Source organism: Setaria viridis, chromosome 7 (genome assembly GCF_005286985.2).
Source record: "Setaria viridis chromosome 7, Setaria_viridis_v4.0, whole genome shotgun sequence".
In the NCBI taxonomy this organism is placed as follows: Eukaryota; Viridiplantae; Streptophyta; class Magnoliopsida; order Poales; family Poaceae; genus Setaria; species Setaria viridis.
Genome location: NC_048269.2, coordinates 19,487,604 through 19,626,328, shown reverse-complemented (window position 1 = coordinate 19,626,328; position 138,725 = coordinate 19,487,604). Strand labels below are relative to the sequence as shown.

Here is a 138,725-nt window from a genome sequence, read left to right as displayed (position 1 = left end):
AAGTGCTCACTAGTGGCAATCCATTCTCCACTCCGGATCGGCGGATTCCAAACTAAGCACAACACTTCTTGGGGCTTCTCACAAGACAGCTCCTTGAGAGCTCACCAAGAACACCACCAACTAAGCCGTCTAGGTGATGCTAATCACCAAGAGTAATAAGCAAAAACTCTCACTTGACCTACACAAGCCAAAGAGATGAATGGATGCACACTTGCTACTCTCCAGGCACTAATGATGTCCTTAATCTTCAACTAAGAACTTCTCAAATCACTTCTAGTGCTCAACTTGCCCTTGACCTCAAAATAATCCTATCAGCTTCACTGAGTGCCAAGAGGACTGAAATGAACCAGCCCATGAGGTATTTATAGGCCAAGGCAAAGAAACTAGCCGTTGCCTTCACGTGCACAGAAAAACCCATCACTGACTAATTCGGTGATGGTTGGTTCTGAGGAGGCACTGTATCAATCAGTGCAAGTAGCAAGTACACTTAGCAACAGTCACTGACACAGCCACCGACTCATTCAGTGCATGAACCCTGTTACCACCGTAACAACTGGTGCGGCGTTATTTAGCATCCAAAACTACTTGAGCCAATTTTGAGCCGATCACGAGCCGAGCCGATGGCACCGACCCATTCGGTGGGGCTCATGAGCTGAAGCGTCCCCATATAAGTAGAGACTAAATGTGATACAAATATCAGTCCTAGGAGGCTGATAACACATTTATTCAATAGATGGTTCAAAAACCGTACAACTCCCAAGGGAGTGGGCGCGAAAGCCATGCCGAAATGATAAGTAAATAAACAACAGCAGTAAGCCAAACTACTATCAAGAGACAGCACTCGGGACTACACGGCAGTGGAAGCATTCTGCAAAGGCCAACACCACAGGCAGCGTTAGGTGCAGAAATGACCTCCTACTCGAAATCCTCGCTGATGAAGTCTGGGTCTTCCTCTGAAGCAACAAAGCAAGGGTGAGTAGAAAAGTACTCAACAAGTCCAACCCCATCCACGGAGGGGGATACAAGCAAGAGTATGCACAAGATATATCAAGGATAAGGCTAAAGTTCATTTGCAATAAAGCTAGATTTCAACACATGCAAGGGTTTATTTTCAAAAGGATTTTCGCAAAGCATTTATTTTAGTAACCGAATCAATAAGTGGAGTTGATCCTACACAAAAGATCCAAGTTTTAATGCTACCGGACTCCCCATCCACAGTAGCTCACGACACAATTGCCGGACACTTCCAAAATCCAATACACACCATGAAAACCATCTATCACCCAAACACTAGTCATGTGTTCAAGTCATAACTCATCCAATGCCGTGGACACGGCTACCTGGATAGGTTTTAACTCTACAGAGGTTGTACACTTTACCCACAAGTAGGGTACCGCAGCTTGATCACCTTAGTGTCGGTGCAGGATCTAAGTTCACACAGTTCTTACTCCTTCGTGGTCTCCCGTTACTCACCAGCTCTCCTGATGGCTAACAAACTAGCTAGTGGGATTTATGCTAAGCCATTGCCACATACAACGGTCGAGTGGTTGCACGATAAATTGGGTTAGGCAAGATGGCACATCAACTCGGTCCTTAACTGTGACAAGATGGATATCTCCCAACCTTGCTCAACCACAAAGGTACGAGCCCAACTTATTGGCATTTCACACAAGAAACACCCATCCATCTCATCTAAGTATTTCTTTCCTTTATTTTCGAAAACCCATTTTCCCTTTTAAAAATACTCACACATTTATTCTTTAACAAAACACATTGTAGTCATGATTGAATTATGTAACAAGATCCTAAGCATTCTAGCAGTAATTATCATCCAAACAGAGCAAATCATATTTAGAGATAATTATAGGACAATCAAGGAATAATCATAAAAATCAAGGGATGGCTATCCAACCATGTTTTAGCAGTGAAATAATATACAATTTTATAAAACAGGCCAATAGGTTGTGTTTAAAAAATTAGGATACATATGCATCAAAGGGTGAGATTGGATTTGCCATCCTCGAAGTCGGTCGGGAGTTCTTGCTCGCGGTGGTGGTCTTCGAGCTCCAGCTCACGGTACTGGTCATCAAGCTCCTCCTTGGGCTCCTCCTCGGGCACTCCGTGATCTACGGCACGCAAAATCAGGCGCAAAATAAATAAAAGAAAAATAACACTTTACCTGCTGAGCTCGAACAGAGAACGTGAACGGAAATTAGGAGGAATGAGTATTTTCAGGGAATTTGGACATGACTCGGTGTGAATATATTGGAGGATGCCGTGGTCAAATTTGGGATTAATTGGAGGAAGTTTGGAGCATAAAATGATGAGATAACAGTGTATTAGGGGCTTAAAACAAGGCTTAGAACTAAACTGCGAGAACCAGGGACTTGTTTGTAATGATTTTTGGGAGGTGGGAGGGCTGATCTGCGAGAGAACTTTGAGAGAGGTGGGAGGGCTGTTTTGTGAATAGAAAGGAGGGGCTTAGATCGAAATTGGGGGATTTTTATCTTCTTCCTCCTCTGAACCGTGACTTGGAGAGGGGAAAGGAGGGGGAAACAGTGGGGCCCGGCCGGCCTAGCCTCACCGGCGGCGAGATTGGGTGGCGGGGGAAGATGGGGAGGGCGAGGGGACTCCATTTGGCCTCTTACCTTGGGCAGCGGCAGCAGGGAAGGCGGCACCGGCGGCACTCAGGGGGTGGCTCGAGTGGCGGCGTTCTGGTGTGAGCGTGGCGAGGGAGGTGGCTCTGGTGGTGCGGGGGAGGTGATGGAGAGGTGGTGGCGAGGCTCAGGGTATTGGCCCCCCTTTTATAGCCGGCGGGGAAGGGTGGCGACAAGCGGCACACAGGGCGGTGGTAGGGGCGGCAGTAATGGCGGCCGGGATGCACAGCACGGGCGGGGCGACCCAGGACGGCGCTGTGCGTGAGATGCGCGGGCATAGGATGGCACTGAGCTCGTCCGGCGTGCGGCGCAGAGACGAGACAACGGGTGGCGCGTGACTGGGCGACGGGTGGCGCGGTGATTGGGGCGCGTGCTCGGGCGGTGGCATGCGGGAGGTAGGGCGAGTGGGGGGCGACATGGCATGCGGGAGAGGGCGCGGGTGGCATGGGGCCAGGGCCAGCGCAAGAGCGGCAGGGAGGGGGCCGGTGGCGCTCGACCAGGGGGGACGCAGGCGTGCGCGCAAGGAAGAAGGAAGGAAGAAGAAAGGTGGAGAAAGAAGAAAGAGAAGAAGGAAGAGAAAAGGGGAAAAAAGAAAAGAGAAAAAGGAAGAGGGAGAAAAGGAGGAAAAGAAAAGGGAGAGTCGGCGGTGATTGCGGAAAACGGTCGGAGCACGCGCGGCAGTCTTTCGCCCGGCACGTGGCGGAATTCGCGGAGAGGAAAAAGATAAAAGGATGGTTGTTGGCTTCGGGCGTTGGGACAGCGAATTCGCTAGGAAGATGGGAGTTTTGAGAGCTCAAACAGTAAAATTTTGACAATGATTTTTAGCGAGTGATTTTGGTCAGTAAATTTTATGGTTGTTACATGAGTGGCCACCGAATCAGTCGGTGGGTACAGTGTCACACAAACAACTCAGGCGCAGCTGCTACTCACTGACACAAACGCTGGACCTTTATTGCGCCCATCGGACCAATCGATGGTCCTTTGCGTTTACTTCACACATCCTGTAGCCACCGACTGATTCGGTGACTCATCCCACAGGTCAGCGAATCAATCGGTGACTTGAACTTCTACACATTTTCGAGTGGTAACTCAACCAATTCAATTTTTTTGAGTTCGACCACTTCTTCATCATCTTCATGAGCTTCGACTGAGCTACCTAGTGCCTAGTTTCACAAGTGTGCATCCACTCAACTCAATAACTCACCTAGATCAAGCTACTACTCTTCAAACCCCCCCCCCCTTATAGTACGGCTAAAGGAAAATAAAAGGCCTATACTAATCCAAGTGTCTCTCAACACTAAATGACACTTGGAACTAGCTAGTCCTTAGTCTTCACGCTAGTCCTTTGAACTGATATAATTTCAATTACATGATGGGGGTCCAAGAATACCATGAAAGCCCGTCATTGCACTAACTTTTTGAATGCGCTGCAAAACACACGTTAGTCACAATGATCGTGTTGTCATTAATCGCCAAAATCGAATTAGGGGCCTAGATGTTCTTTCACACTGAACTGTATACCGGAAAAATGTAAATTCTATTTTTTTTTCCTTGAAACGGACTATGGATGGTGATTTCTGAAGTTTCTTTAATTTTGAAGTCAAAACAGTGCTTCGTTTACTTGTCTAGTTTTGCCTTCCTCTTAATTACTATGCACACAGACTGTAATTGGACACTAGTTTATCTTCCATGCATGCCCTTCACCCTTTTTCTTTCTGTGCGATTGTGCTCAACATCTAACAAAAGGGCCATCACATCAGATGTTTCTATCTCATCTTTCTCCCATCACTCCCTTTCTTAGGTAATTAAGTGAATGCCAATGCTTTTCTTTTCCCTTTGCCATACAATATTAGCTCTTCGGACTAAGCTGTTGGCTTGTGGTGACAGTAATACGCAGGGTCAGAAGATACACGTACTAAAGTACACTAAAATCACAGATTGCCTGACCCCCTCTATCATTAATGACTATGTCCATCACTCCTATGGTGCAACATGCCCTACGTTTCTTCACTGTGCTAACGCATTAAACTAGAGAGGCCTATATATACCTCAATGCCCCAAAGAGTTGCACAAGAGTTCAGCTTCCTAGCTCCTAACTTCTGAATTTTCTTGGAACTTCCATGTGGAGGGTGAGCAGGGAAGAGGAAGAAAGAGAGGATCGAAGAGCACTGGGAATAGGAACATGGAGGAAAGCATGAGCTCTGTACCTTGTCTTCTAGCATCAAAGGAGATTTGGTATTGTGTTTTCCCAGTGCCTCCCATTCCTATTGTTCTTAGATGCTCCTTCCCCTTCCCGTTGGCTTGCACATTAGTCTTAGTAGAGAGAAGAAGAAATTTGTATATATGTTTAAATGATGGGGCCAGGAGAATGAGTCTGGGAAGAGGAAGATAAGAGGGCCTAAGTATAGTACGAGAGGGTACATGGAGGAAAGCTGTTATTGCTCATATAATGGAGCATGAGACTTGACCATTCCCAATGTCCCATTCCTATCATTCTTAGGTGCTCCTTCCTCTTCCTTTGGCTCACAATAGCATATTGCGGATGTGTGGTGTGCTTCTTCTTGCACCAGATATGATTTGCTTTGGCATGCTTTAGTTTTGTTTGGCATTTCAAAAAACATTCAGAAATACCAAGGCCCGTACTGTAGTATCTGTTGCAAATTCTACTAGACAAAGAACGGTGTAGGTGTCAACTATTAACTAGTAAGCACATAATCTAAGGTGATATCATGATTGTGGGACAGATATGGTATGTAGAAATAACCATAGTCCAAAATTAAAAAGGAACAAAATATTAGTTGAGGTCCGAGAACATATATAGTCGCAAAGATTCTCCACTACTTCTTTACTGAACCAAACCTACTCAAGACAAATAAAATACAACATTTACAGGTAGTAGCTAGGGTGACATATTGGTATGGCGTCGAGCTGATATACCTGGGTAACGTAGGTTTTGAGCAGACAAAGGAGATACAGACAAAAACTCACTAACATAATTATTGGACATGATTGGTGAGGTAGTCAGTAACTTGATCGTAGAACCATTCTGATCAGCTCAAAAGCTCATGTTCCTAATTAGGTAACAAATGGGGCCATGGGGCATAGCCAGAAAATGGAGAAACATACCTATCAAGGAAACTAGTAAAATGACAGTAAAAACTATATGCATGTAGCTTCTACCATTTCATGTATTCTCCTCAAGTATGAGAACAGTAGAACACACTCACATAATCTCCTTGACATTGTGGTGAAGCAGAGATCGAACTAAGCTAACTGAGACTCATCAAGATGTCTCATTAATCCTGCTTATTTTAAAATAAGCATGCCCTCAAAATTGATACTTCCAGCACATGCATGCATATGTTCATGATAAACATGTATACTGGCTTTAGGTTGAAACTTGAAAACATTATAACAAACTGCCAATGTGTAGTGCATTATCGTTAGGGATTACGGTTGATCTCATAATGAACAGCTGCTTTGTAAAATTAAATTGCTTTTGCCTAATTATTCAGTTCTGCTCCCTATTGTCATAAACACAAAATTTGTTGGACCTCTTATTCCCTCATGTAAACATACAATCATACATAGTGCATGATTTGCTTAGCTATAGCATCCATATAGGTTTCTCCTACTGTTTCCGCTCAACAAAAAACAATAGCATCCATATATGGTTGCGATGTTGTTAACTAAATAAAATAATTAAACATAAGATGGAATGGAAGCCCACACGCCATTGACACTTGAAATTTCACTCTCGGTCATTCATGAAGTGTCCTCTTTTCTACTCCACTACCGGAAACAGTAAATTCGCCGAGTGTAAAAACTTTGCCGAGTGCTTTCCTTCGAGCACTCGGCAAACAGCCTTTTTGCCGAGTGTATGAAACGCGACACTCGGCAAACATATTACACTCGGCAATAAGGTCGTTTGCCGAGTGCCGTAAATTCGACACTCGGCAAACCTCTCAGTGACACTCGGCAAAAGTCCGACACTCGGTAAATCAACGGCGCGTGCATCGCACGTGCGCCGTCCGTCACCGGACTGGGGCGGCCGTTAGTCCTTTGCCGAGTGTTGGACTCCGACACTCGGCAAAGAGGCCCTTCGCCGAGTGCCACCCTCCCACACTCGGCAAATCCAGAATGTCGCCGAGTGCCAGCGCAAGACACTCGGCAAACGTGTCACTTCGCCGAGTGCCTCACCCTGGACACTCGGCAAACATATTACTTCGCCGAGTGTAAAAATTTGGCACTCGACGAACAAAAAAAAAATTTCGTCCCCCGGCCTCCACACTTTTTCTACTCCCCACGTAGGAGATTTTGTAATCCATAATAAAAGTTGGTATATTTTGTGGTCTGTTTCCTATTTTTAATGAAATGATTGCATTAATAGGAATTTTTTTATTCATGTCAGATTTTAACTGCAGGTACATGAAAGGATGGTTTATAATCAGTGGAAAAATTATATCCATATTATGGAGTCCGGATTGAGTTCTCAACCAGGAAATGAAAACAAATTTTCAACATTGTTATTAAAAAACACGACCACGAACGTGTGGTTGAATGGTTGTTCAATTCTAAAAAAAGCAAACGAAATCTGAAAATCACAAGATTTGTCAAGATGTCATGATATTATGTGTGGAGGCTGTGGTAAAAAATTGAGAAGGTTTCGCCCAATTTCTGACATAGGATGCTTAGAAGCTGACTCATCTCCTGGAAGGATTCATAGAAGTTAGAGAGGACACAATAAGATTTATAGTCCAAGTGACACTTGAGTTAAGGTTTGGCCTCAAATCTTTTTGTATAGACAACATACAACACAGATTGGTTCGTGTCAAAATTTGAAAATTTTTCGGATGCGTTTACTATTTTTTATTGATTAAATGCAATTATAGATTTTTAGTAGATATAAATGCAATTTGCGCTATAACTGCATGAAATAATAGAACATTATCTGTAGAAAAATAATTTAACCATTGTTGAGTGATGTTCACACGATTTTGCCCAAGTATATTAGAAAAAGATCTGTAAAACAGGTTGTCGAAGAAGGAACATGAAATATTAGTCTATTTTGCCGAGTGTATAAAAAAACACTCGGCAAAAGCTACCTTACCGAGTGTTTTCCACATACACTCGGCAAAAACGGGTACACGGGCCCACCTGGCAGTACTCTCCTCATCTTTTAAAAAAGAAAAACGTGGCATTGCCGAGTGCCTTGGATCTGGCTCTCAGCAAAGAAAGCAGGTTTGCCGAGTGCCAGATCGAAGGCACTCGGCAATGCACCTGGCAGCAGGTTTAAAAAAATGAATCTTTACTTTGCCGAGTGCCAGATCCAAGGCACTCGGCAAAGCACCGGAATTTTAAAAAAATGAATGTTACTTTGCCGAGTGCCAGATCGGGGGCACTCGGCAAAGCGCCGGACTTACGTTTTCAGCCGACCGCCGCGTGCGGCCCGGCCTCTATCCCAAAAAACGAAACGACGCTCCTCTCTCGCCCGCCGCCGCCACCCACTGCCCGCCGCCGCCCGCTGCCCGCCGGCCGCCGCCGCCCGGTCCCCGCCGCCGGCCGCCGCCCGCCGCGCTCGCCTCGGTGCCCTCGCCCCCGGCCCCGGCGCCCCGCCCCGCCGCCCCGACTCCCCGCGCCCCCAGCCGCCCGCCGCCGCCGCCCGGGCCCCGGCGCCCCGACGCCCCAGCCCGGCGACCCCGCCCCCGACCCCGGCGCCCTGACGCCCCGGCCCGGCGACCCCGCCCCCGACCCCGGCGCCCGGTGCCCCCTGCCCGGTGCCCCAGCCCACCGGCCGCGCCCGCCCCAGCCCCGGCGGCCCCGGCCCCGGCGTCCCCTTCCCCGCGGCACGCCCCACCGGCCGGCCCCACCCCGGCCCCGGCGGCCCCGGCCCCGGCGCCCCCTGTCCGGCGGCCCGCCCCAACGGCCGCCCCCGGCCTGGCCCCGGCGTCCCCGGCCCCGGCACCCCATCCCCGGCCCGTGCCCTCCTGCCACCGGCGTCGTGGACCCTGGTGCCCCGCCCCTGACGCTCCCGCCGCCGCTGGACGTCCATCGACTTTCTAGGCCGGCGTCCCTCACCCTCCCGGTAATGAATATTTATTTTTCAAGTTACAAATTCAGAATTAGGAAGTAGGTTAAAATTAGAAATTAGAAATTAGAAATTGTAGGGCTATAGTTGTAGAAATTAGAAAATGATGTTTCGCTTGAGAATCTAAGGTATAAGAATGTTTGTGGAAGTCGGCCTTCGTGCCGTTCCTTCTTTTGTACATGTGGTTGTCGGCCATCGTGCCGTTTCATTTGATGCAGGTTATGGAAACCTCCACGTGCAGGGGAGGTGCTGCCGAAAATTTTAGTTGACAGTTGTATGTTCTTTTTTTGCAGGAGAGGCTACGTTACCGTCCTCGAGTCGTCACTTTGTACGATAGCAAGGTGAGTCATCCTATACCTCTATTTCCGTATGATGTTCGTATATCACGTAACCTAGTTAGGCGTCTCCCGTTCGAAAGAGATACGGTTGGAAATATGTAGATGTTTGCATATTTATAACCGTATCTGTTTCGAATTGTCCACGTCACTTTGGACAGCATGAGGATGTGTAGGTGGATTTAGTTTCCATAGTCTACTCCGATCCGAGTTAGAGTTTCGGCAGCACCTCCCAATTGTTCTCCGGATACACAATCTCCATTCCAGGACGTGTATTTGGAGAACAGCGGGGAGGTGCTGCCGAAATTCTATCTCGGGTCGGAGTAGACCATGGAAACTAATCCCACCTACACATCCTCGTGTGGGATTAGGACCTATCTTCACCTAATAGACAGTATAGGAACGTGTAGATGCAACGTGAGTTTTTATATTACTCGCTGATATGCTAGAGGATGGAGGATCGTCAGTGGATGTACACGGGCCGATCTAGTCAGAATTCGTTGATCGATGAATGGATAAACAAGACCGATGCTTTCTTGGAACGGGCATTTGCAAGGATCAAAGGAGGAAGAGATACTTGGTGTCCGTGTAGCAAATGTGGAAATCTGCGTCGGCAAACCAAGTTAGAAATGGGTAAACATCTTGTTAGGCACGGATTTACGTCAGACTATACCATATGGATCTACCATGGTGAATTCGATCGTGGGAGGGACGAGGTCATCAGACAACGGATCGAGCAATATGATGATGACGCTGGGGTGGGAGACATGTTAGATGACTATCATGAAGCTCGTAGGGAGGAGGAGCCCGAGGCTACCGTAAAGGCGTATTACGACATGTTGTGTGCGGCACAGCAACCCCTTCACGGGCATACCAAGGTCTCTCAACTGGATGCCATTGCACGTCTAATGGCTGTGAAGTCCCAGTTTAGCTTGAGTCGAAACGCCTTCGATATTATGTTGACAGTTTTTGGGAGTCTGCTCCCGGAGGGTCACATCTTGCCAAAGTCTATGTATGAGGCACAAAAACTTCTTCGTGCACTTAAGATGTCGTACGAGCAGATACATTCTTGTCCGAAGGGATGCATCTTATTTAGAAAGGAATATGCGGAATCAAAGTACTGTGTAAAGTGCGAATCGTCTAGGTTCCTGGAGGTAGACTCTGGTGACGGTCAGAAGAAGCAGCTTGCAATTCCTGTGAAGATCCTTCGGTACCTTCCCTTCATACCGAGGATCCAACGGCTTTACATGTGTGAAGAATCCGCGAAACAAATGACATGGCACAAAACCGGACGTCGATACAATGCTGAGAAGCTGGTACACCCATCCGATGGCGAAGCATGGAAAAAGTTTGATGCGATTTATCATGAGAAAGCTCGAGAGGCTCGTAATGTACGTGTTGCGCTCGCAACAGATGGGTTCAATCCTTATGGAATGGCTGCCGCCCCGTACACCTGTTGGCCTATGTTCGTTATCCCCCTCAATCTCCCCCCTGGTGTTCTCTTTCAGCGACAGAACATATTTTTATCGTTGATAATTCTAGAACATCCAGGAAATAATATGAGTGTGTACAGGGAGCCTCTGATTGATGATTTGGTCCGTGCATGGGATGAAGGGGTATGGACATACGACCGTGCTACAAGGACAAACTTCAAGATGCATGTTTGGTACCACTACTCCCTGCATGACTTGCCAGCATATGGTATTTTCTGTGGTTGGTGTGTTCACGGGAAGTTCCCATGCCCAGTATGCAAGGCTTCTTTGAAATTCATTTGGTTGACGAAGGGTGGCAAATATTCTTCATTCGACAAACATCGACAATTCCTTCCTCCTGACCATCCTTTCAGACGAGATATTAGAAATTTTACAAAAGATGTCGTAGTTAACGACCCTCCACCGCAGATGCTGACCTTAGCCGCGGTTCGTGCTCAGTTAGACGCTCTTGAGGTCAACAATCAAGATGGTGGTTTTGTGGGATATGGCGAGCAACATGCTTGGACTCAGAGATCGTGCTTGTGGAACCTCCCCTATTTTGATGATCTTCTTCTCCCACACAACATTGATGTTATGCACACTGAAAAGAACATTGCCGAGGCAATTTTTGGTACAATTATGGATATTCCTGACAAGACAAAGGATAACGTTAAGGCTAGAGTGGATCAAGCAATGTTATGCAACAGACCAAAGTTAGACATGGCGCCTCCTAGAGCCGGCAAGTCGTGGAGAAAGCCTAAGGCTGATTTCGTCCTGACGAGGGCCCAAAAGAGGGAGGTATTAGAATGGTTCCAAACGTTAATGTTCCTTGATGGGTATGCAGCAAATCTGAAGAGGGGAGTGAACTTAGCTACTATGCGAATCAACGGGCTCAAAAGTCATGATTATCACATATGGATTGAGCGCCTACTTCCGGTGATGGTTCGAGGCTATGTCCCTGAGCATGTGTGGCAGGTGCTAGCGGAGTTGAGTAATTTCTTCCGCCAGCTTTGTGCTAAGGAGTTATCTCGGACCGTGGTTGCCGAAATGGAAAGAATGGCGCCTGTGTTGCTCTGTAAGTTGGAGAAGATCTTTCCTCCTGGCTTCTTCAATCCGATGCAGCATATGATTTTACACCTCCCTTATGAAGCACGAATGGGGGGGCCTGTGCAGGGCCGTTGGTGCTATTCAATTGAGAGGTGTCAAAAGGTTCTTCGAACTAAATGTAAAAACAAATGCAAAATTGAAGCCTCCATTGCAGAGGCATACATTCTGGAGGAGGTGTCAAACTTCACAACAAAATACTATGCTGACAACCTTCCTAACGTGCACAATCCACCGCCTCGTTACAATGACAGCGAAGTTGAATCGAGCCTTAGTCTTTTTCAAGGACAACTTGGAAGTGCAAGTGGTGCGACACAAAAAAAATTGAAACATAAAGAGTGGCGCACTATCATGCTGTATGTATTGACCAACCTATCCGAGGTGGAGCCGTACATACTGTAAGTTCTGAACAAACTAGTCTTTTCTGAATTTGTCAGTATTCTTCGTGCAACTCTCATGTTTCTCGTTGGTACAGGGAATTCCATCGTAACTTCTGGCGTAATTCAAGGGAACCTACCCCGCACGAAGCCGAGACTCTTCTCAAAGAGGGTGCAGGAAATGAATGCCCAATTTCATTTCTTGGTTCAAACATAAGGTACAGTCGATTTTAGCTCGTACTTAGCTTGATTAGAAGTTGATCGTACATGCGAATAATATAACGAACCACCCTACTTCAACTTGCAGGCCCAAACCGATTCGTCTATGAATGCCGAGTTGAGACAGTTTGCCGATGACTGTGCCTACAGGGTCAAATCTTTTACCGGTTATGATGTAAATGGATATCGCTTTCACACAACAAGCCATGAGCATAGTCGGCCCAATCGAAGAACGACAAATAGCGGAGTTTTTACGCCAGGCTTTGATGGTGTAGAGTACTACGGAAGAATTGAAGAGATATACGAACTAACTTTTCATGGTTGCAAAGTTCTTAATCCAGTCATATTCAAATGCCATTGGTTTGATCCATCAGTCGTGAGACGGGCACCTAATCTTGGGTTAGTCGAAATTCGCCAATCATCCGTCTTAGAAGGAGACGATGTATACATTGTGGCTCAACAGGCCACGCAAGTTTATTATTTGTCATACCCGTGCCAATCCGACGACCGTCTTAAAGGTTGGGATGTTGTGTACAAGGTATCGCCGCACGGTAAATTACCTGTACCAAACAATGAAGATTACAACATTGACCCCAACACATATGACGGAGATTTTTTTCAAGAAGATGGCCTCGAAGGGAATTTTGAGATTGATTTAACCGACGCTATGAGAATGGAAGTGGACAATGAAATGGTTGCTGACGATGATGCTGGAGAGGAGGTTCATAATATGAAGGAGTTAGAATTACTTCAGCGGTTACAGTTAGGACAGGAGATTGATGATGACACTCCTCCTTCGGAGCACGAGAATGATTTTATTGACACGCGTGACAGCGATGATGATGAGACTTATGATCCAGCTAATCCTAATCATGACGATTATTTCTAAGACATGTATGGGCCGTACAAATTTATTTATTATTTGTCGTACCATGTTATTTATTAAGTATGTTTACTTTATTTTGCATATCTTATACATTATGTTTTGTTTATCTATGCTAATTGGTTAACTCTTGGCAAATGCAGGTGACTTAACAATGGTGGGCGGTACGAGGAAGATTGCAGCGCTTTACGAAAAATTAAAAGCTGCAGCTTCAGGGTCAGGTACAAGGTCAGACGCATCGAGAGGTCGAGGGAGGCGTCGAGGGAGGGGTGGAGGCAGGGGTGGTGCACAGGCCGAGGAAACCGAGGGGGCACAGGTCCTTGCTAGAGGCAGGGGTCGGGGCAGGGGTCGAGGAAAGGGTAAAGGGGTGAGGCCCCCCTCGCCTGCGCCTTCGTCGTCGGAGGAGGAGGAGGTACCTTCCGCGCACGCTTCTAGTGACGAGGCGGAGTTACAGCAGGAGCAGGAGCAGGAGCAGGAGCAGGAGAGGGAGGCAGGGGAGGAGGCAGGGGATTCGCAGTCCAAGATCTGGTTGCGAGGTCCCTCGTCCCTCCCGAGGCGACCGATCCCTCATCATTTACGCCCATTGATTCAACCCACTGGGGCAAAGTAAGTTCCTTTACATATTCTCAGTACTTTTGATATGTTGAAATTTACAATAGAAACTAATAATGTATATTACTCACTTGTGTAGGAGTTGGACTAAGCTCAGTGGGGGTGCCCACAACCGCAAGGTCAACGGCATCATCGGTCTTTTGTGTAGGCTACACTTCCCTGGTCTAGTGGTCTTCGCCAGACAGGAGGAGCCGGCCTACACGTGGGACCACTACGTCGCCGCCGCCGACGTCGGTGATCGTGACCACAGGCAATTTGCGAACAAGGTGGAGCGGGTGAAGGCCGAGCTGTGGGTAAGTATTCGAAGCACTAGATTGCTTAATACACAAGTTTCGCTAGACATTCTTGAAAAAATACTTGTTTGCAATGTGTCTATACGCAGGACTTTTATAGATGCCAAGAGGGATTCGAGGCTAGGGCGGCCTCCGTCATTGAACAAGCCGCCAAGAAGCTCGTTAAGGACATGCACTACGAGGCGCGGGTTCAGGCCATCATTGACTTCTATGCTGAATACAAAAGGATGAGGGTCAAAAAAGAAGAGGCCAGAACAATGAACCTGACCAAGGAAGAATTCATGATGGTACGTACAGAAAGTTAATATTTAGTATTTCTGAGATTAATTACGCTTCACTTTTTTTGTTATATGTCACACACTTGATGATGTAGGTGCCTCCGTGGTGGTGCCGATCCTTTACCCGGTGCTGGGAACAAATGGTGGACGTGTGGTTGCAGCCCGGGTGGTTGGAGAACCACATTGCTTGCCGGGAGCGGCGTCTGCAGATGCCATATGAACCACAAGGAAAAATGGGTACGTGAATTCATTTCTTTATTCTCACATATAATGCACATAATACTGCATATTTTGTAATCCTTTTGTATTTTTGCCGCAGACGTCATCACATGAAGGCCAAGAGTGCTCCCGGTTCAAGGCATGGGTTATGTCCAAAAAGGGCAAGGCCTCGGCAGACATCGACTTCAACCCGGAGGACCCGCTCGAGGCATACAGCCATCCCAGCATCCACAGCCGCGTCACCGAGTACACAGCAATGGCGAGGGAGGTTCATGGGCTAGAGTTCGATCCGAGCTCTCAGGATATTGATCCTGAAATTGTGATGAGGGTAGGAGGAGGGAAGAAGCATGGCAGGTACTGGATTGGAGATAGCATGATCGACACTGCCAGTACTCCCACCCTCTCCCAGATCCGAGCAAGGAGCACGGACTCGAGCCCCGCGATACGGGCACGGCCTACCGCTGCACAGTTACAGATGCAGGCTCTGCAGGTTATTCCTGTTTCTTTAATTTTTCATTCATTTTGTACATATCTTTTGCTTGGCAATAAGACATTGGGATGAAATATTGTAGGCCCAGGTGGAGGTAGAATGGAAGTGCCGGGAGGAACTAGAGGCGAGGATCGAGGCGGATCGGCAGCTAGAAAGGCAGAGGACGGAGCAGATGTTCCAATACATGCAGAGTGTCTTTCACAGTTTAGGTCAGACTCCACCACCTATGCCACCGAACCTGTTCCCGTCACCTCGACCACCTCCTGCAGCTACTCCTGTGAGTCACTCTCAACCTTACAATCAATCTAGAGTTAAACTAGAAAGTACAGGCATTACAGACTTACACTAGAAAAGTGACTAATGCAATCTCTATAACTTTGTGCAGAATCAATCGGCGGCGTCCAATGCAGAATCTTCTTGGGGGCAGTGGCCACCTGCACATACTCCTCAGCCTCCTCATCCACCTCATCCTCCTCAGTGACTTGTGAACTAGAGGTGTTAGCTGTGGTAAAACTTGTGAATTACCTGTTTCGACTAGAACTTGTGAATGTTATTTGTGTGCTTGTGATGCTTGTGGTGCAATTTATATGCCTGTGGTGTAATTTATATGCATGTGCTTCTCTGGTTGTTTTTTTGAGAGGGGTCTTTTATACGTAATATTTTTGTTTTGTAGGAGGAGGTCGGGCACTTTGCCGAGTGTTAACACTCGGCAAAGAGGCCATTTTCTGTTGCATCGACGTCTTTGCCGAGAGCATTGCCAAAACACTCGGCAAAGGCGTCATAAAATTTTTGCAGGTTTGGCCCGTTTTCCGAGTGTCAAGAGGAATGCACTCGGCAAAATATGCCACTTTGCCGAGTGCCACTAGGAAGCCCACACGCCATTGACACTTGAAATTTCACTCTCGGTCATTCATGAAGTGTCCTCTTTTCTACTCCCTACTATAATTAGTCAAAATAAGAATCCAAGTGAACACACAGGTACTTTTCTTTACCCTTTAACCAATTATATGGGCATGGGCCAAAGAGGAAAAAAACCTGCATAGGTATACATCTCCCATTCCATCTCCATAACTATCCAACATTAAAGTGTGTTAGGTGGCCCCCTGTGGGTTCTGCACAGTCCAGACACTAGAGTACTGCACAGAGATCTATATATACATCGGAACACTACAAGCACTGCTGAGCTATCCAACATTGTGAAAGTTGTTCACTTTAGGAATTGAGTGTGAGGGAAGAGTAAGAAAGAGAGTCGCTAAGAACGGCGGGAATAGGAACATAGAGGAAAGCCTCAGGCTCATTTTCTCCTCTAGCATCGGAGGTAGAAATTTGCTTTGTGTTTTCCTTATGCCTCCTATTCCTATCGATCTTAGGTACTCCTTCCTCTTCCTTTCGGCTCACACACACATTAAAAAAAAAGTCAATGTAGGTTTAGACGGTGAGGAATTTAACAGTGTGTTGGGAAGAGGAACAGTAGAGTGCCTGAGAGCGATAGGCATGGGAACGTGAAGGGAAAATGCCAAACTCTTTGCTGATTCTATAACTAAGGACCAAGACTTGTTTTCATGTTTCCTCAATCCCTCCCTTGCCTACTGTTCTAATATCCTTCCTCTTCCTTTTGACTTGCAAAATGATATCCAATGATATGTTCAGAAATGAGGTTTTTAGGGCGAGTCAGGAAGAGAAAGAAATGAATGCCTAAGAGCTGTAGGCAACTAGGCATGGCAACACGAGAACATAAACTGTGGTCTTAGACCAGGTTCTGTTTTGTAACCTGTCACAGAATGATAACATAGATTTTGTAGCTTTTAACTAGAGTGAAAATGAGTGATGAAGTCCTATCACCACAATTTAAGTACTAGCGAAATAAATTATATGACCCTAAAAACTTTGACACACACATATTAAGCCTTAATGACATACAACAAGAAAAGCCTTTTGTTTCAAACAAAGTTAGGGTAGGCTTCGGCCTCAATAACATAAGACAGCATATTTATATATCTTTGTAAAAGTATTACCCACTAGCAGTAATCATTTTTTCTGAAACTGCAATGATTTAAAAATCAGGACAAAACATTTCTAATAGTAAAAAAGGTGATGGTGCATTATGATGTTGAGATGTAAACAAATGAAATATTTCTGAAAACTGCAAAAAGTGTGTTGGCAAACAAAGTAAGACCTACAAGTGCCTGCACACCTCATTTAATAGAGCTGCAGTCAAGCCCTGCGCATGATGAATGAACATACAGGAACATGGTGAATGAACGCACAGCTCAAAGCAACACTTTTGTCTGAACCAGTGTGTACATCGAGACTTTCAAGCTTGATGCATGACAAGAACAGAACTTTGTTGATGTATTGTGGTTTTGTACAGATTCATGTTTAATTAACAGTTGATGGGAGTTCTCCATTTGTAAAACCACCTAGATGTATTTTTCTTAGTTTTGTTTTCCTGTTACTATGGGCAGACTTTGGATCACTCTCTCAAAGTTAACACTTACGTATGATGCATGTTTTATATGCGGGGCCTAAGAGAATATGGATTCTTTCTCCCTTTTCCGAAAAGCATGACTCCGAGTCAGGCCACCCTCAAAAGAAAATGCCTTAAAAAGAACAAGAACTGTCAGGCTGTCATCTGTTGGCCTCTTTTATTGACAGGCAGAAGATTTCCAGATATCCTCACCACACTCGATCTTATTATCAATAGATATTGCATAGCCTAGTGTTCATTGAATGATGTGCACTATTGTGCACAAGGCAGATGATGCAGTAGGCGAGTGTATTCACTATTTAGTGCTTTTGCTTACAGGGATTCACAGCAATGCAGGCACCATTCAACAGTTTAGTTCCATTCTAAAACTTTTCAAGTCCTGTACCTTGAGAGTTGAGGGTGGGCCAGGAAGAGAAAGAAAGATCAAGGAATGGGATCGTGGAGGAAAGCATGTGCACCTCTACAATTGGAGGTGGAGGTTGTCTCTTGAATGCCTCCCGTTCCTACCATTCTTAGGTTCCCCTTCCTCTGCCTTTTAGCTCACACAGTTGCTTTGATAGATAAAAACATATAGATTTGAGAATGAGTCAAGAAGAGTGGGAGACCTTCAGGGCGAGTTGGGAAGATGAAGAAAAGAGCATCTAAGAGCATTGGGCATGGGAACATAGAAGAAAGCACGAACTATGATTTCCCTCTAGAATAGGGGATCAAATTCATTTTTTTCCCAATGCCTCCCATGCCTATTGTTCTTAGGTGTTCCTTCCTTTTCCTATGAACTTGCAAAATGCTTGTGATCAAGGAAATAAATGAAACGTTCATGGTTTCGTAGATCTTAGTGGCAGAACTATGATATTGCACAAGCTTGGGAACATAGATTACAGATAACATTCAATATTAAAGTTCATGTATATGTGCCAAATTTCTAACGAATTGTATCCTGGGAAGATTTCATGTACAGTAGCCTAATATAAAACAATTTCAGTGAATACAAGCTTGTGACCAGTGAATCAAGGGAAATAGCACAAAAATTATATCTCAGATTCACAAACTACCACACAGATGACTATATCACAGTTCTTATTGAAGATGTTCTTTTGAAATTGAAGAAGAGGATGTCCAAAACAAATTGCAAAAAAAAAAGAATAGCAAGACCTAAACACAGAGCCAGATCACCACTATTGCAGTTGTTCGACTTATTTTGGACAGTTGGGTCCACTATCTCCTGTCTCATCCAGAAGGATCACACGAGAAGGGACCACCCATCTTCAAATCCAGCCAGCATCAGACTTGATATTGCGTGTTTTAATATGTTTATCTTTCATTTGTTCCTAATGCAAAATAAAGCTAGGTTAACAAAATAAGGATCAAATGCCTCTAATTGTTTTGTAAATTCAAATGCAATGTAGTTCATCAATTTCTTGGAATGGAGATCCTTCATCATGATGAAAAAGAGGGAATAACCCACACCCATACCACTCGCGCAAGCAGCTGCATTCTGCAAGCATAGGGATAACAAGAATCAGGTTTCCTATTAAGATACCTACTCTGCTATACGTTAGTTCCCCATGAATGAAGTAGTCTGCATTTCTTAAGCTCAAGGACATAGATGTTGGCCTTCCACCCAATACTATCTATGAGTGTGCCATATTATTAACAGATGTTTCCCAGCCCACTTTCATTGAATGGGATGCAGAGCAGTGATCCATGCAGTAGCAAATAGCAAGTAGGTGCATACATTGATTTCCCTCACAAGGATTTTGTACGGTCTAAAGCACTGCAGTACTACACTAGCCCTATATATACCAAAGACTACCATAGGCATTGTTGAACAGTTCAGACTTCTTGTTCTTATTGTTTTAGGCCTGGGTAAGCCAGGAAGAGGAAGAAAGAGAATACCTAAGAGCAGTGGGAATGGGAACATGGAGGAAAGCACAACAACTGTCTGTTTTTTTCCCTCAAGAATTGGATGCAGACATTTGTCTGTGTTTTCCTGGTGCCTCCCATTCCTACAGTTCTTAGGTGCTCCTCCCTCTTCCTCGGACCTACGAAATTGTTCCAGTGAACAAAATAAAATGTACTTGTGTAGGCTTAGATGATGAGGTCTTGAGTGTGTAAGCCAGGAAGAGGAAGAAAGAGAATCTCTAAGAGTAGTGGGAACGGGAACATGGAGGAAAGCATGAAAACTTCTGTTTTTGTCTCAATGTTTTCCTGATGCCTCCTGTTCCTACGGTTTTTAGGTGCTCCTTCCTCTTCCTTAGGCCTGCAAAATTCCAGTGAAGAAAACAATATATCTTCATATGTAGCTTAAGATAATGAGGTTTTGAGAGTGAGTCAGGGAAGAGGATGAAACGAGTTTCTAAGAGCAATGGGCATGGGAACATGGAGGAAAGCTTAGATTTGTCTTTTCCTCTACAACTAGGGGTGGAGATTACTTCGGTGTTTTCCCAATGCCTCCCATGCCTATTATTCTTAGTTACTCCTTCCCCTTCCTTTCGGCTCACACAGATGTTTCAGAAGATAAAAAAAACAGAACTATGCACACATAGCTTTAGATAGCGATGTCATGAACACAAGTCGAGAAAAGGAAGAAACAGAGAACCTTAGAGCACATATTCATAGGAGCATGGACGAACGACTATGATTATATCCCTCTAGAATTAGGGCCTCAGGGGCCAAGGTTGGTTTCAGTGCTTTTCAAATGCCTCTCACGCCTAGTGTTCTTAGATGCTCCAACATCCAAGGCAATGTAGGTTGCCAACGAACTGGTTTCTAACTATCTCAGAAACTTTAGCAATAGGTGCAGAATTGTACGGTTATTTGACCTAATTCCAGGACTAGTAGCTTCCCGGTGCATTGAAATAAACCATCAGAAGATAAACATCATTAACAACAATGGGGGAAAACAGTAGCCTGTACATCAGGGAGAGGACACTCACGGAGTTTGCAGTCCAGCTGGTAGGCACGGTGGCTCTCTCCACGCGCCGCACGAGCCGAAGCCAACGCCGTCGAGTTCTGCCCTCGCACTCGGAGTCCGGGGGTGGCGGAGGTGGGATCGAGTTCGCCGAATCATGGAGCCCTATCCCGTCGACACCTCCGACTTCCATCCTGTGGCTCCATGGCAGGTCCATTTCGACTGCCGCTGCCCGGCGGCGAGCACCGGACACGGTGAGACGGTGAACCGGGCGGTGGATAGGGCGGAGGAGGAGGAGCGGACCACGACAGGAGGGTATTTTAAAATAATAAGGGGTTAAATGAAATTAATCGGATCGTGACTATTAATCGCGATGTGTTATACGATAGATTGTATGGGGTTATATAAAAATAATCGGATCGCGACTATCGGTGTTATTTGCAAAATAATCTGATCGCGATTAGCTAGGGGGCGTTTCGCAAATATTTCGAGGCCGGCCGGCTACATGGAAGCCGGCGAGGTCGCGCGCGCCGGCTCCCGCTGGGCGTGTCCCGCGCTTGCCTCCGTCAGGATCACGAGCCCTTTGTTTTCGAAAAAAAAAAAGGATCACGGGCCCGCCCAACGTGCGGCGGCCCGCGGCACTAGTTCGTCCGCCCGCGGCAGCGCCGTGGCGTCGGCGTACGGAAAGCGGCGGTGGTGGTGGGAAGGGAAAGGGACGGTGAGAAATGCCACTCGCCCGCCGCCGAGCGCCACTGCACACCGCTCCTCGTTGCCTCGCAACTCCCGTGCCGCTCATCGTGCTTGCGAGGCACGCACGTCTCCTCACCCCGACGCCCTCGTCGTCTCCGCTCGCTTGCTGCTCTCGTCAGGCATCGTCGCCGTTTCGAGTTTCGTTCTGTGTCCTGGCGTGTCGGCGCGTTGCCGGCGGTCGCGCCCTAGGTGTTCGCCGCTTTGCCTGCAAGGGTTGCCCTTGCGGCGGCGACCTCGCCATGCGACGATGTCGATGGCCGCGGTGACGCAGGATCATGACGTCGCGGACGTACGTCGCGCCGCCGCAGCCTAGAGAAGCTGGATCTGCATCACACCCTCCCTCGCCGCAAATCCACAACGGGGGACAGGGTCACCCTCCGACGTGCCCTCACCTCCTCCGCCACCGCCTGCTCCTGCGCCTGCTCGGTAAGAACTAAGAAGAGCAAATTTAATGGAATCTGCTCTGTTAATTATTGCTAGTTTGGTTTTCTCCTCATCCCGATCAGGATGGAGAGTGGACGCATGGAACTCATGCGGCAATTTTGTTTATTGGGTTGTTGGCTTTGGGTACCACACAATTAGCCATGAAAAATACAAATCTACACCATTGGGATGATTTTTTTATTCGTTCTTCCTCTTGAAATTCCGCATCTTCAATTCTTTTTCATGAATTTAGATGCACAAACTTGCCTTGAAAAATAGCCCCTCCATTTTTCCCCTCCATTAACAAGGTTTTCAGTATTTAGGCATGGATGCTGACACCAACTAGGCATACCACTTTTCAGTAACGTCTAGTCTTTTGACAAATGCAAACTGGTGTATAATGTCCAGTTTCTCTTAAACATAGTGCATTGATACCTAGACGGTGTTTGGTTTGTACAATGGTAACCTAAATGCAAATCGAATAAGATTGCAGTTCATAAATTTTGATTGCATACTATTCAATACATGTGCTGTTGGGTGCAGGGCTCCTGAGAGTAAAGATCCTCACAATCTTTGGGCCAATCCAAAAGTTCAGTTTGCACAGGCCAATAGGTTTGCAACGGGTGTCTTGGAGCACTACAACAAAAAGAAGGTGCGCTGTACAATTTATTTACTTGTTCTAGAAAAGAATGTGTTATCAATATTGGATTTTGATTTGCATTTCCATGACCTTTCTTGGCCGGTTTCTTGTTCCCAGATCAAATTTGAGCTCTTGGATGCCAAGCCTGTGATCAGTATATACCTGAGCAACGATGTTGTTACACGCATATTAACTTCAGCGCAAGGCCCATCAAGGAGGGTTTGCAGGAACAACTTTTCTTCGCTGAGATTTACCACTGTGGCAAAAGGCGGGCTCCAAGTGTCTTCATTGTCACTTGCTGTGAACCATTGGGAGGTGATAGTTGAACATTAACAGTTTCCCTGCAAAAAGAATGTACATTTAGGGAAGTATTATTAAATCTAAAATGAACATGGATGCAACCCTGAATCTTTGATGCAAGAAAATTTTGATGGGTTTTAGCGGTAAGCGTGTTTGCATCTTTTTGATGGATTTGTTTATGATTCCAGTGCCAGGTTTTGGAGGCTGGCTACTCTTGGGTCTTATCGTAGGTGATCTTGAGAAAACATGATATTTGTTGTGTAGGAAATTATGATTAAAGCTACACTATCGCATACCGAATAATTCCACATAATCCAAATGTTGGATGCCAAACTCAAAATTACTCTGCCTCTATTTCAGTTCAGTAACCATTAAGACTAATGCACCACGTGTTATAGTATCCTGAGTCATTTTTTTTATGAAGCTGCTATTGTTTGCTGCAGCGGGACAAAAATTTCGCGAGCTTGATGGTACCTCGGTGGTGAGGAAGAATGCTGATTTTAAGTACTGCTTTGCCTGCACCAAGAGGATGTTGCATCCAAAGGGCGGAAACTGTGTCGCTGTGCACTGCAACATCCCGCGCGTCTGCGACTATGTGCGTTAGTAGTGTGTATCTGGGCAACGCTATATCTAGCACAGTGAAGGAGCATATGGAGCTCTGTACTCTGTGCTATTGCGTTTTAGCACATTACTGCTGCAGAGTACTGACACTGTCATTGATCTACAGGCTTAACCTCACCTTTCCAATCGATAAGGAGCCCGGTTGGTGATAGGCTGATAGCCCATTCTAGGGGTGCTGTTCTAAATCAATTTTCTGAATGAAATCATTCATTTATCTGTAGTTTTCTGAACACCAGCATACTGTAAATGACTGTAGGGGGGGAACACATTGCCACAATTCCAATTCTGCATTTGATCATAGGGATACTGTTACATCGTCGCAACATTCAATTAGCTTGCACATCCACCTACTTGATCAGGTCCTTTTTGTAACCAGGGCCTCATTTTGCTGCCCTTGTCTGAACCTTAGCATACTGTGCAATGACTACAGGAATAACAACTCATATGGTGCAACTCACCAAGATCTACATTTTAGGGGTATTTGTTTCTGAAAATGTTTCTTCAAGATATTAAACAGCGTCGCAAAAATCATAGCTTGCAGTCACATACATGGTGCTAAGGTCCTTGTGTTGTACATGACTCAAACTATAGTGGATAGTATCGTGTAATGCTTAATTCTAAACTACTCTTTGCTTGGTTCTAATGATCTTCCATCACATGTACCGACCTTCTCATTCATTCAAAAAATGTCAATGAACGCGTAGTTTATTTTTCATTTCCCTTGCTGTAAATGCATTTCTTAAAACCCAGGACTTTCCTGCTGACTTATTAGATGTGTATGCAGAAAAGATATCCTGGTCCCCTTTCTGCAAATACACTACATTATCAACAGCTATTTTTTTGGCCCACTTCCATTCAATGGTGTGCATAATGTGTGCCATGTAGTAGGACATCCACTGCTTTCACTCCCAAGGATTTTGTACAGCACTGCACTGCACCACATGCCTATATATACCACATCATGTCAAAGGCATTGTTCAGTGGTTCAACTTCTCAGCCAAGTTGTCTCAGGCTGGCAAGCCGGGAAGAGGAAGAAAGAGACTGTCTAAGAGCAGTGGGAATGGGAACATGGAGGAAAACATGACTGTGTTCTATGTTTTCCTGGTGCCTCCCATTCCTATGGTTCTTAGGTGCTCCTTCCTCTTCCTTTGGCTTGAAACCTTGTTTCAGTGAAGAAAACAAAATATACTCATGTAGTCATGTGTAGCCTTAGGTGATGGTGTCTTCAGTGAGTCGGGAAGAGGAAGATTGTGTGTGTCAGAGCAGTGGGCATGGAACATGGAGGAAAGCATTCGTTTGGCGTTTTCCTTGATGCCTTCCATGCCTATTGTTCTTAGTTGCTCATTCCCCTACCTTTTGGCTTACATGACTGTTTTAGTAGAGAGAACAACAAAACATATGCATACATGAGCAGAAGTCCGGAAGATGAAGAAACGGAGAACCTATGAGCATTGGGCATGGTAGCAATAGCACGGTGGAAAGAAGTTTACCCGTCACATCGGATGTTTGGATACTAATTATGAATATTAAATATAAACTATTTACAAAACCCATTGCACAGATGAAGTCTAATTCACGAGACGAATCTATTAAGCCTAATTAGTTCATGATTTGACAATGTGCTGCTACAGTAAACATGTGCTAATCATGAATTAATTAGGCTCAATAGTTTCGTCTCACGAATTAGTATAGGGGTTCTGCAATTAGTTTTATAATTAACTCATATTTAGTCCTTCTAATTAGCATCCGAACATCCAATGTGATACTCCTAAAGTTTAGGACATCGTATCCAAACACTCCTAGGACCCGTATTTGTTTCAGTGTTTTTCCAATGCGGCTGATGCATATTGCTCTTAGGTGATTCTACTTTTTTCCCTTTGGAACTGCACGATTGTTATTGATAAAGAAAACACAAAAACGAGTTCACACTTCAGTGGGTCTCAGGTGGCGGTCTGGCAGTGGAATCGGATCCTCTGCAGTCAAGCTCATGAACGTGTGTCTGCAGTCACACATCTCCAACGTCCGCTTCGGATCAGACGGCGCCCGACAAACTCGTCTACGCAGGCCGGCCCATCTCAGCCCACAGCCCCACACCACCATGCGACTGAATCAGCGTTGCCGCCCAGCTGCTCCAGCCGTTTGTCTGCTGCCGTGCCGTCCTCAAGGGTTGCTCGGTGGCGAGGTTCCGGCCTCTTTGCCGATGCATGCGCCGCTCAAGTACGGACGAGGTGGTCCCCAAGCGCATGACCTTCAACTGCAGAGCTTGTTTCTAAAGGCTAATCTGCTAGTTTGTCCTGTGTTAAACTGACGAAACTGAATGACCCTTTGCACTCTGAGAAACTGAATAACAATTGTACTATGAAGAAACAGAATGATAGAAATGAATGCCAATTCAAGTGTATATGACAAACTGAACTTTCACTTGAACCACAAAACTAAAAGCTACTCTCCAAAACCAAGCTTGACACCCATGCGATGTTTGTGGCAAATGAAGGGTGTGGTTGTGTTCCAAAACCAGATCAGCCACTTTATAATCTCGATCCATTATAACACCCATGCGAACTTGACAATCAGTTCTAGTTTCAGCTCTCGGACACTTTGTAAAATGATCCCTTTTATCTTCCAATCTATGTCCCTCATTTCCACAAAGACATAATCTTTCCATCCAACTTTCTTTTGTTCGTGTACCTTTTTCTATCCTCAAATCCTTTTTGACCTCCGTAACTAATCCAAAACATCCAAGCCTCATCTATAGTAGTGAACTCCATACCAACTTGAGGTTTCAAATTAGGCAGCAAACCCTTCCTACAAGAAAAAAATTGATTTGGTGGTTATTTGAACAGCTAAAATCTATCTGATCTTATGGAGAAAAAGTAACAACCATGGTGTTACGCACCTATGTTCTTCCATCTCAGGGGTGTTTGAGAGTTAAGCCCCTGTCATATCGGATGTTTGGACACTAATTAGGAGTATTAAACATAGGCTAATTACAAAACTAATTGCACAACCCCAGGCTAAATCGCAAGATGAATCTATTAAGCCTAATTAATCCATCATTAGCGAATGGTTACACGTAGCATCACATTGTCGAATCATGGACTAATTAGGCTTAATAGATTCGTCTCGCGATTTAACTAGGGGTTCTGCTATTAGTTTTATAATTAGCTCATGTTTAGTCCTCCTAATTAGCATCCGAACATCCGATGTGACAGGCTAAAGTTTAGACCTGGTATCCAAACGAGGCCTGAGATATGCAGATTTCTTTTTCTTGCAGGCAAGATGATGTTTCCTTTAATCGAATGAAGGAGGTGGAAGGCAACCAAATCCACGGCTTGATCAAATGGAAGGCAACACAATCTGAGTATGTACAGGAACGGGTGAGGAGTGAAGATTAAATTACCTGTTCCTCGGCCGACGGTGAACGGCCAAAAGCACCAGGCGTTCGCCGCCCTCGCAGCTCGCCCCTCGCGCCAAAAAAGAAAGCCGTCGCGCCAAACACGCAATCAAAAATGAGCAGCTGCGACTCTTTCTAGGGAAAGAGGCCATGTGCTTACTAGGCCTCGGCCCAGTGCGTGGAGGCATGGACAGCAGGGAAGCCGGTCGCCGTCTGATCTGAGCGGATGATGGATAGGTGTGACTGCAAACACACGTTAATAAGCTCAACTGCAGATGATCTGATTCCGGCTGGCAGATGCATGATTTCACAATTCACACAAGGTAAGGCAAAAAAGATTGAAGTTACAGACTTAAAGTCAGAGTCTGGTCGTGACTGATACGCAAAAGCCAACTCAATGTAGGCACCAAATTGCAAAAAATGTAAGAAAGAACGAACGAAAGGAACTCCTAACCATTTTAGAGTACTTATTAAGAGTAGCTGTACAATTTGATCAGGGATTAAACTTCAAAGAACATTTCCCGCAAAAAAAAAGAACATGACCAGTAACTTGCCACTGAAAGTGAACCTGGACTTCACGAACATGTATCAACTGAAGGAAGATCAACCCCGAAAAGGTCACATCTATGTGCCAGCACATCTCCTCCTACGGTCAGCCGGAGAAGACGCGGCAGCTAGCGCCATCCACGACCACCTCCCTTCTCCGCCACAAGCTGGAGCCCCACGTCCGTCGCGTGCTGCGCTCGCTCAGGGCGCGGGGATGGAAATGTATGGAAAAGTATCGTTCGCAGTTCCTCCCTTCCTCACTCACTCAAGTGTTGGAGAGGTGGAGACCTTGCTTAGGTGCTTCCTCGATGCCTCCCATTCCTATCGTTCTTGCGTGTTCCTTCCTCTTCCTTCTGGTTTGCGCAAGTGTCTTGGCATAGAGCTGATATCAACCTTGCCGTTTAGTCAAGATACGCGTCTAAGAGGAGTGGGTTAACAAACATCGAGGGTAGCACAAACTACATGTGTATGCGAATAAATTCTGTTGTTGACATTCTCGTCACGCATCCCATTTCTGTTGTTCATCCATCGGTAGTCCATCTTTCTTTAACTTTTCGGTTTGCGCAACATTTCCTCCCTTGTTTTCATAATGCTTCCGAGTTCATTTTTGCAAACCTACACCTAAGTAATACCTTCTTCCTTGTATACCACACAGGAATAATCAACCCACCACTCGCCACCTAAACTAATCCCCATTGATCCAGCATAACACGTAGAGGGAGAACCAGTCGGAGAACGTCATCACGAGCGCCCAAGAAGAGGAAGAAAAAGAATGGCGTCGGTCGATCGCTCTGAGGGCTTGCCGGGATCAGACCTTGCCGTTGTTGTGCTCGTCGATGTTCCTGACGGGGCCCTTGAACCACTTCCTGGCGTCGAGCGCCCACCAGAGCATGATGAGGCCGAGGCAGACTCCCAGCGCGATGGGCGCGTAGTTGAAGGTGTCCATCCTGATCGGGTACGACGTCGGGAGCAGGAACACGGCGCAGGTGTAGCAGATCCACAGGAACGCCACGAGGCAGACGGGCCTGCTGGCGGCGCCCAGGTAGAATGGCCCCGGCCGGAAGTCCTCCTCCCGCATCACCATGCGCGCGAAGATGGGCACCGCGTACCCGCCCACCCACCCGATGGTGGCCACGGAGGTGATGGCCGTGAACACCACGTTGATGCGCAGGATCGGCAGGCCCAGCAGCGCGCACACCGCCGCGCACAGCCACACCGCGTTCGCCGGAACCTTGCGCCGCGGGTGGATGCGGCGCCACACCGAGGAGAAGGGGATGCCCCTGTCCCGGGACAGCGCGTACACCACGCGGGCGGCGCTCGTCGTGATGGAGAGCCCGCCGAAGAAGAAGGAGCCCCAGATGACGAAGAGCAGCACGATGGCGCCCGCCGAGTTATGGTACCGCCCGTGGAACGCGTCGTACAGTATCTGCGCCGGCACGAACGCGCCCGCCGTCTCGTTGTTCGGGTCGTACAGGTAGCTGAAGTCCTGCAACCATAAAACACAGACCCTCTGCATCATTTCCAGAGATTTTTTTTCAGAGCATTTCCGGAAGTGTGGCGGCCAAAGTGTGTTACCTGGATGCTGAAGGTGAGCGCGAGGATGTACGCCCACCCGAACACGGAGATGATGCCGATGCTGGAGAGGATGGCGATGGGCCCGTTCTTGTCCGCACCCTTGGTCTCCTCCGTCAGGTGCGCCGCCGCGTCATACCCGTACAGGGAGTACTGGCTCACCAGGAAGGACAGGACGACGGCGTAGGAGCCACTGCTGATCCCGGTCACCTCCGGTGTCGTCTGGAAATGGGTAAACACGTACGACGCCGGCTGCGTGGTCTTGGCCACCAGTGGGAGCATCACCACGATGACGGTGCCACCGATCACCTGCGGGCATCAATCAAGCAACGGCTGAAGCTGGAAACCAGGCGAGACCCCGGAGCGTGTGCGCTACAAGACGGATAATGGATCTCCGAATGTGGCAAGTGGCAGCTTTAGAAGGGAGTGTTGGTACCTGCCACCACATGGAGATCACGTCGAGGACGGCGATGACTTCGAGCGCGAAAGTGTTGAGCACGGCCCAGATCAGGGTTAGCCCGATGTACATGACCAGGAATAGCCAGCGTGGGGTCAAATAGCCACCGCCGGTGTTGGTGCCAGTGCAGAGTAGAATGATGCTCTGCAACACTTGGGATCCTGCATATGCCTGCAACAGCAAAAGGGGAAGATGAGTCAGCATGACAAGCTGTGTGACTGGTTAAGTTCATGAGAATGCTGAAGAGGGCGGTAACTTCCCGTTGTTTGGAAATTGCAAAGCAGAATAGAACTTCTATATTTGGTATCGTACCAATTTATTATGAGTTGGCATGACAGGTTGTGTGATTGATAGTCCATGAGAGCAGTAAAATAGACAGCTAATAGTTTTCATTGTTTCCTCATAAGGATCAAATGGGGATTTTTGAAACACCTGATCAAATGGAAATCGTAGCAAGATAGAACATTTATGTTTGGTATATAGCACGACTTATTATGAGTTGGCATGACAGGCTGTGTGATTGAATGAGTAGTGAAATGGACAGTCGATAGTCTCCGTTGTTTCAGGATCAAATCGAAATCGCACACCAGAAACAGAGGAAGATTGCTACAAATACCTCGAGCATGTGATGGGATCAGTCAGCTATGAAACAGAGCGTACCTGTGTGCCAATTCCTGCAATGAGGCCGATGGCCTCCAGCCAAGCGCAGCACCAAGACGCCAAAGGACCCCAGACTGGACCAGCCAAATGAGCAGCCCAAAAATACAGAGAGCCAGTGGTCTGTTCCCAAACAGGAAAACCGTGTCAGCACTCAGTAATCTTGCATGCAGCTTTCGCCGGAAGAACAAAGCACAGGTGTATACGAACAATGCATTGAAGTTACGTCGTGCCACTAAAAAAGTCAGAATAGCAAAATTTCAGATTTCAAGGCTGTATAATTTGGCAAATGATGTTTATCTGTCTTCTTCTGACTTCAGTAAGCACAGGTGTTTAAAAAAATTAAAAATGGTTCAGTATGCAGAGTAGTGACAGACTCACAAAAGACAGCTACAGAATTGAATAAGTAACCTTGCTTAACATATGGTAACAGTTAAATAAAAAAACATGCAAGTGACGACACGGCGTTGAACGCTTTGAGAATCCCCGAGAAAACAAGATTTCTACGGCACTATTTTAAACTGAAACACGACTGGCCAAATCTCTATCAACACGGAAATCTGGCCATACAAGGCAACCAGTACCAATCAAACGATTAAAGACCAACGGCCAAATCGCGAATCAAGAAACGGTGACCGGAGAAAGTGCAGCAGGAGTAGTAAGCAAGGCGGGGTGTGCGTGCGGTGCGTACCGGGAAGGAGGAGCAGATCTCGGCCATGGCGACGCCGACGAACCAGGTGAAGAAGGAGACGACGACCCAGCCCCAGACGAGGGAGGCCGGCCCCGCGTACTGCAGGCTGCTCCCGTACAGCGGCGTGATCCCCGTGAAGAGCGTCATCGTCGAGAAGGAGATGGCCAGCGTCTTGAACAGCGTCTGCAGGGGGGCACATGCCATGCCACACAAGTAATTATCATATCATCTTGGAACCCCAGGAACAAACCAGCAGCTTATGCTTCAGCCGCAGAATTGAAGAAAGACAATCAGGATCGCATTTCAAAAAGCCGATCAAAATCACATTTCCAACCGGTGTTCTTCAAGAAAGAAAAAAGGAGAACGCATTTCCACGGCGCGATTTTAATCCGTGACAGGTTTCGCAAAACCTGATCGCGCCATCTAGTAAAACCTCAAAAAAGGCCAGCAACAAACGAACCCGTACGCAGAGGACGAGAGAGAGGAGAAAAAGGAGGCGTGGAAATCTCACCATCTCCCTCCGGAGCTCCTGCTTGTACCCGAGCTCGTTGAGGCGCTTCTCGCCGGAGTCCACCACCACCCCCTCCCCACTCTCCCCGGCCATGGCGGACGCACGAACGGAAACCAACGGTCCGCGCGAGTCGCCTTCTCCCTCCGCGAAACGTAACCCCGCCAGCCGCCGCCTCGCCCTTGGATGGGATGGTTACCGCCTCGGGGGACGACGCGCCTTGAGAAGCGCGCGGGGAGGGAGGAGGAAGCGAGGCCTAGGCGCTCGTGGGTGCAGGAGGGAAGCAGTGGAGAGGTCCGGTACCGGGAGGTGAGGTCGGGCGGGCGCCTGCGGCGTTGCTTGGGCGTGCGGTGCGGACGTGCGGTTGCGTCTTGGCTGGTTTGTCTCGCGTTCGTTGTTATATGCAGGCGGCACGGCAAGCGCAAAGTGCATCGGGTTGACTAGACGGGGATCCCTCCGAGACGGCTCGGCAGCTCGTCTCCTCCTGCTCCTGCTAGTAGCAGCAGCAGGTCTGCAGGTGCTGGTGGTGATAGTTTATTTTGTAGCATGGGAAATGGCACGCGCACCCTGAAAGCGTACCAAAGGCTGAGCTCTCGTCTCGTGGTGTTTTGATTTTTGAAGCATGGCGCGCTACAAGATTTTGAAGTGACGAAAGATTTTTTTTGTAAGCACGGTACAAGATTTCACTTTGTATAAGCAGGTAACAAACAAACATGCCCGTAGGCGAAGGTCACAGGCTTTTGGTGACGAGTCTGCGGCTCTGCGCCGTGTGCTTCTGGAAGACCCGCCACGCTATCACGCACGCCACGTGAACGCCTAGCTAAGTTTTCCTTTTCTTTTTTCATGTATGGCCACAAATCATACCCGTCTCCCTAGTATCACACCATTCGGGCGTGCGCATGCGTACGCATGGTGCTCTAATTTAGGGGTGTTTGATACTAGATGCTAAACTTTAGCAGTGTCATATCAGATGTTCGGATGCTAATTAGGAGGACTAAACATGAGCTACTTATAAAACTAATTACAGAACCCCTATACTAATTCGCGAGATGAATCTATTAAGCCTAACTAATCCATCATCTGTGGTTACTGTAGCACCATATTGTCAAATCATGGACTAATTAGGCTTAATAGATTCGTCTCGCGAATTAGATTCCATCTGTGCAATTAGTTTTGTAATTAGCCTATGTTTAATACTACTAATTAACATCCAAACATCCGATGTGACAAGTGCTAAACTTTAGCATGGGCTATAAACACCCCCTAATTTTTTTTTGCTCGGTGCGCGATGAAAAAATAACGGAGGATGCTTGTTCGTTTCATTCACGCGGGCGTGCTCCGTACAGTACGGGTGTTTGGATCTAATTTTTAAATTTGGGTTGTTTCAATACCAATTAGAAGAATTAAACGTGAACTAATTATAAAACAAATTGCATAAATCGTGACTAATTCGCGAGACGAATCTATTAAACCTAATTAATCCATAATTAATGTATTGTAGCATGACATGATCAAATTATGAATTAACTAGGTTTAATAGTTTCGTCTCGCGAATTAACCTTTATTTATACAATTAATTTTATAGTTAATCTATATTTAATACTCATAATTAATATCTAACCATTCGATGTGATCAGATCTCCTGGAACCAAACACCCCGAATCCTCGGCCGTCCTGCAACCAAACCCCCCGAATCCTCGGCCGTCTGCAAGGCAGCCCACGTCGCATCCACACTTGTCATCGCGTTCAAACGGTGGACGGGCCAGGCCAGCCGGAGTTGCCATTCCTCCGGGCGTTGACCGAGTTTATCCAAACGACCAGCCAATGACGCCGCTGGCTCAGCTCGCAAACTCGGTAGCTATCAGCTCCTGCGCAAACGTCCAAAGAAGGCCTTTGAAAAGTCTGCATGCCGACGTAGACGGAGGAAAATCGCGCACGACTCTGTCACTGGAAGAATTCTCACTCCGCTTAACCTTTTCCAGAACAGCACTGAATAGCGCAAATCTGCACAGCATGTCATTAGAATTTAGGTGCCTTACGACTTACGTGTACTCTTCAGGTCAACTAAAAAATCCAGTTCCCAAAAATGGAAAATGGGTGCTAAAATATAAAGGTGCGCGATCTTATAGGAGAACTCAAATCATCATGTCGATCCGACGTCAGTTCGGTAGTTCAAAATCAAGCTTAATTACCAAGAGAGCAACGTTGAAAATGCATAATTTAAATGGCCATTCCCCATTCTCAGAGAACCGGCGGTCTCCTTGGCTGCACGTAATGCTGACGGTATGGGTTGGAATGCGCCTATTCTCCCAAACAGAAGGGTCACGTTCAACAGACACTACACCTTGATCCCGTTCACATGTGACAGACATGCATGTTGCAAGTTTGCAACGCCCTTTGCACGTCTGAGGCCGCCGTGTTTGGATAGCAGGGGCTAAAGTTTTAGCCCTGTCACATCGGATGTTCGGATGCTAATTAGAAGGACTAAACATGAGCTAATTATAAAACTAATAGTAGAACCCCTAGGCTAAATCGCGAGACGAATCTATTAAGCCTAATTAATCCATCATTAGTGAATGGTTACTGTAGCATCACATTGTTAAATCATAGGCTAATTAGGCTTAATAGATTCGTCTCGCGATTTAGCCTAGGGGTTGTGTAATTAATTTTGTAATTAGCCTATGTTTAATACTCCTAATTAGTGTTCAAACATCCGATGTGACATGGGCTAAAATTTGGCCCATGCCTCCCAAACACCCTGAAACGAGACCACGCGCGTTGCCGACTCTGAGAAAGCCAGAACAGCAAAGGAATTGCCCCCATCATCTACTCCCACATCTCGGAATACATCCAGCTGCCGGTCAGCGTTCAGTTCTTCCAGCCTGCCGCCGACTAGAATGTGCAATCAGAGTATGAGAGCAGTGCTGTCATGAAACCATCATCATCTGGGCAAGGTTTCAGGACAACTTGGCAGGCACCTGCCGATGCAATCCTTCAATTTCATGGATGGCACTTTGACTTCGCAACCACCATCAGCCAGTTTTTCTCCAAGTGACAACGATGTACAGATTCTTTAAAGCGAAAGGGGGCGAGGACAAGTCTTCCTCCTATGACCCAGCTCCAAACTTTGCGGCTTGGAAGATACTCCCACGCGGCTATCTCGCTAGAATAAAAGGTAAGAGCATCTGACCAGCTCATCAGATCCTAATATGATAATCCAGCTCCAGGACATAGGATGACTATATCATTAATTCATCTTGAATGCACTATCCAGAAAAAATATGCTATTCGTATCTGCACAGGGTGGGGCTAACTGGGAACCATCAGAGGCTCAGTTGCCTGAATCAAAAGTATGTACTCCGGCGATTATTCTCTCTGCGATGTCATCTGAAGGAGACAGTGGAAGAAAAATGGTCCCAGAGAGCCCTATTTCAGAATGTCCAAAAGGAACCCTTTGAAAGGTCCAACGCCTCCTATAATGGATATGTTGTACGCCTCTCTGTTGGAGAACAATGGGATGGTTAAAGAATTCTAGTCTGCGAATATACTTTACAGTTTATCCATGTGAAAGAAGTTTATATGCACATGGTAAGTGTAACTTGTTCCTGAAAATTTTCTAAGCAGTTTGAGAATAGCGACAGCCAACGGCCCTAGTTCCTATATGGCAATACCATTGGATGGCAAGACTACAACATTTGACATGTTCATATATAACTTATCATTCTAATACTCACAAGACTTCAAGTGCTAGTATCTGAGCATTCCATTGTTATTAGAAGGATATAGATTTTCCAGCTGATATCATGAGAAGAAAGGATTTTGTGTTATTATAAATATGGTGTGATGAAACCTTTATCGGGGAGTAAAGAAAAAAAAATATGAAGAACACATAAAGGATGTGTCTAGAGCTCCCATTGCACATGGTCAAGTATAACAGTGCCTGATCACTCTTTCATGCCCAAGTTTGCATGATGATGATTTTACGAGTAACAAAAAATATCGATGATAAAAAAGAAATAATTTACTCCTAGTTTGATCGACAGGAACAAATCCTGAAGCTGCTATGATTAAGCAGGTTCTCATTTGCTCTTTATAATCATGGACCATAGCTGTTTCAAGTTTTCCTTAAGTTTATTTGGGTCAGCATGGACCGGCATTATAAATGAACTGAGCCTGAATTCCAGAGAAACTTTTGGAGCTTGAATATTACTTGGCCTTCTCTCCCTCCCTCTAATAATTTTGCCATCCTGTATCTTATCTAAACGATTGTTTTTCAGGATATGTAGCATTCTAGATTTTAAAGAAGTAATGCTGTTACTGCCTACCACTTTGTCCAAGATATTATAAACGCAGTTATGCCAGATTAGGAACTAAGATCACAATGCTTTACATATTTGCTGTATTGCTTGTGAGGCAAACATAACCAAATTGTGGAAATGAAGATAATTATCTAAACTGAAATAACTTAAAATGCAATCACTGATAAAGGTATAACAGTATTGGACAAAAGAACACGGCAACCATTTGATTAGAACTCCTTTTACAGATAAACAGGCTATATTTTCAAGCGAAAGAAATTTTGGTAATAAGAAAAGGTGCCGTACCTCTATGTAAAAAAACAACTATACAGAATCAAAAGAATGGACAACTTGTTCCAGAACAATTCTAGTCTGGCTGTCCAAGGGCTTCTCCTGGGCGTCTGAATAGGCAATATTGAGCAGATAGAGCTTCCTTGAAGCAACAAATGCAGCTGAGAAGATCCGCTTCATCCCTCCCCTGGTGCTATCCAGTGCGTATTCAATTTCATACACTGTCAGGCCACCATGACCTGATCTCTCTCCAGCTGAAATCACCTCGGCAGACTTGGTGCTTTCCTGTTTTAAGTGAAAAGATCGATCAGCTACCTGGAGGCTACTAGTTCACCAAACATATCAAAAGAAGTACATAGAACACAGGTAGTATCAATGACAATGAGAATCCTGATCAGCACATTAGCAGTTCATCTAAATGGGGAATTCCAACTGCCACACTGTGTGCAAGCATTAATAAGTGGCACTGAACAGAGGAGTTGCAAAACAAGGAAAGCATTGTTCAGGCACTTATACCTTCTTCTTCTCTGCCTGAAGAAGCCTGTCGGCGACAAACTGCGGCGTCCCAAACTCCGTCAGCGAATTGAGGCGGACAGGGTTGACGACAACCCCAATATTGTTACTCCCTTTCCCCTCCTGCTGGAACAGAGCCGTCGCGCCCGCCTTCTCCACCTTCACCAACCACACATAGCAGCACAAAATTTCACATACGCAATTCGCTATCCCAAAGTACAAAGAGCATCCTACGCTGCTACATTGCATTGCTATGCACGCAGTACTTGCGTCGTTCAGGTTCAAGTGCTCCTTACCTTGGGCCAGGAGGCCGGCTTGAGGAGGGTGAAGCCCTGCTCCTGGTCGGTATAGCGTTCCAGTTCTAGCCCATCTGGAACTCCACTTTCTCCTTGTCCTTCCGCCGTCGCCTCCGCCTCGAGTTGCGCCGACGAGGCGGGGAAGGGAAGGGCGGCGAGGAGCAGCGTGGCAGCGGATACGGCCCTCCGGGTCGGGAGCGGAGGATGGGAGGGGTGGGCCTCACATTTGGGCGCGACGGCTCGGGCCCCATGCGGGCGGCGGCGGTGACGACCGGCGAGCGCTAGCGGCGGGCCGGAGCGGGGACAGACGTGGGACATCGGTATCTCGTCGGGCTATGCCGCTGTGGCGCGGCTGTGCCTCGCCGCTCGTTATCGCGCTTTGACACTGACTGGTGGGTCTTCTAGAGGTAATGGGCTGGGCTGCACAGATGATTGTGCCAGAGCCCGGACCGTAGCGGTGGCCTTCTTCTTCCTCTTGAAACGTTCTTGAAAAATTTTGTTAGTCACTCCGTTCCAAATAGCATGAAAAGTTAGATAAATCTTTGTAACTTTCTATATAGTTTTGATGAAACATAAAATTGATTTGACTCTTCAAGAAAATTAGAATGACTTATAATTTAGAACGGAGGGAGTCCATTTAATTTTCTAATCCTAAGCTTGCAGTCTCCTGCTCTCTTCTCAAGAAGATCTTAAAGATGGTCTCTAAGAAAAGAATCTAAAAAAATTAAAGTGAAAACTGCCCACACCGGTGCTCACATTTGCCCAAATCATTCTAAAGGAAGAAACAATACATGAACATGTTACGTGCACGTGCTCACACTTCTTGAGGGCCTCAAAACCTGTTATACGTGTTTTTGTAACTAGGAAAGGAGTGTACTTTCAATAATCTGAACTAGGAGTGGATTTGTGGCTTGGGACCATCATGGCATCATGAACTAGCGAGAATGGAAGAAAAGGGTACAAAAATATCGAGGAAATACAGGATGGTATGTGTTTTTTAAAAATTGAAAGATACAAGAATAGTTGGAATCGGATGGAGTACCATTTCTCTAATGACCACACCAGAATGCACCCCCCAACCAAACCGCTGAATGCAGTACGCCACTCCCATAAGAGCAAGTTAGGATTTATGTAGGTCTCTAAATCAATAAATGATTAAACAACCAGGGAATAACAGGTTGTAGACATTGATGTATTTTTTTTTTATAAATTTGATCGAACCTAGAGAGATTTGAGTAAGACAAAGTAAAATGTAAAATGACCTAAATTTTACGAGAGAGAGGGAGGGGGGAAGCATTTTTCACGATAAGAAAAAAGATGCACTATTCAGTTTCATCCAAGTTATTACATGTGGGATAGCAACATTTTGGTGTCGGACAAATTTTTGTCAATTTGAAATTAGGCGCACGGCACGAGTTTATGAAGTGGAAAATCATGGAGATGTATTGTAAGACGTGACGCGAAACTAACTACGAGAGTTATGGAACCAAATGGAAATCAATCCCATCTGCATCAACTTGTACAGAATCTCGTAGAGAACCATCGGCCGAAGAGCCATTGCAAGTTGCAACCGACACGTACAAGCACAAGGACGACGGAACGGAACCGTTGCCCACTAGTAGGCTGCAGCTCGTCGCTCTGAGGAGCCGTGGAAAAAACTGACACGGCTACACGAGCCACGACGCCAGAGGTCCAGAACCGGCCAGTCTCACCCAACAGAGAAACGGACACCACGCCGCGCGCCGACGCACCAGTCGCCACCAAACACCGCGAAGTCTCCGCCGGAGTCCACCACCCTCGCCGCGCCCGGCGCACATTGGCTGCCGCGGAATAAACAAAGGGCACGGCACGACCGCGGACCACCAACCACAACCCTCCCCGCGCCGGCCGCCGTTTCCCTTGACCCCGAGTCCAGGCGGGCACGCTCCCCGCACCAACTCCCCCCAAAACCCCCCTCCCCTCCGAAGTCCAAACCCAGGCGAGGCGCCGTGGTGGAATCGACCACTTTTCTCGGAGGCCGCAGCTCCTCTCCGCTCCAAGGGCCGCCGCGCTGCTCCCACCTCCCACCAACCCAACCCCTAGTCACCCAGCACGCCATGGCCGAGCGCCTCGCCGCCGCCGCCGCCGCCGCCACCTTCCGCGCCTCGGCCGTCGCCGCCCCGTCCGCCCGCCGTGGCGCGCGGGCCAGCCGCGCCTTCTTGCCCAACTCGTCGGCCTCGCCAGCTGGCGCGCGCGTCGGCCTCCGCGCCGCGCCATCTCGGCTCCCGCAGGTCCGTACCCTTTCGCCTCTGTTGGGTCTCAGCTCTCGAGGGCGGCTTCAAACGCAGATCGAAATGGTGCGGCAGACCCGGCTGTTGTTGACACGTGTGTACTTTACGTGTGTGATCGCAGAAGGCGAGGGCGGTGAGGTGCGCGGCTGTGGCGGCGGCGTCCGACGCGGCGCAGCTGAAGGCCGCCCGCGAGGACATCAGGGAGCTTCTCAGGACGACACATTGCCACCCCATCCTGGTGCGTACCGTGGCCCTTGTCGATGCTTAATTGCTCAGAAACTGCTTCGGATCATCACCGTTATCTATTGTGGAAGATTAGGGATGTGACTAGACCATTCGCGACCTTGCCATTGCATTTTAACAATAGAAGACGTGAGACATTGAATTGCGATCCTATGCAGCTGTGATCTCTTACTAACTTTGTTAGTGGTGTCCATTCTTATACGCCTCTGCAGCACATTGTGCGTGAGCACTGAGCAGGTACCCAGAAGTGGCCATTATATTTGTGTCTTTTGTGCCTGTTAACCAGTAATCCAGTATTCACTGTTGAGCAGGGGCAGATCCAGAAAATCAAATGTTATTGGTTACTCCTAGAGCATGGTTTATTTCTCGCTTATAGGTGTTATTTCCTAGTTATGCTTAGAGATTTACTTAGTGTTTGCTAAAAGTCATTGGTGCCACACTGCCACTTGAGGCCAATGAGTATGTGCTGGAGTTGCCCCTGTTGCTCAGGTTAATATATGTCTTTTAGTGATGTACAAAGACCCATTTAGGCAGGTAAAAGTAAGTTCTACATGGATGGTTTGTTTGTTACGAAATGGTATGAAGTATATAAGATAAAGACATGAAGTCAACCAGTATGAATGTAAAATGAGTGAGTGACACGCCAGTGAAGTTTGATTAGTCATGGTAATTCAAAAAGAATTTTCCATTCAAATTTTACAATATAGTAATGACTAATGATAATATGTAGATGAAGAGCATTATCCAATATACGCTTCATGGTCATATCAGAGTCTGTTCATTAGTTATGCTGTATTTTCATGTATTTTACCTTTGCATGGTCATGTGAGTTTGTCTTATGTTTTAGAGGTTGAAGGTATCACGGGACCGTTTTTCCAGTTAAATGCTGTTGCTTGTAATTGTGCATAATTCTATTTGCCTACCACATGAAACACAATTTTCTGTGGTCCTGTATCTTCCTAAGACAAATGTGTATGGAGTCAGGTTACCTTTGGGCTTCTTTTATTTATGCAAGATGATTGATTGCTATTTGTTTGATTGGATGAAGGTCCGTCTGGGATGGCATGATGCTGGTACGTATGACAAGAATATTGAGGACTGGCCACAACGAGGAGGAGCTAATGGAAGCTTAAGATTTGATGTTGAGCTGAAACATGGAGCCAATGCTGGTACTTTTACTAGACTTTCTCTCAGTAGCATTGCTTTATTCTCTAAAGTGTACTTGTGACTAAAGGTTTTGGTTGAAATTCTCAAAGGCCTGATAAATGCTCTAAAGCTTATCCAACCAATTAAGGACAAGTACCCGGGTATCACTTATGCGGATTTATTTCAGTTGGCAAGTGCTACAGCAATTGAGGTCTGACCTTTCCCTCATTGAAGTATCTACGTATTTTATTTTTAATATATTACTGCCATGTTAATCCTAGTTAATCTCACTCCAGGAAGCTGGTGGCCCAAAGATTCCAATGACATATGGACGGGTTGATGTTACAGGACCTGAGCAGTGCCCGCCAGAGGGGAAGCTTCCTGGTTAGTAGATCTCTTCATTGGACTTGCAGAGTTCCGCGTCTAGTACCGATGGCCTTTCTCAATTTGTTGGGACGAGTTAAGATACAAAGGATATGTATTAAGATTTCTCTTATCTGCTGGGAATATCGAATAAGTGTATTTCTCATGTCCAGAAATCAAGAGAATAACTCCATGGCTACATTGCCACATTGATATCAAAACTGTTCTTATGTAGGAATAGATGCACTGGCATGTTACCCAATTCCATTAATCTGATCCCTATCAACTCTTCTGTTCTCCTTTATCTTGTGCTTTATAGATGCTGGCCCAACTTCACCTGCTGATCACTTGAGGGAGGTATTCTACAGAATGGGCCTTGATGACAAGGTTTGCAGATGACAGCACGTAGCCAATTTCAGTCTGTGCTACTAGTTGCCTTTGTTGAGCTGTTTGGAATTTGAATCCTGTGTAGGACATTGTTGTCTTGTCTGGAGCACATACACTTGGAAGGTCCAGGCCTGAACGGAGTGGCTGGGGAAAACCAGAGACAAAATATACCGTATGTTCTTATCTTCTTTATGTGAGGTGCAATGCCGGAACATCAGTTATTCTTTTCTGCTGGAATTCTGTTTTAGGCATGATTTGTTCCATCCACTATGTTCTGATTAATGATTGCATTGCTTTTTTATAATTTTGCAATAAGAGAAACATTGTGTATGTTGTGCCTGCACAGCTCTTAGAATTGTCCTTAACCTCTCTGGCAGGGGCGGATCTGCACCACCCCCTTGGCCCAAAAATCCATGTGTCACATCTCAATTAGCTAGTCTGGTGTGCATAAATATAAAATTTATGATCAAATCTTCCATCCTTGTTACTTCTTCACTTGAAATACCATATATCATTTCTTGTATCAGATACCACGTCTATGATATAATTTAGCTTGACCCATCGAAGCTAAATAGATTTAAACTGTCAATATATAGCACCCCCTTAGCTCCATTCCTGGATCCGCCACTGCTCTCTGGAATGCTTTTGTTCGATATCTATGCACTGACTAAGCTACATGCGTCGTGTATTGTCTCTTGTTCTCTTTTATCTGACTGTTATTTAAAGGATCTAAATTTTTTTGTTTCTTTTTTTCTGTACTAAGTAAGCTACGTGTCATTTATTATCTCTTGGTACTTTATTCATCTTACCGTTCTATTCTATTTAAAGGAGTTAATTGCTTACTCTAGATTATATATAAAATCCTCTCAAAACCATTGGTATTACCTGGACATATGAAGTCAAACGTGTTGCACTGTGTATGTGGATAAATTTTGCTGGACCAATCTTGAATTCATCTACCATGTGCAACTCTTACAGAAAAATGGTCCTGGTGCACCTGGTGGGCAATCATGGACACCTGAGTGGCTGAAATTTGATAACAGTTACTTCAAGGTACACTTCTTTTGCCTCACAGTGCACACTGAGAAATAATCTGAGTTTATCATATCTGATCTGGTAGCAATATTTCAGGAGATTAAAGAGAAAAGAGATCAGGATCTTCTGGTCCTACCTACAGATGCTGCTTTATTTGAGGACCCAGCGTTCAAGGTGATCCCTGATACTCAACTGTATGATGTCAGTATCCTATGAAATAATTGTTGAACTTACTGTCCGAGAATTCACAAACACAACCAGGTCTATGCGGAGAAATATGCAGCGGACCAAGACGCATTCTTTAAAGACTACGCTGAGTCTCATGCTAAACTGAGCAATCTGGGTGCAAAGTTCAATCCTCCACAGGTCAGTGTGAGCATTTCTGAGGTCGCCCTTTTCACTTGCAGTTTCTTTAAATAACAAATTTCAGACAATGCTTCGTGTTTGGTAGGCGACTAGCTTCTTCCAACAAAACTGTTGCTGATTTGTTTTTCCTCCAGCATGCTGACCAACCTTATCGTCCTTTACTCAAATTGATCCTGCAGGGATTCTCCCTGGATGATTAGTGCTGCACCTGAGACAGCCCGTGAAGCAGGCTCATACTCTCCTAGAAAAGGTGTCTATTCCTCCTGCTCCCCAGTATGTAGAGTCACTTGGGTTCTCTATGGCTCTTTTGGCAAAATGAAGAACCATGCAGTTCATCTAGACATCTACTAAAGATAATAAAATAACTCGGCTACTGCCCCTTGCAGGATCAAAGAAACACATACAATTTATTGCTCATCGTACAAGATGGAGTGGTCCCCAGATTTTCATGACGCAAGACGGAGTCTTTCAATTTTTCTTGATTTCGGAACCGAGCTTGCAAATAAATCGAACAAAAGAACTGACACGGCATGAATTTCAGAGCCTTTGTGTGATCCTCCGGAGTCGGGATAGAGCTATCTAATCTGATGTTTCATTTCTCTTTCACATAATGCTTTGCGTGTACTGTCAATTTTCTACTAGCAAGTAGCAACATGGTTCTCTATTTGTCTATTCCCCTGCACGGGGTTACAGCTGCAGATAACAGCAGATCTGGAGCACTTAAAAAACTTTCTGGACCCTACCTCTCTGGCGCCCGTTGCCGAGTGCTTCCCAACCCAACACAGGCAGGAGTAATTCTCATCTGGCCATGCTCCCGGATTTGTCGTCACAGGCGGGGAGAGAATCTTTAAAGCAGCGGATGGGCCACTTGGCCACGGACGGACCCGGTCCACCAACTTGGGCCGGGCGCGACCTGGATTTGGAATTTTGGATCGCCCGGTTGGACCGACTGGCTGGTGGGCGCCCACCACTTATGAGAGAGCAGGGGCCGGGCAACAAAGACATCATTAAGGGCAGCAGCTGGAGCAGCGTATAGTAGGAGTAGATGTTGTTGCTGATAGGCCACGGCGACGAGCCGGCATTAACTCTGATCAGCGTCACGTGCACGCCACGTGCCGGGCACCAACGGCGCGCTCTGTGGCGCAAGCGAGACAAGTAGCCAAATTACAAACTTCAACGTGACCGCAGGTTCGTGTCCCGTCACTTTACCGGTGATCCTAGGGGCAATTACCGTCGCTTCCCGCCAATGACTCAACCGCTTTTATCCTTTTCTGTCTTATTACTTTTCCTTTATAACGAGCGACGGAGATAGTTACTTGCTCACTGCGTCCGGTACTCTTTTTAAAGGTATCTGAGCTAAGATTATGAGTATGTATTAAGCGTACATAGATAAGAGGGAAAGATCTTAATCCAAACACTGACCATTGATCCATACTTGCAGCCATTTCTTCATTTCTTGGGCTTCATGTGAATATTCTCTATCCTACTACCAGTCTACTTCTATAAAATTAACTAGGCCTTGAAAAACAAAGTAGAATCATAGCAACGTAACCCTTACATTCGAAGCATGAGATACTAAATTCCAATCGCTTGGCTTTTTCACCCAAAGTTAGATGAGTAAGGGTGGTTTGATTTTAACTCCGTTCATTTCTTCTATTTCCGGCTTCTATTTTATTCGTTCATTTCTTCTATTTCCGGCTTCTATTTTATTTTTCTTCCATTTGCTTTGCACTCGGCATTGCGTACTTTTCCGTACGTCTCACCTATTTGACTCACTTTCACCCATTGTATCTTTGTTGTTCCACTCTGGGGTGGTCGGGTGGAGTCAAAGGGAACCAGCAAGGGCCATGCACCCCCCTCCCTAAAACCCAAGTGGCAAAAAAAATTTTTACTCACAGTATTACCAGGCTGAAATGTTTTGTTTACTGTATCTTGATTATCAGTAACGTGAGCATAATGTGGCCTGAGTCTGAAGGCGTTTTCATTTTCTTATCAATCAAGCCAAAATTTGCTACAAGATACGGAAAGTGATGTCTATTTGCTGAGGGACACCCTTCAAAATGTAATATATTGGAAAACACTCTAGTTTTGTGTAAATTTGCTGGAACACACTACTTCGATTAAAATAATCTTTTTAAGTTTAAAAGGAGAGAGAAAGGAGCTGAAATGTCATTTTTCCTTCTTTCTTCTTCCTCCCTCCCCTCTTCTTTATTCTCCCTCCTTCCTCACTGGCAGTTTTGTAGATCTACCGGCACTACAGCAAGCTTCAGCGACACCCGCAATGGTTGCCATCAAGCCGTGCAATGCTCATGCCGACCTAGCCGCTCGTCCAGGTCCAAGCCATCAGGTTGCAGGGCCCGTATGTTGGCCGTCGGCAAAGCATCTGTCCTGCGAGGCGTGGCGGAGCAGCGCCGGCGGCAGGGTTGGCGTAGCGCGACAGGAAGCGATGGGCGACGGTGTGGGGGAGCCATAGAGCTCACCACCACCACCACTGTGGGGAGAGGTGGCGGCGCAGCAGAGCTCCACGGGAAGCGGCAAGAGGCGAGCAAAGGCGGATGAGAGGAGCCTTCACAAGGAGAGAGGGCGACAGGTAAGCGGAGGAATGGATGCGCGAGCTCGAGGGGTGTTGTGGCTGCGAGGAATCGGCTGGAGACCTACCCACGCCGGCAAATCGGACCGGCGAACAGCAGCAACATGGGTATCGACATGATGCGATTCGAGCAAGCCATTTTGTTTTGAGAGGAAATCCCCATGAGCTCCACGCGCGAGTGTAGGAATGGTTGCCCGTCGGCGGCTCGGGCAAGACGGATGGTGGCGGTTCAGCAAGTCGACTAGTAGTGCGCTTGGAGCGGTGCAGGACAGGTGGGGCACAGGTGGCTCGGTCAGTCGAGGCATGGCGTGTCGGAGCAAAGGAAGAGAAGGAGGAGGAAGGAAAGAAGAAAGAACTGGCATGTGGGGCTAGGGAAAAAATGTCATTTCTTCACATTTCTCTCTCCTCTTCTGTCTAAAACTGGCATGCGGTGTCTTCCAGCAAATTTACACAACATGTGAGTGTCTTCCAACATAGAGAGCGGTCAACGGTGTCTTGCAGCAAATCAACGTCACTTTGCATGTTCTGTAGCAAATTTTGCCATCAATCAATGGCTAGAGATCCCACGACGTTCCGTTGCTCGCTAATTTGCCATCATAGTTCTGATGCGCACTTCTACCTCTGCTCTTTCACCCAAGTCCCTAACCCTATCGCATGCCGTGTCGATGCATAGTCCATGGCATCACTCCGCACACCTGAATTAGCATGAGTGCGCATCAATTAAAGCGACAAAGTCGACGATGAAATAGTAGGGCCTCAGGCTGCATCTATAGAGGTGAGATTTCATGACCTCCTAGAATCACAAATTACTCCGGTTCATCCTTTCCAATTCGAGCTGATAAAATTATTAGATGGTGCTTCATTAAATCATTTTGTTTTCTCTACTAATTCTACACTAGTTTGGTGCTTTGGTTTTGTGCTAGCAGAATATTAATTTTTTGCAAGATAATCATCAAATCTAAGAGATTGCTTGATAATTTACATTGAGGAGGAGATTCTAATACATGTACTGATGACTTCTATGACACCAAGAAATGCAGAGTACAACTGAAATTAAAAAGAAGGTTAGATGTTCTAAATATTTTAGCACAATACCACTTGCTTTTGGGTAGTCATGATCAACTCGCAACCCCATTTTCATAAATATACTGATTTTCTACTATCCCTTGTGTAACAAGATCATGAATTTCTATGTTACCAAACTAAGTACATTAAGTAGCGAATATGGTGAAAAATTATTCAATTACTAAATTTGTTGCCAACCTTAGTAATTTTTGTTGGCTCAGCAGAATTTCTGGCTCCGCCCCACCCACGGATCGGTCCTAAGAGCATCTCCAACAGATTACTCCCTAATACTAAAAACCTATCCTTTTGTGCAATCCGATCCCCATTACCAAATTTCTTTGATGATCACCAAAACACACCTCCCTCTCACCTAAATGAAGGGGATTCATTCCTCTACCCTATTTATGAGTATGAGGTGTTTTGGTAATATATTGTAGCACTAGTTAACAAAAATATAAAAAAATGTTTTTTACCAAAGTCAGCAGAGTAACCTTCTACCTATTTCTTTTATAATTTTTTTATTCCATATCCATTTAATTCGCTTCCACATGAAGTCAAATATGAACCTGCTGGGTGCTACTGCTCTAACCACTTGTAGAGGCCCTTTCACAATAAAAAAATGTTATTGATAAGGGAGAAAGGAATGTATTAGTGATGACGGATAAGTAATCTGCTGGGATGCTTAGCATGCACGGACCGTTGACAGAAGCTCCTCTACTCAACTTCGGATGACCTGAATTCCTGAAATTGGAGCATAGCGCAAATGCTTATCACATTCACACCCAAAACAGTTTGCTCAGCGAGCCACTGACATCAAGACTCAAGAGGCCGCGGTGATCTCACCACCGGTGGTCCTAAACCCCAGAAAACTTCAGAGCTTTAGACCAAAAAACACCAAAAAGGCGGCACCCGGGCGCCTCGGAGGAAGAAGACGACGACCCGCCAAAGCAATCCCACGAGCTCCCCTCTCCCTCTCCATCCCCACGAGCTCGTGCTCGCCTCCACCCCCCAACCCCCCCCCAAAAAAAACCCTAGTCCCCAGCCCGGCTCCGCTCCAATCTCCACCGCCGCGGCGCGGCAATGTCGTCGTCGAGGTCGACGCGCTCCAGTATCTCCCCATTCCGTTCCCGCCGTTCGGCACCGGTGGCGGCGGCGGCGGGGCCTCCTCCGCCGGCGAGGACCTCTTCGGGTGGCCGCCCGTCCACCCCCTCCTCTACCGCCTCCGCGCGGCCCACCACCCCGTCGTCCACTTCCGGCGGCCGCCCCGCCACTCCGTCCGCCGCATTCGCGCGCCCCACCACCCCGTCCTCCTCAGCGCGTCCCGCCACGCCGTCCTCTACCGCATCCGCGCGGCCCACCACGCCCTCGTCGGTCTCCTCGCGCGCCGCGGGGAGGGCGCCGCTCGTGGACGGGGCCAATGCCAAGGAGAACATCATGGTCACCGTCCGCTTCCGGCCCCTCAGGTGTGCTTTTACTCTTGTTTGCGCGCTGTATGCCATGGTTGGAGCCTTGGCGGGCATGATGTTTTGGATTTCGTGGGCTTTGAGCTGTGTGTTCGTCTCGTGCGTTTTTTGTATTTTGTGTTGTAGTCCTAGAGAGATCAACAAGGGGGACGAGGTGGCGTGGTACGCAGACGGTGACAATATGGTGCGCAACGAGTACAACCCCAGCATTGCCTATGCTTTCGGTGAGTGCTCTTGGCTCATTTGCTGTGTGGTACCACAATGCACAACGGTTGATGATGCGAAGGAAACATACCTATTTGCCCCAAAAGGGGATAAATTTGATTGGTGAGTCTGAAGAATAAGGATGATGATTGTGCCATATTTGGTAATGGATTGGCGGTAGGAGCTCACATTCCTTTTCTGGGCATACTGGGGGTATGAATGTTGATACATAGTCACAGTTGAGCAGATAGGCTAACAGTTTAAAACGATTCCCTAGGGTCAGTGTTGTACTCTAATCACTAATAATCAATGAAGATAGATTTATGCTTTGTACTATTTGTCACTTTGTTGATCAGGCGTGCTGTACAGTATGCAAAATGTAGAACATGGTAAGGTCTTCATGCTTTTCAGTAGAAGTTTCAATAAATGGTAAAGAACAGTGTGGTTTAAATTCTGTTATTTCTTTAGAGGATTGTTAATTCTGCTGTCATTTTTAATCTAAATTCATGTTCCAGTAAGAGAACCTGAAGTCAGAGATAAGCTTTAATGCACCTCCTAGAGATATTAACCAAGTTTGTAGTGTAGCAGGGCTTACTAAACCATATGAATGCTTTGCATTTTTCTCTTTTGTAGATAAAGTTTTTGGTCCTGCTACTACAACTCGGCACGTATATGATGTTGCTGCTCAGCATGTTGTAAGTGGTGCCATGCAAGGAATCAATGGTACTTTCCATTTTCAGCTCTCTTGATTTTTCTAGAAATATAAGTGATCTTAATTAGTTGTAAGACTGGACCCGTTGTTACACGCCTATTAGAATTTTAAGTGGGACAACATTTGGAAGTCAGTTCCGATGATCAATGTATCACCAATACGGCGATATGATACAGCAATATGCGACTTTGGAAAACAACACAGTGGTGATATAGAGAGAGTATCGTAGTATCGGATTCGCAAGTATTGGATACGGGTACGGCAGGGTCAGCGAAGTATCGGTGTTTCATAGCCGATGATAGCTGCATGTTAGAAGAGCTTTGTAGACAACAGATTCAAGTCATGGACTATGCAAACAATGTCTATCATAGAATGCAGATTGGTAGGTAGGTCGGTGGCCCTTCTCATTGAGCCTTTTTTTGTGTTTGGGGGGCGGAAAATTTGAGAAATCTAGCAGTTGGTGTCCATGTGCGTGTGCATGCTTCTTCTTGTCATTGCCACCTCTGCTTTTCATTAGGACCCAAGCACAAGCATGGCTGGTGCAGTGGTGCTGCATGCTTTCTTACTACCTCTGGTCCAAAAATTTGTTATGACCTTCAAAAGAACATAACTTCATGCATGGAAGTTTAATTTTGTATATATTTAGAAAGAGTAATAATTGTCAAATATGTGTGTTGGAGACCGTAACAATGGCCTAAAAAGACAAAAAATCTTACTGGGGATAGCATGTGTACTTTGAGATTTATTCAGTTTCCTAAAATTTCACTGTTCCTTACAGGCACGGTCTTTGCATATGGTGTAACAAGCAGTGGGAAAACTCACACCATGCATGTAAGTTTCTGCTTTGGTGTTACGCAAATGTGTCTACTATCTTTAATGCCTCGAGCAATGGTCTGCTGTATACTTGCTTGTTCAGCACAAGACAGACCTTTATTGTTTAGTATATATGGCGCTCATCATCCTCTTCTTATGATACCAAGCTAAAGAAACTCAATTTCAATTTTCATACACTACAAGTTGGAGATGAAGAATCTTCTAGTCTTCAATGTTGAACTTCCTTTCACGGTACACTTGGATTACTCTTGCAGGGAGAACAGAAGTCACCTGGAATCATTCCATTGGCAGTGAAGGATGTATTCAGCATTATCCAAGATGTAATTTCCTCAATTTTCTATCTGCTGTTTGACTAAAAAAAGGCCAGCATGACATTATCATCTCTTTTGTTGACTTCAGACACCTGGACGAGAGTTTCTTCTGCGAGTTTCATATCTTGAAATTTACAACGAGGTGACTTCTCTTTTCAAGCCGTGCATTTGCTTACTACTTCATAGCAACACCAAGGCCAATTACAATTTCATCTTCATATTGGATCTTTGATTGCATACACAGGGTACATCCCAGATGCCAGTTTATTTCCCACTAATAGACATATATTTTGACTTGATCATAATTCCCATGCTAGTCCTAATTACAATGCAGTTTATACGGAAGGATTCTGATGTTATTATTCATCTTGAACTGCATACAAGTAATGAAACATAGGCCAGTACAAAGTGGTCAAAATGTGTTGAAATGTACTGATTCAGAACTCAATCATGAAACAGTGCAGTACTTGTTCAGAAGCTTGGTTTATCTTTATAACTTTGTAGGTTATCAACGATTTACTTGATCCAACGGGACAGAATCTCAGAATTCGAGAAGATGCACAGGTACCTGGTGTATTAGTATTTATTAAATTCTGTTTTGTAATTATTCGAGAAAAGTTAGGCTGCATGGATTTCTTTTACTTCATTTATATGAATTGTTCCATATTCATTACTTATCTGCTCTTTGTTTATTTTGTCTATTGGCTGTCCTTTTTCTCATTCTTTTTGAGAAAGATAATCTTGTCCATTATTGTGAATCAAGTCTCTCTGTGTTAACTGATAAATTATCATACCCTTATTTGTTCGGTTGATCTAATCATTTAGGGAACTTATGTGGAAGGGATTAAAGAAGAGGTTGTTTTGTCACCTGCGCATGCACTCTCTCTAATAGCATCTGGAGAAGGTATTTGTTTTTATCTAGAGGACATGCTTTATATTTATGTTGTGGTATACTGCTCACATTTCTTCAATAGAATAATCCTTAGTGAATTGATTTGGTGTATGGGTCCCCGTATTGTATTAAATCCAAGAGATCTAAGTTCAAAACCTGGCCGATGGATAATTTGATTGTGTGTTTTAGGCATTCAAGTACGCTGTCCACTATCCTCAATAGCCTAAGCTTTTAGATGAACTGGTCGGTACATGAGCTTTCTCTTAGATTATTACGACTGCATCCAAGGAATATTAGTTTCCATGGTGTTGACTTTGTTAATGTACACATGTGTTTTGATTAGGGTGCACATGATTTTTCCATTTGAAATTGTATCTCTTGTGTGGTCCACTATTATTTAATAGGTATTTCCCATGGAACATAAAAAAACTGAATTTCATAACTTATATTGATTTTTTTAATATAAAATTCAAACATGCATAATGCTTGTGCCTTTATCCAAGTATGTGAGAGTATGTGTTTGTACAATTCCTTTAATTTTGGTTTGTACCCGATGGAATCAAATCATGTATTGATCTGAACTACTGATGCCATTACTTTCTTGCAGAGCACAGACATGTTGGATCAAACAACTTCAATCTTGTCAGCAGCAGGAGTCACACAATCTTCACATTGGTATTGCTGCTTCCTCTCTTTTTGGTTCATTGCATTATATATTCAAGTGTGTTATTTTTATCTAAAACAACTTAATGGGCACACTTGAATTCACCATGTAAAATTTAATGACTTGTGTCATTTACCCCAGATAATATGTACAGCAACTAATACTTGTTAAATCTAAAAAAAAAACTGTTAGTTGTCTCACATCGTAGTACTTTGTTGGATCTCAAACTCTGTTCTTTTCCCCATTAGAAGCTTGTTTGGTAAGACTAGGCTAATAAAATTTTTAACAGTTAAATCAGGTAGACTTGCTAACCTTATATGTCACAACACAACTGCAGACCATTGAGAGTAGTCCCTCCGGTGAAAGTGATGCAGCGGAAGAAGTTAAGTTGTCTCAGTTGGTAATTCCTCTCCTGCAGTATGCTTCTAATTTTCTTCGCTTACAATTAATTTGTGTTTCATGGCATTTAGCATACAGGAGCTTGGTTAGAGTTTCTGGGACATCTATGTGCTCTTATAATATTCTTTTATATCCTTTGATCAGAACTTAATTGACCTTGCTGGTTCTGAGAGTTCCAAAACTGAAACAACTGGTTTACGACGCAAAGAAGGTTCATACATAAACAAGAGTTTGCTCACCCTTGGAACAGTAAGTATCCTATATGCTAACTATTTGTCTTATTACCATGACATACTGATATATATAGAAAAGATTAACTTCGTGGACCGTTTCATACATTGGGCGATTTACATTCGTACCACTACTTTAGGGGCACTTTTCATTTATACCATCAGACTAGTCAATGATATGTGGGGTCTGGTTCCTCATGTCATTGAGACAGACTGATGGTGTAGATTAAAAGTGCAACTCAAATGGTGGTATAGATGAAAATATTCCTTCATATATTTGTGCCCCAACCGGTGTTCCTCTCTGGTCTATCAGAGCTAGTTGGGCGACAGATCAGCACATGGCTCCTAATCGCAATTAGGTGAACTTAGATTTATTTGCTACTTGCTAGTCCTGAAATATGACTGGCTAGGTAGCAAGGGATGCTACCAAGATGGTCATGTTCTTAGTTCATTTATTTGGTTGTACTTCACTTGGTAAAACTGTTGTCTACATTTTCCTTGCAGGTAATTGCTAAACTTACTGATGGTAAGGCCACTCATATTCCCTATAGAGACTCAAAGCTCACGCGCTTACTTCAGTCTTCTCTTAGTGGGCATGGACGCATATCTGTGAGTAGTTCTTATACAAAATAGTCTGTGCTTTTCTTTCTTGCTTCACTAAAACTTTTTTGTTGTCTTCATATTTTGCTTTTGGTTTGTGGAAAAGAATTCCACGTATGCCGTGGGGGCGGTCTTTCCCCCGCCGGTCGAGTTTTTTTACAACATAGCAACATAGGCTCCACATATGCTCTGAATGTCAATGTTGCTATGTTGTAATGCTTATCATTTTTTTGCAGCTTATTTGCACAGTTACCCCTGCATCCAGCAACAGTGAGGAGACACATAACACATTAAAATTTGCTCACAGGAGCAAACATGTTGAAATAAAAGCTTCTCAAAATAAGGTAATAATCAATTAGTCTACAATCCATGATTTTGCACTACTTTTGTTTGTTACTGATGTTTTTTTTAGCGAAAACAGTAGGGGAAACCTATACTGCAGTATGCTTGTTACTAATACAACAACAAAAACAACATAGCCTTTCAGTCCCAAGCAAGTTGGGGTAGGCTAGAGTTGAAACCCAACAAGAACCACAAATCAGGGTGCGGGCACATGAATAGCTGTTTTCCAAGCACTCCTATCCAGGGTTAAATCTTTGGGTATATTCCATCCCTTCAAATCTCCTTTTATTGCCTCTTCCCATGTCAATTTTGATCTTCCTCTGCCTCTCTTCACATTACTGTCACGCCTTAGGGTTCCACTACGCACCAGGCCTTCGTTGGACATGTCCAAACCATCTCAGCCGGTGTTGGATAAGCTTTTCTTCAATTGGTGCTACCCCTAACCTATTACGTATATCCTCATTCCGGACTCGATCCCTTCTCGTACGACCACAAATCCAACGCAACATACGCATTTCCGCAACACTTATCTGCTGGACATGTCGTCTTTTTTAGCCAACATTCTGCACCATACTGCGGTATGCTTGTTACTAATGTTGATGGATTTTCCTTTCAGATAATAGATGAGAAATCCTTAATAAAGAAGTATCAAAAGGAGATATCCTGCCTGAAAGAAGAGCTACAGCAATTGAGACGTGGTATGATGGGCAATGGGTGTATTCTCCCTACGGATCAAGAGGATCTTGTTAACCTAAAACTTCAGGTTTGCTTTTTATCTTATTCAAACTTTTGGGGAAATATTATTTATTTCTTGATCTCTGGAAACTATTTCCACAACTTAACTTCATGCCAATGAGAACTTTACTGCATGAGTAGTTTTCGCTTTTACCTTACATGCTTATGTAGTTATGTGCTAGTCACTCCATTTTTAAATATATGACGTTTAGGACAGGTTAATTAGCTCAAATGAACTATGAGCTTGTTCTAAACATCATACATTTAAAAACAGAGGAATTATGAAATTGATATGCCTTTACTGATAATATCCTGGTAGATAAATGAACCTTTTTCCCTGTGGACAATAGTTATTGCCTTATTGGTCATATTTCAATGCAAATAGATTACTCTATTTCCTTATATTCTATTTGTGTGATAGCTTGAAGCTGGGCAAGTCAAACTTCAGTCGAGGCTAGAACAGGAAGAGGAAGCAAAAGCAGCACTGATGGGTAGAATTCAGAGGCTAACGAAATTAATATTGGTATCAACCAAAAGTTCAATATCCTCAAATGTTTCGGGAAAGACTAACCTCCGTCGACGACATTCATTTGGGGAAGATGAGGTTTGAGCCCTCTTTGTTTTGTTTGGTTGTGGTATTTTGTTCTTTCAGTCCAACTCAGAACAATGGACAAAACTTAGCAATAGCATGCTCTATGGTATGTTGTTTTTCTTGTTGAAACTTATGTCCTAGCTAGCTTGAGAGAACTTACTCACCGTACTGCTACATGTCCTAAGTGCTTATGATAATGTGGTGCCTAGATACTCACAGCATGATTTTTTCCTCTTTTTTTTTTGTATTGCAGTGTATCTATTGTTCTTATTCTGTTTCAAATTGCAGCTTGTGTATCTGCCTGATCGGAAGCGGGAATACTTCGTAGATGATGATGATATTAGCCTTGATTCAGAACTTTCGCTTGAAGGGAAACTTGATTCGAACAATCCTGATGAGTCAGCCAGGTTTGACAGAAGGAATCGTAAACGTGGAATGCTTGGTTGGTTCAAACTAAAGGTATTTTTATATGGACTTATGGATAGCATGAAGGACAGTCTAGCTATATGGATTGCACGCATTAATGATTCTATATATTAACTTGCAGAAGTCTGACCAACTATCAGGGTTATCATCCAGTGTGGATGGTGATAGCAATGCTAGCGGCTCACCTTCCTGCTCTAAATCATCACAACAAAAAAACTTGCTGCTTGACCTGAAGGATGGTCGAAGGAAATCTATGACCAGGAAAGGAGATGACGCGACACTTGCTGATTCTTTTCTTGAAAGGACTCAAGCTGGTGACCTATTTAGTGCTGCGTCCAGAGCACATCACCCTCCTCCAGTGAGTTGAATTTCTATGTTTACACTTCTTTCGCTCATTCCATTTTTCTCCCTCCTTCCACATTCCCTCTGCATGCATCGCCTTATTCCAACGAGCAATTTTAGCTGGCACAGACTATGTAATTATAATTGAAATCTGGCACGTCTCTGTGTATTGCTTACTGGAGGACAATGGCCCTTGGGGAATCTTTGCTGCCCATCAAAGGAAATTATTATAATCAGACTATATTAGGTGTAAGAAGCTGCTATGTGGATTCAAGTTTTATGTTATGATGATGGAGTTTGAATAATTGATTTCATGCAGGCTCTGAAATTTTGATATTATTTCCTAATCCTTATTTTCCATCGCCCAGCTACCACCTCTGACCAGGAGCAGCATGGTCATACCTTCCTTGCTAAAGGACATCCAATCATGTTTCTTTGGTTTTCGCATCTTGTTCTAATTGTGTGCTGTTTTGGTGGGCATTCGCTACAGTAATTGACACTGATAGCATCATTGCATTTGTAGAGTGGAACAACCATTGTGGATCAAATAGATCTTCTACAAGAGCAGGTCAAAATGCTGGCTGGGGAAGTTGCACTTTGTACAAGCTCACTCAAAAGGCTGTCAGAGCAAGCAGCCAACAACCCTGATGATGTACATATTCAGGTAATTTTCTTATTGTCCTGTAACTAATTAAGCCATTTTTCGGTGTATTTTTATGAAGTACCTATTCCCTTTATTTTCTTCTACCGCAGGGGCAAATTGAGAAGTTGAAGGAGGAAATCGCCGAAAAGAAGTCGCATATACATTTGCTAGAGCAGCGGATGGTTCAATCACTTGAAACTACAGAAGATCCAGCCACTAAGACAGAGTTGTCCCAGGTCATGAAATGACTAAGCAATGATGAGCTGAAGTCTAACTTCATCTTAGTTTGATTTACTTGCAACTTTCTACCAGTTATCAGTGGGCATATTTTAGTTATATTTTACACTGTTGAGGGAGAAGACATTTCAATCGTTTTATTTTCTAATCTGTGAGCCAGTCCTACATGCTAGAATATTTTGTTTTTTGATGGTCATATCAATGTTCTGAAGATTTCATGTAATCTAATCTTCTCACAGACCTTTTCGAAGTTGAGCACGCAGTTGAGCGAGAAGACATTTGAACTGGAGGTTTGTCAATAGTCACTCTGTCAGCTAGTATCCTTTTATGCTGTTGAAATTTATGCTGGACTAATTACTGTTTTCTTTCTGGCTGGGTGATTTCTCTAGATTATGTCTGCGGATAATAGAATTCTTCAAGACCAACTTCAAGCTAAGGTGAGCAGCGGGTGGGGTCATAAATCTTTTTGATGTTTAATAGATTAATTTGACTCCATTTTCTTGTTCAAACAGGTAACAGAAAATGCAGAACTACGAGAAACAGTTGCACAATTGAGGCAAGAAATCAGTAGCTTGAAGGCTGCCAAAAGCGAGGATAGTTTTGCCAGTGTGCAGTCTAGTGAACCATCAACGGCAAGCACTGATACTAGGGATAACACAAATGAAATCTCAAACCATGCAAATATGCCCTCTAGAACAACTGAAGGAAATGAGTCAGGATTAATATCTCAAGTGCTCAAGCAGGTAAAAAGCATATGCCCTAAGTTATCATCTTCCATTTTAGTTTATCTGCTTCATCTTCATTTTACGATATGCCAACTGAAACCTAAAAGCGGTGCTGCAGGCTTCTGAAATTGAAAGTTTGAAGCAAGACAATCTGAGGTTGGCGGAAGAGAAGGATGGACTGGAAATTCACAGTCAAAAGCTGGCCGAGGAATCGTCCTATGCTAAAGAATTGGCATCTGCCGCTGCAGTTGAACTAAAGAATTTGGCGGAAGAAGTCACCAGGCTTTCTTATGAAAATGCAAAACTGAACGCAGACTTAGCTGCGGCAAAAGAGCAAACTGCATCAGTTTCAAGGAGTAACATTCACAATGACACAAAACGGTGTGATAATGAGAATGGAATTCTAGTGGAGGAGTTGCAGAAAGAGCTGGTTGCTAGTTGTCAGAGGGAGGCTGTGTTAGAGGACACACTATCTCAAAAGGATCGAAGAGAGAGTGAGCTTATAAAGATAATTGACGATGCAAAATGCCGTGAGCATGAGTTGGAAAACGAGCTGGCAAGTATGTGGGTCCTTGTTTCAAAGGTGAAGAAAGAAAGCTCTCAAGAGGATGTATTTGAATTCAAAGCAAAGCAAAATGGCTTCCACTCATCTAAGACTGATAGTGGCAGAGCGGTAAGTGAATTGCAATCTTCAGATAATGGGAGCTGGGATGGCCTCAGTACCATTGAAGAAGCAAGAGCTGCGTACAATTTTGAAAGAAGGCGCTGCAAAGAATTGGAGAGCGTCGTGTCCAGATTGAAGGTAATTATGATTTTTTTATCATTGCACTAATTTTCCAGCTGATAAGATGATAAATCTACTTTTGCACCCTAAAATTTCTTTTTGGCAACTTGCCTTGAGCCACTTGACAGTTGTACTGAAATTCAGCAATTTAGCCTTTTGTATTTCTGTGCTTCTGATACAATTTCTTCTTCTTTTCAGGGCGAGGACCTCAGGGGGCTAGATGTTAAAGTCCTTGAAGAGCTACAAAATTTCCATGTAGAAGCACTGTCAAGGATCTGCCAAGAAAAGGTATGCTGTTTCACCTGCAACATCCCACAGCCTCCCTCGCACACGGCACGCCAGCATCTGCGCGTACGGAAAGCTGGGAATTTTTTTTGTCCCAACATGGTCGACATGCTTTTACCCATTCATACGTGCTAGTATTTGAAATTGGCGTATGAAAGTGTCTTGTACCTTCTTGACACGCCTCCGGCGTGCTCTGCAGATGGCGAGTCAGGTGCTATAGCAGAAAGCCTTTCTTGAGAAGTCGCTTAAAGGGAGACAACAGCTTGCATTCCTGCAGACGGTCCCTCGTGCCCGCCGCGGTGATGTTTCGCTCACTGCAATCGAAGCAACCTTGACCAAACCCTCATTTGGACACTGGCTGCCTGTGCTTCACTTCACCGCAAGGAAAAGAAGCCAAATGCGGTTGGACTGCAGGCGCTGATGTTTCTCTATTAGTTAGCTAGCATGCAGACACCCTCTCCTGTACAGCTTGATTACTGGACCAGAAAGATACTAGTAGCAGTATGACCGTAGGATTACCGGATTGTACGTATTTACTTACTTGTAGGAACTGGGAAGACGCCGAAGGCGGAGTTCTTGTTGTACCTGCACCGTGCTCTGCACTAAAAAAACTGTAGACCCAGCCGGACGCCGCGGCTGCAGCTTTGGCTTGGCGCCTTGCTCCTGATCTCTGGTGCGAGAGCGCGTGACTGCCGTGTACTTGGCGCCGCGCCAGACGCGAGGTTGACTTGGGGGTTCGATCGGCCGGGGCACGGTCGCGGGCATGGGCGCTGCTGCCTCGCCAGGCCGAGCAGCGATACGGGTTTGCGATTGATTATGATGTGCTGTGGCGCCTGTGCCGCTGCGAATGTCCGTCGTTGCGTCATCTGCGGCGCGGGACTGCGCGGCGGATGGCGTTTCCGTGCTCCGAATCTCCGCCATAAAACAAACCGCCCGTGGCTCCTCCTGGTGTCCTCGCCGGCGGTAAGCTTTTTCTCTCCGGCCAGTCCTGCGTCTGGAGGACGGCATTGCCCGGACATCTTATGCGCACCGTTCCGTGCTACATGCGTGTATCTATCTCCTTGGCTCATGTGCTCATGTATAACTGCAGCTTTCATGTACAAAGAACGCGCTTGGTGGTACCCCGATAGCGGTTTGGATGGATGAGATAAGGTTGGTGGAAGTTGAGCATGACTGAATGCAAGTACAGTGTGATAGTGCAGACCAAACCAGCAGTGTTAAAACAGGCAAGTCGAAACTACATGAACGTTCGTTCAAAGAAAAGAAAGGAGCACAAGGAAAAGGCTGAGCGGATTATAATTCTGTCTTGGACTCGCGAAGGGCGGACAGGCTAAAAGGTGCTCTACTCTGCAATTTGCGACACGAGCAGTGGCGATTGCGAATCCCGGTTGGGCTTCGGTGCACCGGTTAATCATGGCTGTTTCTGACTCCGTGCGGCCGCAAAACATTTGACCGTTGTTAGAAGCCAGGGGGGACAGGAGAAATTACAAACAAGCGGAGATTGTAGGAGCTCTTGCCCTGTGTTTGTACAGGGCACAGTCCGAAGTCCTTCCATCGTCTGCTTTTGGCCCCTTTGGAACCGAGAGCGACTGGATGGGTTCAGTCTAAGGTCCTGTTTTGGATCACATGATTAAACTTGAGACCTAATTTTTAGTCAATATTCCTCCAAACCTATGTAGTTGGAACTAAAAATAGTAAAAATAAAATAAAAAGCTGACTAAAGGACGAGTACCGGCCTACCCCTCGCTCGACCAGACGACGACGGAAGAGCTAGCATTGAACACCGAAACACAGAACACGGTATCATTTTGGATGGTACTTAGAGCTCTCATACCCTCCTCGAAGGATGTTAAAAGCCGTGTCTTAAGATGGTAGAAACAGATGAAGTGATGAGCAAATCACTTGTACTTTAGCTACTATAGACAAATCATTCGAAGCCAGAAATTTGAGCCGAAAGAAAGAAAGGTCAATAATCCACTTGCTAAACCCCAAATTATGTTGACGAAATGTGTTTCTTTTTTGTCTGTAACACCAGGAACCCAGGATTAGACGATTGCAGTAAGTAGTGTACTACAGTTTAGCATTGCGCTTTCGATGATGGTCATCCCAAGTTCCGAGACATGCGCAGTGACCAGTCATTGCAGCCCTTCAAGTTTTTTTTTTGAAAAATAGCCCTTCAAGTTGCTACGCCGCTGCTGCTTCAGGTCAGTTGCGTGGGGGAAAGGGTCAGGTAGGGGGAATGGGCAGGCACAGGCAGGGGGGGGGGGGGGGGGGGGGGCAAAGGCTCATGTTCTGTCAATCCGTCCGTCAGTGTTGGAAGCAAGCTCGCGCAGGCGCGGAAGGGAATGGGGGAGCGGAGAGCAGCAGCCGAGCAGGTGGCGAAATGATGCTCGCGGGCAGCCTTTTTGATCGCAACAAGCGAACAAAAACCGAAAGCTAGCGGCTACCGCGCAGTAAAGCGAGGGGCGGACGAGACGGGAGCCGAGCCGAGGGAGACTAGACGCCCCCGGACCGGACGGGACGAGGCTTGGGGAGGAGAAGAGGCTGGCTCTGGGCTCTGGCTGGTGGCTGCCGCTGCAACAGGGGAGCCTCTGCCCCGTCTCCATCCGGCTGCTGATCTGATCGGCGTGGCCCGCGTGCCGCGGACCGCGTGCCGCAGCGCCGTGTCTCCGCTGCTCCGGACTCCGGGGGTGTAGTGACAGCGCTGCTCGCTCCATTATCGCTGCGATTCTCTTTGCAGTCCCTGTCCGCCTGGTTTTGAACTTTTGATTCCCAGGCGGTTGCATTGCACTTTGATGGCCTATAAGAACCGGTCGCTCATCTGCGGGGCAGCCTGATTTCTGTGTGCTAATACTGTAGCGACGCTACCGCGCACGCGAACAGTGACCACGCTCGGGGGCGCCGTGGCCGTGCATGCGCTCGTGGCAGCCGTTGCTGCCTCTCCGAGGAAGTGAGGATTGAGGAAAGAGGACGGCGCATGGGCGCGAGCCATTAATTGCCGGCCCGATTCCATCACCTGCCGCTGCCGCTGACACCACCCCACGCGCGCACCGTCCAGCGTCCTGCGTCCACCACCCCGCGAGCCCAAGGATCAGGAACCCTCGTAGGTGACTGAGGTGAGTCATCGCCCGTGAACGGCAAATATCCGTGCGAGATAGGCATCGCATTTGCTACCACCAACTGCCTACTCCTACGCGGGGCGACGCGACCGGACGCAGCAAACTGACGGCCCTTGTGCTCTTGTGCAGAGGGAGCGGGGAGCATCCGATCCTCCGATTCGACCCAGGCTCTAGCTGACTAGCTCCATCCATCCACCCACGCGTCTCAAATCGGCCGAGCCGACGGGACATAGCCGGAGTCCGGACGCATGCATGCACGAGCAATCGAGCGCGGCTAGAGCTAGCGTGCTACAGTACTGTACTGGGGTGGGTGAGAGAGAGAGAGAGAGGGGGGGGGGGGGGGGGGGGGGGGGATATCTGTACCTGTACTGCGCCATGTCACGGACGCAGCATATCCCCATGCCTTTACTGCGCTCAGCGGCCTCGGGCTCCCGTCCGGCCGTGGTCTCCTGCCCCCGTCCCGTTCCGGCAGCGGTACCGTGCGCGCGTGTTGACGACCCGGGGGGGGGGGGGGGGTATGATCAATGCAGGTGCGAAGCGCCGTGTGATCGCCATGAATGAACGGGGAGTGTTATTTATCGCGCTGCCGCTTAGCGATGGTAGATGAGGTCAGGCTGGGCACTCGGGCAGTCAGAGATGTCGAGCGCGGCGGGGGTAATGCCGTGCCGTCACGCGTGGACGGACGCGCACAGATCGGCGACGTGTACTAATTGATCGGGTCCCGTGCTGATCACGAGTCAGTTAACGCTCTTGGCTTTTGCAAGGCCGCGCGGATCATGCATGATGCATGCTGATTCATCGCTAGTGACTAGTGAGAGAGAGAGAGAGTCAGAGAGAACGAGAGGGCCCACTCGACGCACGGCGCAGAAGATCCGGAGGCCTTGCCCAGGGACGAACGACGGACGGACGTAGCAGCCCGCCTGCCTGGCAGTTAGCCCATACCTCACCTCCCCTTCCCCGCCTCTCTCGTGTCCGATCGCATCAGGGCCGTCCGTCCGTCCGTCCGAGCAGTCCCACCACCCGGCCGGAAACCTCACCGTCTGACGCCTCGCCACCGTACACCACCACCACCCACCGCCGCCCGAACGTGGCGGGCCCCCGCGGTGAAACCCCGGCACGGACGTCGTCACTGTTACCGCGCCGCCCAGTGCCGGCTCGACACGAGCCTTCCCGGACCGAAAAACCTCACCCCCTGGCTCACGTGGCGGGCGCAGGCCCGGGATCAGCGGCGCCCGGCCGCCACGTGGCGTCGCCTCGCCGCCTAATGCCACCGGCTTCAACCGCGGTTAAGGTTAATAACCGCCGTACTCGTGCCGGGCACGGGGCCGGCTGACAGCGACCGCCGCGCGCGGATAAAAAACCCCTGCCGCGCTCCTGCCTCCCGAGATGGTCGCTGCTGCTGCTCCTGCGAAAGCGATAGCCTGGTAGTAGAGCCGAGCGCACGCAGACCGGGAGGAGGCCGGGGAGACGAGACACGAGCAGTCAAGCACCCCAGCGAGCGCGAGGGCACCGTCACCACCATCCACCGCCGGGATCGTTGGTTGGGACATGATGGATCAGCTGAGCCTGGTGCCCTACGAGGGGGCTGGAGGCGGTGGCGACGGCGGCGGCAAGTACAAGGAGTGCATGCGCAACCACGCGGCGGCCATGGGCGGGCAGGCGTTCGACGGCTGCGGCGAGTACATGCCGTCGTCGCCGGACTCGCTCAAGTGCGCGGCCTGCGGGTGCCACCGCAGCTTCCACCGCCGCGCCGCGGGCTCCTCCTCATCCTGCGGCGGCGGCGGCGGCGCGGCGCCCTTCTTCTTCCGCCCGCCGGTGCCGGCGCTGCCCGCGCCGCCGCAGCCGCACTACCACCACCACCACCAGGCCGCGCTGCAGGCGTTCCTCCCCTCTGTGCCGGCGGCCGGGGTGGCGCCGCACCTCGCGCTGCCGTACCACGCCGTGCCCAACGCCGCGGCCGCCCCGTGGCTCGCGCGCTCCGGGTCCGAGACGCCGCCCCGGCCCGACGACTTCGGCGTCGGCGTCGCGGGCCTCGGCCTAGTCGGCGGGAGCGGCGGCGGCAGCGGCAGCTTCGGGCGGAAGCGGTTCCGCACCAAGTTCACCCCGGAGCAGAAGGAGCGGATGCGCGAGTTCGCGGAGAAGCAGGGGTGGCGCATCCAGCGGAACGACGACGGCGAGCTGGAGCGCTTCTGCGACGAGATCGGCGTCAAGCGGCAGGTGCTCAAGGTGTGGATGCACAACCACAAGAACCAGCTCGCCTCCACCTCCCCAACCTCCGCCGTCGGCATGAACCCCGCGGCCGCTGGCATCGGCATCAACCCGACCGCTGCAGGCATCGGCACCGGCGCTGGCGTCGCCGGTGACGGGGACGGCGACGACGACGACACCGACGACTCCCCGCCCCGCGCCGCCGTCTCCTCCCCCTCCCCGTCCCCCATCAGTGTCTAGGCCAGATCGAGGGCGCTTTCCTTCTCTCCTCTCCACCGCGCGCTAATGAACTCCGTCCGCTTAATCCCTAGGGTTTAGCAATTAATTAGCTCTAGGTAACTGTCGGCAAGCCAGTACTCAGCAGTACTCCAGCTTGCTACCACCACCACCACCCCCTCGTGCTCATGTTAACCTCCTGCCCCCCGTGACGCGGCCGCTCCGTACGTCCGTGCCGGAGGGCACACCCGTCATTTTCTCCCTACTGCCGCCGCTTAATTGGAGTATTCTAGTTCTAGGCTCTGCTGTAGACTGCACTACTGTCTCATCCTAATCGTACCCATCATCAGTGACTAATGATTTGAGTAATGCTATATCCACCTGAAATGCTTCGGAGTCAGTGCTCGGAAATCTCCTTTGGTCTTTGGAAGGATCTGATATTTTGGTTTGATCTTGATCTGATCGCGTCATTTTTTTTTCTGATACTGACAAATAATCGCATTGTTCTTGTCTAGTCTCCGCTATTATTTGCAACGGCGGCCACATTTGTTTGTGGCTGGGAGGAGGGGTGCGTGCGCGCTTCGGGATCGGTGGGTGGAGGCTTCCCAAAGCGGCCTGATATTTTGTTGCCATTTGCGCCCCGCGCCGCGGTGCGGCGGCGGTGGCTTGGCAGGCTGGCGTTGGTGGAGCCGGCGGCAGCCGGCGCCTGGGCTGTGCGGCGCGCCTGTGCCCGCAGGCCCTGGCCTGGCTTTTCCGCTGGTTCGCCGGTGCTTGGTCGCGCTGCCGCGGCCGCGGGGCCGGCCGTGTCTTTCTGTGGGGGTGGCTGGAGCCGCGTCGCGTCTCGTCCCTCGCGAGTAGTCTTGTCGGCGCGTGTCTGTGTCGCCTGGGGCGCCCGGACCGGCGCCCCGATGGGTACAAGGTGTAGGGGTGATGATGGGCGGCTCTTAGGCCGGCCAGCGCCGCTGGGGGCTTTCGGTGCGGGGCAGGATCCGACACGGATCTCTCGTCGGGTTGTGTCGCTCCCGCTCTGCAGCCCTGTGAGGTTGGGACGTCGCAGCGCCGACGCGGCGAGCCCCCCCGCTGTTGGCGTGGTAGGAGACCGGTCGTTCTTGGGCGAGGATTCGGTGGCCGTGATCTTGGTTTTGCCTAGGCTTAGGCTTGAGCTGGAGCTAGGGAAGAGCTGATGGTCCTGAGGACGTGTGGACTAGCTTCAACCACATCCGTTAGCGCTGTAGCAGGCTAGCAGCCCTCCGTCCTGTCCCCCTCTCGCCGCGGGCCACAGGACAACCGGGACGGCCTCGCGGCCTCCGGTCAGATGGCGCGGCGTGGTCACGGCGGCGGCGCGCGGTGGTGGCGCCTGCGCCCATGCGCCGGTTTCTCAAGCGTGGTCGCAGGGGAGGGAAAGGGAACCAACCCCATGATGGCGCGGCCGTGCAGGAAGGCGCCTCCGTCGGCCGTCGCGTGCCCATGTGAGTATGTGACGAGGGTCTGCTGGTACCACACCAAAACGGGCGCGCGTTTCGTCGGCCGTGCGGCTGCGCCTGACGCTCAAGCACGAGGGCGGGCCACGGCCAGGCTTCCAAACAACCCCCCAGCGCCCAGTCGGGGAGTACGTCTGGAGTCAGAACGCGCGCAGGCCCTGTGCCGCCGTGCGTGCGGAGCACATGCCTGTGGCAGGCTGATCGCGTGGTGAGCAGTGAGCAGTGAGCAGCTAGGCTGGGTCCGCTCGTCATCGTCTCCGTAGGGCGAGAGCAAAAGCCTGATGACCGCACGCACGCACAACTTGGGTTCGGGGCAAAGGGCTTCTTGGAGTCGAGCCATGAACTCAAAATCAAATTTGGACATGTCTGGTACTTTGATCATCGTACCATTCCGATCGTAACCGTTCTCACAGAATTAAATTGGGCACAAGCAACCTACACTACGGGTATTAGTGAAATAAACAATGCCACCGAAAAGTTTCCTATTTCCGAAAAACAGTTCGGGATCAACCAGAGTTTTGTGGTACGAGACAAAAAGAACATGACAAAAATTGAGTTTTTACAATAACTTAAATTATGTTTTTCAGAAAAAAGAGTCCATTCCCTATGGGAGGAAAAACGTAAATTGCAAGGCTTGTTATAGCTAAACAGTACTTTCAAAAAAAAATGCAGATGGCAGCCTAATAATTTAGCAACTCCAAAAACCCATGCAACAAATACTAACATAAGAAAATGGTGGGGCATTTTTTCCTAAAATACAAACGACGTATAAGATCCAGAGGCTATCATAGAGTTGAAATCTGGTAAAATTTATGCATGCTGAGTTCAAAATAAGTAGAGCAAACGAAGTTCAACAAATATGTCTGCTGGCAAGTTGTTTGAGGATGTTATCTCCTGGTCTCCTGGATATGCATGGTTCAGTTCATAATGGGCCATCCCACTGCTGGTAAGCGTTGCCGATGCGTCATCACAATTCACAGCTCCGTTCAACATGACCCGTTAGGAGCTGTTGACGCATCATCACAGTTCCATGTCCATCTGTGTCCGTTAGCAGTACGCCGGTGTGACAAGATGACGAATGGAGCAGTCTGTAACTGCAACGGGGACAATCCAATATGCACGACACGACATAGCATTTACTAGCAAAAAAGTGATGTATGATTTTTTTATACCATGAAAAGTAATGTATGATACACGACAGAGGCTGTTTGTCGCCGGATTGTCAACAGTAAGGGTGATTCAGGTATTCAGGCTTTAACCATTGACGATGGCCCAACACTCACTCCGAAGCCCAATACCAGGCTTTAACAATTGACCGAGGGCCCACTTAAAGCTTAGCGCACCCCGTCAGCCTACTGGGCTGGGCTGGGCTGGGCTGGGCTGTCTTCCAAAAGAGGAAGTCTAGAAAGAGTATTTGCCTTCCATCGAAAGAAGAATATTTGCCGGTGCAATTTGTTTGCCACCGGGACGGTCGCCGGTGAACGGAGGGCACCAAAGAGTAGGAGGCGGCTCCGAGGGCTCCAGGGCAAACCAAATCACATCAAAATCGCAGCTACGAGCCTACGAGTAACGAGCCGTGCCTTTGCTGGCTACCGGGCAAGTAAACTAGAACATGAAATCGTTCTGCAAGTAAACATCGTCGCCACTCGAAGGCGCGCCATCAAACACTTAAACTGAAAACTTGCAGATTTAACTTGCACACATGTTACTACAAGCTACTCCTAGCACCGGATACAACTGACACTGACATTACCACTAGACTTACTGCCGTTCAAGTCACCAGCGGCTTACAGCCACGCATCAAGAACCCTAAGAAAAACTACACGATCGGCATGCATGTCAGATTCACAAAGATGGCCCGAGTCCGGGAAGCACTAGCACCCCGTGAAGCCGTGACACGACACGGACTGATCTTATCTAGCAGGCGGTGCCCGTATTGATGCGGCGCGCCAGGTGCACGAGGTGCCAGGTGAGCGACATCAGCGACAGCACGTTGCACAGGGACGAGTAGCCGTTCAGCTGCTTCAGCCGCTTGCTCAGCCTCACCACCCTGCTCTTCGACATCTCCGGGTTGCCCGCCTTCGCCTTCGCCGTCGCCGCGCCGTCGACGGGAGTGGTATGCGCAGCTGCTGCTTCCGGGCGGGCCGCCCTGGCGGCGTTCGTGTCCGGCGTGGCCACGGTGGCCGCCGGCGGGTCGACGATGTCCGCCATGTCACGTCCCCGGCCTTCTTCCTTCTCCACCTTCATCCTCTCGAACATCACCTGTTCACGTACGGATGCGTCAATTTTTTAAGAGAACTTTGCAACGAACGTTGGAAATAAACATACCTAAGCACGCACGAAGACACACGCTTAGTACCTTGGTGGCTTTGGGCTCGAGGAGCAGCATGTTGGCGAGGACCAGCGCCAGCGCGGCGGCGAGGTTGAAGCTCTGGGCGCGCGCCGCGGCGGAGCGCCGCTCGCGGCCCAGCAGGTGCGCCGCGAGCGCCAGCCCGACACCGTACGCCATGGCTCGGAAGTACACTGGGTACAGCTTGCTCTGCAGCATGCCCAGCTGCTGCCTCGGCAGCGCCGCCGCGAGCACGTAGCTGGACACGAACGTCACCCACACGCAGGTGCCGTAGGCGGTGGCGAGGCCCAGGAGGTGCATCACGGCCGTCGCGACGCGCGCGGCCTCCCGTGGCCCCCCACCGGCGAGGAAGAGGTACGCCGCGGCGTCGGAAGCCACGCCGCGCGCCCGCCGCGCAATGTCCGTCAGGTTCCGACGCATCTCGCCGGCCTTCGCCTCCACGGCCGCCTCGGCCTCCGCGACCCTGTCCGCCGCGCGCTCCGCAGCGTCCTCCGCGTACTCCTCGGCCCTCTCGGCCATGTCCGAGACCCTGTCCTTGGCGCCCCGGACGGTCTCCTTGGCGTGCTTGGCCGCCTCGGACACCCGATCTTTCGCGCCCTTTGCGGCTTCGGCTGCTCCGTGCTGGACGTCGGACGCCTTCTCCTTGGCCTTGCTGGCCGCCTCGGCGACCTTGTCCTTGGCGCTCTTCACAGTCTCCTTCCCTTGGTGCGCCTCGTCGGACGCCTTGTCTTTCAGCGTCTCCTTCCCTTGTCGCGCCGCGTCGGACGCCCTGTCCTTGGCGCTCTTCAGTCTCTCCTTCCCGTGCCGGGCGGCGTCCAACGCCTTGTTCTCGGCGCTGTCCTTGGCGTCCGAGACCGTCTCCACGGCGCCCCTCGCCGCGTCCTCCGCGGCGTGCTCGGCGCGGGACGCCGCGTCCTTGGCTCCCTCCTCGGCTCTCCTGCCCGCGCCGCAGAGCCTGTCCTTGCAGCGCTTGACCGCGCCGAGGACGCCGCCGTTGGCGTCATACAGCCTCTCCTTGCCTTCCTCCGCCACACCGGCCGCCTTGCCGGCCGCTTCGGAGACCACGCCCCTGGCGCCATCGACGACCCCGCCGGCGCCGCCGCCGTCCTCGACGCCGTCGAGGGCGTCGGGGGGTAGGACGCGCGTCTCCTTGACCTTGACGCGGCCGCCGTCCTCGCCCGAGACCTCGCGTTCGTACTCGACGATCACCACGCGGCGGCCCTCGCGGACGACGTGGTCGCCGTGCTGCTGTGCCGCCGGGGTCGGCGGCGCGGGCGACGGCGACCAGACCCCCGCGGCGGCTAAGGTCGAGAGCACGAGCCCGATGGCCACGACGTTCATCATGGCGGCGGCGCGACGGTGTCGCATTGGGTGAGCACGCATCCGCTTGGTTCTAAGAAGTGAGCTAAGCTTGCGAGTAGTGTGTGTAGTCTCTTTACTGTGCTCCGCCGTGCCAAAACAGCTTAAATTCGCGGCCGCCGATGGTTGTAGAAGCTCCCAAAGGCGAAGCCGTGGTGTGTCCTTTCTACACGTGGAAGGGCGGCGAGGCCGGCGATGACACGTACGGCATGGCCGCACGCGACACGCGCGCGGGCACGCGGCGGTGCCCGGCATGGTTTGGGTTCTCGCGCGCGCTTGGGGACCTTGTAGTCGGCCGTTGAAAAGCGGCCGGACCATTTGCGTGGCACGGTCACGACTCACGAGGGCCCAGCAAAAAATAGGCCCGAGATCCTGTGGGCATGGGCTTTTACCATGCGCGCTACATGGGCCTCAACCCACGCTGCTGACCGAAGAAAAGCCTTCATGGCCTGGCCTTCGTGTTGATGGCCCATTAAGCCCACGATCCCAGCGCAGAGGCCCAATTGGCTTCCGTCGCCTCGCACTACGCGGCTGTTCGCGTGTCACCGGGCGGGTCCGCAGGCGAAAACCCTACTCGGCTCGGCTCCACTCGCCGCCGCAGCCGCAGCCGGAGATGGAGGACATCGAGGACGTGCTAGGCCCGGCCGGCCTCTCCGGCGGCGGGGCGCCTCCGGGGCTCCGCCTCCCTCTCTCCACGGTCGCGGTCAAGCCCAAGCGCCGGTCGTCCAGGGTCGCGCAGACACCGCCCCAGCCCGAGGCCCGGATTCCTGGCACGCAGGTAATACAATCACTTCGCGCTCAATTGCGGGCTTCTAGACATGATCCATGTGTGCCCCTGTATGATCTGATGTGCGCTCCGTTTCTTGTGCTGTCGGTGTTGCAGACGATATACGTCAAGACGTTCGGGTGCTCACATAACCAGGCAAGCTTTCGTCCTCACTATTTTCTGCTAACTCTTTTCTTTTTTGTTGCGCAAGCTTGCAAGCTAGTTATCGTGTTGGTACGAAATACTGCATAATTTATGTGTTGCTTTCGTATTCCTAGCGCCTATTGGCTAGTGCAAATGCAGAGATTATGGGAGGGAAGTGGTTTTGCTTTATGCTATATAACATGTCTTCCTTTTTTTTTTTTTTTTGCTCTGCAGAGTGACAGTGAATACATGTCAGGGCAGCTCTCGGCATTTGGATATGCTATTACTGAAGAACCCGAAGGAGCAGATTTGTGGCTAATTAACACGTATGATCCCTCTCTTCTGTTTTGCTGATTGTTTACATACATGAACTGAATTTAACATGACTAAGAATCTCAAATTGATATGGCTCTGGACTTGCAGCATTGAATGTACTTTGCCATTCAGGCATTCAGTGAACTGTACTATCTAGGTACAAAGTAAATGCCCATTGACAATAGCTGGGGCCTTTGATGTTTAGGAACAAGGGATTTATTTTAATACAAAACTTGGAAAGAACATCAACTATATATAGCTTAGCATTTACTTCTTCTGCTGTTCCAGATGCACGGTGAAAAAACCTGCACATTTTTATCGCAATACCAAACTTGAAGAAAAGATTAAATTTACATAGCTTAGCCTTTACTTCTACTATTCCAGATGCACGGTGAAAAAAAACTACACATTTTTATTGCAATACCAAACTTGAAAATAATATGTACTATATATAGCTTAGCCTTCACATCTTCTGCTATTCCAGATGCACGGTGAAAAATCCTAGTCAATCTGCGATGACCACCCTTATATCAAAATGCAAGAATGCAAAAAAACCATTAGTAGTGGCTGGATGTGTACCGCAAGGAAGCCAGGGTCTCAAGGAGCTTGAAGGCATTAGTATAATTGGAGTGCAACAGATAGACCGGGTTGTTGAAGTGGTTGAGGAAACCTTAAAAGGCCATGAGGTTCGGCTGTTGAGTCGGAAAACACTGCCCTCACTTGATTTACCTAAGGTACAAGTTATAACTGTGTGCATTATCTTAAGCACAAAACTTGTATCTTGTCAGTATTCTAAGCACTTTGGTGTGCACTGTTCTTGTTTAATAAGCAAATTGATGTCCTAGTAGCTTTTCAGTAGTTAACAGATCCTGTAAGTTTATTTCTGATGACTCAGTAAAACCATACTTACAGGTAAGAAAGAACAAGTTTATTGAGATTCTTCCTATTAACGTGGGGTGTTTAGGCGCCTGCACATACTGTAAGACAAAGCATGCTCGTGGTCATTTGGGAAGCTATACTATTGACAGCTTGGTAAGTGTTATTTATAATGTTTCTATTGTCGAGCAATCCTGCCGCTGCTTCAAACTCCAGGTAAACCATATGATCTTCAATCTATTGTAGGTGGATCGTGTGAAAATTGTTGTCTCTGAAGGTGTCCGAGAGATATGGTTGAGCAGTGAAGATACTGGTGCTTATGGTAATCTTGGTGTTCAGTTCCTTCTGGATGTTCGTATGACTGATTCATGTGATAATGACATGGTAATTTACTTCTTCTGAATTCCAAAATTTCAGGCAGGGATATCGGTACAAATCTTCCAAATCTGTTGAACGCAATTGTTGCAGAGCTTCCTGCTGACCGAAGCACAATGCTCCGCATAGGCATGACAAACCCTCCTTTCATACTAGAGCATTTGAAGGAGATAGCTGCCATTTTGTGTCATCCTTGTGTTTATTCTTTCCTCCATGTTCCTGTGCAATCTGGAAGCGATGCTGTTTTAACGGTATGATTAAACTTCAACTATTGTTTTGAAAAGTTTTTTAGCAGCAAATATTCAACATGAATACTCTTTGTTTTTAACTTATTTCAAGTCTTTGCCCCTGGATCTGACTTAGTCTATGATTGAACATCGCAGGGAATGAATCGTGAATACACTGTTGGTGAGTTTAGGAAGGTAGTTGACACTCTCTGTGAGCTTGTCCCTGGAATGCAAATTGCGACAGATATTATCTGTGGCTTTCCTGGTACGCTAAACAAGTTCTCAGTTTTGCAGTTTGCTCTTAGTTGTCATTTATTAGTGCATCTGAGCCATATTTTATGAATTGAATGCCATAAAAGATGTTGCTGCTAATAGTTTGCACTGAACTATGACATGCCATTTCCAGGTGAGACTGATGAAGATTTTGCCGAGACTGTTAATCTTGTAAAGGACTATCAATTCCCTCAAGTCCACATATCACAGTTTTACCCCAGACCAGGTAGATTTTCTCATGCCCAATGTTCTTCATAATTACACGTCGCAACTGTCAATATTCTTTTCTACATGTACATCTATGGCATGGTTTTTGCAGGGACACCTGCTGCTAGGATGAAGAAAGTGCCAAGCAATGATGTGAAGAAGCGGAGTCGTGAACTGACTTCTGTTTTCGAATCATTTTCACCCTACCAAGGAATGGAAGGCAAGGTAGAGCGAATCTGGGTAACCATGATAGCTACTGATGGTGTTCACTTGGTAAGTGCGTAGTAATTCTTGTCACCCAGTTGCTGATGGTGCTCATGCCAGATGCTAAGCTTACCCTTAAATTATCTTCTGCTGCACAGGTGGGACATACCAAGGGATATATCCAGGTGCTGGTCATTGCCCCAGATAGCATGCTAGGAACATCAGCGGTTGTGAGGATCACATCAGTTGGACGATGGTCTGTATTCGGCGAGGTAATAGAAGGATCTGTTGTAGTAGGAGAAGCACCTAAGCAAATCAGCATTGTACCGCAGAAAGAACACAGACAGAATCAGGTGGAGGAAGCTGATTGTTGTGGCGCTGACTCTTGTGGCACCTGTGCATGCTCTGACGTGGTACAAAACTGCGGCCCTGAACAATGTAAGAATACGCCCGATGCACACCAGACCATTGATGATGTTAACCGTCAGGAGGCAATCCAGTCTACGCTTGTGAGGAGAAACGTAGAGGGGTCAACGAAAGCAAGTGAAAGCAGTGCTGTAACACGATCGGTAGGACAGGAACAGCAAGTGAACTTTGTAACTAGGAGAGGGTTAAATGTTGACACGATTCTGTGGTGCGGCTTGGCCCTGAGCTTTGCTGCAACGGTAGCCCTGCTTGTTCTCCTTACCAGCAAGATTTCATCGACATCCTCCAACTAGGTTAGGCTGTGGTTGTAACTCGTAACAATTTGTTCTTGAGCGTGTTGCTGATCAATTTTGGCGGTTTGTTTAGTCGATATGTATGTCGTTGCAAAGTTGTGGCACTACAAATAACATGGATGCAGACAGGTTTTGTCATTGTCGTTTGCTTCTCTAAAGCTCCAGCACGGAACAGGGTTTGGTGATGCTATTTTGATTCTGCTACTGCTCGAAACAATTTGGTAGTGCACCAGGTGGACCGACAATCCAAAACAAACTAAGAAGCACCAAAAAATTATAAAAAAATGAAAAAGAAAAATATCAAAGCCAGATTTCGATACTGGGTCCTGAAGGTTAGGGCCAACCACGCTTCCGCTGCGCCACTTTAATACATGTTCATTGGCGCGAAAATAAATATATCAATCCCTTGAAGTTGGAAGGCGTCGCCGAACGCGGCCGTTGGCGTCTGCTGCACCAGCCCGGCCTCACCACGCTCCGCACTCTGGGCGGCACCAGCTGCAGCTCTGCCGCGGTGAACACGAACACGAACGCATCGGCGAAACGAAGTAGCCGAGGGGGAGCTCCGGGGCGAGCATCTTCCACGCCACGCCACGGCAGAAGCGACCAGAGAAATCCTGGCTCCACCGAACTTTTAGGTATGGTAGTGGTGGAAGGCCGCCTCCTGGCGGAGAGATACCATTGTACAGGTGCAGCGCCGTGCGGCGCGCGCGAGTCGAGAGCATCTGTGACCAGCGTGCCACGTGCTCGCGTGGCTTGTCTCAAAGGCCTGTCCGGGACAGAGGGATAGATGCTGCTGCTCTCATCATGCACACCGCGGGCGCCAGGGCCGACGACGACGTCGATCGGGAGCGCGAGCGGCGTCCTACTCGTGGTACGTGTGCCATTCACGCCGGCTCGTGCTCGGGCACGCCGCCCCGGCCCGTCGTCCCCAGCCACGTCCGGCACCCTCCGCCGACACGCGGCGCGCAGAGTGGCAAGCCAGCTCAACGCGTGTCCGCTTGCTGGCGCCGCGCCACACGCGTGCACCCACCTGAACGGAAGCAGCTGGAGTTGGAGCGCACGAGCACCCGGCGGCCGGTGGTCACTGCCCAAATCCGGAAACGAGTTCACCGCGCCCGGCCGGACAGTTGTCTCGTGACCCCTGCAGGCTCTGATGCCGAGCCGGCGATCCCCTCCCGGCCGTGCGTGGCTGTCCAGTGTCCACGCTGTCCAACCCACGTCGGAGAACGAGCGTGAACGAACGTACCAGCGGCAGCGCGGAGCGCCTGCCGGTCACCCCCGGCCGGCGGCGAGTGCGCGACGCCGACCTCGTGTGTGGCGTGGCGTCTCGGCGCGCGCGGGAGCTGGGCGCCGTGGAGGTCGCGCGTGTCGGCCACCCCGGGGGACACGGCTCGCACTCGGAGGCCGCGCTTCTCCGAGAACGGAAAGGGAATCGTGGAGCGGGGCCAGATGGGGTGCGGCTGAGTGCGGGCGCGGCTTTTCCGGGGTTTCCACTTTGGTCAGTGGTGTGAGCAGTGTCCAGTGTCCACTCCGAGTATCTTCGGTAGAAGTCATTCAGCGTTCGGTTGAGAACCAGCTGCACGAGGGTAAGCCTGCAGGGCCGTATCCATGAATTCGGAGGCCATTTGCTGAATTCGAAGCTAAGTTTTACTGGATTTAAAATATCACTCCCTGCGGTCAACTGAACTTGAACCTGAACCTGAAGCTCAGACAATAAAACACAACGGGAAACAAGCTGTGTCCCTAAGTTGAAAACGTTCAACGTCGAGTGAACATAACCGAAAAGGGGTAGGATAAAAACTAACGGCGTGCTTATTTTCCAACCACAGGAAGCCACGCCATAGGGCTGTGGTGCTGATTCTGAGCGCCACCGCTACGCTACAGTGGTGTGGCATCCCATGGTTGGGAACCAAGCAGCCTATAAAGAATCAAGATATCAATTGTGACACCCGGCCTAATTTGGTTGGCCCAGTGTAGCCCATTAGCGCATGTGCACATGTTTAGTACCACATTGCTAGTTTAGCAAGGGTGGAGCCAACTTATAAGCCTTCGTCAACCAGCCATAGCACCTTCGGGTTAACTCTTTTACACGAAGCGAGGACGAAAGTGTAAGTAGGGTGCTATGTGTACGCGTGCCCGCCCCTCGGAAGGGTTGGGCGGTGCGGCTTTGGAGGATGGGGTGTTACATCAATGCTATGCTTACCTGACATTATGGATTTTAGCCAATCCTAAATGTATGCAAAATAAGATTAGAGCAACAAACATTACGGTAGGATTTTAGCAAAATTTAGCTTTGGAAGTGATAGTAAGCATATTGACAACAAACTAGCAAATGACTACTATGCTCAAATTAGAAGGGGGCAACGAATAGTTGGATGCTAAATAATACAAAAGACTAATTTCATGATGGTGTAAAACCTACTATCCACATTATTTTCCAAGGGTTTGCAAAATTTCAGGAGTTAGGGGCACATGCCCCCTTACCGTGAGGTACGTTTGATTAAAGCAACAAATTGTGTGCTAGACATGTATGCATGCATTAGCATTAGCAATGCCCACTATTCACATCCTACTCTCCTAGTATTCTACTACTATTCACATCCTACCCTCCTAGTATTCTTTAGTGATTCCTCTATTGGTGGTTCAATTTATTTTTCTGACCACAACTTCAATTTAAGTTATACTACCACAAATTTCTTACCAAAGTGAGACCTATTTTTTTCTATGTATTTTTTTCATAAACCTACCTGCAACTTATGAGAAAACATGAAAGAACAACTCACAAACATTTACGTGTGTTAGATTATAAGCACTATAAAGCTTTTGTGATTTTATCATTTTTTTATGGAGAAATAGATTGTCACAAGTTTAAACAAGCTTCAATACATCTTTAGAGAGAAAATATATAAAATTTTGACAAAATTTAGTGGATAATGACTAAACACAATATATAGAGACATTCCTAAACATTAAGGTGCCATCTTAAATTGTCTTCAAAGTTGAAGAGTATGGTAGTTCTAGACTACATATAAGCTTGCTTAAATTTCGTATTGAGTATTGACTTAAGTTGCTTAGAATATAAATATGAAGAATTCACGTAAGCAGAAAATATTTATCATATATAACTCTTCGTGCATTTGTCTATCTAATTTGTCATGTAAAATTTAATTTTAAATTCATGTATATTAAGATCGTAAACAGAATTTGGAATCCGGTCAACTCACATCAAAAGCACCAAAGCCTCTCTCTCCCATCTCCCAAACTCTCACCCAAAAGGCCAAAGCCCCAATTTGCCCAACCGAGAGCAGCGAGGCAGCCGCACGTACAACCCTTGATCCATCCAAGCGTCACCCTCCTGAGTCCTGAGCTCCGTCCACTTCAACAGCCGTCAGGCGGACAATGAGCACACAGCTTGACGAAACCCCCACGAGCCTCGTCATCCGCCGTCACGTCAAGCCGCCACGCCGCGCACGCCCGGCGGCGGGGGGCCCAGCGGCAAGAGAGACCCGTCCGAGGCTGCATGGGACGGCGCGGCCACGTAACGGGCGACGGTCACGCACGCAGCAGGCGGCACGGCGGCAAGCATCCGTTTGCGCGCCTGCACTGAACTGCCCCCGGTTCTGCCGCCTCTGCCCGCGGGGCGAGGGGGCGGTAAAAGGTGGGGGTGGGAGAGAGATAGATAGAGAGATTGCTGCCCGCGCCCCGGAGCAGAGCGAGTGCCTCCTGCCATTACTGTTCTGTGCGGTGAGGTAGAGGGATAAGGAGGGAGGGAGGGGGGAAGCTGTAGGCGGCGTCTCCGATGGGGAAGGGATAAGGGAACCTGTACGTTGGCAATGCCGCCGTTTCTCCCTCTTCGCTGGTTAGTATCTCGTCGATCCCTGGACAATGCGATTCACCCCGTGTCCCGTTTTGATCTTCTTGGTGGATGTTGGGTGGGTTACTGGATCGGGGAAATGCTCAGCTGCCGGCGTTCTAATCTGATAGTTCGTCGGATGGAGGATTGATCCGTTGGTGCCTTGCAGGCATCGGGCCGCTCAGATGTTTTCTTTCTATAAGAAAATAAATGTCGGATAGAGTTCTTGCTGCATGTTGAAGTTGGTTTGTTCTAGTGGATTTTTGGACTCCCACTGAGATTGTTTTTGCGCCTTGGAACACATTTTGATTTCCCTGGTTCGTTCTTTTGGCCCATTTCCCCTGCCACATGAACAGCATTGCTTTCATAGATAGAATGGCCCTCTGTTCCAGGTGATGGTAATTTCAGATAAAATTAGTGATGTTGAGTAAGGTTATGTCAGGGTCTGCGACTTCGGTGTTTGGTAGCTTTGGCGTTGTTGTCTTCAGTGTTTTTTTTTATATCCTTGCGAGACTGATTCTCCTGCGGATCAGTAGTGCTTAAGTATAGTTCTTTTTTTTTCGTCTTGCTTCCATAGGTTGTTAGATTTGGTATTGGTTCCTATTTTTGGAATTACAGCTCTTTGGGGTGCTCCAGGCTTTTACTTCCTCCATTTTTTTTTGGGAAACTTATTCCCTACTCTTGTCGCCTCATAAGTTTGGATATCTGATGGCAACTCATGCTGGCATAGTGCCATGGAATGTGGCAATACACAGTGATAATGGCTCAATATGAGTTGGGGTTTGCATGATTTGATTGAGCTCATTTGTCTCTGTTTTAGTTGTGCTGCAATTATTTGAGGCTGAATCTTGCAAGTTTCTTTGGTTTAACTGTGCTCTAGTTTCACATATTTTCAGTCAGCCTTGTAAATTGATTCACGCTCAAATGTGCATCCATCCAATGAAATCTTTACTGCTTTTCTAGATTTGGTTGTACCTGTACCATGCTTGGCCACTTCTTGCTTCTACCGTGCTTTAAATTCATGATGTTTATGTTTACTGCCCTGCAGAGTAGCTAGTGCGTGTTCAAAGCAAGCGAACTGGCTGTTGATCAACAAGATGGATGGGAAAGACCTTTTTGTGGAGATAGGGATGAAGGAGGAGGACATTGCCACAATGCTGTTCGGGAAGAAAGTTGCCGAGCTGGCAGAAGACGCATTTGATGGTTCCAAGGAAGAAAGGCAGATCTTCGAGGGTGTCTTCTGCCTAACAAGCATTGATGGGTTAACTGATCATCATCACGAAGGCACTGGACATACTGCAGATGCCTCAAGCTCTGCCTCCAATTACAAGACGGCATGGTGTCGCATAGTTGAGTCCTTCACTGCTGGTAACTTATCAAGCTACCGTGTCTTCTGTCTTGCTGCGGATCAGCAGGCGTGCCAGGCAGTGCCTTCTCCTCATGCTGGCCCTTCTGAGCTTGTGGTGCAGTGGACGCCTCCTCCTGATCGCGTGTACACGCGTAGGGCGGTGACTCGCAGGAGCGAGAGAGCAAGAATTTGCAGTGCTATGGATTTGGAGAGCATTGACATTCGCAATTTTGGTCGCCAGAGGGATGGCCGTGGCTATGGAGAGCTTTGGAATCATCTCCGTCTGCATGCGCATCTTCTGATGGTGGATGCTGGGTGGAAGATAGAGGGCAAGGAAAGGGGTAACAAGAGTAAGGTGGACAAAATGTATGTGGCGCCGGACAAAGTGACGCGCCTGTTTTCTCTTCCCAGGGCATGGAAATGCTTTGGTCAATGGTTGCTTATGGCTACACCATGCATTGATGGAAATGGGTCAAATGACTATGGAAAGGAGTGGTTGAACATGCATGATTTTTTGTATGATTTGAAGAACACACTGCTGTGCTTACAATACGAGGTCCAGCGTCCGAAGCAATCGTTATCTTTCCTCCACCAGTGGCGGCTCCTTGATCCTTTCATGGCTGTAGTTTGCATTGATAAGAAGGTTGCAGCTCTGAAAAATGGAGCAGCACTGAAAGCTATGAACAGCACTGTAAGTTTCCTTAGTTGCAGCGAGCGTAAACTTTTGAATGCCAAGAATGAAAGTAGGCCACTCGGGTCATGCAAAAAGAGTCTTCTGCCACTTTTTCTCTCTGAAACTGATGGTCAGCCTGATAAGGAAGGAATTTCTTTTCTCAATGAACAATCTTCTATATTTTTATCAAACAATCCAAGCGAACATGAAGCCGATCAACAATCACTGTGCATCTCAGAAATAAATGGACGAAGCATAAGAAGCACAGCTCATCGCATAGTGATGGGTCTCCATGATGCAACAGCTTTTCTTGGCCCGAGGCAAAATTGTTTGAGCAAGAAAAAGAAATTTCCGTGCATCAAATCTAAAGTGGAGCAGCAAGCTGAGGATAAGTCTGACCCATTATACTTCCCACCCAGCTATTCATCAGCATTGGAACACCTGGTTGAAAATGTTCAAATGGAAGGTCTGAATTCTTATGGTAATGAAACCACAGAAATTCCCTATGTGGTCAATTCTGCAGGTGCTCCAGATGACATGCTCCTTGGAGAGAACTTACTTTTTTCCCCTGAGGTTGACGAGATGCTACTTGGAATTACAGATGATATCAACACTGAACAGCATGATGCTGCAGTTGTCTCTGAGCCCCAATTGGCAGATAAAGATGCCAGTAACGGACCTTCTGGTGCATCATCACTACCACTAGAGAAAGATGAGTACATGAGACCTAAAGAAGATTGTATTGACAATGGCTGTCATGATCCTGCGGCTGTCTCTCAGTTTCAAATGGCAGATAAAGAGGCAGGAGATAAACCTTCAGGTGCATTATCGCTACAATCAGAAAAGGATACAGATTTGGGAGCTAACAAGCTGAGCTTGGAAGATCCAACAAAAAATGAACAGTTATCATCTGAAGCTAGGGGCAATGCTTCGATGATCTCAGAGCCACAAGTGTTGTTTGTGTCGCCTCAAGATGGGACTCTTTCTTTTATGAACAATAGTATGAACAACCAAGAGATGTTGAGCTTCCTGAATGCTTCCCATGACACCATGGGTACTCATTCACCAGTTTATGAGGCAAGCTTGATTCAGGGTTTCTTATACCTTGACAGTCAAGGTTCTCCGATTTGTTGGACGGTAACTAACACAGAACCTCCTCGGCAGTTGATCTGTGCCGCTGATGTGGAACCAAGCTCGAAGTTGTCGAAAGATTATGGTGAAACGAATTTGGAGAAAGGCGCATCAGCATATGAAGACAAAGAAATATTGGAACCTGGGTCAAGTAAGAAGGGGAAAAAAAGGCCCGACAAGCTTGCAGATATCCAAGACAATGTCAGTAGAAAGAAACATAGAGTGAATGATGCCCCTTTAAGAAATTGTGCGAGTCAGTATGTGGATGATGTAAGTGACAACCCTGCTGGCCCTGTAGTTCTCAGTGAGGAAGAACAGATAGTTACAGCAATCGTTAAGCAAGTTCCTTCGAATACAGAGCCCAAGAATAAGGACGATAAGGATCAAGATAAACAAAGCATTGAACATTCAAAACAGCTCATGTCCGAAGAACCATTAAAAAAGGATAACAAAAGGCAAAAGAAAACACGGTCTCGCAAATGCAAGTTTGATGATGACGATCTTCTGATGACAGCTGTAATACATAAGCTGACTGCACGTTATAGGAACTGTTTTCATCGAAGGCTCACAGATAAAGTTGGTTTCAGGCGTCTTCCAAGATACCGCTGGGAGAGGGAAGAGGAAAGTAGCACAAAGAAGTTTAATGGAGGAGCAAGAACAGTGTTGAACAAGTTACTTGAAATGGGCATTGTTGCTAGAGTGAACATTCTTCAATATCGAGGGCCAGGAGGCAAAAATGTGTTAAAGGATGGGAACATAACTAGGAACGGGATTCGATGCCGGTGCTGTGGCACCACATTCACAATGTCCAGGTTTAAGTGCCATGCAGGTCTCAGGCAAGAAATCTCGTCTCTGAATCTTTTCTTGGGTACAGGTAAATCATACAGTCTTTGTCAGCTTCAAGCATGGTCTATAGAGCAAAAGGTCAGGAAAGAGCATGCAAAAGATACCATGTCACTTCAAGGAGATCAAAATGATGATATCTGTGGATCATGTGGCGACGGTGGTGAACTGATATGCTGTGACAACTGTCCTGCTAGTTACCATCAAGCTTGCTTGCCTTATCAGGTTTGTTATCCTGCTGTCACTCTTTTTTTTCTGGTTAGCTAAAATATAGAACTATACAGATGCCGAGAACATAAATGAATTAACTAATGAGTAGTAATAATTATATTTATTCTGGATCCATGCCTGCAGTCTGCAGTTGAAATGATGCTTCAGAAATTGCTACTTCATTGCTGTAATTTAGGAAAATTAACGGATGGAAATCACTAATATTCATTCCACCCATGTTTACTTTACTAATTACTACCATGCTAATCCTGAGCATGTCATGGAAAAAAGAAGTCACAACTAAGTACTAATTTTGTTTATCATGGCCCTGAGTTACAATGATTGTGGCAAATATGTACTTCAGATACATCCTGGATATTTTCTTTGGAGAATTCCATCCTGAATATGACAGCCTCTGTAGCATGCAGGTGTTCTTATTTGGCATCTGCATCACAGAACTACTGTCTTCCCATTCATAATAGAGTTCATTTTATTGATATAAACTTCCATTTATTTTTTATAACCTACTATTCTAACTTTCTTCAGATTATCTACCTTACCGTCTTTAACAGCAGTAAGACGGGGGCCTGTCATAACGGTTACTGACTACTCCAACTGTATCATAATTTTTCCTTCAGGATATCCCAGATGGCAACTGGTACTGCTCTAGCTGCCTTTGCGACATTTGTGGGGAAGTGATCAATTCGAAGGAGCTAAGAACTTCAGTCCCTGCTTTAGAATGTTTACAGTGTGAACGTCAATGTAATGTCACATGTCACACTCTGCATTTTCTTTGCCATCTTAAATCTCTTGCTTGTCAGTAAGATTGTTCTCAGATCATCCATATTGTATCATTATCCAATATTTATGCACACCTGTTTATTTCATAACAGGGCCCTCATGGGTTGTTGAGTCTAAATTTAGCACGTATAGGCACATTACTTTTGAGTCATGCTTGTCTGTTTCTATAAATTTTCTGAAAGGAAATTGCATGATTATATAATACGGCAACAATCTTAACTTGAGTAATTGTTTGTTTTTAGTGGAAATACAGTATATGTGCAATGTTTACACCTTCTAAAAATTATAATTAATTTGCAGTTGTACGACCAATTCTTTGTTTATCGCAGTTATGGTTTCTTGTAATAACCAAGTCCAGAGAAAGATTTCAATATTTTAACTTTTCTTGAATTAGATTCGATACAGTGCACGTTTGTTGCTTACTTATAATTAATTTATTTCCTCCAGATCATGCAAAATGCTTATCTGGCAAGGTTTTACGCAATGAGAAAGGTGGACCTGATAGCTTTCTTTGTGGAAGAAGATGCCAGAAGGTACATTTCAAAGGACTTTACCTGTTCTTTAACAATCACTAGCTGCATGGTTACCAAAGATGGCAGGATGTTTACTTGAGTGAGACTGACCTTGTTCCAGTACTGTCAGATTTATACGAGCTTTCATTGTCGTGTTGGAGTGCCTGACCATATGGATGATGGTTTCTGTTGCACCATTCTTCATAATAATGGTGATCAAAAGGTTCGTACAGCCGCGGAGATTGCTCTCATGGCTGAATGCAACATGAAACTAATGATTGCCCTGAGCATTATGGAAGAATGCTTCCTGCCTATCTTAGATCCAAGGACTGGGATAGACATTATTCCTTCTATATTATATAACTGGAGGTGAGACAGCCTTTCTTTTTCTGTCTTTTGAATCAGTTGTGCTTGACCGACATGCTTAATTGCTTACTTAATTTTCCCTTGATTTTGTTGTTTTAGTTTTATGAAATTTAACGCATGCCACCTATTATCTCATTTATTCCGTGATATTCCTTTGATAGGTCTGATTTTGTACATTTGGATCACAAGGGGTTCTATACTGTAGTCTTGGAAAATGATGACAGCATCATATCTGTGGCATCCATCAGGTATATCATGAGAAAAGAAGCCTGATTTTTTATGTATATAAGATCTAATTTTAAACTAATAGAAGCGAACATCTGGGGTTAACATAGATGTCGCTGCAGGTTACATGGTGCTATTGTAGCAGAGATGCCCCTAGTAGCTACTTGTACAGAGAATCGTCAACAGGGAATGTGCAGGCGCCTCATGGATTACATTGAGGAGGTATGGATATGAGTTGTAGATGCTGATATTTCAATTCTTTTTTAGAGTTCCTGATATTTCAGTTGTTTGTCTAGATTCTTTTATGAAAAGGTTGTGCCAAAAAATATCATGTCAGACCCCAACACTTACCCTTCTCAGTTACCTTAATGTTTGTATTTCTGTCATGTACTACCATTGATTTACCTGGCTAGCCATCTGGAGTGCTTTGTTTTATTTGTCGGTCTAAAGTCTTTGGATGATCACAATTGATAAAAGATATCACAAATCCCTTTGATTATGAGGAGATGGGATTCAGACATTCAGTCGATCTTTCCCCCTTGCAGTGTGTATTAGTACTCATCTAGGAGATTCACAACATTTTAGTGGCATATCAAACAGTGATGATAATATTCTGTATCCTTCCTGGTGCACAGTGTAGAATTTACATTGCTACTCAAAACTTACACCTAAACATTTTAATTTTGGGCAGATGCTGAAATCCCTGAAGGTGGAGATGCTACTTCTGTCAGCAATACCGCACCTAGTGGACACATGGACATCGGCATTCGGTTTCAGCGAGATAGACGACTCAGACAAGAAGCATCTGAGTAAGGTCAGGCTGGCCTCTGTCCCGGGAACTGTCCTGCTGAAGAAGAAGCTGTGCGAACGTGCAGGCACCACCGACGCCGGTGAGCCGACGAACCCTAAACCCTTCAAAGTTTACTCACGCGTGCCGAGAAAAACCGCACCGGTTTGAATGTGCTGTGCCGATAAGATGACGCAGTGGACGGCATGGGGTGCCTCTCGCCGCCGCCGCCGCCAGCAGACCGTCACGAGGTGCCCGGCGAGCAGGATCAGTCTTCTTCTGAAGTTTCCGCGCCAGCTTGCGCAGTGCATGGTCTCGTTGACAGGCTAAACGGCCTGGAGATCGCTTCGTCCTCCGCGACGGCAGGTCCTCCTCCATCAGCTGGCAGTGGTGAATGTAATAACGAGCGTTCTGTAAATATTGTCAATGCCGGCGACAAGCCGAAGGATGCTGTTGTTAGTGGCGGCCTTTGCCGGACCGAGTCCTGAACCTTGTATGAGAAAACTAGACTCTGTTTAGCTCCAGTTAGTTATGCCCAGGAGGGTTCGTCTCCCCCCTCCCTTTGAACAGAAGTTTCAGGCGGGTGTCTGATGGGGAACGCGGTGTGCTTGGTCGTGAGACACGCATGGCCTGACGAGTTGATGAAAGTTACAGGAGAAGGTGTCGAAACGGTGTTCGTTTGTTGCCCATCACTCAGTCCATCACCCTTTTCATCTCGCGGAGAGACTTTGTGGGCGTAGGAAAGCTGCTGCGTTTCGCGACATGCTTCGTCTCAAGGGCCGGTAATTTATGTGGCCAGCAACCACCAAGTCCCCTTTGTCAATGCCACAAAGTCAACCGGTGCGCGGATGCAGACATTTTTCTTTTTATATAATTGGATTCAGACATGAGCTAGCTCACATGCCAGAGACTTCCTTGCTGTGAATTGGTAAGTAGTGGCGCGCAAGAGACCAGGTTCTCGCCAACGTAAGCGTGCCAGCCACCACCACAGAAATGCCTCTTCTGCACGCAATTCCGCGTGCCCGGAGCCCCGTCCGTCCCTGCGCAAACACGGGGCGCGCGTGCGTCGGCGGCGTTGCGTCATGCGTGACTCCCACCTCCCCGCTGCGGCAACCGTCAGTGGCAGCCGAGGCACGCCGCCCTCGCGTGCCGCGGCAGCCGAGCAGGGCGCGCGCGGCACGGTCCGGCGCCGGCAGGTTTCGCGCGAGCGGCGGCGGGCCTGGCGCCTGCGGCGATGGAGGTCCAAGTCGTACCCACCACAAGCGATCGCACTCGTACCAGAGAGGGGATTGACAATCCTGTGCTTGCGTGTGTAATAACAAGAGCGGTGGCCGGTGGTGACTCTTGCGGCCTGCCTCTCGCGCGGCCAGGTTTTAGGCGAACGACCGGCCGTGGATTTCAATTTTCAAGAGGCAGGGGACCTGGACGTGACGTGACGGCCAGGATCCGTACCACTTGGGGCTGTTAGGGCAAAAGGATTGATAGACACTGGAGTGCAGATTATTACTCTGCAGCATGCAGGTGGCAGATTAATAATCTGCAGGGGCCATCCATCACTTTCTGCTGATAAAAATCACAGGGTCAATTGCGCATTTGCCATTGGTTCAGCTTTATCATTACAAAAGACTATCAGAACCCTCCGAGTGCCATTCTTGCAAAAGGAGAAAAGAAAGACAAATTTACAGATTCTCTAAAACTATAACACCTTTTCCTGTGGGAGTTTCATGAGGTTTTCATCCCAATTAAAGGAGGTGCACATAAGTATGATGACATGTCAAATCATTTATGAAGAGAGATAGGGGGTAGTTTTACCGTAATGAAAACTAGTATTGACCGTTTCCAACACGTTGGAAATTATGTGAAACTTCCATTAGAGCCCTTCGACCTCCGAAGAAACCAAGCACGTGGCGGAAGACCACGTTAGCCACCACGTGGAATGGAGGAGCCGTACGAGGAGCCAGCTGGAAGAGTCCGTACAAAGGTCGTATTCCCCGTTGTACCCTGGAATATTTCTTGAATCTAGCTGTTGGGTAACAAGTATTTTGTAATTGTACTTTGTGGCGGTTGATCTCCCTATAAATAGAGGCGTCACTGTAACTTAACTGATGGGACAGCTGGTCCGAAGTAAATGAAAGTTAATGCCATTTATTGCTCTTCTTTACATTTCATTTATTATTTCGGTGATCTCGATTTTGGACCGTTAGAAGAAGAGTAGGATAGACACTTGGTTCTCTTCTCCCGATGAAGGGGTCCTTACCCTTTTGGAGGAAGAGCTCTCAGGCTGTTGTGATGGAGTCCACTTTAAGACCGTTTTCCACCAACACTAGTCTCATTCATCAATTCTGAAATTTAAAGATGACATGATATTTTTGAAAACCGTTTGATAAAACCTTACATTAAGAATGGTCCAATGGTCCAAGAGCTTGATTGGTTGGGTTTCAATTTTGCCCAACCCAAACCATGGCTGCCTAGAAAATTTGGCTCTCAATTGGTTCATATAAAAAAATTGTCATACCAATGTTTATAGTCAAGTTATGGTAAGTCACTAGAAATTTTTTGAAACTCATAATGGAAAAGGTATTGTTCGTTACATATTTGCACTAAATTAAATGAGTACCAAAATTTATTACCTTAATTTTAAAATGCCACGACACGGTGACTAGATATTATACTCCTGGCACGGCATCATGATCACAAGACAGGATCGTTTTGGGCCCGATCAATAATGCGATACTATGCTCACGAGTTTTTCAACCCGAAAATTAAAACCCAACGCAGGCTCGGCACCAAGAACGTGACCCCCACTCCGTACCTGTCACTGTCAGCAGCAGCCAGCAGGTGAGGAGCTGAAAAGCGAGCCAGATCCATCAGCAACCAAGCCAGCCAGGCCCCGGCCCCGGCCCCGGCCGGCCAGAACCAATCCTCCTCGTGCCGGCCGAGTCCGGCGGCGACCCGGCTCGCGCGCAGGCGCAGATGAGGTGAGGTGGCGTCTCCCAGCGACCGCGCACGCGCGCGCGCCGATAAAAAAATCGGGGTCAGCGCGTGGACTCGGCCGCTTCGCCTTCGCGATCGAATCGGCGGCAGCGCTTGCCTCCCTGTCGCCCCTGTCGTGTCCGGGTTGGCGCCCAAGCGCAAAAGCCAAAAGGAATACTCTACTGCGTACGGGGGCGTTTTCGGTTGGTGCGGTTGGGTGGTCATTTTCGGGCAGCTTCTCTTGGGACGGTCCTTGCGCGAGGGCTCCCATCTTTCCTGCGCCCCCCGTTGACTCGGGGGGACATTCCGTCGAGCACCTTCCGCGCGGCGCCGGGTGGCGTGGGGGGGATCTGCGGATGCCTTCAGGCTCTGCTCTTGTGTGAACGGGCGGCGGTTACTGGCTTCTCGGGGGCGTTCATTGATGCCGGTCTCGTCGCGGGAGCGGGCTCCTCGCGGATGGACTGCAACAGCTGCTACGGTATGCCCGCTACATGCTTTCCTTGGTTCTTGTATTTCTGTTTTTATTAAAAAAAGTCCACCGCTTAATAATTTGGACAGTCGTAAGGTTAGTATCGGACTGGAGTAGTTCGAGAATTTTGCTCATGGTGGTGTTTTGCAGTTCTGAAATCAAGAAGGTTCGTTGGCATCGCCGATGCCAGCTTCGAGGATGCTGCAGATGGCATCGGTGAATTTGGTGACAGGCTGAGTTCTGCAGACAAGCAGAAGGTTAAGGGTGTTGAGGAAACCATGGAGTTCGTGGAGAAGCAGGAGCTGGCTTGGAATTCTAAGCTCCTCTCGTTCACGGATGATGGTTTACTTCTTCCCGGGAGCAGTGAGTTGCACGCTCCGACATCAGGAGAGACAGCTTTATCTGGTAAAATAGACAGGTCTGGAAGCGTTGGAACAAGCAAGGCAAGTATCTGAATCTATATTTAACAGATTTGCATTTCACATACAGTTATTTTAGCTGAATCAGTAACGGATGGACACTTTTTCATAATTCTTAGCTATGATTCATATTTTATCTGTGCCGACTAGTTTCTGAATCCAGGAAAATGATTTGGCCTCTGTTGCATAATTTTCACCTTCTCTGCATTTACTGAAATATGAAATGTTTTATGTCCTGAAAGCCTTGACCTTTCTTAGCAGACTCCTAGACTGGGCTCTGTGCTTGGAACGGCCAGCATGGCTGGATTTGGCAAAGCGGTGGAGATTTTAGACACATTAGGATCCTTGGTGACGACCTTGAGCCCAGATGGTGGCTTCATTTCTAGATCAAAGACCAAAGGGTGCAAGATATCAATTCTTGCTTTTGAGGTCGCCAACACAATACTTAAAGGTGCCAGTATTATGCAATCTCTCTCTGAAGACACTGTTACGTACTTCAAACAAGTTGTGCTTCCTTCTGAAGGTGTACAGAGTTTGGTTTCCAGTGACATGAGTGAGTTGATGCGAATTGCAGCTAATGACAAAAGGTAAACAAGATGATTTTCATCAATTACCACGGTGAATTGCCGATCACCTATGACCAATGGCTGTTTGTGAACTCTGGCTAATATTTGCAGGGAAGAACTGAAAATATTTTCCCAAGAGGTTGTCAGGTTTGGCAACCGTTGCAAAGATGCCCAGTGGCATAACCTGGACCGCTATTTTGTCAAGTAAGCTTTTGTCATTATTTGACAGGCAGCAATGAATTATACAAATGTGGTTTTTTTACTATCTTGTTCATTTGGTGTCTAGATTAGAATCTGAAAGTGCACCCCAGAAGCAATTGAAAGAAACAGCCATATCAGAGATGCAAAAGTTGATGACTCTTGTTCAACGTACAACTGTGAGCACTTCTGAAGTGATCTTTTGAGACCTTGTGGGACAAATTTTTATCTTCTTGTTTATTTAAATGTCTTATTTCTTTTTCCAGGATTTGTACCATGAGCTGCATGCATTAGATAGATTTGAGCAAGAATACCGCTCTAAGCTAAAGGGAAAGGATACAGAGAGATTTCAAAAAGGTATGAGGCTTATCTAAGACATTATATTTTCAAGATAAAAATGTGGAGCCTTTGTGCCTTTTGTTCTGTGTCCATTGCCTGAACAAAAAGGGATTGTGGAAGTTAAGGAAAAAAATTCTCTTATTAATCTTTCTTTTAAATATAAACCCGTCTCATTGTGACAGTGTAGATGTAGCTCTTTGAGCCTTTGATGATACCATCATAAGACTGCTACTTTGCAGGAGACAATATTCAAATTGTAAGACTGGAGTTGAAGACCCAAAGGAGTTATGTGAAGAGCTTGAAGAAAAGATCTCTCTGGTCTAAAACGTTGGAAGAAGTAGGTAGCTTTTGCTGTAGAATTCGTATGCTACGTCAGCCTGCTCTATATTGCTTGTGACATAAACTTTTCATGATAGGTGGTCGAGAAGCTTGTAGAAATCGTGCACTACTTACATATTGAGATCAGCAATACTTTTGGATCTTCTGGTACTTCCATGGCTCAATGTCTCCTGTTGAATCAATCAAATTTACTGCCAGCTGATCCTTGTAATGCATTTGTAGATGGATTTGCTTCGAGTGCTGAATCAACTGTGAGCTGTCAAAGGCTAGGACCTGCTGGACTGGCATTACATTATGCAAACATTATCATTCAGATTTATAGCATTGTAAGTTTCTTCTCATATTTTTTGTTAACTAAGCTTAGGTTCAGAGTTATTTGCTTACTTTTGCCATCATATCATATATCTTGATAAGATTTAATATTCAAGACTTCTTGTTCCTTATGTGTATTTCTGTACATATGACTTCCTTTATTAAAATGGATAAATCTACTAAGTATAATAATTGCTGAATATGAAATAGTGTAAACGACTTTCAGCAATTTTCACTAGCTACTACTTGAACTTTTAAACGCAGAACACTAAACAGTCCCTTTTTGTATAGGTTTCTCGGTCAGGTTACGTACCATCAAACACAAGAGAGGCCCTCTACCAGGGATTGCCACTAAGGGTCAGAACGGCTCTACCAAATAGATTAAAAGCTTCCTCAGTGCCTCAGGAGGTAATACAGCCAGAAAACAAGTGAATCACATCACCATAGTTTTCACATTCTGATTTCTGAATTCTGATGCAGCTCACAATTGATGATATAAGGGTTCAGATGGAGAAATCATTGAAATGGCTTGTTCCTATGGCTGTCAATACCACCTGGTACTATTACTTGTCTGCATCAAACCAATTGCTTTAAGGTTGATTCAGTAATATTGAAATTTATGTATCGTAATTCTCTCCACTGCCTCTTATGCTTACTTCAGTGCTCGAGGCTTCTTGAGGTTTAGCGAATGGGCTAAATCGGGGTAAGACGACTATTTCCCACTGGTCTTTGTTAACACACCACTTTGCAAATGACAGTTCTCCGAGATTTGACGTTCCCTCTGCTTTCCATTTTCAGGACTGACAGAGTCGGGAGACGACCAGGCCAAGCAGACCCAATCGAAACGCTCTACCATGCCAACAAGGCAACGACCGAGGATCACATCCTGGAGTTGGTCGTTTGGCTTCACCACCTTGTCAACCAGAGTAACCGGCCAGCAATGCAAAAGACCACTGACCAGCCTCTACATCTAACAAAAACCGCAAAATGATCATGGCTGTTATCCGAAAAGGCTGTTTTTCTAGTGGTCAGCAAATTCACGAAGCTCTTCGTGATCCAGTTCATCGGTTGATTTCGTGCTTGATAGGTTTGTAGATCGGAGCTAGAGTTGTTCTTGCCATGGAGGACGTGCCTTTTTTCTTATGTCCAGATACAACCGGGCATGCTTATAAATGCTCTGTACATCAGCTGAGTAGGTCTAGTGCACGGATATAGCTTTGTTAATTTTGACTTGTTGGTTATTTATCAATGCGCGGCGAAAAACCAAACATGAATCTCTTTCCGCACATGTATAATTGTATATGCGGTTGTGATAATCACACAAGTTGTGATCATATGGGAGCGGTGTTAAGAGTCAATGAAGGCACACCATGCACAGTAAGATCATATGGTTCAGCTGTGGCACAATGCCATTTGAGCGTCTAAGTCTGACGATGGGAGTTCAAAAAATTAAAAAAGGAATAAAGAGTTACACAATGCCATTTGAGCGTCTAAGTCTGACGATGGGAGTTCAAAAAATTAAAAAAGGAGTAAAGAGTTAAAAAAAAGGATTGCTAGGTCGTAAAGACATTGTTGTGTAGCAAAAAAAACTCTATATGAGGTGATGAACGCGGTCTTGATCTGGTTTTCCTCATTGAGAGCTATCTGGTGATACCTTGAGTAGCCATGGAGGAAACAGAGGAGGACGCATCCAGCTGTGGAGCCGATAACTTGATCGATCCTAGGGAGCCCAAAGGGATCCTTTGGACAGTGTTTGTTGATGTCTGTGTAGTCGACACACATCCTTCACTCATTGTTGTTTTTCTTTCGTACCAGGATAGGATTGGCGAGCCACTCTGGATGATAGACTTCTTTTATTAAGGCCACTGTGAGTAGTTTGGCCAGCTCTTTCTTGATGGCTTCCATTCTGTCTTGGGCGAATCGTCGTAGGTGTTGTCTTTTTGGTGTAGCTTTTGGATTCATGTTGAGTGAGTGCTTGATCAACTCCCTGGGCACCCCCGGCATATCCGCTTTCCACGCGAAGATGTCTCGGTTGGCTTGGAGGAAATTGACAAGCGCGCTTTCCTATGATCCAGCCCTGTGCTAATCAGAGCTGTTTTGTAGCTATCACCAGTCTCACGGTCAATGACTTTGATATCTACTTCACTTGTCGGCTTGACCTTGATTGCACCCGACTTCTTTTCTGGAATCTCGAGTTCTGACGGGGACATCTTCTTGGATGCAGCGAAGACTTGCATCATCGAGTTTGGTACTTGGGTAGTTGCTGCTAGCTTCATTGCTTCTGTGTCGCAGTCATATGACCTCTTCAAGTCTCCGCGTAGGGAGAGTACTCCCTTGGGTCCCGACATCTTGAGTACTAAGTAGTGCGAGATGGCTATGAATTTGGCTCATGCTGGTGTTTCGAGGATGGCGTGGTATGATGTTTCAAAGTCCGCCGCCTCGAATCGGATGTATTATGTCCGGTAGTATTCTTTGGTCCCAAAGGCAACTGGCAAAACCACCTGTCTGAGGGGTATAGCCGCATTGCTTGGGACGATCCCGTAGAACAGAGAGTTTATTGGGGTGAGCATAGCGGTGATATTGATGCCCATCTTCTTCAGTATCTTGGCGAACAGTACGTTGAGACCGCTACCGCCATCGATGAGTACTTTAGTGAGTCTGGAGCCAGCGACAACCGAGTCCAGGATGAAGGGATACCATCCTAGGTCTGAGAAACTAGTCCATTGGTCCTTCCCGGAGAAAGCAATTGGCACCTCGGACCATTTGAGAAACGTTGGCGTTGCAGGTTCAATGGACATTACCTCTTGAAGAGTGAGCTTCTGGGACCGCTTAGTAGTAGTACCCGGGGTTCCGCCGAAGATGACATTGACGGTGTTGGATGGGTTCTGTAACTTGCCATTGTCACCATCATCTTCGTCTTCCTTGGTCTTGCCCTTATCTTTGGCGCTGGATGGCTCTGGCAGGTCCTTCATGACTCTTCGTAGACTGAAGCAATCTCTCGCAGAGTGCTTGTAGTATGGGTGTCATGGGTACTGTTTCTTCAGGAGCTCGTTGAACGAGGGCCTATCTTGATTCCTGCCACCACCTTTCTTGGACGACTACGAAATTGCCGCGATAGTATTGTTTGGCTTTCGCTTGCGGTTGTGACCTCCTGAGTAGCTATTTCGATTGTCATTGTTGGGGCGATCGTTGTAGTTCTTGTCGCTGCGTTGACCATTGTTCTAATTATTGTTGTTCTAGCCCTTGAGTAGCTATTTCGGTTTTCATTGTTGGGGTGATCGTTGTAGTTCTTGTCGCTGCGTTGACCATTGTTCTGATTATTGTTGTTCTAGCCCTTGTTGCGATTGGACTCGAACTTTTCGATCTCCTTGTCTTCTTCATCTACCCACGCATGTACCATGACCTTGAGAGATTTGACATCAGCGGGGCGTCTTTTGCCAAAGTCCTGGAACAATCGGCGGTCCTGGAACACACACTTATCTCTTGTTGAGTGTTGTTACATGTCATATGCATCACGTATTATACTGTTACACACACTTGTTGCACCCTACAGATTTTGAGATATAGAGGAAGCTCCCATGGTATTCATGATTACGTGCTTTTGGCATGTTGTCCTTGAGGATCCGCCATTAACCCTCTCATACCTACTAATTGGTGTACCTGAGATGCATTTCCTCTGGCTCCTGAAAAAGACATTAGATAGACTGGATTAGAAGGATCCATTATTCAAAAATTAGAATTCATTTCTTGTTTCAAATATTCACTTGTAGTATACCATATCTTAATGGATTGGCATAATTTTTCTACCGCGTGTACAACCCCATAATAATAGTGTTTCTCCAAAAGAAAACTCTATTGTTCCGCATCTTGGACTAACCATCCTTTAGAGAGAATTGTTAAAAGATCCTCAATTCCTAAAGAAATCGATATAGTAGTGGCTTGATGGAAGCCCATAGTCTTTATTTGATCCAGTATATGGGATGTATATCCCATTCCGAAATGATCTATTAATCTGCTAATAAGTCGTTTCATAGCAGTTCTGTCTATCTCTTTATTATGAAAGACCAAGTTGGCCCGTTCCGCCATACATAATTACCCCCTTTTTGGGCTGAGTAGGATTCGACAATGGGCCTGAGTTAGTGATTCAAAAACTTAATTTACTTCCTTTCCTCAATCTCAATCTGGATTCACGTGGCAAAAAAGATGGTACTAGCGAAATCGGAATGCCCCCCAAAAGGGGCATCGCCGAATCTAACTTCCTTGTTTAGACAGTGTATGAATAGGTCCGACTAAATCCTTATATGGCTTCCTCTATTTCTCTATGAAAAGAAATATGACTAAGAGTGGTTTGAATGTATATAGAACGGATTTCCTTTTTTTTCTAATTCCCACTATACCAGATAGTGGGCATAAATCTCATGATAAGTCCCAAAAGATTCATATTGAACTTCAATCGGAACTTCTCTTGACCCAATGACGCGTTGATCTAGTTTCCATCGGAGCCACAAGGGACTGTTTAAACCGATTCATTTCTATCTATAAGCTCCTAGTGCATCATAGGAACTAGAAAAATGGGGTTCTTTATCTTTCGTATACTTATAATAATTGTTATTATTGTAGTTTACTTTTTTATTTGGAGAGTTTCTGCAACTCTGCACAAATGCCTCGACGGTTTTCAATCGTTAATACATAAAGTCCGATAAGCATGTCTTGGGTTGGCACGAAAATAGGATCTCCAATAGCGGGAGACAGGAGATTCATATGAGAAAACATAAGTAAATGGGCTTCTGCCCGAGCTTCCAAGGATAAAGGTAGATGAACAGCCATTTGATCCCCATCAAAGTCCGCATTGAAACCCTTACACACTAATGGATGTAAGCAAATAGTACACCCCTCTACTAAAGTGGGTTGGAAGGCCTGTATGTCTAATCTATGCAGGGTAGGTGCTCTGTTCAACAGTACAGGATGTTCCCACATAACTTCTTGAAGTATTTCCCATACAATGGGTTCCTTTTCCCAAATTTTCCTTTTAGCAATCCTGACATTAGAAGTAGCAGGTTTCATGATTAAATCGCGAATTACAAATAGCTGAAAAAGTTTTATTGCTATCTCTAGAGGTAATCCACATTGATGTAATGAAAGCGAAGGACCCACAACAATGACAGAACGCCCCGAGTATGCATATTAAGGGGGAGCTTATGATATATCTGAGAATCTAAAAGCACTTTATTGATATATTTGTAAGCTTTAATCGGGTTATCATCAATCACCAAAAAGGGGAGATTGAAACTGCATATAGGCTCCTAAGTGGGTTTTAGTGAATCGAATGACAAAACGATCAAATGACTGACTTGTTTGATTAAGATTGTGAGCAGGGTTTTATTCTCATATTTATTATATGATATTGTCTTTTAAGTTAAATGTGTATTATATGGCTCACAATAAAGAAAATCAAGTAAGTGTGTGACCCCATAATGAAATTGTATGATCAATGACAAGCAAGGGTGAAGTAAAACTTGAGAATATGCTTGATAGTTGATCTATAAGGGTGCGTTTGGTTTCGAGGACGGGATGGGACGGGACGGGACGATCTCATTTTTGCTAGTGTTTGGTTGGGAAACATACGGGATGGGGTCGTCCCTAGTAGGGGATATACCGCAAATATCCGGGACGCTCCCGTCCGCCAAAAATGAGCGGACGGGGTCCTCCCACTTCAATGCCGTCGTCCCCCGTCTGACACGCGAGAGGGAGCAACAATGAGCGGGCGAGCTCCACCGTGGCCGCGCGGGTGAGCTGGAGCTTCGTCGCGGCCCTCCATGGCTGGCGTGGGCGAGCTCCGCCGCGAGCACACGGGCGAGCTAGAGCTCCACCGCGGCCCTCCATGGCCGGCGGAGGCGAGCTCCGCCGTGGCCCTCCATGGTCGGTGGGGGCGAGCTCCGCCGTGGGCGAGCTGGACCTCCGCCGCGGCCGCGCGGGCGAGCTGGAGCTCTGAAGCGTCCCCACATAAGTAGAGACTAAATGTGATACAAATATCAGTCACAGGAGGTTGATAACACATTTATTCGACAGATAATTCAGTTACCGTACAACTCCCGGGGGAGTGGGCGTGAAAGCCACACAACGATAAGAAGTAAATAAACAACAGTGGCTAACCAAGCGACTGCCAAAAGACAGCACTCGGGACTACATGGCAGCAGCAGCATCTTGGAAAGGCCAACACCACAGGCAGCGTTGGGTGTGGACACAACCTCTACTCAAGGTCTTCGGCGATGAAGTCCGGGTCTTCCTCTGTAGTTACGAAGCAAGGGTGAGTACGAACGTACTCAACAAGTCTAACCCCATCCACGGAGGGGGATACAAGCAAGTATATGCACATGATAAAACAAGGATAGGCTAGAGTTTATTTGCAGTAAAGCTAGATTTTCCACACATGCATAGGCTCATTTTCAAACAAATTTTTGTAAAGCTTTTCTTTGGTAACTGAACATGGAGTGGGGTTGATCCTACACAAAGGATCCAAGTTTTATTGCTATCGGACTCCCCGTCCGCCATAGCTCACGGCACAACTGCCGAACACTTCCAAAACCCAAAACACACACACACACCCACACACACCCGTGACCATCCATGCCCAAGAACTAGTTGTGTGACCAAGCCATAACTTGTCCAATGCCATGGGCACGGCTACCCGGATAGGTTTTAACTCTGCAGAGGTTGTACACTTTTCCCACAAGTAGGGTACCGCAGCACGATCACCTTAGTGTCGGTGCGGATCCTAACAAAGCCATTACCCACCTTAGCTAAGACTGGCTAGCCCTCACGGAAGCACCTAAGGGGTTCACAGCTCATCCACGAGACCGTAACCGGGACCTAAGTCACCAAGATCTTACTCCTTTTCCATGGGTTCCCGTTGCTCACCAGCACCCCTGAAGACTAACAGTTCAGCTAGTGGAATTTATGCTAAGCCGTTGCCCATACAACGGTTGAGTGGTTGCACAATGGTTGAATTAGGCAAGATGACACATCAACTCGGTCCTTAACCACGACAAGATGGATATCTCCCGATATTGCTTAACCACCAAGGTACGAGCACAACACCCTGGCATCCCACACAAGGAATACCCATCCATCCTGTCTACACTTCCTTTTCCTTTGAGCCCAGAAAGTCATTTTTCTCACTTGCACACACACACACACACATTTATTTTCCGAATACACCATTGTAATAATGATTGTAGTTAAGTAGCAATTTCCTAAGCATTCTAGCAGTGGTTATCGACTAAATAGAGCGAGTCATATTTAGAGACAACCATAGGGTAACAAGGATTGTTCATAACAATCAAGGGGTGGCTATCCAACCATGTCTTGCGATGAAATAATATGCATTTTGTAAAACGGGCCAATAGGTTGTGTTTGAAAAACTAGGTATTAAATATGCATCAAAGGGTAAGATTGGACTTGCCATTTTCAAAGCCTTCCGGAAGCTCCGGCTCGTGCTGCTGGTCCTCGGGCTCGGGCTCGCGGTCAAACTCCTCCTCGGGATCCTCCTCGGGCAAACCGCGATCTACGGCACACACAAACGGACACACAAATAAATAAAAAGGAAATCGGTTTTTAACCGTGAACTCCGAACAGAAAACGTGAACGGAAAATAGGTAGAAAGATTATTTTTGGGAAATTTGGATATGGATCGGCGAAAGTATCCTGGAGGAGGACGTGGTAAAATTTGGGATCAATTGGAGGAAGTTTGGCGCATGAAATGACGGGTTAAACATGAATTAGGAGCTTAAAAGGAAGGTTTAGGACTGATTTGCGCTAAACCAGGGACCTATTTGTGAATACTTTTGGAGGTGGAGGGGCATATCTGCGAATAGGTTTATGAGAGTGGTGGAAGGGCCTATTTGTAATTTGGGAAAAGGTGGGGGTCAGATCCAAAATCCGGAGCATTCTTATTTTCCTCTCCAAGTTCTTGGAGAGGGAGAGAGAGATGGGGTTGACCGGCGGCGGCCGACCGGACCTCGCCGGCGGCGAGCCGTGGGCCGGGGCGGTGGAGGGATGGAAGGGGGCTCCATTTTGCATGTTACCGTGAGGGATTGGAGGTGGGGGAAAGGCGACCGGCAGTGGTTAAGGTGGCGGCGGCGCTCGGGTGGAGGCGGGAGGCGGCGGCGCACGGGCGGCGGCGGGAGGCGGCGGTGCACGGGCGGCGGTGGCGAGCTGGGGTGGTGGTGGTGTGGCAAGGGAGGCCGGGCGAGCGGCCCTTTTTATAGGCCGGCGAGGGGCGGCCGGCGGTGGGGGACCGGGCGGCCGGCGGTGTGTGGCATGGGGTGGGGGCCGGGCAGGCCGGGCCGGCGGTAGGGGCTCAGGTGCCGGAGGAGGGCGTCGCGGGGGAAGGCGGCACGGCAATGGTGGCGTGCGGCGGGCGGCACCGGAGGAGAGGTAGGGGCCGGCGGCGGCGCACCGGGTGCGCGGGGCCGGGCCGGGCCAGGCCGGTCGGGCGGCGCGGGCGTGCGCGCAGGGCCGGGCAGTCGAGGGGGTCGGGCGCCGGAGGGGCCGGCCGGAGTAATGGCGGGGGGGGCGGTTCAGACGGAGTGGCGCCAGGAGCCGGCGTGCGGTGCGCCAGGAAGAAGAAGGAGGGAGGAGAGAGAAGAAGGAGGGAGGAAGAGGAAAGAAGAAAAAGAAAGGAAGAAGGAAAAAGAAGAAGGAAAAGGGGAGGGGAAAAGAGAAAGAAAAAGAGAGAGACCGGTGGCATTCACGGCACGCGGTCAGAGCACACTCGCGGCGTCTGACGACGGCACGCGGCGAGAAACACGGGCACGGTTAAAAAGATGGCTGTCGGCTTGGGTGCCGGGACGGCGAAATCGCCGGGAAGATTTCTGATTTCCGGGAGCTCAGCGGTAAAAAGATTTTAAAAGCGATTTTTAACGGGTGATTTTAGTTGGTGATTTCCGCGGATGTTACAAGCTCCGCCGTGGCCCTCCATGGCCGGTGGGGGCGAGCTCCGTCACGGGCGCACGGGCGAGCTGGACCTCCGCCGCGACCCTCCATGGCCGGCGGGGGTGAGTAGGGGCGGCGGCGGGGGGATCGGGGGGCCGGGGTTGGAGCAGGGGTGGCGACGGGGTGGAGAGGGGCGGCGCGGGGGGTGGAGTAGGGGCGGCCCCATGGCCGGTGTGGGGCGAGCAGGGGCGGCGGCGGGTAGATCGGGGGGCGGCGGGGTGGCGTGGCCTAGGAGGAGGAGGAAGAAGATACTTAGCATGATAGGTGGGCCCCACGAACGGTGTTTGACGGAAGGAGGAAATAGTGCTCGTCCTGTCTGTTGCAATCTCTCACACCAAACAAAAAATTAGGACGGACCCATCCCATTGAACCAAATATGAAATGGGATCATCCCATCCCGGAAAACTGGGATGGAACCATCCCGTCCTACATTGTCTTCCATCCAAACACATACTAAGTCTCCAAATCATATGATAGCTTGATTAACAAGTAAAGGGATCATTAAGAAAAAAATAGTGATATTCACAAATGGATGTTGCAAGACTTCATGTGTATATGATAAAAAGATATGAGCTTACGTGCTACATATTGGTCTTGTTATTGGAAGCTTGCAATTCATGAGATATTCTTTATGAATTAAGAACAAGCATTTGAAGAGGATTTCAAATGGGATTTCATTGTTGATGTCAAAGCAAAACTAAACTCAAAGTGGCAAGAATAGGTGAAGAAATCAAGCAAGATACTAGAGCGAGGGACTAAGCAAGCTTTGGACAAGCGATGGCTTGGACCATGTCCATTTTGCTAAGGTAAAGTGGTTAGTATCCGGAGGGTTTCGAAGTATCATATCTAAGCCTTTTCGAGTGAAGCAATTGTAATGACCTAGATTAAATAAGCCGAGTTTTAATCTTAAGACAAGTCCCCTAGTCTGGTCAACTCAGCCTCCTTTAGAAATTTCGGCTAAGTCTGGAAATCAGCCCAACCTAGCACCTTAGAGCGGGTCTATCTTTCGAAAGTTGAACGGAGCATCAAGAAATCCCTTTGTAAAAGTTGGAGAACTAAGTTTCTACAACAACTTTGTTAATTGGACCTTGGTCCAATTCACCTCCGAAGTTTCCCAAATCAGCAGCTCAAGTCAGCCCAGAACCCTGAAAACCAGACAAGCAGCCGTTTTTCCTCTAAGTCCTGAAAATAGGCGTTCCTCCAAACTTTGAAGCGTTGAATCTCCAAGTTCACTGCGCTTTTGAACTCCATCAAATTACAAAAGTTGAACCTTGGTCTGTGTACTACAACTCTTGTAAAGAAAGTCAACATGGTGCGGTTTGGAAATCGGGAGATCCAGAGGCTGGAAGATGGGCCCAGCGAGGGACCTCGCGGATCCGTTGGCCAGACAGCGCCAGAGCGCGCGTGCGCCGCACTCTAGAGCGTCGTCGCCACATGGTGTGGCCTCACCGGCGAGCGCCGCCTCGCCCAGTCGCCGGCCGCGATAAGATAGATCAGTGCGCCTCTTTGCCAGTCTCGCGCAGAAGCGCCCTGCAGGCCCTCTGCCCCATCTCGTCCCGCCCGAGGCCTCGCCTCCCGCGCGCATCCGCCCCACCAGTATCCTTGGCCGCGCGCCACAACACCTTCCGGCCCTCCCGTCACACCCCGGCCGCGCTGCCTACGCGTGCGCCCTGCGACGCTGCCGCCTCCGCCAACCTCCGCGCAGGCAGTGACAGCTCCTCCACCACCCTGCCAGTAGCGTGCTCCGGCAGAGCCGCTAGTCCCGTGCATGCTCGTGTCACACCGCTCGCTCTATCACCTCGCCTGCAACGTCCCCGCCTGCAGTGCCCTTCCCTCCATCCTGTCTGCCAATGGCACCGCCGCCATCAACGGCTGCGACCACACAGGCGCGCAGACCTAGTAGATCCGCATGCCCAGCAAACCCGCTTCGCCCCAGCTCAAAATCCTTGCTACCCAACCTAGCGCAAGATCGCGCCCGAGCTCGCCAATGGAGGCGCCGACCAATCGCCGCCGCAACAGAGCACTTCTTCTCCCTCGATCTTATCCTCGCGCCCGCTCGAGCTCACTTCATCCCTCCGAACTCTTCCGTGCAACTATAAAAGGGGTACCGAAGCCTCTTACTGGAGTTCCCTTCGCTACCACCGCCCTTGCCGTGCTACTTGCATTGTTCTTCTCCATCGCACTCGCTGCCGCACACTCCTCTGCTTCGCGCTCAAGCGCCGCCGCCTGAGCTCTGTGTGGAACACCCCCTTCCGCCCAACACCGCGCTTTGCCGACCCCACCAGCCGCTTCACCATCCTTCCGCACAGCTCTATAGCTTGCTTGTTGTCCACAAGAAGCACCACCGCCGCCGCCGAAGCGCTGTTGTTCCTCATTCCACCTCGGCCTGTTTCTTCCCGACCCCGAGACCTCGTCAGTGGGACCGGAGGTGAGCTGCCGACCCCCTTCCAGCTCGCCTGACCCTGTCGACCTCACTCGAGTGTTGTCCGCCTCACCTGAGGGCTCGGTTGTGTCTCTTTCTTTTGACCGAGGGTATCTGTATAAAATTCCGAGGACTCCTCTGTACTAAATCTGAGGACCCCGGTGGAGTTATTCCTTAAGTTCAAGGGTCAGATCGTAAGTTTTCCCCGATCCGACTCTTTTAACTCGTTTTAAATCGACATAAGGTTGGAAATTACATTTTAAATTGAGGAAAAATCAGAAAAATGTGAAATCACTTGGGTTGGAATCCTCGTTCTGAGTAGAATCCAATAAAGTAGGTTTCGCACCTTTTCCTGTAGTTTTGCTATAGTTTTGGGTTTAAATCCTTGCTTACTGTTGAAATCACCATCTAAGTGTCTCAACCTTGCATTGCATTTCGTGTAGAGCTGAACCTCGCCGACGGTACGTACGAGCTTCACCCGACGTCGGAAGACGAAGTCGTAGCTGAGCCACCGCTTGCAGAAGTTGAGCCCGTGCACGCTGAGGATCAGTCTGCTACCGCCCCGCTTGAAGGCAAGCCCCGGAGCATAACCCAGTTTTTCTAAACTTGTGCATACCTTCTGCTGTCATGTGTGTGCATTTACGGTGCTGGAGTTGATTGAAACCGTAGATACATGACTTAGTTTCCCTTTGATCTGAACCCTAGTATGATAGGCCGAGTAGCTGCTTTGCTTAAATAGGACTCGGTAAAAGTCGAGTGATTTCTTGTCACTCGCGAGTTATAGGAGTTGCTTGCTTCTTTTTGCTACAACTATAAGGACGATGGACGGGGCAGGGCTCTGTGAACTATTTTGGTGGTCGATGGATTGCCCGTCTGTCTACATGAAATTGGTTTAAGGTCGAAAAGTGATGGTGTTCATGATCAAGTGTTTGAAAGTACTAATCTCATACCTACTATGGGATGGGGAAGCCTAGTACCTGATTGAACCGGCAAGTGACTTATACCCCTGCTGTCCTTGGAACGTAGTTCCCATGGTGCATCATGTGGATGCAAGTGCCGTCACAGTACGGTAGAGATCGGGACTGTGGAGCATTGCATGCCAAAGACGATTTGGACCTGACACGCGCCTGGGAATTGATGGGGACGGCTAACAAGTGAAGCGACCCTTCGTGGTACGCGGATGTCGTGAGATTAGGTTCACCATGCATGGTTAAGAAATTCAAATCCGTTCGTCTGCCTCTCACAGTTTGGGACTGCTTGATCGCTATGCTACACTGAGTAAGAACGGAAAATGATGGTGATCTAAATTTGTTACTTGTTTAATTACTTGGAAACCATTGCTTGTTTAGTATAGCTGCTAAGTTAGAATGGTAAATGAACGTAGAACTTGAGCTAAAATATTAAAAGTAAGGATCTACTGTAGTCGCTTTTGGCAAAACAAACCCCTCAGCCAAAAAGCCTTGCATGTCTAGAAGTTGGTGGATTAGAACCACCCGTCGGTTAAGTCTTGTTGAGCATAGTTGCTCAGCCTTACTTGTGGCACATCTTTCAGGTGATGTTGAAGCCCCTGAGTTTGCTGCCTGTGGCACTTGGCCTCCCTACCTTCCTCCTGGGTGGACGGTCGAGTGGGATCCCTCCTCGAACGGCGAGGACAGGGATCATTGATGTCATGATCGGCCTCATCGTGACGTCCGACTTCGGCGCTAGCTTCCGTTTGTTTATTTCCGCTACTTAAGAACTTTGCAAACTTTGTTTGAATCTCGAACCTGGTGTTGTAATAAATTAATGTACTTGTTTAATTTGGATGATCTATTACATTCTTTGGAACCACTCACCTTCGAGTGAGCTCTGCTTCTTCGGTCCTGTGTAGTGGTTTATCGGATGAAATCCGACGGACTGCTGAGTTAACTTGATTAAAGCATATGATCGTGTGTTAGGCGACTTAATTTTGCTTTAGCTAAGTGAATTAGGGTGGTTCCGCCACAGCCGGTTAGCAAGAATAAAGTGGAAGAGGTCGAGAGCAATCCGAGTGCTAACTAAATTGGAAAGGAAGGTTTATACATCTACCCGATGAAGGATAATACTGATATCTTTTCACTATTGGCAAGATGGATGCTTATAATTCTGCACATAACCTTTGTCCTTATGATTGAGTAAGCTTCGGATTAAATGGCTAATGGAAAAAAAAATGTACTCTTGCAGATGGTGCGCCTGACCCGCTCCGGATCAGCCCCGAGTAGCAGTGGGGATAACCAGGCTCAGCCAGTTAACCTTCTGTTTTTCTTGCCTGCTCGCTTCTCCTGCTCGGCCAGTTCTACCCTCTTGGCTTTCCACTTGTCTTGTTCCTTCAATTTGTTCCAACAATGTATAAGAGTAAATGTCTTCTTATCCTTGTCTAATTCCTTGTACATCTCGCATGCGTCTGAAATCTGTACATGTTAATTATCAATGTATATATCTTTTCAAATGAACCAAATAAAAAAACAAATGATCCAACGTGGAAAACAAACCTTGTCTTGGATAGTTAATCCACTTTGATTCTTACGCTCAATCACCTCGTAGCATGAACAATACTTGTTCATTTGAAACTGAATTGTCAGCCACCTATGCATAATGGAACTCTCTGTCCTAACAGCTACAGTTGTCTTGTTTTTCTCAAAAAAAAGCATGAACTCTACTCCAAAACGTGGAACGAGATTGATTGGCCCCGTGAATGGGATCTTTGCTAACGTTCAACCAAGCTGAGCATACAACTAGATCCTCCTTCGGATCAAATTTTTTTTGTCCTCTTACACAAACCCTTTGTACTGCAGGGCATTCAGTACCTTGAGTTGGCTGCACTTCCGCATCTTCTTGTTGAACTTCAAAAGAAACGTCATGAATATCCTGAGTGCCTTATGTCATCGGAAAGGTGAGGTCGTCCAAACCAGCAATAGCAGCAGCATCTCCATTAATCATGTTCATCCAGAATCCACCACCTTCCATTTGAATGAATCTACAAAAAAAAATGACAAATGCGATGATTCAGCAAACAACAATACCATTTGCCGGCCACGAGCAGTAGGTACCAGAGTACAGTAGCATGCACGACAACAGTACCATGCATGTCCTGGCAATCTTTTTGAAAGAATATATATGCGGCTTGTATCAAAATTCAAGCCATGAAGAAACATTTGGGTATCTGACGAACATAACAGAACTGAACTGAACTAAATTGTACTTCGACATATATGACAAATGCAATGACAGAAAGCAGGCAACAACAGCCTTTCATCCTAGCGAAGGATGGCAGTAGCACCTAGTGGCGGCCCAGCAGACCCTATAGAACCCTAGCAGCCGACAACGTGGATCAATCCTAGCGAGAACCCTAGCGTGCAGCCGCCGTCGTGGATGAAGGATCAAGATCGGCAACAGGAAATAGAGGGAAGATCGCACCTGAACCCTAGCGCGCAGCCGCCGTCGTCGATGATCTGGGCTTCGTGTCGAGGAAAAGATGAAGACCGGCGACGGGAACAATATCTTCGCGTGGGAAGGAGATGGGAAGAAAGTCTTCTCGCGCGCAGGAAGGAGGCGGCGGCGTGGAGAAAGACCGATGGCAAGCACGGAACCCGCGCGTATATTTGCGCGCTAGACAGGGAGATATGCCAATTTGGAAAAGATGGGGAATTAGGATACCAAACTGTTGGAGAGGGGTTTTCCTCAATTTGCCAAAAAATTATGGATGGGGAGGCATTTGCCAAACTGTTAATCTTTTTCATTGTTGCTTTGTCAGGTGTTGGAGGGTATTAGCTAAGCCTCTGGATGGCAGCTTCAAATTATCTCTGCCTGGCAGCAGCAAACTCTCTCTATTATATATAGTTTAACTGAATTTGTATTATTGTATTTATGAAATCATGTTATGGATTCCGAGTATTTATTAATAGAAATATATATTATACTTGTGCTTCTCAAAGAAATTCATTTGACTTATTGAATGCCCTATGCATTTTCTCGTACAAGCAACAAAATAACATACAAAGATCAAATGTATACTTCATCACCATTATTTACGTGCCCTTGTATGAATTAAATAGTACATAGACAGTCTCGTATTGTCTATTCTGTTGTTCGTGTACAATTTTCAAATTACCTGCAAACAATATATTTATCTAAATTATTGAACATGCCCTAATATTTGGCTCGGCGAGGGCAGCAATCCAAACGTGCCTTAATATATGTTTTTAGGTTCTCCTTTATCTGTTAGCATCAGGTGTGTTGCATTAAAAAAAACATATTGCTATATGCGCACATTTCGTACGCTAGCACCTAACCCGATGGCGGATCGGCGACGTCGGCTGCAATGCTGACGATTTTAATCCTCAATTTGTTTGTGTCGCTAGGTGCGCATGCCGCACACGGACCCAACACGTGGGCTGGGTCATGGTGTGTGCCTTGATCGGGCACGCCACCCCTCCCGGGCCGGCACCTAATGAACCCGTGCGGCTCCGCCAAGACGCTCGAGGTGGCACTAAAAGCACACGTCACATTAGCTTCTCGCTCCAATCACGGGTGATTTTTTTAGTTATTCTGCAGGCTAAGTTGCCAACTGCAAATTAAACGTAGCTCAGCTGGTGCCCACAAGGTCATAAGGGTTCGAGTCCTCGACTCAATAATGATGCTCGTCTTTTCCTAAATTTATTCTAGGATTTAATTTATTCTTTCAGTGGCAAGGGATGTGGTCGTCGACAACGAGACGCCAGTGGTGACTTCGTCAATCTCGAGGATTTGCCGGTTCAGTCTTTCAAAGATGCTCATAAGCGTGCGTGTGTTCGCAAGGGTGAGTGTACGTGCGTGTATGTGAGCGTCTACGTCTGTATTGTGTAATTTGAAAAAAAAATTAAGTTGTCAACTGGTGAGAATCACATGATACACAAGATAATCAGCCGTAAAGATCACCCACACGAGATGATTTGCTGAGACATGACATATGTACACTTGCAAAATTGCACGACTGGTTTCAATCGATGATGTTGTTCGAGCTCCAGATGGCCATTTAACATTAATTAAAAAGTGCGAATACATAAAGTAACATTATGTCAAAATAAGGTGCACACAAAAAAAGAACAGTACACGTTCGTGCGTGGGCTGAGAACCTCGCACCAGCCCACAACGCAAATTCAGCCCACGCCCGATCAAAACTGCCGATGCCATTTGTCGTCTCGTCTCCCGCTGGCCGCTGAAACCCCTCATCATTTCGTTCACGTGTTGAAACACGAGGGAGGGAAAGAGGCGGCCGATGAGCGACGAGAACCACGGAGCAGACGTAGGTCGGGCGGGCGATTGCTCGTGGTGGGTCCAATGGTCCACGCATGGCGAGTTCCCGTTAGAAAACAAAAGGTTAGAAGAACAAAAAGGTTCCATTGGAAAACAAAAAAAAGTGGCAAAATTGCTAATCGCACGTGTCATGCGCAGATCATTACCCACTGCCGCGACACGATCCTACGTGCGCCGGGTAAGATTTCAAGTCTTCTATACTCTGCAGTATCGTACCCACTGCCGCGACACGATCCTACGTGCGCCGGGTAAGAATACGCCTTCGTACCCACTGCCGCGTCACGACCTCCGTGCGCCGGGTACGGTGTGCCTACGAGGCACGACACCCGTCCGGGGCGCCCACCTTATGAGAGTGTGTCGATTTCCAACGATACACGATATGGGACTAAAGTTTTTTCGGTTCGATGCTCGAGGCGGCCAGCGCGACGGCCGCATCTGGCTTCCCGTCCCCATCTCCCTGCTCCGTTCTCCTCTCGGCCTCCCACGGCAATAAGTGCTGACCAGCCGAAGTGCCGAACCATCAGCAGATACAGTCCGTTCGCTCTCCGTTCTTGCGCGGCCGGTATGGTTCGTCACCTCGTCGGGAGAAGGAGGCGGCGGCAGATCTCGTCGGCATGGGGGCCCTGCAGATTGAGCCCCAAGTCCATTGCGCAAGCAACGGCGATCGGAAGTCCGAAACGACAAGCAGCGGCGGCGGCGGCGGCGGTGCAAGAACAAGCGGCGCTGGCGCCAGAACCCCAGCCGCGGGCGGACACCTACTGCATGGTGAGGACGTGAGCAAAGCGCTGAGAGGACGAGAGCGCGGCGCTGCAGGCGGCGAGGTGGCTGTCTGCGGCGGCAGCGCAAGAACAAGATGTAATAGCGCCATATCGAGTGGCGGAGTGGGTAAAAATGAAAATCGAGGGCGGACAGATTTTCTTGGAGATCAAACATTGAGAGTTCGGAAGAGCAACAGCAAGAGTGTTCCAAATGTAATGTGGTTGTTAAAATTCTCTGTATGACGACCACTCTCAAATAATTTTAGACAGAGGGGGAAAGAAGCTAGCAAGGTGGCTGCAGAACGAAGGAGCTCTGCATGATGATTTTTCCCAGACCACTGATGCCTGATGCAGATTAAAACAGTTACACCTTACAAAGCTCTGCATGATGATTTTTCCCAGATCACTGATGCCTGATGCAGATTAAAACAGTTACACCTTACAAAAATTATCAGTTGATGTGTCACAATGGCTACTTTTTTATTAGATGGCATTGACTTTTGTTGTTTTAAGTGAATCTTAATTCTGATCGTGCTGTGCGTAGGCCAGTCTCAATGCACAGTTTCATTGCACTGTTATCAAGACTGCAAACTTGGTAACTGTGCCTGCTGGGTTTCATGGGAACGGAACTTCTCTCATTCCATGAAACTCCATCATCTCTCTCCGTATGAAGACCTTGCCAAGTCAGCAATTTTGCTGATGTGGCATAAAACTTAATGATGATGAAACTCTCTATGAAACTTACACTAAGACTGGCTTTATTGAAGTATTCTGATTGTTAACACAGTGAGTTCATGGAACTGTAACTAATTATGAAATCTTTCCGATCGAGCAGAGGCTGTAAGGGTGTTCATCTCTATTCTTTATGCTTTCACACGGTTGGAACTTGGAAGACAGAAATCAATCCGGCCCAGAAATAGTTGGCTTGGTGGGTTGCTTCTTCCATTCAAGGTCACCTCTCTCATTCCATGAAACTCCATCATTCATTCCATGAAACTTCTCTCTCATTCCATGAAACTCCATCATCTCTCTCCTCATGAAGACCTTGCCAAGTCAGCAATTTTGCTGATGTGGCATAAAAATTAATGATGATAAAACTCTCTTTGAAACTCACACTAAGACTAGCCTTATTGAAGTATTCTGATTATTAACACAGTAAGTGCATAGAGCTGTAACTGATTATGAAATCTTTCCGATCGAGCAGGGGCTGTAAGGCTGTTCATCTCTACTCTTTATGCTTCCGTACGGTCGGAACTTGGAAGACAGAAATCAACCCGGTCCAGAAATAGTTGGCTTGGTGGGCTGCTCCTTCCATTCAAGGTCACCTCTCTCATTCTATGAAACTCCATCATTCTATGAAACTTCTCTCTCATTTCATGAAACTCCATCATCTCTCTCCTCATGAAGACCTTGCCAAGTCAGCAATTTTGCTGATGTGGCATAAAAATTAATGATGATAAAACTCTTTATGAAACTCACACTAAGACTGGCCTTATTGAAGTATTCTGATTGTTAACACAGTGAGTGCATGGAACTGTAAATGAAATCTTTCCGATCGAGCAAGAGCTGTAAGGCTGTTGATCTACTCTATATGCATGAACTTGGAAGACAGAAATCAATCCGGCTCAGAAATAGTTAGATTGGTGGGCTGCTTCTTCGTTCTTGTGAACTTCATATAGCACCAATGGACAGGATTAAAAAAATTGCCAAGCGCACGTGTCATGCGCTTGAAGGCCAAACTCCATGAGCCCGACCCTGCGGCATCGGTAGCTGACATTACTCATCGTCATAGTGTCGCTGTGTGTACGTACCGCACACGGTGCCACCGCAGCCACAACACGAGGGGTGTCCTCGTGAGTTGGGTGTGCCTCCATTGGACACGCCACCCATTCGCCCTCGGCCCATTTTGAAACGGTGTGCGCCAGCTAGTCTCGTCGGTATGGTACTTTTGCGTCGCCATTCTCGCGTGATTCGTCGGTTCACGGCGCTGCCGGCCAGATTAATTAGCAGCGGGGCTTTTTTAGGGTTGCTTGACGGGTTCGAAGGAAAGAACAACAGCCCAGCCCAGAATGGGTATGGGTACACCGCGACCTGAGCCTTCAGCCCAGTGTGCTGTGGTCCGACGGTTTCTGGTGCTGGTTGGGCTGCTTCTTCATTCTCCTCTGTGGGCCTGGTGCTTCGAGCTGTGCATGTTTTTGTTTGCAGGGTAAATGCAATCGGAGAACAGCAGGATTTGGTTGGTTGAGCTGAGAGCATCACGTGCGAGTCTATCTATCTACCTGGTTGTCTGCTTGTTCTTCTCCTGACAGGACTGGCACTGGCCTGGCCAGAGTGTGCAGGATGGGCTAGGATGGGCTTTTCCCTACCTGTGCCGAGCGCTGCTGATACCGTCTGCATCCTGCATAGATGATTGCGAGCAGCCATGTGCACCTCCAGCAGGCCCCTTCGGCCGATAGATGCTGCAGATCCCAGAGATTCCCCGGGGGTGCAGGCGGGCGCACCGTACGGTACGTGCAGACAACGGCGACAGGGGGCAGGCCCGGCCAGCCCAGGGCGACGTACGGTGCCATCTAGCCACGCACACTCGCGGCGTCAACCATCTCCGTCTTAATCATTCGCAGTGGGGGACAACACAGCTAGCTCAGCTAAGCTAGCCATCCCATCAAGGCACGACGCGGTGAGCGCTAGCTTGCTCGTGACTGACCTCATAACGCCACGCGCTTTGTTTACGACAGGACAGATCGAGAGCAAGCAAAGCGAAGGTCGTAGCTTTTTTTTGCTTGTGCCACGTACTGACGTACACGTCCCGTGCAGCGAGGGAGCACATGTGATCGATTCGACGATCTCAGCTCCCGAAAGATCACTAGATGGAATCTCGGCTCGTGCACGCGCGCCCTCTGCCCTACGGTGGATGCACGTTACGTACGGGCCATACGTACGTATACCACCAGGCCACTAGCTAGGTGGCTCGCAATTAGGGTGGTCAAGCAACCAGCCGACCCTGCACTGGAGATCGCGAGTCCGAGACCAAGCCCAGCATAGGATTGATACATCGATCCGTGTTACAAGCCCTCTTCGAGCTTGACGTTGAGCTGTTGTATCTTGCCTTGACCAAATCTTCAGATCGCCCTTGATCATCGATAAGGAGGTTTGTTGGGTGGCTAGCTGTTTTCTGCTCGAGCAACTGCATGCAAACTTTTTTAATCCCCTACCACATTCCAAACTGTTTTCTTCATACTTCTCAATCCAGAACTGGGGTATATAGAATGACGGCCTGCATTGATGCATATTGTAACCGCAGCTGGATCACGCATTCCTTTTTATACCCACGAACTAACCTAATCCGCGGTCAAAGACTGAGCACGTACCATCGACCTAAGCTAGCTCCACTTCACCTAGCGCCTGTTGCTGATCTCAGTACATGTATTATGTATGTATGCTCAGAATTCTCTACCCAACTTACATCTCTAGTTAGTGACACACCAACAAATTCCACAATTAGAAAACGAGTGAAAAACGACGGCAATATATCCCAGTGATACTACAGCGCGTTGTTAGCGACGATACTAACAAGTTGTAAAAAAGAAAAGGACATTCTGACTGCTGTGACGTCTCGATCGGGATCATTTCAGCTGGTGCGATTTGATTTGCGCTTCTGACTTTGCTGTGTGTCATATCGTCACATCGTGAGTCTCAGATAAAAGGCTACTGGTAATTAAGAACAGAAGTTGAGCACATTCTCCTGCGTTAAAGAACAGCCCCTACAATTATTGGCAATCATTTGGTGGCATTGTTTATCCGTGCATGATTCAGGCATGCCAGTAGCAGCACTGCTGCTGTGCTGAAAGTTCCTGGCAGGCAAGGGGACAAGCCGACGTGACGACAAGCATGCATGCAAGCGGGCGAAAGCGGGCTAGCCTAGCCGACTGGACGGATCGCACATGTGTGCACGCATATGATAGTACACAGGACACTCCCGCGCTGACTTTTGGAAACCAGTGTCGACTCGGTGAATTTGGCACTCCTCCTCCCTTGTACTCCAAGGTAACTTAAGCCGTCAAACAAGGAGAATTACCTTCACATCGAGGGCGGTGAATAATAATGCTTGTTGCCAAAGACCTTGAGAACTCGGTACACAGTCGTGGAGATGTGGACGCTCTCCCATCAAGTCATGTTCCAGTTGAAGTTGATCCCACTCACCTTAGATTGGTTATTATTACCATCTCATTTGCAGGTAGTAAGTTCTCATTTGTAGGCGGTAAGTGAGGTGGGCGCCAATGGAAAGGCAGCATAGTTTGCTAAACGGTGGTGTGAATTGAACTTTTTACATAAACGTATCTTACCCCGGGGGGAGGGGGGGCATGGGCCCTATGATGCTCCAATGCTGGTCATAACAAATCGCTTCATAAATTAAAATGTAGACTTGATTCCCGCCATTATGAAAGAATAGGAATGATAAAGTGTGAGCAAATGTTGGTGCACAATGTAGTTTTTCTTTGAGGAATCGCGTCAGACTACTAGGAAGACATCACTGCAATTGTTGAATTCACGAGTTGCTGCGTGTGGGCGTGGGGGTGGGAGTTGGTGGTGGAATTGATCTCATTCGAGGGTGAACAAAATTCGACATATTTTAAAAGGTTGATCTATAGACTACAGAAAACAAAACATATGTCAGATGTCAAGGCTCCTCAGGCTAGTTAACCATCAAACATCAACGCAGATCTGGAAGTGATTTGACAGACACCAGCCCTGACGTGAATCACAATTATTACCGAAAAAACAAACTTTCCAAAAACACAATAATAAAAAGGAGCCGACGACCAGACATGGTGAAACTTTTCATTCCGAGGGGTGCATTTCGCCCGGCGCGCACAGCACCACTGGTACCTGCAGGCAGCAAATTAAAGCTGGCTCCGTGGTCAAGACGACCGACGTGACCCAACCAACCCCGTCCCGTCCCGCGCGCATGCACCGGTTGCTCGCGGCGGTGCTCGCTCTTCTACGCCACCGCCACCACTTGTCCGGTGGCGAGTAGTAGTAATTAAGGATGCTAATCGAAGAAAGCACACTGCACTATGACCCTCTGTTCCCAAACAGCTCATGGAACTGTGTCTCGCCAGTGTGTTGAAACAGGCTCAAATAATTCACAGGTGACCGATGCATTGTCTGAGGAAGGGCAAGAGTAGCCTATCCATCTTGTCACAAACACAAGGTACATTATTCTGGCCTTTTTCATGCTTGGCGGTAACTGTTGCTTACTGCCAATCAGTGACCAAGCTTACATCCTAATTAACGGTGGGACACATGTATTCGATATTTCGACTTCAACATCACCATCCACCAGCATGTAAAGCAGCACTACCACCAGCAGAGCAGCTGCGGGCACATCAAGCCACTAATCGTGCGGGATTAATCAATTATTGCCTGGAACGAACAGAGCAGAACGCACGCACATGGTTGGGAACGGCAAACCACCTTAATTACACTGTCAGCCAAGTGCGATTAACCCTAAGCACATTCTTAACCGGCGCCAACACCACACGCACGCAGGCGCAGACGCAGACGCAAACGCAAGGCGCGATACCAGGCGAAATCACTATTATTATGTAACGCGATCAGGCGGCCTTCGCCGGGGAGCGGGGGCGGGGGCGGGGGCGCGGCGGCGGCGTGCCGGCGAGGCAGTCGCGGGACCGCGTGCACGACCGGTAGATGCTCAGCACGGCGAGCCAGTCGGTGAGGGTGGCGGCCAGCGCCGGCGACCGCCGCTGCCGCCTCCTCGCCTTCGCGTCGTCGGGGACGATGAGGTAGCCGTCGGAGGCGGAGAAGGGGTCGTCGGCGGCGCCGACCTTGCTGGAGAGGAGAGAGGGCGGGAGGGGCAGCGGCAGCGTCCCCGCCGCCGCCTTGGCCGCGGCGGCCTTGCCGCGCGCCGCCTGGCGCGCGGGGGTCTTGGGGATGCCCGGGCGGTGCTCCCAGGAGAAGGGCACCGCGGAGGCGCGCAGCGGGGAGAGGAAGCGGTGGTGGAATGGCGAGGGCGCCGGCGAGAAGGACGGGAAGGAGAAGGAGAGGCCGGAGGAGGCGGAGGACGACGAGGACGAGGAGGTCGAGGACGCCGAGGTGCCGGAGGTGGACGTGGGGACCGTAGAGTTGGAGGAGGACGTCGACGACGGGAGGAGCTGCCTCCGCCGGCGCCGGCGCCGAGTGGCGGCGGCGGGCGCCGGTACTGGCGGGGATGAGGATGGGTTGGGCATTGCCGTGCGGTGTTTCTTGGTGGTGTGGTCAGAGGCACGCGAGAGTGGTGGTGGTCTGGTGGAGTGGAGGCGCAGGTGCGGAGCGGCGTTGGGCTTTTATGGTTGGGCCATGGCGCGGTGACGTGATCCGGATGCGCAGGTCCGGTTTGATCTTGGTAATTTTCTGCATCCGAGACATCGGATCAAGGCGGTAACAGTAATGGAGCTGTACTGTTACGCTAGCATAGGTAGCAGCAGCAGCAGTGGTGGAATTAGCGAAGAGTAAGTTTTATGCGATGGCAGGTTCGAGATCGAGGGCGGGCTTGTCTTATTTACCGCACAGTAAATCAGTAGTCACCATCCCGTTTATGTTAGCAAACATTACTAATCCTGTTCTTAGATATAGTAGGAGTACCTCTTTTGTTTTATTTTCTTTCTTTTTTCAACGCAGAAAGAAACATGATGGAGAGGGGCATCATAAAACAAGGCCATCTTGAGAAACAAAACCCCTTCAAACTCCCGAATTAGTATTCTCAATGTACATTAATCCTACCTTATATACTAGTACTCCGTAGTAGCTAGCATGGAAGAACCCTATGTCCGATCACATTCCAAACAACCTTGCCATCAAGACGCAAGTCTCGTACGTAGTTAGGCAAGGATGCTACGACGGAATGATGAACGAGCATTCTTCTTACAACTAGCTTTATTTCCTCGACGCCTCCTTTTCCGTGGGAGGCGAAACAGTGCGACCGAGCGAGGCACACAGTGTTAATTAGGCAGGGAGGGTCTTTCTTTTGCCAATTTCGAGCCGATCCTGACACGCCAACCGGCCTGTAGAGAGTTAAACTCCCGCGCTGCGCTACGTACAGCGGCCGCGTCACCGTTGGTTAGGAAACGCAGCGGTCGCGTGATTAGCCGGGCTAAACATGCTTATTGCTGCAGCTAATCATTTGTGTTTAGCTACTCTAACAACCAGCAGCCAGCAGTCTCGTAATCGCGATTTAATTAGCTTTGCTCTGTGCGGGGGCCGGCGTCAGCGTCACCAAATTAAAGCGAGCACCCCCCCCCCCCCCCCCCCCCCCCCCCCGAATCGAAAAAACGTTAATTCCAAATCGATGAAGGTAGCTGGCTACTTCCAAATCAACGAGACTTGCTCGAATGCAACTACTTTTCCAATGTTTAAAATTAGGAAGACCACTATAGGATCTGACAATGTTTTCAGACTCGAACGAAATCACAAGGACTTTCGGATCGAGTTCGAGCGATGTTTCGTAGTCTGTCATGCACAGGACCTGATATCTACTCCCTCCGTTTCAAATTATACGTATAGTATATATCTAGATGTATAATAATATCTATGAACTTAGAAAAATCAAAATAAACTATAATTTAAATTACAATTTGAAACGGAGAGAGTATTGTCGAAGAAATGAAGCACAATCCCTCTCTACTTGAAACTGAGAACGCCAATGATCGACTCGGTCTGTTAGCCGTCCCTCTCGTTCTACACCTAAACATCAGAAAGCATGTCAAAAACTGAAAGCGGCGCCGCACTACCGCGCGCTACTAGCCACCAACAGTACTTTGGTAATCGAGTACTAGTAGCAGCAGCACGCAGTAGGTGCCGCGTCGTCCACGACCTGACAGCCACCGCCATATTTCCACCACTGCTCTTCTGTTCATGCATCCGCCGGCCACTCCCTCGCAAGCCAAGCCAAGGCAAGGCAGGCCAGGAGCTGGCTGTTCCGCCCTGACGCCCCCATTCGAAAGGTCAAAGGGAGCATCGATCGAGCAGTCGAGCACGCGCACGCAACGCAGCACAATCCGCTGGTGGACGTTGGTTTCCTTTTCGGTTGGCGACAAAGCGCCCGCGACGGTGCGGGTTGGCTTTGCGACCGTATGCCCATTGCGCTAGCTGATGCGGTCAGGCCACTCACAGGCGCGGCGGGTGGTTGGTTCGGCTCGGCAGGGACGCCGTCGCCTAGCCAGGTTCGCGAGGAGAAAAAGCCGTGTCGCGCGCGTGCTCCGTCGCGGGCGGGATATGATTACTGCCCAGTGCCCGGAGCCCGGAGCCCGGAGCCCGGAGTCCGGACCGCGACGGGAGTGCGGACGCGTGCGTGGCGGAACTGATTCAGGGAGATCCTACTACTCCGAGGGTGTGTGCCCAAGGCCCATGCGTTAGCCGTTAGCTAGCGTTGATCGATCGGCATTCGGCAGCGTCAAGTGGTGTAGGTGGAGTGATCAGTGATCACCGGATGCGCGCGAGGGGGTGTAAGGATCCTCCAAATTATACCCGTTTAATCAAGTTATAAATAAGAATAACTTACATCGTCCTTGAGATGTGTCACAAGCATTATCCAGAATTTATACACACCTCACTTGCACAACAACATAAACATCATTACCTTATAACAATCCATTCATAATCCATCACATTACATAAACAGGTTCAAGTTCACATACATAACAAATTCATAGATTTTTGCAGCGGAAATTTCTATCATCGCTCTCATGCGATACAACACACAATAAGAAGGTTAACACCATATGCTGATAGTACCCTTCTCATAGCCATGGCCATCACTTCCTACCCGCACGTCCGTCCGCGGGGAAGAAGTACCAAAGACGATCTCTGGCTACGGATCACCTGCAACAACTTAATGGTGGTACCGTGAGTACAAAAGGTACTCTGCAAGTCTTATCCAAATTTGGGTATATACTTGCTCGACTCTCAAGGAGAATGTATTTAGTTAAGTAGCAAGGAATAGTTTTGGTAATTAAATTTGCATAAAAACCATCTACATTTGATAAGTTATAATAAGCAAAAGATATGGCATTCTATGATCTCAAGCATCAAGTAATTGCAATAGTAAATGTGATCATAAGCATGAGCTCAATCGTCCATGAACTCAATTTGGTAACTCTACGTTAAATTCAAAGTACAAGAGCGTGCTCTTTGACTGGGAGCATGGCTATTGCAATAGATTATAACCCTGCAGAGTTCGCACACGAGATGCAAGACCAACGACCCCAGCCGAGGATAAGTGTTGATTCATGCCCCTAACGGTTCACATACCCACACCCAGCTATGAACGAACAGTTGGAATGGATAGATGCACCGGACACGACCAATCACACCTCATCCCATCCCGTACAGAATTCAGTCAAGGCAAGGTGCGACTTATGCTACTTGGCTTGCCATTCCCATATTTAAGCATGTGGTTTGTACGAAATAGTGCTCAAGTATCAAAGAGATAACGACCGGGTTTTAACCAACTCAAGCAAAACTAAGCCAAGTGAGCTCCAATCTCAACATGACCCATTCTTGCTCAAGTTCGATTCATCATTCCTAGTTGCTCAATTCTAGACCATTCATAGCTAACCAAGTATTATTTAATCAAACATTCTATAACTCACGAGTGGTGGTGATCTTTCCACCTCTCGACTTCTACCAAAGCTAAGCATGGATAAGCAACTTAAATTCGTGACACCGAACAAGCATACTTGCCTAGAAGGAGTTGTTCTAGATCAAGAGTGAATAATGCATCAAGTAGGAGCTAAGCAACATACATAATTATTAACACATAATTATTAACTCATGCACATACAAGACACATATACATCATTGATCCAAAATAGGGTTGAAAGAATGCTCATGTGCCTGCCTTGGGGTTCAAAGAGAGCGTCATCGGCGACGGGCTCTGGCTCAGGCTCACCCTCCTCTTGCTCCAGCGTTTCGGTCGGGCTCTGGCTCAGGCTCACCCTCCTCTTGCTCCAGCGTTTCGGTCTCTACACGAGTGCAATAATGCTTGATAAGTAAATATGTTATGAATGATTGCAATGATATGATTAAGCATGTTTTAGCATTGCTAGATAATTATACAAGAGGCAAGTAAAACAAGTGCAAGTGCAAGTGTAAAGGTGCTGGACGAGGGGTGGTGGACCGTTCGGCTTGGAAAAGGCAGACCATCCGGTTTGAACGATGGACCGTTGGGCGGACCGTCCGCTTTTTGCAAAACTAGACATATTCAGGATGGTTTTTGAGTTTGAATGGCGGACCGTCTGCGCCTCATGGGCGGACCGTCTGCAATACAAAATCAGCATATGTCGAAAATATGTGCAGAGGCTTGGTTGGTTGTGTGGTTGAAAGGTGGACCATCCGACTTCCATGGGCGGACCGTCTGCAGTAAATAAGTGCTCGGGAAGTGGAAATGAAAGGTTCTGTTGGTTTTTGTGTGCAAATGGTGGATCGCCCGCGGGTGTCGGACCGTCCGCGCCACGGTCATGGCTCGGCGACGGCGACTCCGGTGTCAGTTTGGGGTGCGATTTGTTTCTATAGGTTCCTAGGAGTGTCTATAATTCATCTAGCGAGATAGATTTGACATGCATTATGGATTTAAAGCTCTAGGTCATCAATGGTGATTTGGCTCTAAAGGGTTTCATGGATTCAAAACCTAGGACAATGGGGTATAGATGGGGGATGGAGATGGCTCACCGGTGATGGGCAGAACTCCGGTGAGGTGCCGCAAGTTAGTGTAGGGTGGCGTTGGGGAAACTTGAGGTCGTCCTTGACTTGAAGCTTGAGGGAGGTCTTGGGGATGGAGGAAGAAGAGCTCGGGGAAGCTCCAAGCTCCAAGCCCAAGGAACAAGATGAAAGAGAGGTGATGCAGCCTGCCAGCGTCAAACTCTGGCGGTCCTCCGACGAAGCTCCGATGAGGTTTAGGGGCTTCAATAGTGGAGGGACCTAGGAAGCTCCTCCATGATTTGGGTGGAAGAGAGAGAGTTTGGGAGTGAATGGGAGGGAGGGAGAGAGAGCTGGGAGGAGCTCAACTCGGGCTGGGGGCGCGGGAGCGATGTGGCGCAAAAGCTCTGCGCACGCGACACACACCGCGGTGTGCTTGCGGACCGTTTGCGCGTGAGGGGCGGACCGTCCGCGGTTGACGTGGCAAAGGTGTTGCCCATGCATGACTAAGTCAAGGTGCTGACGACCGTCCGGCCTATAGGGACGAACCGTCCGCAGGTTAGAAAATGACCTCCAACATTAGCAATTTTTATTTAATAACTAAACTTTAATTAATACTTAATGATGCTCATGATGACATGATTAGCCTAAGCATGTTTAAGGCTGTTAAAGGGGGACTACGGAGATGGTGTGCCTTGCTCGGATCGGACCGACTGGTTAAGTAGGGAAGTTGTTACACAGTCATCGCGACGCAATGCCGTCAGAGAGAGCCTACGGTTTTCATTTTGTACCGCGACGTTTTCGTGTCGATCGGCGCGCGGCGATTGCCAGGACACGCACCGCAGCACGGCTGTCCGGCGTCTTGTCTGTTGGTACAGTAAGTTTAGCGCGCGAGCTTTACTTTGCGGCGACACTTTGCTGAATTCCAGGCAGATACTGTCCGTTTAGAACAACAATTGTATAGTACGCGTGTATAATACTGTTTCCCTATCATATCTTTGTTGTTGTGGTGCATACGCATACATGATACATGCACGGCTGGACAGCAGGAAGACAAGCAATCGGCAACGGCGACGGAACAGCGCTTGTCGCCTCCGAAACGAACAAAGCACATCTCGCGTTTCAACGCTTTATTTGCAAAAGAAAAAAAAATCGCAGCAGCTTCATGATTAGCGCAAGTACACTGATTGACAGGTGGAAATGCTGTGACCCCCTCAAAGATAGAGAGAGAATAAGAGAGAAGAAAAGTAGGACTATGGCAAAAAATTGGCGAGGTACACGCTCAAGCAGTATGAGAGAGCAGGGCAGGCATCAGTTGTTGCGTATAATCATGCGGTTGCTGAAATAATCCCCACGGTTAACCGCAAGGTGGCATGCACGCCCTCCTCCTTTTCCATTGGAATGGGACTGTGTGCTAGCAAACACCTCACCTGATCGAATACCCTGACGATGCTCTCACTCTTTACGCCTTCCAGCCACTTGGGAGAGATCCGATCCGACCCTCTTTTTACTTGACACGGAGGGGGACATGAATCCTAACGCTGCTGATTCTCTCGTAGTCTCATTCTGACTTCTGAGAACAAAGTGGTCGAGGAACACATGTACACACACGCTACGGTGGTTGGGCACCACCACACGGCCCCGGCCGGCGTTCTTTCTCGACGGGCATCATGAGGGGCAGGAAACGAACGGATCAGTTGCTTAATCCTCGCTCGACAGAATCTAGCACTGCTTCGCCTGATGCGTTTTTAGAATGCGTGCACGTACGACCGCTGTCGAGTGCGGGCCAAGGCGTGGAGTCGGATGATGCTTCCTACGCGTCCAACCGAATAAAATTTCGGGGCAGGTGCTAGAAAATTCGGAATTATCATTCCTTCTAATCCTTCGCTTGCTGGTTTGACTTAGACAGCATTTCCATGGATGGGCATGAGAGCGTTAGAGCCTCTCTGGAGTCAAATGGCTGAGGGCTGTTGTTTTTCTTAATTATTTTGTTCTCGGCTGATGGTTTTATGAGGGGGAAAACAAATCCTGAACCAACATTTTCTAAACATCCACTTAATTAGTAAATGTCCCTCGAGAAATATCGTAATTAGGCAAAATGCAATTAGCTAATTGAGGAAAATCCCAAAGAAGACCAATAACCGTCTGCCATTTGTGGAAAAAAACTTGGGAACTGTTTTAAATTTAGTACTGGATAGGAAAAATGTAGGAATATAAAACACCAAAACATTGGATCATTGGAACATGAAATTGCAAGAATGGACATTTGGATGCAAGATGAGCTTAGCTCATCCTCCTCAGCTGGTAAGATTCTTTGTGTGGTGGAATCTGCCCACCAAAGTCCTCAACTCGACACTGGTGCTCGTATTTTCTTGAATTTATCATAGGCTTTAACTAGCACTATTTTTTCAGTGGTAGGCAACGTGCCCGTTGATAGTGACGTGCCAGTAGTGACTTCGTCAATCTCAAGGATCAACCGGCTCATTCTCTCGAAAGTGCTCATAGAAGTAGGATTGCATGCGTATATTTATAGGATAGTGTGTGTATGTGAGCGTCTACGTCTGTACCATGTTTCGAAAAAAAAGAAAGAATGGACATTTGGATGTATAAGGTTCAACCTCTTGGCAGCTAGAACTCCTCCAAAAGCCTACGGAACAAGCTATTCCATAAAAATTCTATAAGATTAGTAGGAACTCAATCTTTTCTTTCAAAGGGCTTCATACGAAAATTTCATGAAGTATTCCAATCCTTCCAAATTCCCCATTTCTCCTTGTTTTTTTCCCCCCAACGTGGGCCTTAGTCCTGCAGTCATGGATGTACGGTGACATGCTTGACGCTGCAGGCCACCAGCAAAGCAAAGGCGAAATAGGAGTAGATTATAATGCAATGCAGATAGGTAGCTATAGTGGAACCGCATGAAGTTATTGGAGATACCATAGGATGATCTAAAAAGACTTGAAGAATCAACGAACCGGACACAGTACACTAGTACGTGCTGGTCCTGCGACATGAAAGCTTCTTGTGTGCAAGCAGTAGTGCTGCGGCTCCACCATGATACCTACTATCTCAGCTAGTTCGTCTGAGATATTAATGAATAAACTCAAAGAGTTCGGAATAACAACCAATTAATGCTCAATCATTTGGAGCATTGGATTTCTATATGAACATCCAGGACCAGGCCCCATCTTGGAACGCAACAATTCTGAAAAAAACCAATTCAGATTCCGCCAAGGATACGAAAACAGCTCCGGTGTTTGAACAAGGCTTTATAAGGGTGAAAGCGAGTATATTTCTGGTGCTCGAATTTGCTTGTGCACTGAATGCACAGTGTACATATTCAATTCCTTGGATGAAAAATGGAAGGCACCTGCCTATTGATTTGTTTGCTGCTAGCTAGCAGTGCGTTTGGTGGCACCACAACATCAAGCAATGGTGTGAAAGTACTCCGAGCGCTGGTGCATGGAAGTATGGGTATGGCACGAGGAATATAATGTGCAGCCAGCATGAAAGAATTGGAGCAGCAGCTCCAGCTGCCAGCAATTAGATGGAAAACGCACTTCCAATTAAGAGTCTGGCTGGGACCAGCAGTACACCTCTTGGAGATTACTTATATTAAGAGTCCACCCTAATTTCTGCCAATTAAACAAAAGCAAAGGAAAGTGACTGAACTTTGGTGCCTGAAACTTCTGACAAGCACCCTCACTGCTCAAAGAACAAACACAGAAGAAAATAGCAGCCTCCCTTCCAGATGGAACGGAAACGTGACCTTCTCATCTGCAAGCTTCTATACTGTACTAACTGCAACACTTTTTGAGGAAACATGGTCGTTGCTCTACCTTTTCATTATAGTAGAAAGCAAGAAAGTATTTTTACAATCCTGGAACCGACCTGGGAGGAAATGGAAAGAAAAGGATGGAGGTTGTGGAGCTCCCAACCGACTGAAAAAGAAAAGAACATACTGTATCCTAAGCTATTGAAATATCCTGTTGGCCGTCCTGTATGCCAGGACGTCTTGCCTGATGATCCCAACCAGTTGGTCGGAATCCATTGTTTTGCTGTCAAATACACCCTCCGTCCCAAATTAGAGGTTGTTTTAGTTTTTCTAGGTTCATAGATGTTTTTATGCATCTAGACATACACTATATTTAGGTACATACAAACATTTATGCGCTTAGAAAAGCTAAAACGACTTATAATTTGGCACGGAGGAAGTACTCTTCTACATCTCTCTTTCCAGATCTTCCAGGCGGTATAGATGATCACCTGTAGGTGTTGGCTGCTATCAGGAGCCGGAGTCTTGGTCGAAGTTCGCCACCATTTGCTTATTGTTTGCCGAGTATTTTGGGAAGGCAACTGGAAATTGCTCCACTGTCTGTGATAGTTGTGTCCATAGGTCTACATATTGTCGAAGCCCCCATTTCAGAGTTGAATCGGCGCAGTCCTCTCATCCACTTTCTCGTCGGTAGTTGGACAAAGGAAAGGAGGTCATGTGGTAGACTGGTATGGATGTAAGCACCGAGTTAATCAGCTTAAGTCTCCCGGCTCGATTGAGAAGTCTGCCTTTCCAACCTGGAAGACGAGCACCAATCTTGTCTACTAATACCTGTTCATCCAGTCTTCTTGTCCTGCCAATGTGCAGCGGTAAACCTAGGTACTTGGCCGGGAACTGGCTGGTTTTACCCTGGAAGCAAGCTGCTAACTGCAACACTTGAGCGCTACCTCATCACGTACACGACCCTATGCGTTATGCAAGAATGCTTGCATTTTATTCTTCTTTCTGTTTTATTTGTTTTTAAGCTCGAGAGAATCAATGATCCTGCAAGTTCAATCATCGTAAAAGTTGCTTGTTCAAAAGGGACGCAAAGGGAATGGACAATGTTATCAGCATTGGTTATTGTTCACCACAGGCGGCTAGCCGAGCCAGTCTCTGTATATTCTGCTACCCGTCTTTCTCTCGGTCCTTTATACGCAATGATGAGTACGTCTAGCCGAACTTTAGTACGTAAAGTACCACATGCTAATGTGTTATGCACTTATGCGTGTGTAAGCAGGAGGAATATTAAAGAGGAATATTAAAGGGACGCCATGGATGGTCTCATGGTCAAGTACGAGAGAAAGAGGATGAGCAGACAAGCAGCTAACAAATGAGACTAGCAGCTGGACGATCTGATGGAATCATGGAGCTTGTCCGGCATCTTACGAGTCAATAATCTCAGGGGGCGGCTTGCATTATAAATTCAGGCAACAGAGAATACTGGTGCCTTGTTATGGCCAGCTGAAACCAAGGAACGGCAGCCTGGGTTGGTGTCGGCAGCGCGGCCAGTCTTGAATGATCAACGCTAGCCATAGCATTATCCATCAGCCATCCATTCAACTGAAACCGGCCCCCAAGAATTTTCAATATTTTTCTCTGGAGAATGGACAACCATTCGAGATAGAAGGAGCATGGAAAATTGATGAAGCATAGGATAAAATGGTTAGTCCTTGCACATCACCTGACCTCAATAAAAGAGTGGTTAAGTGAGCAGGTGTAAACAGTTTGGCTTCAGGACGCGAGCAGTGAGCAGCAACAGTTCAGCAAAGCCTTCTAAGTGGCTAGCACCAAAGTACAGGCACAACCGCACAATGTTCCCATTTGGTGTGGTGGCACATGCAAGACATATACGGGAACCATAGTGTATTTCTTAAGTGTTGCCTCCGTTTCAAATTATAGATCGTTTTGCTTTTTTTAAACACATAGTTTTACTATGCATTTAGGTGCACTAGTCCATCAACCCGTGCTCCCGCACGGGTTAATACTTTTAAAAGTTATTGTATTTGAAAATTATTTACAAATTAAATTTATAATTAATAGTTAAAACTGTTTACCTATTACTCTCTCATTTTTTAATCCTTTGACATAATATTCATAGATGTCTACTTATATTTTTCTAGTTATGATTGATTTTTAATTAATAATTACTCTACACTTTTCGTCCACATCCACACTTTTTTCATTTTGTATCACACCTCCATACATTATGTTTAGCATAAAAATCAATATTTTTCATTACTTCCTCACATACATGTATAAATGGTCTATATGGTGTCACTCATCATGTGTGTATACTTAACTTAGTATTTCTAAATTAACAATGACGTAATAGGTAATTTAGAATCATCTATTAGTTTACTTTTGGATATTTATGTATGATGCACATGAAGATAATTAGATTATGATTTAGGTGCTTACTTTAGATTATTTTTAATAACAACATACATGGGTAACTTAGATATAAATTTAGAATGACATTTTAAGTTATGCTTTGTAATGATATGCATAAGTAAATTGGATTGGAAGAGCTCGGCAATTTATATAAAGGTTTAGTGTTTATTTTAGAATATTTTTATAATGAAAGTGGTGGGTAACTTTTTTAAAAGTATAATAGACCAATGACTATGATTAATGACTATGATTATTAGAGTTTTCTAATTTTTATGAGAATTTCTTAGGATTTATCTTATTTTCTAGCGTGTCGCGTAGAACTTAGTCTCCAATGAAAAAAAAAGTGAGGCCGCATTGCTACAAAACTATTACCCTGAGGTACCTCTCATTTGTTAAATATTCAAACACAATACTTATATAGATATATACTTATTATCTTTATCCAATTGTGATAGATTTTAGTTAGTAATTACTCTATAATATTTTTATCCACATTTATAATCTTTAAGTTTTCACGTTGCATCGCAGTTATGTGCTTCAATTTTTTTAATAATAGATCCTAAGTTTAGCTATAATTTTAACACAGAAATCAATATTCTCATCACTTGCTCTATATCTTTATAAATTATGACACACATTACCTTAATAATTATATCATATACTAATATATGCTTTAGAATAATATATTGGTCTATATTTTAAGTGATTTGGATTAAAATTTAGGTTACCTCATATTATTTTTAATAACAGCACATGTGGGTAATATAGATGCACATTTATGGGTTACTTTAAGGTATTTTTATTTAAGTATTAGTGGTGGACAATTTAGTTACTAATTTAGGAGGTAATTTTAAATTATTTTTATAATGATATAAGGGAGTAATTTTTATGACGGACCTTGCTAAAGTACACCTCTTTCCCCTAGGAGGTAAGACGTGAATTAAATCTGGACCCTTGATTATTAAGAAAAAATCCAATTAGAAATAGAAAAAAACTACTAACCCACTTCTTTCTAACTACCGGTGACATGTATGCATGCATCCATCCAGTCTTTATCTCTTTAAAGTCCCGTCAGCATGCGTGCATAGCATCATAAATATTTTATTTTTTTTTCACAATTTTTTTCTCTACTACTGTGCAACGGCATGTAGGTCACATGCCTGCCATATCTCATAGTATGATTTTTATTCGTCACATCTGCACATGTATGCTATTTCTGATGTTGCTAACAATTTAATCTCATGTCCAAGTAATTTCTTGTTACAATGTTACGTGTGATACAATTATCATTTCACCTAAAAATTTGACCAGCCATGTCTCATTTGAAATATGTTGCATATAACACAATTATTACATACCTAAAGAAATAATCTATTAGATATCAAGAAATATATTTACACATGTACATTGCAACTCACATGCAACCATTAGTATATTTTTTTAAAAATAGATCAAGTACATATGTGCATTTGTCACGTAATGGAATTAGATTTGCATACATATTTTTTGAAGTTTTTGTACACATCACGTTAGGGTAGTTAGATTAGGGTTTACTCACATGCAACCATTAGTATATTTTTTAGAAAAAATAGATCACGTATGTACGTGCATCTGTCACATAACAAATTAGATTTATGTACATCTGTTTTGAATTTTTTGCACACATCACGTTAGGGTATGTTAGATTAGGGGTTATTTAGTTTATTTTATATAATGGCATGGGTGGGTAATTTAGAGGCAAATTTAGGGGATTACTTTATACTATTATCATAATGGCATAGGTGGGTAATTTTTTTAGAAAACATAATAGATCCAATGGCTATGATGATTCGAGTCTGCAAATTGATGGCTAGATGTTTTACTTTTTTGTGAGAATTTCTAGGATTTCTTTCTTTTTCTAGAGTATCCACCTAGGATCCTAGGTGGCTTCACCTGAAGACTTCAAAAGGAGCCTCCAATTAGTAATAGTAAGATAGCAGCGACAATGAGCTTTTATTTGGGACGGAGGGAGTATATAATCCCATGATTGTATATAAACAAGCTACGCACTCATTATTAGTATAGCTCGCCGCGTAACAACCCAAATAGGATGAGATAATCCTACATGTATGTAGTAGGCACGAGGCAGATACCTCAATGGCACCCACTGGAAACTTGCATACTACTGCATGAGCTACTACACCCACGGGTATTGGTGTGGTGCGGGAGTTAAAATGTCAGGTGCGTATTAGTTCTCGTGCCACTTCCACGTTCCATCAGAGTCCACTAGAGTGTGAAATAACAGAAACAAAAGTAACTTTAAGCTGGGCAGATACCTAATCACTGTCTTATTCTTCATTCTTCAACAATGCCTACAACAAATGAGCCAGATACGGTCACAGATCCCCAGAGAAATCGTCTGGAAACCAAAAGAAGATGAATCAATTCGTTTGTGCAGCTCTTGGTGTAAAATCAAAGACAAATGTATGGAACTCTGGCACGAAACCAAGATAATACTAGTAAATGGTCGGAGAAAGAGTAGACACAATTTGTATGCACAGTGGAACTTTATTTTTTTTCCCCTGGAAGCTTCCATTTAGCAGAAATTTATGCTACAACAGTAGTGTTACAGGGTATTTACAGTGTGGCGAAGATGTACAGCCCACTCCTAATTATGGAGAGGCGAACAGCTTATGGACAAACGGCGTTGCGACAAGCACAAAGCAGCGTCTTCTTTGAAATGGCCGCGTTGTGATAAGCACAACGCAGTGTCTTCTTTCCTTGACTGTTCCTGTGGATCTTTCATTCTTCTTTCTGCATCGCTGGAAATAGTTGCAGTACCTGCGTCCTGTAGGCACCACAGTTTCAGACATGTTTTGAACTGTTAATATCAGGCACCTAAGATACCAACCAAAGTAACAGTGCTGAGAAAACCATGAGGCTGAAAACTTGGAAAAAGATTGAACATCAACTATGCATGCTTGCTTATGAGACTCGCTACTTGAAAGGAAACTGAACACTACTGATGACGGTTAGGTTGGGTCTCGCTACTTGAAAGGAAACTGAACACTACTGATGAAGGGTAGATTGGGAGCTCACGTTAGTCGCTTCGCGACAAAGAACACAGGTACTCTTTGCAGTTTCCCTTCGTGTGCAGGTTTCAGTTCATCAATCACTTGTTCAGCCTGAGTGCCTGCAGCAGTCAAGACAAACTGGAAAAGCAATGTTGTCAAGTTGGATTCACAGAATTTAGTGCATACATGTTGGATCGTAAAATACAAATAACAAGCACTCCTACTATTCCTTAAAGAACTCTTATCCAAAGCATATATAATCTATGAAGCAAGAGCTTCACTCTGGAAGGAGGAAATTTCAATATCTCAAAGCTCCTGCTCCAGGGCCACATGTGGAATACAGATAGAACATCAAAATAAGGAACATACAATTGACAAGGAGTGTCCATTTATGTTATCTTTCTTCTTCCCATACACAATGATATGCCATGAAGTTCAGGACTAATATTCTAGTGCACGTATGGTGTAATTACTATTGATCATACTACGCAAGGTCTCATCCAGTACAAGTTTCCAGCTAAATGAATTCTTCTTTTTAAGGGAAAAACAGCAGGGAAGGCACATGCTGTTGTGTATACATATTATATATAAAAAAAGAAAAAATGTACAGATGCCCAACGGCAGGGAGCAAAGAAAGTAGAATTATAGAGCAAGGAGACAGAAAAAAGGCTCACTAGATCTACTGTACAAGGTGTCATGCCAACTCATAGTATTGGATCTTAAGGGCCTTCTAAATCTGTATGTTTGCAGAAGTATTTCATCCTTGATTTCTTTTTATATTAAAAAATGGTATTGGGAAACAGTGTGTTTTTGTGAATGAGAAAACTGCAACAGCTTATGAGCAAATGTACCACTTCCTTTCCTAGTGAAAAAGCAAATGGACAACTGATGCAACTTTGTGTACAATCTATTAGCTAACTCCAACCATAAACCACCAGGGAGATTCTGACAATTTTCACAGCGATGTTATATATTACAAAAATCAACTGTGCATGTTTGACAAAAGAGGAAACCATTTCAAAATATAACCTTTGAAGATTGCAGACCCTTAATGTTATCAAATGTAATGTACCAAAAGAGAACATATAAAATGTCAAAAATAAGAACTACAACTGAAAAGTGCTTAGCAGTACCAACGGGTAAAGTATGGCCATAAGTCCATAACTTGTAAGAGGAGAGAAGAAGAAAATTGGAAGGACGCATGGAGCACCTACGTAGGAACAACAAACAATATGTCAAAATTACACAAAAAACATCTAGCAGAATATAGGTTACCTAAGAATATGAGTAAAAGACATGATGGTAATAAAGCAAACCATTTACATAAGAAGGAAAAGCAAAACAACAATGCTCAGTTACATGAGGTATTTGACTAACAGCTAAAGTACAATGAAAGTTCTTCAAATTAAAGCAAGAATATGGTTCTAAATGGTCTGGAGCCTATTAGACAAATGGTTATCAATTTACATTTGGAACTTATAATAAAATGGCTTCAACTTGGTTCAAAAAGTAACACCTAGCGTTTAATTGTATGAGCAAGCTGGACCGCTAAAAAGATTTAGTAAAACATAATCGTGGGAACATTCCCATAACAAGCTGAAGTATGAATGCTTCTTGCACAAACATATCTAGATACATGTAAAATGGACTAACTGGTTATGTCGTTTCAAACAGACAAAATGTGTACAAATATGTAGTTGTCAGATCATGAACTGTCGTCATACCAAATCCAGCAAAGAAGGCCCAATTTGACTCAAAGAACTCAAGCCTCTTATTCAGACTCACTGCAAAGAAGTTCCACTTGTACCTGGCAAAAAGTTTAGCGAAGTTCAAGGTAACAGAATTATGCATAACGCGCTGAAAAAGAAAAGTTGGAAGAATGCTGAACAATGTTCAGACATACTTACTCGAAGCAGTAGTAGGCATAGATCAATGACAGGAGCAGGAAGTTCATTGCCTTGCCAAAGTAAGGTACATAACCAATCACTGAAACCTGCATGACATTAGATTCAAATAAGATATATGAAAAACAGTAACTGACAAATCGAAACGACCAGGCGAAATGAAGTTAAAATAGATATAATCTGTGGAATTGGGTGTCTAATGATACATGGCGTGAAAATAGAGTCATACCTCAACAAAGAAAATGGTCAAAAGAAGGATTGAATAGACCTGTTCCCCAATACCTAGCGCAACCCTAATATCAAAATATCAGCAACGGAGCATGCAATCAGGCACCAAGTTCCGCATAAACACGCCTACCTGTCAAATCCTTCAGGCTGGTCTTCTGGTTCAGTTACGTTGCGATCATCCAGTGCTCGAGTCGAATCTAGGCTCTTACTTTTCACAACATCCAAAGCGTGCTTGGCAATGTCATTATACCTGACATAAGATGGTCCCCATCACATATGGGATAACAGGATTCTCCCTTCTGTTTAGTCTCTGAAATACGCTTAATTTGAGGATAATAAAATGAGAATCCATACCTGTAACAATAAGTGAGTTCATTAAAGACATGAATAAGTTTCCACATAAACAGATTTTGAAATCCCAAAGACCACATCCAGTTTTTTTTTTTTTTTTTTTTTTTTTTTTTTTGGGGGGGGGGGGGTTAAGATGTTACAAACAGTCAAACACAAAACCCATTCCAACGTTTGCTTAACGCGTATCTCTGCCAAAAAAAAACTTACACATAGAAAGACCTATTCTGATCATTTTACTCCAAAATTCTACAGTAAGATACTGCAAAACAGTAGATTTAACCAGTGACGAGGTGATCAAGAATTGTTCTACAACTTACTGTCATGGTGCACCCAAAAAAACAAACTTTCAACTGACTATAACAAGGAGCCTGCGTGGCTTGCTGGAATATTGGACCCATAGTTGCTATAGTGAAAATATTACTGCATTAGTAAGAGAAAATGGGCAAACTTTAAACCTGAAACTGTAAGCATATTGGCTTATGTAATGTTTGATTATCCCATTATTGACTGAAACCAACAGCGTACTCAAGGAAAGAAGAAAAACATTTTTTTTCTGGCAGTATAAGCGAAGTTAGAGATAATGTATTGAAAAGGATTAAACATACCAAAGTGTACTTAATATGAAGCTGAAGACATAAAGTGGATAAAACCAAAATACCTGAAATAGATATTTGGTTATGTGAAACCAAAATGTAATAATAAATTAAGCAATGCATAAATATTTAAAGAAAAGGCAATAAGAACACACAGATTACGGACCCAATGCCACACGTATTATAAAGTAGTAAACAATATGATAATAACAATAAGCGCTACTTTTAGGGAAGATAGTAACAGCAAACTGATAAGGACTTGATAGTTCGTCCCAAGGGATCCTGCAACTAGTGGTGGAATATGTCATAGAAAATTTTGAAGCACACGAGAGCCAAGCATGTCACTAGGAAAACATGAGGGATGCTTTAACAATATATCATGATGTATTGATCGTGAACCTTTATTGCTAGGAAAAATGACAGGTTTTCCTATGTTCCATTTACGCGAATTGTTGCAAAGACAAGCTTCTACTGGTAGATTGTTGTTATGCCAGTATTCCATGCATGCTTATTAAAAGAAAAATAATCCAAATACTGATTTCACATTAGCTAGCATCAATAAATCGTGTGTCGTTCAATGCGAATTCAATAACTTAATGGATCAAAATGGACTTGAATTTTGAGAGAGAATTTCAATGCCAAAAACAGCAACATGACCAGTAACATTTTAAAAAATACCAGCACATAAAAGGTAGCACTTACATAAAAAATCTCAACAAGGCCCCAGCGTAAGAATGAATAGATAGCTGTGGCTGCCGTGTGATCACAAAGATGATGTCCCCCCATTTCATTGCATTGCTCAGGAAGAATACATAATAGTGTTGGAATGACCACCGATTTCAGGGTTAGCAAGCTACAAAGCACAAGAATTATTTAGAAGGTTATTCATAATAAACAACACAAAAAGGGGCTAGGGCAGGAACATATAAAACATTATCATGAGATAAGTGCTGAGAAGTGAAAGTGACAACTGATATCATTATAAATTATATAATTTCCATAGGCTTAATACACAGTAATTGAATTGAAGTGGCAGAGAACTAAGAGAAGTCAATCTACATTATTCCCTGCAGGACTCCAAACAGGACATCAAACTCCATCCTGTTTGCTTTGCTAGTCGATCGGTCAAACCGGCAGAGGCAAATGCACATCAACATTCTAACCACACAACATTATAATGGTATTTGCTACGCAACCCCTGTAGTCTCAGTACAAAGGACAATCTATAACTTGTACAGAACAACACTTAGCACAAAAAGTTCCTCGAAAAAAAAAACACTTAACAGTAGCACAAAACTGTAACAATCTGCTCACAAGCTCTAATAATTTTAGGTCTTACCACACGCCAAAGCTACAAAAGACACAAAATTTAGTCGAGATTCAAACTTAGTCACGAACGACCGTACCTCCCCAGGAAGATAAGCCCATTCAGCAAGAAGCACTGTGCGATCCTGATAGATAGTGCCCTCGAGCTGCATCGAACCAGAAATCGACAAGGTTAAACTAACGGGGCAAGCAATCGATGCTTCGAGCAGGGTTAATGAGCTCTAATTTTCCTCCAAAAAAATCAAATAAAAACTGTAAAAAAAATGGAGAAGAGAAGGGGCGGGTATGGACAGAGGCGGCGGACCTGGCGCAGAAGGAGACAACGCGGTGGAGGCGCGCGGCCTGTAGGAAGCCGGCGAGCCAGAGGACCGCCGCTGGCCTCGCTTGCGACACAAGCGACTCCATCGGCGTAGGGGAAGAGGAAGGGGAAGCGTCTCTCGTTCGGATTTGCTTGCGAGCATGATTTATTTGATCGGCAATCATCCTACTCTTCGATACCAAGTCACCTGAGCCAGAAGACGGACTCGAATAATACGTTTTTTGGCATCGAAAGCGTGTTCCGTTTGCACACCGGAGGCGCAACTGTTCTTTGCTCCCTGGGCCAGGCCGGGCCGGGCCTCTTCTCTAGGAAACAAGTGGCCCAACACAGACACACTCCACGCAACGCAACCCCCACGAGGCCACGAAGCCCGACCGCAACAAATCACAGTGAGTCACCCTCTCGCCCACAGGCCACAATACCACACCACCGGCGGCGGCGGCGACCCCAGTCGAGAACACGAAGGCGAAGGCGATGGCGACAGCGCTCAACCGCGGTCTCCGCTCCGGGATCCGCCTCCTCGCCGCCGGCGCCGAGGCGTCCAAGCCAGGCAAGCGCCCCTCCCATCCCGCGTCCCCTGGCCTTGACCTCCCTCCGCGGACCGATTTAGGGTTACTACGGTGCGATTCGCTTAGGTTGTTTGTTAGTTTTCCTTTGGTCGTGGTGATGTTCATGTGGGCGGTGGTAGATCCGTTGGTTACTCGGACTACAGTTCCCGTCGCGTGATGAAATTGTTGGGTAGCTAATATTTTGAGTCCAAGATTTGTCTGCGCTCTGCTGTAACTATGCTTTTCGATCGGGTTATAAGATCAGAAGGTACGTTTATCTTGATGAATGAATCAGGCGATGCACAGAATTAGGTTTTTCTGCCCTTTTGGTCTTGCATGTGGTGATTGGGAAATGGTTGGCCTTTGGCCTTTGAGATCGAGGCTTGCCGATTTTACAGTATCTGATACCTCAGAAATCAGGAATTAGCAGTGAACAATGCAGCGACCACTCTAGATCCTTGCGTCATTCCAATTTACCAGAGAGGAGAGGGTATGAGCTTGTGCTTTCTGTTTCTTCTTGCGTGCCTACTGTTCTCTTATCAAAGATTGGGTTTGTCCATTGTGTGTTTTAAAGGAGGACTGGTACTTATGTTCAAGTTCTACTGTCCTGTTGTGGACCTGACAGAGGGCTTACAATGGTTGGGCTCTTAAGTCATAACAGTTATAAATGGGTTGATTATTATTTTGCTTTGCTATGTTATTATTTATTCTTCGAAGCAAAGGGGTGGTATGCTATTTACAACAAGCTGACACCTTTTGTCTGGAACCCTGCTGGTTATAATAAGTGCAAAGGCCCCATGATACAATCAATAGGATTATGCAAACTGTTTTCTCTCGGAAAAACCAATCTGCTACGTTAGTACCTTCTTAGTATTCTTTATCCATTTCTTTTTGTATCAATAGTATTGATGCCCAAAGGTCAAAATTCATATGTTTCTTGACAATATCTTTTAGAGGTGGAAATGCAGCTTGGATATATGGACTTGCGGAGAACTGGAGATTATGGTTGTTGGGAATGGATACTAGTGGCTTTTAGTTGTTTGGCTTGATCATTGTATTTCTGATATCAAATGCAGCTGTCAAAATATCTGTGTTTCTTGATTCTTGACAATATGTTTTAGAGGTGAAAAAGCAGTTTCTTTATGTGGACTTTGTAGAGAACTGCAGATGGTGGTTGTTGGGAATGAATATTAGTGCCTTTAGTTGTTGTTTGGCTTGGTCATTGTGTTTCTGATGTCAAAAGCACTTGTGAACTTTCTCTTCTTCACTTCTGATTACTGATTTTCTGATATTTGTGGATGCATTAGCCTAAACATCATACTCTTGATTCTTGCTTTACTATGAAATGAAGTTGTGAACTCATTTAGCTCTCTCTCCCATAATCACACCCTGATTGCTGATTTTCATCTCTTTATGCATGCACCAGCTTCTCGTGGATTCCATGCCACTGGTGTGAAGAGAATGGGAGGGCACGGCCATGATGAGCCATACTACCTCCATGCCAAGCACATGTACAACTTGCACAGGATGAAGCATCAGGGGTTGAAAGTGACTCTTTCCGTGCTGGGAGCAGTTAGCATCGGCGTTGGCGTCCCTGTGTACGCAGTCGTTTTCCAGCAGAAGAAGACCGCCTCAGGTTGAGCTATCATGCTTTCGAGGCCTACATATTGGAGACCTATTTTCAACAACATTTTGTGAAGTTAAAAGCTTGCACTTCATTCTGCCTTGGTTGTTACTTGTTACCGGTTTTCTTACGAGAAAGCTGCAACCTCGTTTCTTGCCATTTGATGTAGGACGCAACTTTCTGTTAATAATATCGTGGCTTGAACTTTCCAGGCTGTGGAGAAACCTCAGCAGTGATATCATTTATTGGTGTGCGGTTTCTTTGTCACGCTATTTGTGCTGAGCACGGGTAGCTGGTGTTACCTTTTGAGGTGTCGCTTGTCTATGTAGACGGAAATCGTGGAATATAACGGGGCTGGATTGATTCTGGATATGAGATTCCGTGGTGGTCCTCGTGGCATTTGCTGGAGCAAAGTTTCGGTGACGGTGACCATGCGGTTTTTAGCTGCAGAATATTGCTGAAATTGTAGGTTTGGAAAATTACCTTACTGGAGTACTTCTTAGGAGCTTTTTAGAAACAGAAATAAACACGGGTGTTCTTAAATTTGATTTTAATTTTTTATATAGTAGATAAATAGAACCAGCAAAAAGATGTGCACGGACATCCAAATCGTTTCGAAAGTACAAAGGATCTAAAATTAAGGTGGGGCTCAAATTCAGACAAAAAAAAAATCTTCTCCAAGAAAAAAAGAATAAAAAAATATCAGATTCAGAAGAAGGGTAAATGGGAATTTATTCCCCAATAAACCCCTTGCCCTCGTAAACTTGTCAAGTCCCGTGCCCCTCCTTCCGACGCGGCGGAGATCGAATCGAGCGCCCGCCACGGCGATGGCGACTCGAGTCCTGCCGCCGGCGTTGCTTCCTCTCCTCCTGCTGCTGCTCCCGCTCTCAGCCCGCGCCACCGCCGCCGCGGGCGAGGAGTTCTCGCGCGACGGGCGGGTGATCGACCTGGACGAGAGCAACTTCGAGGCCGCGCTGGGCGCCATCGACTTCCTCTTCGTCGACTTCTACGCCCCGTGGTGCGGCCACTGCAAGCGCCTCGCGCCCGAGGTACGAGCGCTGACCTGCCCGCTAGACCTGCCGACCTGCAACTTGCTGCTGGTGCTAGCCCTGCGAGATGCGATGCGAATTGGGATGTGCTGGGTGTCGGGATGCCGTGGGGTTGTCGCTGTGGATCTTGTTGCCTCCGTTAGTGCTATTGGAGTGGTTTGATTGGGATTCCGGGATCGCATGTTCTTTGCGTGGTCCCATGAAGCAAATTAGGGAGAAGTTGGGAGAGTACAGAACTTACTATTTCTTTAGGATATGTTTTCGATTTTTTTTTGAACAAGGTCTGTTATTATTCAGTTATTAAATAAACAGTGAGATAGTGTGTGACATCACAGTAGATTAGCTTATGGAAGAAAAGAAACTAAGTGCTAATACAGTATGTTTGTGGCCCGTTAATAGATTCTCAAATGATACACTTTGCTTACTTGCACTTGTATTAAAAAGCCAGGAACTGCCAGTGAGTTACCTTGTTGTGAACTTATGATATTATTGCCTTTTTGTTGATGCAGTTAGATGAAGCTGCGCCGGTATTGGCAGGGTTGAGTGAACCCATTGTAGTTGCCAAAGTAAATGCTGACAAATACAGGAAACTTGGATCAAAATATGGAGTAGAGTAAGCTCTTGTGCCTAAGTATCTATCACTGGGGAGTGGAGAATTTTACATTGCATGCCTAATGCTTTTCTTTTGAAAAGTTCATGCCTAATGCTTTTTAGTTTATAAATGCAGTGGGTTCCCTACCCTGATGCTTTTTATCCATGGTGTCCCAATTGAATACACTGGTTCGCGGAAAGCTGACCAGCTTGTCCGCAATCTGAAGAAATTTGTTTCGCCAGATGTTTCTATCCTTGAGTCAGACACTGCGATAAAGAACTTTGTTGAGAATGCTGGTACAAGCTTTCCTATCTTCCTTGGTTTTGGGGTGAATGAGTCGCTGATTGCTGAATATGGAAAGAAATACAAGAAAAGAGCTTGGTTTGCTGTTGCAAAAGATTTCTCCGAGGACATCATGGTAACCTATGAGTTTGATAAGGTCCCGGCACTAGTTGCAATCCATCCACAGTATAAGGAACAAAGTTTATTCTATGGCCCATTTGAAGGTATTTGTTATACCTTTCTTGTTGTCATGACTTAAGTCTTTATGTTCTGATGCTTGGTTTGAGAAGTAATTGGAAGTGCTATATATCATCTTGTGTCCAGTTGAATATGCAATGCATAGGCATTTTGCTTTTCCCATAACGGATGGTATTGTTTTTTGGACATAGGAAATTTCTTGGAAGATTTTGTACGACAATCCCTGCTCCCTTTGGTTGTCCCAATCAATACTGAGACACTAAAAATGCTGAATGATGATGAGAGGAAAGTTGTTCTCACTATTCTGGAGGATGATTCAGATGAAAATTCTACACAACTAGTGCAAGTTTTGAGATCTGCTGCTACTGCGAACCGTGATTTGGTGTTTGGATATGTTGGAATCAAGCAATGGGATGAATTTGTGGAGACTTTTGACGTTTCCAAGAGTTCGCAGCTTCCAAAGCTACTGGTGTGGGATAGAAACGAGGAGTATGAACTAGTAAGTAAAGCTTCCTCAGTAATCAATTTCTATTTTCTAATACCAGCATCCATACCAAAACTACTTTGTGTTATTGGCATGTTTCTTACTGGTATGGCTCACCAGCATAATCAATGACAAGCATAATCTTGTTCTTTCTTGTTTCTTGACCTTCTAAATTCCCCTGAAAAAGTTAAGGCTTTATTAAGATAGAAACTGCTACTATTACTCTGATCTTCATCAAATGGAGAATTCACTATATTCTGGGATTGATTTAAAATGCTTCTTGGTGAAGGTGGATGGTTCAGAGAGATTAGAAGAAGGTGACCAAGCATCCCAAATAAGCCAATTCCTTGAGGGATACAGAGCAGGAAGAACAACAAAGAAGAAAGTCACTGGCCCTTCTTTCATGGGTTTCCTGAACTCTCTTGTCAGCCTGAACTCGCTGTATATCCTTATATTTGTCATTGCCCTTCTTGTTGTCATGGTGTATTTCGCTGGACAAGATGATACTCCTCAGCCAAGACGAGTTCATGAAGAGTGATGGAAGCTTGGGGAGCTTTTTGCATCTAAGCTAGCAAATCTACCAGGAGACAATTCAGAGGTTAGATCTCAAGTTTTCAACTGACGTGGTTCCTGAAGAGTGTGGTTTTAGAAATTGATGTTGACATTCTTCAATCTCAATTGGCAATCATCAACTTCTACATTTTGCCTGTTTGCGGTTCTACTTTGTGTCCTTCAATTTGTTTGTTGTTTAGAGCTTAGAAACTAGCCTCTGCTTGTGTATTCTAGAAACTGCCATTTCAGAGTTCACCATGTGCATTAAACATTTTCTGTGAAAATATATTTGCCATCATACTCTGCTACTCAACTTTTGTACAAGTAATACAGGATATATATATATATATATATAAAGTTTGTGCTATGATGCTATGCTCCTTACTGGTTGTCATTTTGTCACTAAAAGATTGGAAAGAACCATTTTGTTGAGAAAGGTTATTTTTAGAGGTTCAGCTGTGTAGCCGTTCCATCGAGTTTTTCTTCTTCAGGACAGGAGCTCTGCCATCTTATCAATCTAAGATTTGGTATTCCTTTTTTTTTATTGATTGGCTGGCCAAAAAAAGTGATAAAAACAAGATGTAGGAGTTACCACATTTGGGTAGCTCCAAATTTCTTTTTTAGGGCGTGTTAGCATTTTGGCAAAAAAAAAAAGCCGAACATTATAGTTTGGACCATCACTTAAGTCAAAAAAATATATAAAGCTTAGTGTATGAAACTTATATCGATAGATTAGTACTCCGCACTTCATAAACATATTATAATATAGCATTGATTTTGTAGCAATTGTGATAATAAGAAAAAAAAATGATGGTCGTATACAAATAGTTTTCCATAACGTAATACTCCTGGAGTGCGTTTGGCAAGGAGCATGGGAATTAGTGGCGGGAGTTGGAGTGAATTTCACTTGGGAATATTTGAAGGGAATTAAGAGCATCTTTAGCAGTCTTCCTTTCTCTAATCTAACTACCATATTGAGAGAGTTGATAAGCTCCAGCAATCTTCCTTTACCTTTCTTTTTTCCAATAATTCACCTCAACTCTTCCTACCAATACAGTAGTTGGATTGAGATGAGATTATTGGGAGACTGCAAAAGTAACTCTTCCAATAACAATGAAAGTGATATTGGGATATCTCTATTAACTAGTTATTGGGAAATATTTATTGGAAGACAGGTCGAGATGCTCTAAAGAGTGGGAATTTAAGTGAGACTTCATATCCCTTATTTGGTATAAGGGTTTAGAGGTGGGAAATTATATCTTAAGTCATGATTAACGGTATAATGCATCCTTCTTCCACTTAAAATAAATTCTCACCTAATTCTCACCCCTCCTGGGAAGTAATTGGTGGAAGTTGCCCCTCTAAACTCTCATTCCTTATCCCATTAAAACTCCCATACCCATCAAACAAATAAGAGAATTTTAATCTCTCATATCTAAACTCCCTTTCCCTCGGACCAATTACCTCCAACCATTTCCCTCGGACCAATTACCTCCAACCAAACATGCCACTAGGAGATGGAGTATACAGGGCCGGCCCGGGGGGCAGCCGCCCCGAGCCCCCAAATCCCAGGGCCCCACCCCTGACAATGTCAGGTGTGCTTATGGCCTAAAACACGATTAGATCCAATTTGATCACGAGTGGTTAATTGGTGACTCACGCGCAGGCGGCGGACCAGTCGGCGTCGGCGGCGCTCGCGGAGTTGATCGGCATGCTCCGCATGAGGCTGCACTCTCGAGCTCACTGGCCCGTTTTGATTCGAGATGGAGGCATACGGGTGGTGTGCGTGAATTCCAATCATCCAACTCTACACTCGAGTACTCGACCAGTTGAGCGCCGCCCAAGGCTGCCACCGCGTGCTCGCGTCGTGCACTCGTGACTCGTGCACGTCGACTACGGACAGCCTTAGGGCAGGCTGTTCCTATTCGACTGCACCGGCATCCAGGTACGCTGCTCGATCGCTGTATACACGCGCGCGCGCAACCCCCGCGGGCCGACGATCACTGTTCCTGACCAATCTGCGGCGTGCGTGCATGCATGCAGTTGCACACGTTGGTGACCACGAGGTGGTGTTTCTGAACGAGCGCACGGCGAGGAAGCGCTCAGCGAGGGCGGAGAACCCCTGCGCGTCGTCGGTTCTCGGCTTGTTGGCTTGTTGCTTGCGGACCCTGCGATTGGCCCCAATTCGCTTCTGTGATCAGGTGATTCAATTGCCAATTCTCCAATTCTCTGTAACATTAATTATTAATTCACTATCACAAGTTATTTAATCTCAACTGTTTTATTGTGTATTTAATGGCCCAAATTTATTTGTTATAATATTTATATTAAAGAGCCCCGAGTTTGTTATAATGTCATATATATTTGTTATAATGTTTATATTAAAGGGTCCGAGTTTACTTTCGTCCTGACCCTCTAAATTTCAGGACCGACCCTGGGAGTATATCGTAGGGGTTAGGAACCGGAAAAACACGCTTGTGCAAAAAGGTTCTTAAGTTCAAAGCCCTCGTACAGAAAGGGGAAATGCAAAACCAGTTCCTGCTTTGCGGAGCCTCCCATCCTTGTCAGTAGTCTTCTCCGTGAGGTTGAAGCTCTACCTCCGAATCAAATGCAGCCGTGCTCCTACACCCATCTGGCCAGCTCCTGCTGCTCGATCGATCGCTGGCCGTACCCTGCGATAAAAATCCGACGTGGACTGCTGTCCGGCTCGACGTATAATCGGTCTGTGCGTGCCGGGGTCCCGATCCAAGCGAGCGTCCGAGATGCC

At 46.7% G+C, this 138,725-nt stretch overlaps 13 protein-coding genes across 18 annotated transcripts; 8 read left to right on the top strand and 5 right to left on the bottom strand.

The window, feature by feature from the left end:
* Positions 1 to 27,567: 27,567 nt before the first annotated feature.
* Positions 27,568 to 31,502, bottom strand: LOC117862543 (amino-acid permease BAT1 homolog). The gene is made up of 6 exons (XM_034746035.2): positions 30,989 to 31,502; positions 30,478 to 30,660; positions 29,790 to 29,909; positions 29,109 to 29,300; positions 28,676 to 28,981; positions 27,568 to 28,586 (listed from the first exon to the last, which is right to left on the bottom strand). Exons 1-6 carry the CDS (start codon positions 31,079 to 31,081, stop codon positions 27,909 to 27,911), a joined length of 1,572 nt encoding a protein of 523 aa, XP_034601926.1. The 5' UTR covers positions 31,082 to 31,502; the 3' UTR covers positions 27,568 to 27,908.
* A 2,719-nt stretch (positions 31,503 to 34,221) lies between these two features.
* Positions 34,222 to 36,751, bottom strand: LOC117862828 (psbP domain-containing protein 2, chloroplastic). 2 transcript variants are annotated; one of them, XM_034746349.2, is made up of 4 exons: positions 36,384 to 36,751; positions 36,091 to 36,246; positions 35,590 to 35,859; positions 34,222 to 34,484 (listed from the first exon to the last, which is right to left on the bottom strand). In XM_034746349.2, exons 1-3 carry the CDS (start codon positions 36,699 to 36,701, stop codon positions 35,608 to 35,610), a joined length of 726 nt encoding a protein of 241 aa, XP_034602240.1. In that variant the 5' UTR covers positions 36,702 to 36,751; the 3' UTR covers positions 34,222 to 34,484; positions 35,590 to 35,607. The 2 variants fall into 2 exon arrangements, with proteins under 2 accessions (XP_034602240.1, XP_034602239.1); XM_034746348.2 differs by lacking the exon at positions 34,222 to 34,484 and having other exon boundaries at positions 35,447 to 35,859; positions 36,384 to 36,750.
* A 1,390-nt stretch (positions 36,752 to 38,141) lies between these two features.
* LOC117865975 (probable L-ascorbate peroxidase 6, chloroplastic/mitochondrial) lies at positions 38,142 to 42,857 on the top strand. The gene is made up of 12 exons (XM_034750258.2): positions 38,142 to 38,653; positions 38,775 to 38,891; positions 39,945 to 40,065; positions 40,153 to 40,253; positions 40,339 to 40,426; positions 40,725 to 40,792; positions 40,878 to 40,964; positions 41,771 to 41,845; positions 41,924 to 42,001; positions 42,089 to 42,193; positions 42,373 to 42,443; positions 42,580 to 42,857. Exons 1-11 carry the CDS (start codon positions 38,480 to 38,482, stop codon positions 42,391 to 42,393), a joined length of 1,035 nt encoding a protein of 344 aa, XP_034606149.1. The 5' UTR covers positions 38,142 to 38,479; the 3' UTR covers positions 42,394 to 42,443; positions 42,580 to 42,857.
* Positions 42,858 to 46,788: 3,931 nt separating this feature from the next.
* Positions 46,789 to 57,927, top strand: LOC117864032 (kinesin-like protein KIN-7E, chloroplastic). 2 transcript variants are annotated; one of them, XM_034748001.2, is made up of 25 exons: positions 46,789 to 47,311; positions 47,438 to 47,535; positions 48,149 to 48,238; positions 49,006 to 49,058; positions 49,316 to 49,381; positions 49,461 to 49,514; positions 49,877 to 49,936; positions 50,198 to 50,276; positions 50,872 to 50,939; positions 51,266 to 51,328; positions 51,472 to 51,576; positions 52,062 to 52,166; positions 52,394 to 52,501; positions 53,116 to 53,262; positions 53,656 to 53,838; positions 54,115 to 54,285; positions 54,377 to 54,610; positions 55,118 to 55,258; positions 55,348 to 55,473; positions 55,714 to 55,764; positions 55,864 to 55,911; positions 55,987 to 56,217; positions 56,318 to 57,001; positions 57,182 to 57,271; positions 57,468 to 57,927. In XM_034748001.2, exons 1-25 carry the CDS (start codon positions 46,929 to 46,931, stop codon positions 57,486 to 57,488), a joined length of 3,459 nt encoding a protein of 1,152 aa, XP_034603892.1. In that variant the 5' UTR covers positions 46,789 to 46,928; the 3' UTR covers positions 57,489 to 57,927. The 2 variants fall into 2 exon arrangements, with proteins under 2 accessions (XP_034603892.1, XP_034603891.1); XM_034748000.2 differs by having other exon boundaries at positions 46,791 to 47,311; positions 54,374 to 54,610.
* Positions 57,928 to 61,020: 3,093 nt separating this feature from the next.
* On the top strand, positions 61,021 to 63,211 carry LOC117862946 (zinc-finger homeodomain protein 8). Its single transcript, XM_034746506.2, has one exon. It carries the CDS (start codon positions 61,936 to 61,938, stop codon positions 62,833 to 62,835), a length of 900 nt encoding a protein of 299 aa, XP_034602397.1. The 5' UTR covers positions 61,021 to 61,935; the 3' UTR covers positions 62,836 to 63,211.
* A 2,762-nt stretch (positions 63,212 to 65,973) lies between these two features.
* Positions 65,974 to 68,150, bottom strand: LOC117863194 (uncharacterized). The gene is made up of 2 exons (XM_034746811.2): positions 66,652 to 68,150; positions 65,974 to 66,554 (listed from the first exon to the last, which is right to left on the bottom strand). Exons 1-2 carry the CDS (start codon positions 68,023 to 68,025, stop codon positions 66,210 to 66,212), a joined length of 1,719 nt encoding a protein of 572 aa, XP_034602702.1. The 5' UTR covers positions 68,026 to 68,150; the 3' UTR covers positions 65,974 to 66,209.
* A 395-nt stretch (positions 68,151 to 68,545) lies between these two features.
* On the top strand, positions 68,546 to 72,245 carry LOC117865476 (uncharacterized). The gene is made up of 11 exons (XM_034749688.2): positions 68,546 to 68,779; positions 68,885 to 68,923; positions 69,146 to 69,237; positions 69,711 to 69,960; positions 70,139 to 70,258; positions 70,349 to 70,424; positions 70,520 to 70,728; positions 70,861 to 70,969; positions 71,111 to 71,203; positions 71,297 to 71,457; positions 71,547 to 72,245. The coding sequence occupies exons 1-11, from the start codon at positions 68,615 to 68,617 to the stop codon at positions 72,105 to 72,107; spliced, it is 1,875 nt and encodes a 624-aa protein (XP_034605579.1). The 5' UTR covers positions 68,546 to 68,614; the 3' UTR covers positions 72,108 to 72,245.
* Positions 72,246 to 75,587: 3,342 nt separating this feature from the next.
* Positions 75,588 to 83,384, top strand: LOC117864502 (uncharacterized). Of its 3 annotated transcripts, none has more exons than XM_034748632.2 (9): positions 75,588 to 75,966; positions 77,009 to 80,180; positions 80,804 to 80,927; positions 81,414 to 81,499; positions 81,600 to 81,847; positions 82,006 to 82,092; positions 82,192 to 82,291; positions 82,761 to 82,959; positions 83,046 to 83,384. In XM_034748632.2, the coding sequence occupies exons 2-9, from the start codon at positions 77,058 to 77,060 to the stop codon at positions 83,342 to 83,344; spliced, it is 4,266 nt and encodes a 1,421-aa protein (XP_034604523.1). In that variant the 5' UTR covers positions 75,588 to 75,966; positions 77,009 to 77,057; the 3' UTR covers positions 83,345 to 83,384. The 3 variants fall into 3 exon arrangements, with proteins under 3 accessions (XP_034604523.1, XP_034604525.1, XP_034604524.1); XM_034748634.2 differs by having other exon boundaries at positions 75,589 to 75,966; positions 83,055 to 83,384; XM_034748633.2 differs by having other exon boundaries at positions 75,591 to 75,966; positions 81,609 to 81,847.
* Positions 83,385 to 85,883: 2,499 nt separating this feature from the next.
* LOC117865350 (protein PSK SIMULATOR 1) lies at positions 85,884 to 89,805 on the top strand. Of its 2 annotated transcripts, none has more exons than XM_034749525.2 (13): positions 85,884 to 86,307; positions 86,449 to 86,741; positions 86,979 to 87,304; positions 87,395 to 87,487; positions 87,570 to 87,660; positions 87,748 to 87,838; positions 88,060 to 88,157; positions 88,237 to 88,306; positions 88,382 to 88,485; positions 88,763 to 88,879; positions 88,972 to 89,028; positions 89,133 to 89,174; positions 89,270 to 89,411. In XM_034749525.2, the coding sequence occupies exons 1-12, from the start codon at positions 86,286 to 86,288 to the stop codon at positions 89,154 to 89,156; spliced, it is 1,386 nt and encodes a 461-aa protein (XP_034605416.1). In that variant the 5' UTR covers positions 85,884 to 86,285; the 3' UTR covers positions 89,157 to 89,174; positions 89,270 to 89,411. The 2 variants fall into 2 exon arrangements, with proteins under 2 accessions (XP_034605416.1, XP_034605414.1); XM_034749523.2 differs by having other exon boundaries at positions 85,947 to 86,307; positions 88,952 to 89,028; positions 89,270 to 89,805.
* A 21,277-nt stretch (positions 89,806 to 111,082) lies between these two features.
* On the bottom strand, positions 111,083 to 112,406 carry LOC117863172 (uncharacterized). Its single transcript, XM_034746779.2, has one exon. The coding sequence runs from the start codon at positions 112,204 to 112,206 to the stop codon at positions 111,574 to 111,576; it is 633 nt and encodes a 210-aa protein (XP_034602670.1). The 5' UTR covers positions 112,207 to 112,406; the 3' UTR covers positions 111,083 to 111,573.
* A 12,976-nt stretch (positions 112,407 to 125,382) lies between these two features.
* LOC117864377 (protein EI24 homolog) lies at positions 125,383 to 130,808 on the bottom strand. Its single transcript, XM_034748456.2, has 11 exons — positions 130,615 to 130,808; positions 130,391 to 130,456; positions 129,687 to 129,837; positions 128,997 to 129,049; positions 128,171 to 128,290; positions 128,042 to 128,105; positions 127,816 to 127,901; positions 127,633 to 127,715; positions 127,042 to 127,118; positions 125,934 to 126,046; positions 125,383 to 125,682 (listed from the first exon to the last, which is right to left on the bottom strand). Exons 1-11 carry the CDS (start codon positions 130,791 to 130,793, stop codon positions 125,637 to 125,639), a joined length of 1,038 nt encoding a protein of 345 aa, XP_034604347.1. The 5' UTR covers positions 130,794 to 130,808; the 3' UTR covers positions 125,383 to 125,636.
* A 196-nt stretch (positions 130,809 to 131,004) lies between these two features.
* On the top strand, positions 131,005 to 133,042 carry LOC117863840 (uncharacterized). Its single transcript, XM_034747702.2, has 2 exons — positions 131,005 to 131,179; positions 132,604 to 133,042. The coding sequence occupies exons 1-2, from the start codon at positions 131,104 to 131,106 to the stop codon at positions 132,816 to 132,818; spliced, it is 291 nt and encodes a 96-aa protein (XP_034603593.1). The 5' UTR covers positions 131,005 to 131,103; the 3' UTR covers positions 132,819 to 133,042.
* Positions 133,043 to 133,557: 515 nt separating this feature from the next.
* On the top strand, positions 133,558 to 136,325 carry LOC117863839 (protein disulfide isomerase-like 5-2). The gene is made up of 5 exons (XM_034747701.2): positions 133,558 to 133,850; positions 134,360 to 134,463; positions 134,578 to 134,948; positions 135,114 to 135,421; positions 135,696 to 136,325. Exons 1-5 carry the CDS (start codon positions 133,629 to 133,631, stop codon positions 135,942 to 135,944), a joined length of 1,254 nt encoding a protein of 417 aa, XP_034603592.1. The 5' UTR covers positions 133,558 to 133,628; the 3' UTR covers positions 135,945 to 136,325.
* Positions 136,326 to 138,725: the final 2,400 nt, after the last annotated feature.

Coding starts and splice junctions, on each gene's coding strand:
- LOC117862543 (XM_034746035.2), bottom strand. CDS start 31,081: ATGGCCGGGGAGAGTGGGGAGGGGGTGGTGGTGGACTCCGGCGAGAAG. Junction 29,301..29,789: donor TTGCAGGAATTGGCACACAG/GTACGCTCTGTT, acceptor TTGCTGTTGCAG/GCATATGCAGGATCCCAAGT. Junction 28,982..29,108: donor TGATCTCCATGTGGTGGCAG/GTACCAACACTC, acceptor TGATGCCCGCAG/GTGATCGGTGGCACCGTCAT.
- LOC117863840 (XM_034747702.2), top strand. CDS start 131,104: ATGGCGACAGCGCTCAACCGCGGTCTCCGCTCCGGGATCCGCCTCCTC. Junction 131,180..132,603: donor CGCCGAGGCGTCCAAGCCAG/GCAAGCGCCCCT, acceptor TGCATGCACCAG/CTTCTCGTGGATTCCATGCC.
- LOC117863194 (XM_034746811.2), bottom strand. CDS start 68,025: ATGCGTGCTCACCCAATGCGACACCGTCGCGCCGCCGCCATGATGAAC. Junction 66,555..66,651: donor TCGAGCCCAAAGCCACCAAG/GTACTAAGCGTG, acceptor GTACGTGAACAG/GTGATGTTCGAGAGGATGAA.
- LOC117864377 (XM_034748456.2), bottom strand. CDS start 130,793: ATGATTGCCGATCAAATAAATCATGCTCGCAAGCAAATCCGAACGAGA. Junction 127,902..128,041: donor TGACCATTTTCTTTGTTGAG/GTATGACTCTAT, acceptor AATGTCATGCAG/GTTTCAGTGATTGGTTATGT. Junction 127,716..127,815: donor TATGCCTACTACTGCTTCGA/GTAAGTATGTCT, acceptor ACTTTTTGCCAG/GTACAAGTGGAACTTCTTTG.
- LOC117863839 (XM_034747701.2), top strand. CDS start 133,629: ATGGCGACTCGAGTCCTGCCGCCGGCGTTGCTTCCTCTCCTCCTGCTG. Junction 133,851..134,359: donor GCAAGCGCCTCGCGCCCGAG/GTACGAGCGCTG, acceptor TTGTTGATGCAG/TTAGATGAAGCTGCGCCGGT. Junction 134,464..134,577: donor GGATCAAAATATGGAGTAGA/GTAAGCTCTTGT, acceptor TTATAAATGCAG/TGGGTTCCCTACCCTGATGC.
- LOC117865975 (XM_034750258.2), top strand. CDS start 38,480: ATGGCCGAGCGCCTCGCCGCCGCCGCCGCCGCCGCCACCTTCCGCGCC. Junction 38,892..39,944: donor CACATTGCCACCCCATCCTG/GTGCGTACCGTG, acceptor GATTGGATGAAG/GTCCGTCTGGGATGGCATGA. Junction 42,002..42,088: donor TTGAGGACCCAGCGTTCAAG/GTGATCCCTGAT, acceptor AAACACAACCAG/GTCTATGCGGAGAAATATGC.
- LOC117862946 (XM_034746506.2), top strand. CDS start 61,936: ATGATGGATCAGCTGAGCCTGGTGCCCTACGAGGGGGCTGGAGGCGGT.
- LOC117865476 (XM_034749688.2), top strand. CDS start 68,615: ATGGAGGACATCGAGGACGTGCTAGGCCCGGCCGGCCTCTCCGGCGGC. Junction 68,780..68,884: donor CCCGGATTCCTGGCACGCAG/GTAATACAATCA, acceptor TCGGTGTTGCAG/ACGATATACGTCAAGACGTT. Junction 71,204..71,296: donor ACAGTTTTACCCCAGACCAG/GTAGATTTTCTC, acceptor TGGTTTTTGCAG/GGACACCTGCTGCTAGGATG.
- LOC117864502 (XM_034748632.2), top strand. CDS start 77,058: ATGGATGGGAAAGACCTTTTTGTGGAGATAGGGATGAAGGAGGAGGAC. Junction 80,181..80,803: donor AAGCTTGCTTGCCTTATCAG/GTTTGTTATCCT, acceptor TTTTTCCTTCAG/GATATCCCAGATGGCAACTG. Junction 80,928..81,413: donor TTTACAGTGTGAACGTCAAT/GTAATGTCACAT, acceptor TATTTCCTCCAG/ATCATGCAAAATGCTTATCT.
- LOC117864032 (XM_034748000.2), top strand. CDS start 46,929: ATGTCGTCGTCGAGGTCGACGCGCTCCAGTATCTCCCCATTCCGTTCC. Junction 49,059..49,315: donor GGAAAACTCACACCATGCAT/GTAAGTTTCTGC, acceptor TTACTCTTGCAG/GGAGAACAGAAGTCACCTGG. Junction 56,218..56,317: donor TATCTCAAGTGCTCAAGCAG/GTAAAAAGCATA, acceptor GCGGTGCTGCAG/GCTTCTGAAATTGAAAGTTT.
- LOC117865350 (XM_034749523.2), top strand. CDS start 86,286: ATGGACTGCAACAGCTGCTACG. Junction 88,158..88,236: donor GGTCTAAAACGTTGGAAGAA/GTAGGTAGCTTT, acceptor TTTTCATGATAG/GTGGTCGAGAAGCTTGTAGA. Junction 88,880..88,951: donor CTTCCTCAGTGCCTCAGGAG/GTAATACAGCCA, acceptor ATTCTGATGCAG/CTCACAATTGATGATATAAG.
- LOC117862828 (XM_034746349.2), bottom strand. CDS start 36,701: ATGTCCCACGTCTGTCCCCGCTCCGGCCCGCCGCTAGCGCTCGCCGGT. Junction 36,247..36,383: donor AGCCGGCCTCCTGGCCCAAG/GTAAGGAGCACT, acceptor TGGTTGGTGAAG/GTGGAGAAGGCGGGCGCGAC. Junction 35,860..36,090: donor TTCAGGCAGAGAAGAAGAAG/GTATAAGTGCCT, acceptor CACTTAAAACAG/GAAAGCACCAAGTCTGCCGA.
- LOC117863172 (XM_034746779.2), bottom strand. CDS start 112,206: ATGCCCAACCCATCCTCATCCCCGCCAGTACCGGCGCCCGCCGCCGCC.